A 133,311-nucleotide genomic window follows, 5' to 3' on the forward strand; every position below is an offset into this window, starting at 1 on the left:
TCGTTAAGAAAGACAGGCCCAACAATTCTTCTTGCACTTGTAGCAGACAAGACAATAACTTTCACTGGATGGAGCGGGATTTCACATGTGAGATGTGGATTTTGTGAACTCCAGTAGCTGTTATTTTGCGTATTTATATATCCCTGTAAGTGAAATCAGTAAAAAAGAATGTCAAACGTGGATCATCGACGACAGACTGAAGAAATCATCTTCAAAATGACCATGCTAGTTGGATCATAATTATGCAAGACGTGGATTGCTAAGCTTCAGCAGTTGCGTTGGCCTTCGTGCAATCTGCCTTAACACTCCAGTTTCATAATCTAGAAATTGTATTGATTCTGTGGGTGTACGTTCATGCATGACTATTAACAGTCCTGTTGACCCAAGTTCATTCACAAAATTGTGAATTGTTTGTCTGCTAGGAACTCTTTCCTCACTTAATTTATGTGGATTCTTTCGCCGACACTTTCGTGCAAACCTGTTTCACATACACGTCATAGAAAAAGAGATGTTGACTGAAGTATGTCACAGCGTGGCTTGGCGCACTGCTCACTAATACAGAACAAAAGAAAACGACTACTGGAGCTGATAACTGCCGCCCACTACCGAAGATCATGAACATATTTACCCGCGTGAACCTCAGTGCTTGCCGTGAAGCGGCCCAAGTTAATAATTTTCCTGCATAATAAAGTTAATTAAAAATAGTTGGAAAGGTACTGTCAACATATTAACGTAGATTTTAAAGCAAATAAGAAGAGTTTATTGAGGGTGTTTGAGAACAGGGTGCTGAGGAGAATATTTGGACCGAAGAGAGATGATGTTACGGGAGACTGGAGAAAACTGCATAATGAGGAGCTTCATAACTTGTACTCTTCTCCAAGTGTAGAGTGATCAAGTCAAGGAGGATGAGATGGGCAGGGCATGTAGCCGAATGGGGAGAAGAGGAATGCATATAGGATATTGGTGGGAAAGCCAGAAGAAAAGAACCACTAGGAAGACCAAGACGTAGGTTGGTTGACAATATTAAAATGGATCTTAGAGAGATCGGGTGGGATGGTATGGGCTGGATCGGTCTGGCTCAGGATAGGGACGGGTAGAAGGCGTTTATGAATACCGTAATGAACCGTCGGGTTCCATAAAATGCTGGGAATTTCTTGAGTACCTGCACAATTGGCGGCTTCTCAAGAAGCGCTCGGCTCCGTGCGTGATGATGACGGTAGTGATGATGATGATGATGAACGAGAAGAGTTTAAACAAAGCCCGTTAATGTACGGTATTTAAATCAAGTCGACTCAGGCTAGCTGGCGACCATGTTCTTGAATTCCAGCAGTGTAACCAAATGACACAAATGTCAGCATTAGAGACTGTCTAATTCTCTTTCTAACAAACGACGTCACTCTGACTCGTAACATTGTTTCATGTTGTAATAGAGATGTTATATCTAACGCTTATCACCACCACAAATCAAGACAGGAACGCTTCTAACTCGTCTTTTCGAAATCATTTATCATTTTATTATTCATTTTGACATAACCTGAACCACCGAAAGCGTGTCTGTTAAACATGGCGGGGTTTCTCCTGCGTCTGCGTCTCGTCATTTAACAAGACATCGTGGTCCCTGTGGCTTGAGGTAGGCCCTTACATCAGCTAGTCTGAGGGCTCGCCTTTGGCCTGACATCGTTACGAGCTCTTAGCGGACAGCTATAAGATTTGCTTATGATCAAAATATTAGTATTATGCTATCATCCTAATGGTTGGTTAATTTACCGTTTGACACACGGAATTCGTCTAAATTTAAGAATTTAATTACTACCTCATAGAAAAGAGAGGCCTCCTATGTCTTCATTGCAAAAACAATCAGTTAATACTGTTGGGAGAAATCATCGCTACTTATTGTGAGAAACGCAAGAAACACACGCATACAGTAAACTGGAAAATGCAGAGTTTTTTAATGTTAAGCAGGTGGCAAGTCCACAGGAACAGCTCAGAAATTCACCAAACACTAACCATGATAGACAAAACTGCTTTAATAATAATGGATTAAACATTGCATTAATATGAAAAATATTTTCAAAGAAAGTTTAAGATGTTACGAAGATCAGTATTTTATGTCATTTATCAATTCTGTAGTATGATTGGATCCAAACTGTATTTGAACATCACATCACTTATACGATTCTCATGACAGCTCCTAATGTGCCCCCCCCCGTGCCAATTTTGATCTAACTCGGTGTAGTAGAATCGGAAACAGGGCGGATGAACAGACAGACTTCCATTTCGTACACTTCGTGAAATGGAGTCCTGAATGTTTCCAATTTTAAACGATATAAACATAAGTTAAATATAAATTACAGGATTTGAGATTCTCAGAGCAGTGGTTGTGAAGAGTTCTGTCTTTTGGGATATTGCGCCATACAGTTCGTTAAAAGCCAACCGACGTTTCAAGGGAACATGTTATTTCCACTTTTAAGGGTGAAGAGTAAACCAAGCAAGAAGAGTTCAGCTTTGCTTCCTGCTGGCTTCTTGCCTACATTGCCTACCTGACGATAGTGAAGATATGTTTCGCTGAAACACGGGTGGACTTTCAACGTAGCATACATGTACAGTATTGTATCTCAGAAGATAGAAGTCTTCGTAAATACAAACTATTTCAAAGGTTAACAATTAAATATATGGTAGGGCACATGATTAAATATTAAATGTATAGCTATTTAAATGTTATAGAAAAGTAAACAAAGATGAGGGTGCAGTAGCAAAAGACGAATGAGGAGGGAAGGCGCCCATTTCATGTGTTCCGCAGTGCACAGATATGTCCACAAGTGACAGCCCAGTTACTACTTTCCCTCATAGCGCACGACATTCCTTCTGCTTTCACTTTTCTTTCTCCACCCTTTGTGCTTCTGTTTGTGTCTGCTCTTGCCATCAGATAACAGATAGTATCTGTGTGTGTTACATAAGAACCGACAATTTATCACCGTTACCTGGTGTCTGACTGCCTGACTGACTCCGCGGCAGATGTTTTTTTATGTACTGTGCTATTACCAAGTGGTGAACAATTCACTCTCTCAACGGTCAACAGTTTACGTGATATTTTTGTTTCCTTTTAATGTAACTCGTCTAAGAGGATTAAGACGGACCGTAGAACATGGCCTGCCGCAAGGCCTTCAAAATCTAAATGAGAATTGCAAGACCGTACGCCACTGTACTTCGTTGTGCAGTCATTTTCAACTTATTCTGCATATGTTCCACACCCTGAAAGAGAACTGTGCGGTCAGCTTCACGTTATGACAGCTTTAACCCAAATATACAACCGGTAGGGCGGGCCGCCGATCGGCATATAAGCAAAGCTGGCGCGATTCAAACCCACCCACTCTACTGGCTCCTTTGGACAAAGTTGAGAATTTTTATAAGGAAAGTGTTTTATGCTCTGTTTACCGGTTTAACTACTTTTTGTGACTCCAACTGGTGCACACGTTTTCTCACGAGAGAAGTTGACTTGGGAAGAATTCCTGGCTACTGTCTCTCAGCTCGAGTGAAGCAACAGACAACTGTTTGGTACTTAGACATTTCAAGAGAGGTACACAAGGCTCTTGTGGCTAGGAGACTGGTTTCAAATCTCCTGCTTTTAAAAATGTAAAAACGAGTCAGCAGATGATGATGAAGTTGTGTAATTAGTGTTATAGAAACAGAGAGTAGCAATACTTCACACTCTACTGAGCAACTGTGCCAGACCAAAACGCTCCGAGCGTGATCCCCGCTCGCTTTAGCCGGGAGAATGTGAGCATTTCACGCACACGCCTATGTTTTGTTTAAATCATTAATTGCTGTTTGGATTTTGTGTTTGGGTCATTGTCATTAAATTTAATATGAATGTTACGCAATTTTGAGATTTCATCCACTTCCTTACTTTGCAGTGTAAAGAGTAAAGGAGTTGGCTGTCCGGACCTCTCGGATGGGAGCAATGTAGGATGCAGGATTCGGAAGTTTTGTAGAAAATGTAAAATAAAAACAAGGCGGTTTCACGAAGAGTGTATTTTTATCGGTTATGAGGTTTGTGGGCATTATAAATAAATATGGTGTTGCAGGGTTTTTGAACATGATTTTGAACATTGGATCTGCGAAGCCATTCCAAGAAAACTCGAAGAATGTTCGAGACATTCATTATTATGTCGCTTGGAAGTTTCTTTTCACTGTAACCGATAAGTTAATAATATAGCTTCTTGTAAGTCTGTTAATGTCTTCAAAATAACAGCCCTGCAGATCTGTCGAGCGTGCAAACAGCTACAAATTTTGCGATTTCTTTTTTATGTTTGTCTGTTTCTAAAATAGGAGCCGGAATAGCATAGTCAGTATAGCGACTGGCTACGGGATGGACGACCGAGGGATCGGAGTTCGAGTCCCAGTAGAGTCAAGAATTTTCTCTTCTCCGCGTCCTGCAGACCGGCCCTGGGGTCTACCCAACCTCCTATCAAATGGGTACAGAGGGCTCTTTCACCTGGGGTAAAGCGGCCGGGGTGTGAAGCTGACTACTCAACTCCAGCTAGTGCCGAGGTCAAGGAAATGTGGATGTATACATCCACTCCCCCATACGCCTTCATAGCGTAGTGCTTAATTGGTTAAAGCATATGGATAACTTTAACTTTTATCTGTGTTTAAAATGACGTTGGGTAGTTTTAGAGGTGAAAATTCCAACTTACGGAACTGTATTCAACAATGTACTTGGCGCGTACATGTTAAAGACATGAATTACAGCAGGTCATTCATGAGAATTCTAACTAACGCACTTTATGGAGGTGAGCCCATCTTGAGAAGCCGACAGTTGTGCAGCTACTCAAGAACTCCTCCTCACTTCTCCCTATGCTGAGCCAGGTCAACCCAGTCCATGTCATCCCATCACATCCTGTCTGAAATCAATTTTTAAATTTTATCCACCCACCTTCATCTTGGCCTTCCTAGTGGTCTCACTTCTTCTGGCTTTCTCGCCAATATCCCTTATAGATTCCTCTTTACCCTCATTCGTGCTGCATGCCCTTCCCATCTCATCCTAGTCATTCTAATTATATTTGGCCATGAGTACAAGTTATGAAACTTCTCATTATACAGTTTTCTCCAACCTTCCAGCTCCTCATCTCTCTTCGGTCCAAATATTCTCTTCAGCAATATATTCTCAAACACTCCCAGTCAATGTTCTTCCCTTAATGTCAGAGACCAAGTTTCACACCAACAAAGAACTACAGGCAAAATTATAATTTTCTATATTCTAAATTTTACGTTTTTAGACAGCAGATGAGAAGACAAATGGTTCTGAATTGAATGGTAGCAAGCATTACTTGGATTCACTCTCCTTTTAATTTCCTCCTGAATAAAATTTTGATTTATTACTGTAGTTCGCAGATATTTGAACTACAGCACATTTTCAAAGGATCCGTTAGCTGTCTGTACATCATGATTTTGACCTGCATTCTGGTGAAGAAACAGCAAACTATACTTAGCTTTCTCTGCGCTTACTTCTAGATCAACCTCCTTATTAGCGTTAATTAAAGTTCCTATGTCATTCTTTACAGTAGCTATGTTATCTTCCAGTAGATTCACATTATCAGCATAGACAAGAAGCTGATTTTTGCCACTTAATTTCAGCCACCCCTGGTTTTTCTGAACGTTTCTAATGGCATATTCCAATGCAAAGTTGAAAAGCACTGGCAATAAAGCATCTCCCTGTGTTAGACCATTCTGGATGGAAAATTTATCAGACCAATGTTTACCTGTACGGACTTTGCATTACGTTCGTTTAAAAACATTTTAAGCAGCCTAACTACAGTATTTGCATGATTACCCTAGACTGTATGAGAATGTTGTGCACTCTGTACCTCGTAACTGACTTATAGGCTGATGTACTGTCTAATTGTACTCTCTTTTTCCCTCCAGTACCTCAAGAAGGCAAAAAGTCTGATCAGGAGTTGATCTTTTACGTGGAAACCGACACTGATGGTCCAAAGTAATTTCATCTATACGTGTATATGGGCTTAACCTTGAGAGAAGGATATTGGACAAAACTTAGAGGGAAATTTATAGCAGTGACATCCCCGCTACTTCTAGGTGTTTGATTTCAATTTTCAGATTCATACATACGGTCATGAGAATGCTTTGCACTCTTAGTTGGTTAAATAGTACCATCTTCAGTAATAGTAGGTTTGAAAGAAAGAGTTCCTGTCGACAATTTGAAAATAAATTTTCGTTGCCACTGCAACGCCAAGTCTACTTACCTGGCTAGCCCAGTATACAAGGTTATTCATAAGTCCGTGAAACATTTTGAAAATTTACAATAAATAAAGTACGCAGTGGATACCAATTTTTATGATACTGAAATAGAGATAAACTCACCAGTTTTTTTTTTTACATAGTTCACAAATGCTCAATATGTCCACCTTTGCTGATACGGCAGACATCTATGCGATAATCCATTTCGTCCCACACCCGTGTCAGCATGTTATGATTGAACAGAGCCACAGCAGCGGTGATACGGTTGCGAAGATCCCTGAGATTAGCAGGCAATGGCTTAAAAAAAACTTGGAGACATTCATTCTCTATCGGCTTAAGAAATACATGCACCATGATCCGATGCATAGTTTATTTGTTGTGAATTTTTAAAATGTTTCACGGACTTAAGAATAACCCTGTACTTGCACGCTACTCAGTGCGTTAGGTAAGCATGGCATATTCCGACATTATTGTATATAATGAGGGAAAGGGAATATATATATAGCGGTGACCAAAGTTGTGGGTATACGAGAAATATTTCAAGTTTCGAACGGAGCAAAATATTCAGTTAAAGTTGGTGCATTCGGGTGGAGCTGCCTTATAGCTACCGACACCCGAGGTGAAATTCAGGGCAATCCGTAAACTCAGGTATTTCTCTTTTGCTCCTATACAGCCCGACTTCACATTGGACATGCACCGAGCGGAGTGCCTAATGCTGAAGATCAAGGTGGCCAAACGGAGGCGCTGCTGGTGCCGGCTGGTGACGTCACTGCTTGGTCTCGTCTTCTTCCTGATGTCGGTTATGGTGGTCAGCATGCTGGTCACGAAGGGCAAGAGGCTATTCGGCCCCATCTGAAACTACAGTCGGGGAAATTTCTTCTGACCTGTGAAGGTCATCAAGCATTTACATGCCCCTCCACCTTTTCTCTCCTCCCTGAGACTCTACTGTGCGTGATAGCAATGGTTGCCTCCACAGATCAATCATGGGAGGTGACGCAATAACCTTGACCGACCAAAAAGAAATCCTCGACTACATCAGATTTGTGAGCAGAAGGTGAAAGTATCTGGAAGTTGGAGGGTGGGAGATAATAATTAAAATGCCTCGACATATGAGGCAGAATTGACAGTATTTCATTGATTATCTTAATTCTAGTTTTGGCAGACTCGAAAACATGATACTTTCCACACGTTCGTTATTATAATTAGATGGTGGAACTTGGTGTAGCTTTGTTGACAACAAGGAGTGCATCTGAATAGAATGATTATAAGTTTGTGAATATGGCAAAGTAAACAGGTTGTGGCACTTTCCACAGTTAACGTGACACCGAATAAAGGCAACCAACCACCGGTGCCAATATGCAGGGAAAATTTGTATATTCTGGCCGCTATATCAGGTCGAACAGACAGTCACGCTGCTGGGCCTAGCCACGTGAAGGGGCCGCTAATAAGCCGGCGGCGAGCTCGAATCAGTTCACTGTTATATAATTTCTGCAACATTGTTTACGTAACATTACATTATGGTACTGAAATGTGACACTTCCCAGAGATCGTTTTGGCCTCAGGAGGTGCCGACGTAACCATAAACCTAAACAGAAATTAGAGCTGACATAAAGATGAGGGACACACAGTTGCTCCAACTTCTGGACGCAGTGCCTGAGACGTGGCAATTAATATTTTCCTGTGAAAACATTCCAGTTGGTTGTAACTTCCAAACGCCACCTTCTGTTCGTTTTCTGAGTCGTGACTGATTTCATGTTGGTATTCTTCACTCTTGCGATCTCAGTGCAGCACAAGATCTGGAACGAAGCAAAAACTGTACGTTGGAATCAGACCTGTGTACGTTAATAATTCTATCTTACGCATGGTTCGTGAAATTTGGAGAGGGGAGAGACTAACAGGCTAGCCTCTTTCATGCAAATAAGACGATTCTCAGGGTTGAGCGAATGCTCACCGGACACCGAAGGAAGCACCCCCTGTGTGGCACTGTGGGTGTGTTCCAGCTGGCTCTCACGTTTCCATTTTCCCTTAAATGTTCTATCACCACAGCCCAAAATCAGTTATCTGCTCGCTGTTGCTTCTGATTAGGTTCGCAGAGCTTTCAGCTCACCGTGATCTTCGTTATCAATGTCAAGAATCAGTTTAGGCCAAACCCCAGTCACCTCTCATACTTGAGCCAGCCAGAGAATCAATTCCGATATGGCACAGAAAGCATTTCTTTTGCACTCATTTGCAATTACATAAACGTATAAAATTGCGGGCAGCTGATTAGACCTAACGGTGTGCAGTGCCACACTTCATGATAATTAGATACGTCAACACGGCGGGAGTTTGCCTGTGGGTACGGAATTACCAGATTTCCAAAATGTAGAATAATGCCCACCGTGCTTTTCAAAAGTTAATTTACGTAAATCCGCATGAACTGTACCAAAGTGACTCCATAGTTTAAAACATACAGTAAAAGTATACTTAGTGCTGACTTATAAATATTCCTCAAAATCTCTCTTTATATTTGTATGCGTCAGAGATGAAAATTACTGTAAATAAATAATTACATTTCTTGTGTTAGCTTCCTATAATAAATCTTATGAATTTAATGTACGCTAATGCGAATGAAATATTCAGATCTTTTGAGAAAAAAGTGACCATAACCTTCGCGAAGAAATGATACCGAATGCATCACCCAGCCGAAGGGGCTGGATCTGGTTGGCTTTGTTGTGATTGCATGGAGGTTTACTAGTGCAGTGCCAAAAAAGATAATGAAAAATAAGCACGTTTCAAGTTACAATGGGCTGCTCATTAATATAACCTGCAATAATATACACGGTGTGTCCAGGATACGTTAGGACTCATTCCCCCCCCTGCAATGCCATCTGTTAGCGAGATGTGGCGTTAAGATTCTTGAAGTTTCAGCTGTGGCTGTCAATTCCAAAGCGCAAGCATTGCTGTACCATATATATGTTCTGACCTTAAATGTAACATTACCGTTCTGACGCTCGTCGGAAAATGGCGGTTGAACAGAGAGCCAGCATACAATTTTGTTTGAAGTTAGACAAAACAGACGCCGAAGCGTACGAAATGAAGAAAAGTGTGTACGGTAGTGATTTCTTTTAGTCACTCGAACATTTTTCGATGGTATGCTGTATTTCGTGACGCTCCACGTGCATGAAAGCCGAGAACAAGTCGCACTGAAGAAAATGTGGAAAAAATTACCGAAATCCTTGCATCAGACAGATGTGTTTCTGCAAGACTCATCGAGGAGATTTTGGGAATACCAAAAAGTACTGTGCATCAAATTTTGACCGAAGATTTGGGCAAACGGAAGGTCTGTGCGCGGTTTGTACCGCACGCGCTGTCAGGCGATGAAAAACATGCCAGAGTGGAACACTGCAAAAATTTACAAAATCGATTGTTACTGGTGACAAGACATGGTGTTTTCTATATGAGCCTCTCACAAAGCGGCAGAGTGCAGCGTGGTTGAGCCCAAAGAAGCCGAAACCAAAGAAAGTGCGCATCAAAAGAGTCGAGTACAGACAGTGCTAACCGTTTTCTTCGGTTCCAAAGGAATTATTCACAAGGCATTTCTCCCAGAAGGTCAAACAGTGGATTCTGATTATTATCTCAGAGCCCTCAATCGTTTGTGTGCGAGAATTCTTCGAATTCGACCTGAATATCGAGAGCAAGGTTCTTGGTCTCTCCTTCACAACAATGCCCCACCCCACAAATCGAAGATCGTGCGCGATTTTTTGGCCAGAAAAGGGATCACAGTCCTTGATCATCCTCCGTATTCGCCAGATTTGGCTCCAGCAGATTTCTGGTTGTTCCCAAAAGTTAACTTGGCGATGAAAGGAGACCGTCACGACACCATCCAGGACATCCAAAGGGGATGTGCCGCAGTTTTAAATGCGATTCCACAAAAATAGTACAGTGACTGTTTTCGAAAACTTTTCAATCGATTCCAGCTACGTAGTGATTCAGAGGGATACTATTTTGAATAAAAAGTGAAATTTTGAAAATAATTCACCTTTTGTATTTTTAATGAACACAGTCCTAACATAACTTGGACACACTGTGTAAGTGTTTATACAATACAGCAGGAGTATATACAGCACATACGGAGAACCTGGTTGCTTATAAGGACAGTCGGAAATGAAATGAAAGTTACATCATGTGTTGCAGCGTGCGTGGAACTCGATTGGGATAAATTTCTCATTTAGAAGAATTTTCTTTCACCTTGTAGCAGCAGAATTCTGTTTTCGATCGATTCCAAATGAATAACTGATATATGTAGTGTGTGAGTAACTTATAATATCCAACTCATTATGCATATTGTAAGCTTATAATATTCAACTCATTATGCATATTGTAAGGTGTCAATAATGAAAGAGTACATAACGTTCTAAATCGCGGGAACACTCACATGACAACAAACATCGAAAAGTGAACGTGTTCTTTGATAAATTTAATTTGAACTTGCCATTTGCTTCCTGCGCTGTAGACATCCCGTACCTGCATGACACGACATGACGTGATAAATTACTCACTGCGAAAATTAAGTCAAATACCGTTCTGATGTTCAGATGTATTAAACCGATATTTCATTGGGGTTGCATAGGTACATCTCCATGCTACGTAGACTGAATATCGAATACAAGATAAGTATCCCCCGGCTTACGTAATATAGATACCCCGATTTCGCATTTGCTTTTGGTTTTTCGTCACGATTAGGCACAATACGGCACTTGCCTAAAATAAAAATGAATGGATTCGTATTCGATTGAAATGGACGTTATAAATACTAACATAATTATACATTTTAAATGAAAATCATAAGCAGTGGAACGAGGACTAATAAATATTTTGAGTTCGTAATCACTCCTGGAAACGCAGGTCTCAGGTAAGTTAATGGACAGGCCTACCTGCAAACTCGAAGGCAAAGCTGGCCTGCTGTCACGAAAGTAGTCTGACCAACAGAGGTTTGGGTAATACTGTAGCCTGCTTTGAGACAAATGTGTTGATTGCATGCTTCGTCTCTTCACAGTAAACGGCGCGATTATTAATAATGGTCCTTTTTCGTTAAATGTTCACAGTGAAAGAAAAACGTTTGAAATTGACATTTAATGAAGTCTATATTCTATGTCATACCGGTAACCGTAGCCGAGCCGTCTAAGGCATGCACTGTCTTCGCTCGCTCGGGAGCCAGGATCTTGGGTTCGAATCCCACACGAGGCATGGATATTTGGTGTGTGTATGCGTTTATTCTCTGTTTGTGTTATTCTGTTTTTAAGTAGAGGCCTTGCGACGAGCTGATCACCCGTCCAAGGAGTCCTACCGTCTGTAAAACTGATCATGAAACTGAAATCAGCCGTATACTCCAAAGTGGGAGCGAGAGGAGAGAAAAAAGTACTCTATGTACTTTCTCATGCAGAAAATTATAATTTTTATTTCAGCGTCACGTAAAATAGGGGCTGCATTCATATTGTGTGGTCTTCTAGGTTGACACTACTTTCAAGGTATGTTCCCCAGAAAAGTTCGGCCCAATCTACCAGACTACACGGTTCAGAAGAAAATATTAATCGTCACTGCAGTGAGAGCCGAAAAGAAAAGAAAACGAAAACGTAGACCCCAATGCCAAATTCAGATATGATTAACATGCCGATAGGCAGTCATGTCTCCATTTTGGGTTCAGTTTAGGTACTTTGTGCAAAGAACATATAATTTTGCTCAGCGAATTTAGATGTGGATAGATTTAGTGTTCGCATTTAAAACTATACAAGATTGCTGGCATTAATTTTCAAACTAGCCGTTACAGCCCCACGGTTCTGCAGAATAGGGTTTGAGAATACTGGGCTACGCGATGAACAGTAATTATTGCTTGCCTTCCAATACGAACTAAAGAGAAAATCGCATAGCTAAATTATATCAGGTCAAAAGCGTTCTGCTCCTCGTGTATAATTATGGTACAGCCAGGGTAAAGATTATGAAGCATTTCCTTTCTTTGAACTACCATACCAACACGTGCATTTGTTAGTACCTTCGCAGGAGTTTGAAGGCCGTGATTCTTACCTTTACTCGTGCAATCTGCCAGCTGTCGTAATGATGTTTCGATGTGGTCGCTGGGTCAGCGGAAAAGACAAATACCTCTCGGGTGCGTTCGGATTGTTTTCGGGGCAGAAAGAACGATTCGGACTGGAAGTTTAGCTAGGTGGCCTGCATCATTGTAATATAAGTTGATATGTTACAGTCGCGCTTTAATTAACATGATATTCACTGATATGACATTAACTCTGTGTTCTCATTCATTATCTCATTTTTAAATTCACCGAGGCGTCAATCTCTCTGCGAACAAAATAACAGATTCTCCGCAAAGTCCCTCACTCCTCCAGTAATTGTAAACCCCTCATTCCCAGTTCTTTGTACCACAACATTACTTGGGCCCGTAGCGCACCATCCCCGAAGCGAAATAACACGTGTTTCCATTAGGCGGAAAGTTCGCAGTTCCCCGTAACATTCAGCTTAACAGTACAATTTGAACCCAATCTAAATGAACGATTGTCAGTTAGCTCAAGAAATTCTTCCCACTTACGTATATATACATTGTCACATACGCCCATACTATTAAACTTTAGCTCCCAGTTATGTGACTTAAATAGCAAATCGACGTACAAGCAGAGCAAATAGGTAACAAACCACAGAGGAAGATTTAATACAATAAAACAGAAAATTTGTTTTTTCGTCAGTCTTCAAATATGTTCAACATATTTTCCTGAAACACTTACATGAAGCACAATATATTGTTAACCTATTGGTATACAGATGTTCTCATTACTTCACACTAGATATCAAAAGAAATTGAAGATCATAACTGTATAATTTGAGTATACCCCACTGGAGAGGCACAATGGCACAGATCTTGGAGTTAAATGAAACACACTTAACATTTTTATCAAATTGATTTTCTGAATTGGATTTTATAAGACATAAGCAAAGAACTTAACGACTTCGGACTTCAGAACCTCATCAATATGGAAAATATAAGTTTAAGAATACTGATAGGTTATTCAAGAACCATAAAATCCCCCTGGTTCGAATCTGAATGTTCCTTTCACCCAAACAATCCTTTTTATTTACATGACAGTAGAACTCCAGATAATTAAATATTCATCTAAAAACGTCTGATTTAACTGTCGCCGTTTTCTTTATGGTTTCATTGTGCCCCAGTATGGAAAGTTTCATTGAACCCCAGCTGCACTATCTGAAAAACAATCCTTTTAAACTAAAAAGCCAATAATTTTACAGAAATGTAACTCACTCAGACTAAAAGCTGTGCCATAAGATTTAAAATTAACACTGCCCACGAGATGTAGGTTTAAAACTGTACAAAATCGCAAAACGTACAGGAACACAACGTTTTAAATGGCCTGAAATGAGAAAGTAGAGAACGCAAATTTTACAAATAAAGAACAGCAGCCACATTTAAAGAGGATGCTAGCTTAAGTAATTAGGTAAACTCTTTTCCACCAGGGTGTCACCTTTCCACTGACGTGTAAGTAGTAACAGCTCGTTTGTCTGTGCCCCATATTATTTCCGTTAATCTGACAAAACTACGGTTAACAGAACTAACAACAATGAAACTGATAAGCCTTTATATTCTGTCATACATCTGAATCTGGGGACTGACACGCTTCGTCATGTGATAACTCGCCTAGTTTTATCCAAGTTTATTCGACGTCTGACACCTCAACAAATTTAGACGTGTGAACTGCCGCACTCTCAAAGTGTATATTTGTAACGACAGCGTTGGCAGTCAAACTCCGACAACAGAGATTGTTTCCTATGTTGAAGATATTCAGTGAGAAAGTGGCAGAATGTAACGCGAGCGGACGGTGCCCATTAACTGGCGGTAAGCCAGAGGGTGTGTATTTTATGGTGCTTTATTTAACGTGCAAGAATGTATGAAGCAATTACGAACAAATAAATTATAACATTTCCTCAGTTATCTTGCTTGTTTCGTAAGAATGAGAAATAACTTCCCCTCCGTTTGCAATAATTCCTGAAAATTCCTCGACTTTTCGTGATACTGAAAGGCATTCAGTTTGGAGACATGTTATGCGAGGTTCTCGTGATTTCCTTCTCTACACATCTGTACACAAAGATAACCAAAATCAATTTCGGTTGCCTAAAACACTGGGATTGCGATTTCAAATCCCGGATGTTTGTGCCTTCCTCTGCTGTCTCGTGACAATCCAATCTATTAATATTATGAAATGGTCTTCACAACAGAAGAGGCGAAAGCACGAACTGGGCTGCATCACCAAGAAGTGAAGGAAAATTATGAAAGGTAAGCACCAGGAGAACACGTAAATCTGTATCTCAGAGGCAAACAGTTTCAAGTGAGTACATCTTTTTGAACTTCCTGCGGCTAACGCTCAATTCAAGAATCTAATTACTTTCTTTTTAATTGGTGAGTAAAATAAAAAACTTTCCTTACATTATCCAACACAGTTTCGAATACAGACAGACGGGATCCTAATCTGCGTCATGTTCTGACAACAGTCATATTAACTCCGTATTCTGCCGCTATTTCGGTACTCCCGAAGGTCAGTACTTGCAAGACCTACTGGAAGTGAGCTTCGCTGCCGTGTGTTATGCTCTCAAGCTGTGGTAAACCGTAACTACAGATAATGGTTGCAATGGAAAACGAACTGCGATAGTTTTTGAAAGACAGTTATGGGACACTAGAAATAAAAAGTCCCACAACATGCAAGTATCTATGAATCTGTGGAACTGAGTTGCAGTGGCATCAGAATCTCACTCAGCCAATGAATGAGAATGAAATGAATACTGAAATTTTGTGAATAATTGAACTTATCTTAACGTTACCGCTGGTCTTTACTAGGAGATAAACACTTCAGAAATTTTGACTGCTTCTTTAAATACAGTCTGTTTCAAAATAAAATCAGGCGTTACCTTACATACAAGTATTCACAAAACATATCCAGCTGTTCCAGCAAGAGTGAGAAAACAGTAAGGAATTCGCTGTATTTTCCCTGCTCTTCATAAATTTCGTTGACTCAGAACTTTCCTTTTTTGCTTTGCAAATAACATTTCGAGAACAAGGTATGTCTCCAATAAATACGTTTCGACACAGAGTCAAATTCAGGCAATAGTCTGATGACAAACTGCCGAAAATGAGATCATACCCCTCAGTCGAACAACGTTTGGTGTTATACGGGAATTTGCTACTTTTGCCGAATATGGAGCTAATTTGACCGCAGCCTAAAAAAGACTGTTGTCCTGTGAGATGTGACGCTGTAACATGGTTACTGACTTCTTGGAGGAATATTCTGACTCCATCTTCATGTTAAAGAGCGAAGGAACATGCTGCCTATATGTTCACAGTATAAAAGGTCTCTTCCATTTTGAAGTTACAGGCTGCATGTTCCTCCGAAATGTCGATAATGATGTATCAGACTACATAGCTTCACATCCTGTAAGACAGTCTTCATAGTCATCGCTGTGAGAACCTCAGACTTTGCACTGTTATGTCTGATTTGATACACATATAGTGCTTGTTGCAACGCATTAAAGCTAACATAAAGAAGTGTGCAGAATGCGACTATATTGGAGAAGAAAACATGCTTCTGGACTACAAAGCCATGTCATGATGAATGTCAGCTGTGCGTGTTTACGGCAAATGTGAGATATAGTGCCCTATGCTTATTCTGTGGCGGTATCTACTACTGTGACTCTCGCAGAAGCCACACGGTTAGCTATACAGCTTGTCCAAAGAATGCCCTGTTTTAAAACACACACAACTCATTACCAACCGCATAGAATCCCATTATTGAAATCTTTCTGAGTTTTTCAGAACCTTTAAGATTCATGTTGTGGTCTTCTATGCAGTTTCACTGCACAGTCTAGTGGCAGGCAGGAACAAACATCTCGGTGGAACATACTGACTAAAAATAGAGGCACTTTATTCCTCCACAATCGTGGGACCCACCTACTGGACTACATGATAACATAACCCAGAAGACCACAATACCAGCTGAATATAGATGAACCCTGAGAAAAATATCTGAACTATTCACTGTTTCACTGTGAATTCCGAATAGGATTAGGCCAGAGGTAATAATCCATGAAAGCTGAAAAAGAACAAGATAAAATCTACCAGTTGTGAAGCCCGTCACTATTTTTCTCCATTCACTTGTCACTTTGGTACCAAATTTCACACCCATACAGTTACATCCTGTAGAGCACTAGGTCAATACACGCATCATTCTTGTCTGTGGGAATGTCAGCCACTATCTGCTGGCTGAAGGCAAGTCCCACGGTGAATGGCGGCGTGGCCTGGGTTGCCCGGCATCTGTTCAGAAACGTATCGTAATAGCCCTTGCCTCGGCCCAACCTGCGGCCATTCACTGTGAAGGCCAGACCCGGCACAAGGACCAAATCAAGCCCTCCTGCAACACGTGTTAAATCTTTGAAAAATTCATCTTTTAATCCTAAACAGTTCCTTTCTAGGTGGAACGCTCCTTCCAGACAAATGCTGAGATCGCTCCTTAAAATTTGCAACAACCACCTACTTTCACAACCATCCCAAATTATCGTTCACAATATAAAATATACACTTGATACAGCATCCTATGATATCTACAAAATATTTAAGTATACTAAACTGAACTGTAGTTTACTGACCACATAATATATTTAGTTCAATCATGCTGCCAGTGCACTTGATAAGACCTCATAAAATAAACCACAAATCGAGCATTGTCCCATGACTATGAAAAGTACCGTATTTACGCATGTATAGGCCGCGTGCGTGTATAGGCCGCAGCACAATTTTCAGACAGAAATTATATAAAAAATAATTTGCTTGGAATATTATTTCAGGAGTAGAAATTATTATTATTAATTATGAATATATTTTTTGTTTAAATGAAGTGTGATTTCGAATATTTCGAATATAAGCTGCACCCCAGTTTTCCTCTTGAATTTTTGGCAAAAAATGTGCGGCCTATAGTCGTACATGCGTAAATACGGTATTTATTACTGACTATACTCGTAAGCTATGGCAGAACAGAAGCTTCATCACCACTGAAACCAAAGCCTCACTCAACCAGTTCCATTCACCTCCTGTTCCTTAAGTTCCAGCTTAACATTAACCTTCAATTTCTAGATCCAGCAAGTGCACATGTCCCTCGGTTTCCAAACCATGAACATAACTTTGAACCCCATTTTTAGTAGGCCTTATGCAATATGTGAATATGGATTTGCAAGAGCCTGTTTTAATTTTTGGTCCAACCAAGAAAATTTGATGATACAAAACCTGTTTCCAAAGCATTTTCTCTTTCCTCCGATTCTGGTGGTTGTTTGATGTTCCATTTGGTTCTAGGCAAGTTCTCCAGGTCCTGAAGAGAATACAGCCGCACCATCTCCATGTCACGGCTACCGTCTGCGTATCTGAAGAGAAGCCTAAACTGAAGTTGCGTAGTAGCGTCTCAATGAAGCGGATGCATGTACCGCATAACTGTTAGCACGTAGTCTAGTGAATTCTTTCACACTACAGAAACTTGATGACTTTCCATTCTTATAATCCATATTTTAAATAGTGAATACATAATGAAGGAGACCTGCATCCATGTTTATAGCGAGCTAAGAACCGAGTGTTGATAATATGTCATTCCGAGCAGTACGTACAGGCATTAAAATGATTTTAATGACAAAAGATAGATCTCGCGTCTTTTATACCGAATAAAGAACCGCCAATACCACTGGATGCAGCTAAGCCAATTACCAAGGTAAATTATCTTTGGTAAAATTCAAAGTGCCCACAATTTCACTGTTATTTGAATATCAAAGTTGTAATTTGATCTCCAAGTTACTCTAGAATAGAGCATTATTTGCTATGAATTTCAAAATTTTCGGAGCTTCTCCACTGGTGATATGAGATGTTAAAAATGGTTCATTTTGGGCCCAGAGAAAAGTTTGAAATCACCTGGAAAATTTTGGAAACTAGGTACGGGGCTCAAAACTACGTGATCATATTCCCCATGTAGGTAACAACAAAGGGTAGAAACCACAGATCTGATACTTTCCCCCTCTCATTGGTTTTTCAAGGTCAAAAATAGAGTTTTTCCCAAAATCGATAGGTACCTTTCGAGCTTAATTAGTCCTAGATGAAGCGAGTTGAGTAAAACCTTATGATAGTACGATTTATAGTCCATATCATGGGGAACAAATTGATTTCTTATTGGAGTCTCTAGTTTCAATAGTTATCGAGGTATGGAAGATAACACAAACCTCCATTTCAGCCGAAAACGCGTTTCTTAGCATTATAAAAACTTGGCTATTAATTCAATATGAAACTTGTAATTTTAATTCCATGTTACTCTAGAATAGGGCATTATTTTCTGTGAATTTAAAAATTTTCGGAGCTTCCCCAAAGGAGATATATGTTAAAAATGGCCGATTCTGGGCCCAAAACAAAGTTTGGAAGCTCCTGGAAAATTTTGGGAACTAGTTACGGGATTCAAAACTACGTAATTATATTCCCCATGTAGGTAACAACAAAGGGTAGAAACCACAGATCTGATACTTTCCCCCTCCTATTGGTTTTTCAAGGTCAAAAATAGCGTTTTTCCCAAAATCGATATGTAAGTTTCAAGTTTAATTACACCTAGAGAAAGTGAGCTAAGTAAAAACTTATAATAACATGATTTGTAGTCCATATCATGAGGAACAACTTGCGTTTTTATTGGAGTCTGTAGCTTCAATAGTTATCGAGATATGGAAGATAACGCAAACCTCCATTTCAGCCGAAAACGCGTTTTTTCGCATTATAAAAACGTCTGTACCGGCAGAACCGAGCGGATTACAATTTTTTAAAAATATTTTTGTACAAAATATATATATCTATTTTAAAAAAAGGGTGAGTGACCTCTCTGGATGATTTCACGTGGAATGACCCTTGAATAATTCATATGGAGAGGTTCAATCTCAAGAAATTAAACGAGGTAGAGGGTAAAAAGCAGTATCGTGTTGAAGTCTCAAATAGTTTGCAGCTTTGGAAAACTTACATGCTAAGGTGGATATTAAAAAGCTTGGGAAACTATTAGAGAGAATCTCAAAATCTAAGCCAAAGAGAGTCTAGGTTATAATGAAATGAAAAAGTATAAGCCATGGTTCAACAAAGGGTGCTCAAAATGTTTAGATCAAAGAAAACGAGCCAAACTGAAGTGGCTATGTGATCCAAACAAAATAACTTTGGATAATCTGAACAATATATGATGTGAAGCCAGCAGGCATTTCAGGAATAAAAAGAGGGAATATCTGAGAGACAAAATTAATGAGCTTGTAACAAACAGTAAGAACAAGAACATTAGAGACCTGTACATAGGAATAAATGGCTTTAAGATGGGTTACCAACCTAGCAGTAATGTAGTGAAGGACGACGATGGTGCTCTGCTTGCAGATTCCCATAACAGTTTGAAACAGGTGGAAGAACTACTTCTCTCAGTTACTGAATGTACATAGAATCAGTGATGTTAGGCAAATAGAAATCCATAGACTTGAGCCGTTAGTACCTGATCCTAGTCCTTTTTGAGTTTGAAATTGCTATTTCAAATTCAGGAAGTTTAAATCGCAAGGTATTGACCAAATTATGGAAGAACTGATTCAAGCAGGAGGTAAAACATCATGGTCTGAGATTCATAAACTTATTAATTATGTTTGGAACAAGGAAGAACTGCTGATCAGTGGAAGGGGTATAGTGCTGTACAAATTCACAAGAAGGGCGATAAAACTAACTATAGTAATTATCTTGAGATAACACTTCTATCAACTTCATACAAGACATTGAGAAAACTGAGCCGTGCTGAAGCAATGGCTCCTTCCGTGACGTCATGGATTCCAACCATATCTCCCACGCTACCCTTCTTCCGAGGTCCTAGAGCATTCCCCCTCCTCCTCACCCCAATACCACGTGATTTCCTTACCCTTTCTACCCCAGTGTCACGGAAATATGATAAGTATGCTGGGAGCAGAGGGGTTAGTCTGATAAGTGGATCCACTTGGACGAGGGCGTCTGCCGGACCAGCGGGAGTAATTTCTAAATTTCAGTTCAGCGGGTTTTTTCTAAATTTGGTTTCGGCGTAGTCGGGGGCTGACCGCAGACGTCGGGGTTACTTGCAGTCGCCAGCTCTCAGGTGATAAGTATGGCGGCGATACGCGAGTGGTTTAGTTAGCGTTTTTACGTATATATTTTCTTTGGGGCTGACTTGTTTTGTTGGATATATTTATTTTCTTTGGGGCCGCCTGTGGCCGATCAGGAAGTGACTTCCGTACATAATGTCGGTGGGCCAGTGGAACTGGGCATGTCCCTGAGTTGATGCCGCGAAATGCGGATCAGTATAGGGCAAATCAGCCATGTCTATTGGGTTATATATTCTTGTAGTGAGTTATAATGTGTTTGTGTTTGTTAAATCTTGTTATTGTTATCTGGTCAGTCATTAACTTCAGTAAGGCCCTCCGCTGCGAGTTTGGATTCCCTGCTACGACCTTAGGGAGTACTGTAAACACGACGCGAGAGCCTGTGACGATGAACCGCTCCCGACTTCACGATGGTTATAGGTGGTAGGGTGAAGACGGGAGTAGCATCGGTCCAAAACTAAATATACTTTGCTGTCTTTTCACCAGAATGCAGGACAAAATGATGACATAAAGATAATAGAAACTCTGAAAATGTGGCACAGCTTAAATATCTGTGAACAACAGCATAAAATCAAAATCTGATTCAGGAGGAAATAAAGAGGAGACTGAATTCAGGTAATGTTTGCTACCGTTCAGTCCATAACCTGCCTTCTGTCGAAAAATAAAAAAATTGGAATATACAAAACTATAATTTTTCCTATGGTTCTGTATGGGTGTGCAACTTGGTCTCTGACATTAAGAGAGAAACATAGACTAGAAGTGTTTCGGAACAGGGTGCTGAAGAGAATATTTGGACCAAAAAGAGATTAAATGATGGGTGGTTGGAGAAAACTGCATTATGAGGAGCTTCATAACTTGTAATCTTCGCCAAGCATAATTAGAATGATCAAATCAAAAATGATGAGATGGGTAGGGCATGTAGCACGAATGGGTGAGAAGAGGAATGTGCATGGGATATTGGTGGGAAAGCTAGAAGGAAAGAGACCACTAGGAAGACCAAGATGTAGGTGGCTGGTTAATATTAAAATGGATCTTAGATAGGATTTGGTGATATGGACTGGACTGATCTGGCTCAAGATAGGGATAAGTGGACGCTCTTGTGAACACAGTACAGAGCCTTCAGGTTCCATAAATTACTGGGAAATTCATAAGCAGGTCCAGAATTTCTGGCTCCTGAAGAATGGCTTACCTCCTGAAGTTAGTTCTCTCCAGAATATGTCCCACAAAGAAACTGAATTGTAGCATCTTCATACTTTGGATTTAAGTTGGATGCAACATTTTTTCCACGTGTTACAAATTGAAATAGATCAACATTTATTACAGACCATGACATAGTATTGAGGAAGACAAAAAATCACAAAATTTTAGAGAAAAATACAACCAAAGGCATACGTCACATGAAATGCGACAGGAATTCAATAGGTTGTGTAACAAGCAGGCTGTCACTACTCCTTTTTTTCCCCCTGAAGATCTCTGCATGTTATTGTGCCCATTTTATTACATATTAAGTATTATTTTTGTAAGATTGGATGCTTAGGTTAAAACGCCAGATGGCTGGCCAGAAGGCGAGGAGATAGAGCCACGGCTGACTCTTCGCATTCCTTGTCAGTTGACTGAATTGTATTTAGAAAAGATTGTTTATGCATCAGTGGAAAGAACTGGTCAGGTTTCGCTTCGTACGACAGGAAATGTCCAGCAAGTTGCTGACCTAAGGGATTTTGTGTGAGCAGCCTTCGCAACTTGAAAAAAAGTTGAATTTTGGAGTTGGGAAAAATGCTGTTTTCAGGCACTCTGTTTCTAGCAGTTGCGAGAAACGGACAGACTAGAACAAAGTGTGCCTGTGGGAAAACCTTGAGAGGGCGCCAGTGTTCTTCAGGGTCATCATGTTCAGCACGAGTGAGTACTTGCCCGTGGTTGGGTCACTGATTGCTTGTTAGAAATTCTGGTTCAGTGGTGGTTGAGAAAGGAATAAAAGGTGTTGGTTCGTGCCATTTAGGTTTAGCGTATTATAGACAGTTAAATGTAGGAATCTAAAACCAGGGGTTTAATTGAAGGTTCTGTGTGTATTGACAGGTTCTTTGTTGTAATGGTGTTTTATTTCATTATATATTACTTTAGTTTTGTTGGTGAGTGCTGGAGTTATTTGTGGATCCCCCTAGTGCAAGCAATAGGGGGTGAGTAGTCACTGACCCCTGTCAGGGCACAAAAGTGTCAGTGCACAGATGCTCTCCCTTGCTAGCTGTCCCCACATAAACTGATCAATGAATTTGATAAATAATTGAAATAAGAAAAATCTTCACCAGTCATACTGGACGGAGCTGTTTAACTCTCCATGAAACTGATCAATGATATGTATGCAGTGTCCATCTTTTAGTGCACTCAATTTCACTTGTTATTTTACAACATGTTTCGGCACTATAGGCCATCATCAGGTGCTCCATTTACGTTAATCTATTTCATTGCTTGCCATTATGTCATTGTAAAATTTAAAAAGAATTTAAAAATGTTCGTCAATTATAATAAATATTTATATACTAAAAACTTGTTAAGATTATTTATCTTATCTGTCCCAATTCTAACACCGCGCATAGTTCCACCACTATGGGAGTCGTTCCTCTTACTCTCAGTGTATATCGTGTCTCGTGTTGTGTGTTCCCTGTTTGGTTGCGGGTGTTGTAATGTAGTATATAAATATTTATTATAATTGACGAACATTTTTAAATACTTTTTAAATTTTACAATGACATAATGGCAAGCAATGAAATAGATTAACGTAAATGGAGCACCTGATGATGGCACTACGTTGCAGAAACATGTTGTGAAGTAACCAGTGAAATTGAGTGCATTGAAAGACGGACACTGCGTGCATATCATGTTCGAAAATCAGTGCAACAGGACGCTAAAATACAACATTAGAAACTGATCAATGTTTTCAAAAAGTTACCCTGAAATTAATGAATGCTCATCTGAACAACTGACAGTATTTCTACCCATGTATCAATTTGAAGAGGCCCCTAATTAATATTGTAATGGATCTGATCAACACATTGCCAGGCAACAGCTCTGTAAACACAGTCCAACATGCAACAAAAGAGGAAGCTGTGTTTTCTGTAGATCCAATGAATGTGCTAATAGACTGGCTGGATAGCAATCATGTGATATGCGTTTACTGTAGGTCCATGTCTGGTCCACAGCTATATTAGTAAGTGACAGAATTCGTTCAGAGCAGTTATGAGTTACAAATTTTGAGTAGCAGTAGTAGTGGCAGAAGCATGCGAAAAAATTAGCAAGTCAGTTCTCTGTAGGAGATAGCCTTGGGAAGTTCGTAGTTGAATAAGAATTATAAGTCAGCCTGTGAAGACTTAACATGTGATTAGAAGATTTTATTTATGTGTAATATTTGGAGTGTGTAATTCAGTGAGACTGTTGTAGTTCTTATGTTATAAATCTGTGAAGACTAGTGCAGATAGACTGAAAGATTAGTGTGGAGTGATTGTAAATTGTGCAAAGCAGCAATAGTGTAATAATTATTTGTAGTTATGGTATGTAGGCTGTTAATAAATCCAATTACCAATCCAAACCCCGTCTTTAGTCAATGTGACACATAACAATATCAACAGCTTAAAAGAATTTCAGTCCAGTAGAAGTTCACAGATGTTTCGTAGGAATGTACTGATTACTAAGCAAGTAATCAGCAAGAAGGCAACAAACAGGGCTCTGCTTGTAACTTGCATGGCTCACTCTTTGACCTTGAAGACAGAGTCAGTACATTCCTCTGACATGACTGGGAACTTCCACTGGACTAGGCAGTTTAAGCATCACAGCTTACAAGAGAGTAATCTTCATTGTCACTGCTGTGAGAACCTCCAATGGAACAATATCAAATGTTTGTTTACGCACTACATTAATACATATTATAACGCACAATTTAAATACATAGGGCGGCTATAAAATAACCGGACTGATGCTCTAAAATCTGTTATTCAACTGATCACACAACAGAAATGTTATCACCTTCAAAGTGGTCCCCTCTCTGAGCCCTACATCGCTCCATGCAAATTTTCCACTGTTGGAAGCAATGCTGCAGGTCCTTTTCTGATAGCTCCTTCATTACCTCTGTCGCTTTCGCCTTCACTGTATCTATGGGTTTGAAACAGGTTCCTTTTAATGCATACTAGATCTCTGGAAATAAAAAAAAGCCACACAGGGCTGGAGTGGATGTTCCAACATGGGATCTTATGCTTCACCAGAAATGTCTTGACAGACAGTGCATTGTGCCAGCGCATTATCATGGTGAAGAATCTATGAGCTGTTCTTCCACATTTCAGGTCTTTTTCTTCTCACCCATTCATGAAGGGTTGTCAATACTTTCTTATAGCAGATCTGGTTAATGATCTGACCTTCAGGTACCCTATCTATGTGAACAAGCCCTCGGATATCGAAAAAAAGATTATTGCTTTGAAATTTGACTTGCTCTCCCATGACCTGGGACTTTTCCAATGCATGGATTGGTGCTTAGTTTCTGAGTCATACTGAAAAAACCACGATTCATCACAAGTTATTACATTTCCTAAAAGGTTTGGATCATTTTCAGTGTTTTGAAGGACATCAGCACAAATGTTTATTCAATTTTCCTTGTGCTTGGGAGTGACGATTCTTGGAACCATCTTCGCTCACACTTTTTCATCTTAAATGCACATGTAAAATCTGTCAAACACTTTCTTTACTAATGTTAGCTAATCCAGCAACTGCTAGAATGCTCAGGCAACATTTTTTTCGAAACATTTCACCGACGTTTTCAATGTTCGTTTTCAATGTTAGCATCTATTTTTGATGTGGAAGGCCAACCAAGATGCGGATCGTCTTCGATCTCTCCTCTTCCCTCTTTAAATGTTTTGAACCACTCATAAAATTGAGTATCAGATAGATAACAATTGCCATAAATTTCCATCAACAAACTGTATGTTTCTGTAGTGGATTTTCCAAGTTTTACAAGGAATTTCACATTGACATGTTGCTCTACTTTAACACTTAACATAATTCCAACAGAGCTAAGACACACGGCTTCCTTTAAAAACAAAAGGCTACTACCATAGCGTTGGCTGTATGGCCTTTGAAGTGGTAGGGTTGATGGAGGGGAGAGGACAGGCTAATATGACACCAAATATGCCAAAGCCACAGGGAGTCAGCAAAAGAATCAGTCCAGGTATTTTAGAGCCACTCCTCATACGTACAAATTGATCATATTTGATTAAACTACATAACATAAATCAACCTGCAGAATATAATGCAACAAAACTAGCTGGTGAGCTGAAAGAGCCAAATGCCTGCTCATGTAAAATTACCTGGTGTGCTTGCTCAAAAGTTAATCAGCTGATATATTCTGCAAGTGATATAGTCTTCTCTCACAACAGCAAGATAGCAAGATTCTGAGCTTTTAGCTCCCATTTCTGAGATTACCTTCCCATCAAAGACAGTGATCAGACTGAAGAAACTAAAGATGGCAACATTCAAAACACAGTGTCAAATATAGTCTTGCTGGTGGTAGAATAATCTTACAGTGTGCAAAGCCTTCACTTCAAAGGGAATACAAACAGTTTGTTATGACAAATAGGTACCATGAACTCGGTAATCTTGGGATGAAACACCTATGGATTTTCTCTATGTGATTATAATAGAGATTATGTCTGAGTCCTTCTAGGAATCTTTGGTAAATTCAAATTAATTTATAATGACCTTAATAAGAGTGTAACTTATTTTACTATCTTTATATGTTGCAGCCCATGTGGACCATCTTCAGGAGGCTTACATTAAGATGTCACATATAAAAATCATTTAATTTATTCTGCAAATTCTAGGTGGCAGAAAATGTTCATTTAAATGTATCTGAACAAAAAGATTTTTATACTGGCAACTTCTGATATGAAAGCCTAAAACTGTAGTTTCAGACTCTTCCACAACTAAAGTGGATGATCTGAAGGAATCATTAGACTGCATGAAAATTTAACTTAATGTACATTCTTCATTGTAACCTGAGTGAGCATATCATCATTGTTGTAGTTCTACCTTGGGATGAAGCAAGTTTTCCCAGACTCAAAAATGTTATGTATAATTTTATCTGTTTGTATCTCATCAATCATGCTGATAAAAACAGAAATCCTGTGACTTTTCTGGTATTCAGGCCTTGACAGGAGCTGAAACAACAAAGAGCCATGGCTTGAGTAATTAAAATAACTTGACAGTCATTAACTGTAGTTAAATGAGTACAAGTTAACTGGCATCAATTTTCCCCTCAAGTAACTAGTGAGATGGTTTAAAACAATTTTGGTCCTTTCAACAGTGTTGTTAAGAAACACTGAAATGTACGATGGGGTACCCAAAAGAAACCAAACTAATTTTTTTTGTGGGCAGAGCTTTTGTAGTACCGTGTTTTGCCGCTATGAGCCCATAGAGCTAACATTCCTGAGTCGATAAGCCGACTACCGTTGCTTCAGAAGGTAAGGACTAGTTTCGGCAGAGTTTATAGTGACAACTGTTTTGTGTGATCGTTGTTTTTGCAATGGCTGATTTTCGTGAACAGCGTGCGGCGGGGAAATTCTGCTTTTTGCTCGGGAAAAGTGGAACAGAAACTCTTGAAATGTTAAAAACGGCGTACAAGGATGATGCTATAAGGAAAAATCAAGTGTTTGAGTGGTTTTCCCGTTTCAAAAATGGTGAAATGTCAGTTGATGACAAACCTCGTTCTGGTCGTCCTTCCATGGCCCGAACACATGAAAATGTTGAAAAAATTCGTGAAATCATCAAGGAAGATCGACGACGGACAATTGAAGAAATTGTGGAGCTGTCGGGAGTGACTTGGAGCTCAGCGGCCAGATTTGTGGCAGTCGGGTGACTGGTTTTTCCATCATGACAATGCCCCTGCTCACACAGCCCTGTCTGTATGACAATTCTTGACCAAAAATGGTATGACCCCTGTTCCTCACCCTCCATACTCACCCGACCTTGCCCCGTGCGAATTTTTTTTTGTTTCCTCGAATGAAAAGAGACATGAAAGGAAAATATGACGGAGGCACTGTCAAGCATCTCAAAAGATGAATTTAGACAATGTTTTGAAAAATGGAATAAAAGACTAGACAAATGTATTAGTGTAAGTGGAGAGTACTTTGAAGGGGATTGAAGGTTTGTGCTTAAAATTTGGATAAATAAGTTTAAAAAAAATAAGTTCGGTTTCTTTTGGGTACCCCCTCGTATCTTAAAAATACAAGTGAAATAAAGTCTCCTGTCACTTCTTCACAGTTTAAGCATAAAATTGATGGCTTATCAGTAGTTAAAGTTATGAATTAGCATAGGAATACAGAAACATAAAATTTCATTTGTTTTCAAAATTAAACTTATTATGCACAAAGGTAACAGGGAGACAAGCCAGTTGCCATGAGAATCACACACATTAATTACAAAAAAGTAGACTTTTTTTAAATAATTAACAGTAGTTTTTGTCCTTAGCCAACAAGTTCAAATACCTTTTCAGTGACAAAGTCAGACTGATATTTCTTCTCTTCTGGTTCCATCACAGCAATCATCTTCTTAATATCCTTGCGCAACATGTGTTTAGCTGTCTTCACGAGTGACATTTGAAAAGGATATATCTATAACACATGTTGAATTCAGAATGAACTAGGGTTGGACTTCGCAGTTCTACTCCTGTTTACATAACTTCATCTGTTAATATTGTAACGTGTTTTGCTACTGAAGATGCAGTTCAGATTGTTAGTTGGTTTATTTAACAACCTACAAATCATAACTACAATTAATTATGACAATGCTAGGGGTTTAAACACTTTACAAAACCTACTCGCAAATCTCTTCACACTATCTTCAGTAGTCTTCACTACGTATTAATAACGCGGGAGCTATACAAGTTTCACTGAATTACACAATCCTGATAACTTCTCACACTATCGGTATGCTTCACGTTCACAATTCACTCGCTAAAACTGAACTCAGTGACTACTACAATTCAACTGTCTTCGGTGGCTGCTACATTTTAACTGACTCCTTAGGCAGTGTGGTTCTCTTATAAACCCTCAGCCAGATAACGGGAAAACACCTCACTTCTTTGTTGCCTAGTCGCCGTGTTTACAGGTGTTGCTGGGCAACGCTGTCGAGAATTGTTTACTGCTATGTTGTAACCGCGGCATCCCCCGCTACGTCACCGCGGGGGAGGGGGGCGGAGTGTTGACTGGCCTGTTACCGTAGTAGCGACAGCGCTCTGATATTATGTCACTGCTGGCAGGGGAGGAGATGTCCTCCATAGTGCAGTACATTACAATATTACGCTCATAAAATGACTGGAACACTTTAGTTCTGTCTATGCAATTTTTTCTTTAAAAAACTCTTCTCTCTGTGTATTCTCATTCTGTTCATGTTAAATGGAACCCTGTCATGATGGCATGGCATATCGTCAGATTGCAGATGAAGAAAATGGTCTCCAGACATGGAGGATAATGTGCCATTAAAGGCATGCCTTCAGCTCACTGCTTGCATACAGGGCTTATGATTCTTCACCATACAGTCTCAGTATGTTATAAAATAATCCACAGGACCTTGGGCTTGGATGGATTCTTAGTAACAAAGCTACGATTATTTCTGCATAGAAGTAAAAAACTGCTTCTTCTGTTTAGAGATGGTGAGAAAAGTGGTTGTTTTCTGTCCATGTAGAAAAAAAGAAGCGTCTTTAACTAGCCACATGATCACTAGCAGCTTATTCAGTATTCTTTTCCTGTTCACATGGTGGCTAAAAATCTGTTAATTTTTATACAGTATTATTATATGACAGTCAACAAATTTATAATAAAGAAATCAAATATCACCTTCTTCCATCATCACTTACTCACTCATGGAGCTGAGCCCTTCTTCAGAAGCCGCTAATTATGCAGCTACTCAAGAACTTCCCAGCATTTTATGGAACTCGAAGGTTCATTACCATGTTCACAAAAAATCTCCACTGCTCCCTATGCTGAGACAGCTCAACCCAGTCCATGCCATCCCATCCTATCCTGTCTGAGATCCATTTTAATTTTATCCACCCACCTACATCTTGACCTTCCTAGTGGTCTCACTTCTTCTGGTTTTCCCAACAATATCCCCTATGCATTCCTCTTCACCCTCATTCATGCTACATGCCCTTCCCATCTCATCCTACTTGACTTAGTCATTCTAATTATATTTGTCCAAGAGTACAAGTTACGAAGCTTCTCATTATGAAGTTTTGTCCAACCTCCAATCTCTTAGATTCTAAATGGTTCTGACAATGGTGGATGACACACAGAATTACTGTTCCCTTCGTAGATTCTTTAAGAAGGGAAGCTCTCTAATTTTTAGTTCATTTAAAGCAAATATACAAGAGCCCCCATGCTTGCCTATACACTGAAGTGCCAAAAGTCATGGGACAGGTACCTAGTATTGTGTTGGACCCCTGTAGCCCGGCGAAGTGCAGCACGTGGTATCGATTCCACATGTGGACGGAAGACCTCTGGAGAGATGTTGAGCCATGCCATCTGGATAGTCGCCCACAGCTCCCTGGTATTTGTAGGTGCAGGATTTTGGGTGCAAATGGACCTCTCCACCATGTCCCATAAATGCTCGATTTGGTTCATGTCGGGTGAACGTGGTGGCCACACCATTCATCGGAACTCTCCAGAATGCTCCTTGAATCAATTCTTGACAACTCCGGCCTGATGACACGGTGCATTGTCCTGCTGGAATATCCCATCGTTGTGGGGGTACATGAAGTCATGAAGGGCGGCAAATGGTCACCAAGCAGTGTAACATAGCGGTCACTGGTCAATGACGTATTTAGGTGGACGAGCGGACCCACCTCATGTCACGTGAACAAACCCCACACCAGTATGGCTTGCATGGTGCCTTGTTTACAACTGGGGTCCATGGCCTGGTAGGGTCTGTGCCACACCCGAACCCTACAATCCGCCCGAAACAACTGGTACCGTGACTCATCGGACCACATCACATGTTGCCAATCCTCCAGGGTCCAATTGGCGATGTCACAAGCCCAGGTGAGGCGCTGTGCCCGGTGCCGTGGTGTTAACAGAGACACTTCAGCTCCCATATCCCATGGAAGCTAAAGAATACTGCGCTGACCTACTGGATATGCATCTGGTACCTCCTGCATTGAATGTGGATGTGATTTCAGCAAGTGTCGCTTGTCTGTTACCATGGACAATTCTAGCTAGACGCCGCTGGTCATGATCATTAAGCACCTGTGGTCGGCCACTGCACTGTCCACGGTGGATGGAAATGCCTACCACAAGGTACTCCTGGTATACACGTGATACCATGGACCGAGGAATGTTGAATGACCGCACAACTTCGGAAATGGAATGTCCCATCCGCCTGGCACCCGCTGTCATGCCCCATTCAAATTCCGATAATTCACATCGGCTTGCCATGAGCAGACTGGCCGGTGTTCAACCTGACTCACGAGAGAACACCTCACAACTGATACTGCTCTGGGCATTCCCAAGCGGTCAAGGGATGGTGGCGTCACTTAAAAATGAATTTACATACTGCTATCCCATGACTTTTGGCACTACATTTATACTGATCAATATCTTTTATGTGTACAAGATGATCCCTCTGAAGCCAGTGTTCTGAAAAGCATAAGATGGCAGGCTTTGATAACCATGAACTCAGCAATTCATTCAAATCCAATAATTTGTTACCCAGACTCTGAACATTATGGTGTAAAGTACCCAAATCGTGAAATGTTTGGGATCCATCACTACTGGCATTGAAGACAGTCTGATGTGGTGGCCAGGGCGTGAAGCTGATAACGATAACTAACCTCGATTTAGTGATGAGGACAAGAATGGTGGAGCTCTTCCTCTTCATGGAGTGGTGCTTAATAATAACGCAGAGAGATGGCTTTTCCTTCCCCCCCCCCCGTTCTTTCAACCTATGTAAATCTCACGGTGAACGGTGGGTCGGAGATAAAGCCATCATTAGATGAAACCGAGAAGCGGGTTGTTAACCATTTGGGACCGACCATGAGTTCAGTGCAGGAGGTGGTAAGTGGACATGAGAACAAACGAAAAATCTGTGGCCTGTAGTCCGCAAGCGAACTATACCGACCGAGTGACCGCCGCTTGTCGGCGAAGTTAGTGCTAACTTTTGCGGATAGAGGGTGTCGCGTGGTCAGCGCAAAGGATCCCCACGGCCGTTAATCTCGGTTTTCTAGTGAAAAAGTGTCAGCAACTACGCTGTCAATGGATGTGAAATTATTTACCATCATCCTACCATTCGACGCTGTCTATCCAATTACATCGCCATATAGCAACTACAAATATAGTATTTAATCTCTTTGTCACCTGTGTGAGGATAGCAAAGCTCAACATTCGCGCTTCTATGCGTCAGTGCGTACAGTCATGCACGGTCATGCATAACCGGTCATAACGACTCAGGCATCTTTAGTTAATATTTCTGCCAACAGATGGCGGTCATATTCTGGTCGAAAATGTCTGTATAATTCATTGTACCTTCATTATCAATTATTTTCGATTGTTTATTGTTGGATTTAGGGTAATTGCTTTAAATAACAAAGCACAATTAAGTGTTTGTATATAATAATTATGCTATCACCAATATCATTCACTGTAGACAAGTTTCTGAATGTTGGTTCCGCAGTAAAATGTACAAATAATATATTTAGAACATTTAAGTTAAATATTAATTCGGTAAAGGTAATAATGACTTATCGAACGACCAGCTCGTTCCTATAAGCAACACTGATGTAATGTCAAATGCGGTGTTTATGACAGAAATGAATCTGATTGAAAAACTTGATGTTTATCCAGGCTACTTACATAGTTACTTAGGACATTCACTTGAGTATTTAGGTTAGACACTGACATACCAAATGAATGGGAAATTTTATAAAGCTGCGTGGGAAATAAAGTGGAAGCGCAAATGTTAACTATCGATTAATCGAAGTTGAAGCATCTGTTTCTCGTCAGTTGCCGCATGGCAGATGTATTGTGTTGTCCGGTAATAAGGGTTATAAGATGTAGTATAAAGTTGCAGTTGTGTGTAGATACGAATGTTGCCTCATAGGCATAGTAAGCAGTGTAATAATGTGTTTAACACAAGGAAGATAGTTACAGTTTGTGCTGGATTTGTAAAACGCTAGGTAAGAGTTTAATTTTACGTTGCTTGCCAATTTGTTAAATATTTTTACAGACATGTAATATTTGTATTACTTGTTACATTGCATTGGTGAAATAATTGGGAGAGTGTTTGTAAAAGAAATTGTTCAGGGAGCAAAGTATGCCATTTTATATAAGATGTATTTATTGTTACCGTTTTTGTTAAGAAAGACGAGCGTTCTGTGCAATACGCGACGCTTCATGTGATTAGCATCTTCCTGCTTTTACAGGTTAGAATGGCAAGTGATGCGAGTAGCCTTGGAAGAAAGTGTTAAAGACTGAAGATGTGAAAGCGTTTTCCAGAAAACGTGGTGTTGGTTGGATGTAGAAAAATACATTATGATTAGCTTCGTACATTATATAATTCATCGAAGATTGTTAGACCGATTAAATCAAGGAGGCTGAGCTGGGCAGGAAGGTAGCACATAGTGAGAAAGTAGGTTTGAAAATTCGTTTATAAAACCTGAATGGGAGAGACGACTTCGGAGGCCCATTGAAAACAGGAACCAGATGATGGATTTCCAGAAGTGATCGTGTGAGAAGTACTTTACCGATGCAGATAAGCAGAAACAGCAGCTGAGTAGCGTGTATAACAATGCCAATTAAATTTAAGTGGTTTGAAACGACGTGAATTTGGTCATGGTCATGGCATATATCAGTGTATGACAGCGACTGCACTGCTTGAGGACATTGAGGAAAAACGTGTAAACTCGCAGTCAGTAGCTGGTCTCGTAGCAAGGCGTTTCCTGTGATCCTTCGCAACCAAAAATTCGTCAAAATAATATTTAAAAATACAGATACTACCCCAAAGAAGGCAACTACTTCTCCATTGTTAAGTCAGTGCTGTTAAGGGAAATAAGTAGTGTTTCTTCTGAGTACCATACGAAACCTATACATTGTGGGCAAAATGCAGAGTGTCTGAATGGTGAACAATAATTTAAAACCATCTGTAGTGACCTCGAAGTGCAGTGGATAGCATGCATTTGTGGCAGTTTCGTAAAGATGGACCCATCAATTTTTTCGGCACATTGCTTCAGAAAGGCACCAAGGAGGTTAATCCGAAGGCACGGCATGCGATCACACGTTGGAGGTACCCGGTTTGGATCCCGGCGATCTTTACTAAATTTGAATGTTTTCCTCAGGCCTTCCAACTAGTGCAACGGTGATATATTCTAATATATCACAACGGCTTCCTCCTACATCAGTCAAGATTATACTCGTACTACTGTGTCGATAACGCAGACACACTGATCACATGTACGCCACACAAATTGAGGGGAGATCTTCTGTCTAAATAATATTGTCGCGTGTTAGTGACTAGACACGGGGTTTGGATTGGTAACGGGATTTATTGAACTCTTATAACACGTAACTACAAGTAACTACAACGCGCTCACTAATTCACTCTCTCTACTTCTCACCCCAGTTTGCTGCGACCTCACTAGTTGTTGCTTGGCAGGGAATCCCATCAGTGGGATCAATGGGACTATCTGACGGACATGGACTTTTTCTGACCACTTCTGAGCTCTCGACTGACTGACGGACTGCTGAATTGCTGCCAGCGCAGTGATTCTTGGTTCCAAGTTCCACGGGAATCATGGCCATGTTCAACTGTCTGACGGCTCTGGGAGCGATCAGCCGTCCCAGGCAGCCCCGGCTGTCTGCTGTCGGTTGGTTGGTTTGTCGGTCGGTCCGTCAAATTTCTGCAGGTCTTCGCCAGCACAGTCATTCCTGGCGTCGCTGTCGATATTTATATCCAAGACTTTTGTTCTCTCGTAGACATTTGCGTGTTTAGAAATGGGGTCTTTCTGTGTAGACACTACGTTTGACGCATCGTAGTTTCAGCACGAGTATACGTATACGCGCCGTCACGGCTTCCGGATCACTATGGACTCCGCACCCTTTGTCACTGCACTATAGGAAGTAACATTTATGCAAGATATGCAGAGGTTTTCGGTCAATGCAGGGTTGTGTAACTGGTTATGCCTTAACTTATTTAACTACTTCGAAACCGCAATTAATCCACTGAACGGTCGTAGGCTGAGCGCCGCCAACTATGCTTCATATGCCTACAATACTACGTACATCTTGATTTTCGTGATTTTTTATTACTTTCCCCTGTACCCTGCAACATTTATTTATGTAGTCGCACACGTAAGAAGTTTTTAAGGCCACATGCAATTTTCGGACTAGCGTGCGCATGTAAATATTCACAGAAGCGCGGAGTGCTGTATTCTGCAGGCGAAGCAGTTTTAAGAGGTGAGCGTCCGCCCCATACTCCCAGGTGGGACAGGCATAAGTCATGACTAGGGACCGGATTTTTATGCCCTAATAATCCCTTAAATATGTATGCATTTATGCATCAAAAACTTCCGAAATATGTACCAAAATATGCACATAAAATTTATACCAAATAGTATTAAAATTGCTTTTATATTATTTTAAGACCAACAAATCAATATCTAAGTTCATTTTATGTAATCACAGAACGATTCACGTAAATACGTAAATATACGTAAATACAAATCGTGCAACAAAGCCAACATATTTCATTACAAATTTAAAAAACCAGTGTTACTCACATTTAGCTCTCCGAACTTTCAACTTCTCTTCTGTTGCAGTTCACAATTACTAAGTTTTCCATAGTTCGTCGCCTCATATTGTCTCGTAAGATGTCCTTATAGTAGGAAAAACTTCTTTCCACATCACAGGAACTTAGGGGCGCATGTACAAAAGCCGCTATTTGCTCCACTGTTAGTGATTTTTTACTTGGTAGTTCAGTACGCTTTTTCCTTGGCACTACAGCCCCAGTGGGCCTAGGCCTACCTCCATGAACTTCCGTTCACTTCGGTTTTTCTAGATCTTACACAGACGGTAGGACTCCTTGGGCGAGTGATCAGCTCGTCGCAAGGCCTCTACCTGTAGACAAACACAGAAAAACGCACACAAACATCCATGCCCTGAGTGGGATTCGAACCCACGATCCCGGCTTCCGAGCGAGCGAAGACAGTGCATGCCTTAGACCGCTCGGCTACCGTGACCGGCAGTTCAGTACGCTTACCGGCTAAAATTTCTTCAGTTTCACAAATTTGTTCATATCCTGGATTTTTTTAAAGAATGCTGTGTACTTTTTCCTTTACTACTTCACCAACTCTTCCAGGAACCGAATTCAATTTGGAAACAGTGGTTTTGAACACACTTAACGACTGATACATAGTAGTATTGCTATTGCTTGCCTCCAGTGAGGAAATGGCGGATGGAAGATGAGAGAAGTGAGCAGATATATAGGAAAGATTAGTTTCTAGTTCTGCGTTTTTAGTACATCTTGGGCAATTTGAATTGATGCTGCACTTTTGGGATCAAATGTATTCGCGACATTCCTGTTTCTAAATGTTTGGTATAATAACTCGCTGCACACAGCCACGTGCCCCAGCGCGTTAAAATTGGTTCTGGCGGAAGTGGAACGCTCGGTGCTACTGCTTTAAAAGCTTATCTTCTGTATGGACCTTTAACAGATACCTTCTTCACAGAAGACACCGACTTGTCAACAAGTGGAAAATTTGCACGAATTATTTCTGCAACACGGTGCAACCCATGGGCAAAGCAAGTCAAATGTGTCATATTTGGAAATATAACTTTAAGAGCAGTACCTGCTTTTTTATCATATAACTTGGGGCATCAGTCACAAAGAGCAATACGCTACCAGATTTTTTGAGAAGTAGTGTGTCTGGAACGGGGCCCACTTAGCCTCGTGAGGATAATTGAGGAGCTGTTTCAAGGAAATAACGCCTCCGGTCTAGAAAACCGAAATTAACGGCCGTGGGGATTCTTTGCGCTGACCACGCGACACCGTCTATCCGCTAAAGTTGGCACTAACTTCGCCGACAAGCGGCGGTCGCTCGGTCTGTATTGTTCGTGTAAAACCACGGAATTTGTTTGTTTGCTTTTTGTTTAACTAGAAAGGGCACAAGACAGCAGCTGATGTGCATGATGAAGCCTAGCTGAAGGGTACTGGTGAAAATATTCAGGAATTTCTGCAGTCGCTGCCAAAACCACTGTTAAAGTGTTTCGGGCTGCTTACTACATTACCAGAAAGTACAGACTGTTTTCTGATCACAAGGATCATGTAGAATTTCAGGATAGATCGATGATTATATGTATTCTAATACATACTCTTTTTTCTAACAGATTGCAAATACAGCATTATGCAAATTGTTTTTATTTTGTATAGATAACTTTAGTATAATTGAAATAAAATTTTCAGGGAAATTTGTAGTGAGCAAGCATTTTCTCATGCCATCCTAACATTGCAGCCGCTCGATTTGCTCTCAAGGAAATTGTAAAGCCACCACCACCACCTTCTCAAAGTTTTAACTTCGTATAAGGTATTCTTTACGACTGTCGTGTACGACACAGTGTCGAAATCCTGTCCATAACCCTAGGATTCGTCTTGTCAGTGGCGCCTACCGCACGGTCATCGTAAGAGAATATGTGTGCCAGAACGCCTCCCTCTCCTTGGAAACGCAGCCCCTTCACCTATCCTGTGATATGGCATACGACCCTACCTACCGGGTTAGGTTCGAGCTGAATGCGCACACAGCTTCCCAAGCTGTGGTGCATTGTTCAACCTTCTGAGCATCTTTGTATCCACTTGTTGCATATCGTGTCAGATGCCGACTCTACGAGGCAGGTAGTTTTCCCAGACACGTAACGTCTCTCACATCCTGTTACAGATATTTTGTGGAACTACATTCCCGGTCGTCTGACTATAGAACTGTATATACTGACGGGTCGTTGTACCAGGCTTCGATTGGGTGTGCTTTTGTATGTGGAGAGCAGGTTTTGTCCTACCGCTTGCACAGTTTAAGCACCGTTAATTCGGCCTAACTTTACGCCATATACGCCTGTGCTGTTAATTTGACGGCAATTTTGGCATTCCTCAGGATACTAACGAAATTGCCAAGGTCAGCACCAACTGAAACCTTACATAACCAGAGAGGAATGCCGTTAATAAAATGTCACATGAAAAAGTTAGCTAGGGCGCTGTATCGTCAGAAGTAACTGACCGCTGAAAACGGCCAAATCGAAGAATTAGGGTGTTACTATCGATATCTGCGTCCCCTGTCCATGCTTGCACAATAATCCTCTCGTACGGCAATCTGAAGCAATACAAAAGCAAACACTTGGCTGGAATGGGTCTCAGTCCGTAAATCGGTCGAGACTCCCCCCCCCAATCTTTAAAAGAGCTGAACAGGCAGCTAGAATTCTGAAGGAATTCTAGAGGGTCCAGTTCAACAGCCGTCGCATCGTCCTGCTGGACGACCAAAGAAACGGAGATGACCAGCAAGAAGACTGCAGTGATCTGTAATACACGATCCTTTGTTAATTAAATGACCGACAAACCTCATGTAACATGTGACCCCCCCGCTCTAAAACTATTGGCGTACGAATAATTACAATATATGGGTGTACAGGCATGTAGACTTTTTGCGCATGTCACGAAATTGTCTGTTGCTCATCCAAAATACGCACATGAAGCAGTGTGAGACATGTATTTTTTTTTGTCCTCGAATAAAGCAACAGCCAGATAAGGACTGACATTGGGGTTTGTGTATATAATGCCGGTTAACATCCAACCCTTTACCTTTTTCACTTCTTAAGGCGCGTCCACATTACTTGTGCTTGTGTGACTCGCTATGCTCGCGAGTAATGTGGACGATATGACAAGTCACGAGACAAGCAAATTTTAAAATTTTAATTTTAAAACTATAGCCAATAAATTACAATACAACTACAGCCTATACACACTACGAGTAAATATACGGATCCTCACGCGCCGAAACCTGGGGAGCAACTGAAGTAGTGTGGACGAAGATTTACGAGCACAAGTAAAAACCAGACGAGTCTCCCGACGAGCACGAGCAAGAGTAATCTGGACGCGCTTTTAAAATAATACCCTCTCAAACCTACCTCTACCAGAAGGAAGAGTAAACACTGCCTTGGAACCTTTAACGCTGGAAAATGTTTCTGTCCCCCTCCCCCAAGTATGGTCTCTAACTACCGCCTCATATTTTCTGTTTCTCTTCCCTCTCCAGTTTTGAAAGGGCTAATGATTCTTGGCATTCACTGAGTAGGAACGAAATTATCATCGGTTTCCACCTGCCTCCCAGTGCTCAAAAGGACCGGGTTTCGTTTTCAAATAAGGCTTTGTAATGATTGTGGGGCATACCGAGCGTCCATTGCACTAAATCAGATCTAGTGGCGAGGTTAATAAGGCGTGGAGCGTTGTCCACTTCCATACACTGCTCATCAACGTTCCATAGGTGTTTCTCGTACTGCGTTGCATAGACATCTGTGTTCGTATAGGGCAGGGTGAGGCGAGCATCCTAGTTCCCCATTTTGTTTCGGCTGTGTTGCACTCATGCCGTGAGGGCATATAGCGGGAGTGGATATTCACCGATCCCATTTGGTCGGCCACAGAGCCATAAGAGAAAGATTCCTGCCCCTGCCTGGAATTGAACTGAGGTTTTATAGACGGTGATTGTTGGTATGAACAATATATTCCACTGATGGTGCATAAACGTTTTTTGCTTGGTTGAAATAACCCGCCTGACTAAGAACGTCTATTTTGGTGGGAGGCACTGTCTGGGCGATGAATCATGGACGGGTGTTTGCGAGGGCGCGAAGTAATGTAGCTATCGGAACATTTGAATTCAGTATCAAATACTTCGGCCGTTTTAGAAGCAAAGTTGGCAGTCTTGAGAGTTTTCAAAAGTTCTGCAATTTGGAAGATTAGTCTGCTAATTTCTTACTGTGTGAGAGATTTTAATTTTTGTCTTTTTCTTTTAGATTGCGAACGAGATTGTGTTATCAGCAGAGGGAACGATGCTATTCATTTCCCTGGGAATCATTTCGGCAGTAACCTTTGGGTCCAGAGAGACAGGGAGATATGAAGTCCAGTAGATCCCCTGCCGCCAAGAAAGTGGTAAGTTGAATTTTAATATTATTTTTGGTTTATTTAACAAAATTGTCAGCAGCTCAGGCAATATAACATCAAGGAATCGGTGGTTAGTGAATAATGAATTTGACATATGTCGAATGAATCCGGCATTGGCGTAATTTGAGGTAATGTTCCTGCATGTGCATGGAGGCGCTAAGGAAAACCACGAAATACCTCAGTCTAGATAGCCTATCTTCGGCCGTGATTTATGTTTCCGTTAAATTAAATTAAACGGATGCTGGAAGCAGCGTCATCAGCAGCGACATGATGCTCGAGATGGTTCAAGTTCGTATGGCAACAGGCGTGACCAGAGTGGTTTGAACGGCTGTTGTACTGCGATGTGGAAAGCAAATGGAAAAACTACCACATTATCAGTTTTCCTGGATAGTCTCTTTCCAAAAACAGAGATACCATGTATGCGAGATGTTTTCTCTGGAGACAAAACAAACCGGAGGGGCGGATAGAAGTGACCAGAAGACGTAAGAAGATGCTGGATGACCTTGGGGACAGAAGAGGATATTTTTGTTTGAAGGAGAAAGCTTGAGATTGCGTTAAGCGGAGGAACTGTTTTGGAAGAGACTGTGGACCTGTCGTGTGACAGATTACTTATGAATGGATGAATGAATGAAATTAAAAAAATTGTGCAGTTTTGTGAGGAGTTTGAAACTTTGTCAGTGGTTAAAATTATGGTTAAGACTAAAGGGACGTGTGTCGTTCGTTTATAATTTCAGGTTCATTGTGTCGCTGGTTGTTGTTATAAGTTGTGCTGGGTAGGTCGTACTTATATTTTTCATTCGTGCATCCTGTTGTGTTACAATATACTACTCTTTATTGACCGTCACAACACAACAAACAGAAAAAAATCGATTTTATCTTGTTTTATGCAATAACTTTTAGTTTTTATATAATCTGACTTATTGTATTTTTACGCAAAGTATTTTCAATGATTAATAACACTGTATCCAATTAATATACTGCAGTTCAATGATGTATGTTTGTTAATATGTGTTTGCCTGATGATGGCCGTTAGTGGCTCTAACATGTAGCGAAACCATAGCTGGGCCCTGTCCTTGATTTTTTCTGTTTGTTGTGTTGTGACAGTCAATAAAGAGTTGCTTCTTATATTGTTTCTTCGGTACGTGCTGTTGGTGAAGCTGTTGTTTATGGTGCTGTGGCGAACTGCTTATATTTGAAATATAGAAGCTGTAAACCGTAGATGGATGTTGTGTTGTGTGTATTGACTTCCTTACCTATTGCCTGTGTTGATTTTTGCTATGTGTTTGTGGTTTGTTGTTGAATTCGTTAAATGGACACGCGGTAGCGTAGTTGGTCGAGACACTGGACTACAAGCCGGAAGGTCGCGAGTTCAATTCCCAGTGAGATAATTGGATTTTTCAGTTGAAGTCATCCTTCCGGTCGCACTATGGCCCTGGGGTCGACTCAGCCTGTTACAGAAATGAGTACCAGGAATCTTCCTTGGGGAAAAAGTGCGGCCGGCGCATAAGGCTGACAGTCCCACGGCCATCTGTGAGTCGATTGTCTAGAAAATGGGGGAGCCTCGACACCTCATAACCCTGTGGGCCTCCACAACCTGTTACAGGGATAGCATTACCTTTACCTTACCTGTTGAATTCATTGTGATTCAGTGAATAGTGCATTTCAGCGTACTTTCCTTGTTTTCAAAAGATAAAACCAGGCGTGTGGGATTACTTTGTTGTCTTTGTGTGTGTATGTGTGTTTAACAACTTTTGAACGCCTTGACCGATCTTAACATGGTATTGCCACGTGTCAGGGGTTCCGTGACTAGTAATAACGGGTTCTGGATTAGACGATTGAATGTATTGACCCCTTCTTTTACGTTCACTTTTAATTACACTCGGTTATAACAACTACCGGTCAATAACTGCCTAAGACTCAATCCATTTCTTACTAGACTACGAGTGTCTTCTCTTCTACTGCGACTGACTTGGTTCTGATTTACGAGTCGGTCACTTCTTCAGCTTCCGTTGTCCGCTGGTTAACACTTCGCAGCTGAACACTCAACTCATCTACTGAATTTTGAGGTCTCTTACGAATGACGAATGAATGATTCCGAACCAGAGTCAAGAGTCGAAGTCAGAGTTACTCTACGACTGAGCGGCCTCCGTAGTCTAGAGGTAACGTTCCCACCTCATGACTCGTAGTACGCGGGTTCAAATACCCGGCGGAGGTCGTCGAATTTTTAAGGGCGGAAAAAGTCAGGGAACAAGTCCTCCGGGAGGAACTTTAAGCTGTGTGTCCCGTATCGTAACTTTACGGCACGTAAAAGAACCTCATATCCCCAAAGGGGATCACTGAGCCAAATTCCAGGACGTTTCCCGCCCAACAATAGTCTCTAAGGCCTCTGATAGATGGGGGAAGCATTATAGACACCGGTAAACAAGTGGCCGAACTCGCTTGCTCGGCGGGACTGATGGTACGCACCATTTATCGGTAGGGTATAGAGACTGGTAGAATATCATAGAGGGAAGCACAATAGATCAAACTGGTCGCGGTGCATGGGGAAACCCACCCTCTCTAAATAACTAACTAACTACTCTACGACTGGCGGGGAACCGCCAGTCAATTCGTCTTGGTGACAATTCCCTTGAGACCCACGACCAGAATTTTTATTGTCCAGCTGAACACTTGCGGATGTAACATCCTCTACAGTTGCTGCTGGTTCTCTCCAGCGAATTCATTCCCAGGTCCGAGTACCACGAGACACATGACCACATTTTACCATCTCAGATTCGAGAATCCTCCAGTCTGGAGGGCCAGGTCCCCGTATTTATATTCCCCAGGAACAGGTTGGCCCGGTTGTATCCCCAGGAACTGGGTTCCATTTTCGTCACCTCCTGCTACTCGCAGGGCTACGGTGGAGGTATTCGACCTCGCCTCCGCACGGGTTGCTCTTATGACTCATAATCAGAGTCAGAGTCATTTTACGACTGACTATTTACCGCCAATCGGTTCATCTTGGTGCCCATTGAGACTTTTTTTCGAACTGAACTTATAGCCCTTATGTATGTAATATCCTCTCTTATGAATATGCCTGGCCCTACAGCGTGTTATTGAAATTCTTCATTTTGCGCTATAAACAACTTTACATAGGATGTCCGGATGAAAGGTATCCAAAATAAAAAATATATTTCTCGGAAACTAATTGTCATACACGTATCCGGTTTGTCATCGGAAAGTAAAACTTGAAAATTTCTTTTTTCATGCCCGACTTACGCGCATGCGCCGCCACATTTTTGCCACCATGTTACGTATCACCTGGACAGAGAGATGGCTGGGGTATGAATTGGCAGAGGTGGACCAATCGCTTGGCCTCCTAGGTCGTCAGATTTAACCCCAGTGGATTTTTTCTTGTGGGGTTATGTGAAGAACATTGTCTGCCAGATTAAGATCAACGACCTTCAACACCTGAAAGCCCGCATAAGGGACGCTATGGCTACGGTAACACCAAACTTGCTTCAAGCATGGATATTTGTGCCGCCAAGGGAGCCCACATTTAAATTTATTGAGAAAGTTGTATACGCAGAAAAAAAACTTTGATAGTTTGTAATGGTGTAACCCATTAATGTGTATAATAAATTCTTTCCGAGATATAATGATTTTGTTTTGGATACATTTCATCCGGACGTCCTGTACAACCTCTCGTGTAGTTTAAGATGTGTCTCTGAGAGATGTAAGTCTTGGAGCTGCGTACCGAGCTCTTAAGCAATTTGCATCAAATGATGTGACTTTGAGCGGCATATGAACTGTAGCAGCCATTTCGTTGCATTAAGTCAAGTATCAGACTCGTAATCAATTATGTGTCGCCTTCTTTATAACTTCGGGGATGACTGAATATAAGTCTCCACCCCCAACAGTTCCTCTATTATTCCGTGCTTATCTGTTGCTGCGGAAACGTGTTAATTTCACAGCAGCGGTCTGGTTTTCCCACAAGCCTATGCACTGAACTATTCCTGCTTTTAGGCGTCTTGTCACAGTATGCATATCATGCCACATGAGTCCAACTCAGTGATCTACTTTATGAATCCCTCGCATCTGTAATACGAACATTGCAGTCTCTCAGATCATTGTAAAAACCTTTTTTTTAATGCTAGTGGGGTGGGACTAAGTGCTTTGTACTGCGGCCACTTCTGGCCTATTGTACCAGCCCCAGATGATAGGTGAGGGTGATTGTGGAGCAATTGGTGAAATGAAGATTGGCAGGGGAAACCGAAGTACTCGGAGAAAACCCGCCCCAGCGCCACTTTGTCCACCACAGATCCCACTTGACCAGACCCGGGATTGAACTCGGGCCGCCGCGGTGGGAAACCAGCGACTAACCGCTTGAGCTATGACACGGCCCTTGTAATAACCTTAGTATTACCTGAATGTCTGAACCGGTCCTCAGAATACGTACGTATATCATGCCACCCGAAGCCATCTGAACGGCATATTCCTGAATTACTTTCATCATTAATATTGTACCAGCGCTTCTTGTTACGGGGCTGCTGTTGTGTCCAGCTGGGGAGATATGTTATCACGCGTTCCACCTTTCTGGCTGTCGGCCCCAATCAACCTATGCACAGTTTATCGTGGTGATTTCCCTCCACGCGGTAACTGCCTTCAGACCATTCGTATGGTGGGTTGGTGATCATTTTTCGAATAATTTTAATTTACAGTATTTACATTTTCAGGTTTCCTTAATAAACTTTGCTGTATATCTTTCAATAACTATGTTCCCGTTAATAATCATAATTTTGTAACCCCTTCTGTTAATGATTACGACCTCCCTTCTCTGACCGCACTCATTTGGGGCACCATTTACTTGTAATAATGCTCAGCGCCGTCATAATCTCGCTCAGGTGTCTAGCGTCCATGGCATCGGCTAGATCAGGCATGTCAAACTCAACTTGTACAGAGGGCCACCTCAGCCCTATAAATAATAGTCCAGGGCCGCACTTCAAAATAGAAATATACATTAGATTTTGATACAAGGAAATTTAATTCTATTTATTATTTAGGAATAATTTCAATATAATTACCTAAAGTAACATATCTTACAGTTTTAAAAAGCAAGAGAATGCCATTTTTGACAAGTATCAAACAGATTTTCAATCTCTAAAAAGTGAGATTACACAATAAATTATGTTAGAAATAGCAAAACATTGAATTTCCTGCAGCCTGCTAATTTATGTCTGCGTGAGACTTCTTGTCTTCTGGTCTGTTGGAAAATTGTCTTTACAAAAAATATTTTTACTACAATTTTAATATTGATTTTAATATCAATTAGCTCTAAAAGTTTAGGGGCCGCATGCGGCCCGCGGGCTGCATGTTTGACACGGCTGGGCTAGATGGATGGATCTCCGTCGTTTCGCTCTGGTCGGACCCTGTCGACAGATTGGTGTTACTCTGACTAGCCCGAAAGCCCGAATCAAACTGTTCCAAAATGCCTCCCCAAAACGTCCCAACCACTGCTCTCAGTCGCCGAACCAGCGCTTCTCTTTCACACGCAAACCAGTGCAGGCGCTACTCTACATCTCTTCCGCGTTCTTAAAATCTGCCTGCAAAGGAGTAGCTAATTCTTCCCCGTTCGCATGCCAACTACTCTTTCTAGTTGTACACTCAGAGTAACTAACATTTCAAGAGAGAACACTGCTGCCTCTCACATTGCTGAGGTAATACCCTTAACATCACTAAATGCCCAATCAAGTCTTCATGAAGTTTGGTATGTTATGCCACCTGAGGCCATCTCTAGGGCGCACTTAGTAAATCTCTCAAGTCAGTAATACCACCACAGCATCCTCTCAGATTGTTGAAATAATAATCTTAATATTTCTTGAATGCTTGCACCATCGTAATGTAACTTGATATGTATATCATTCTACCTGAAACCGCCTGAATGGCGCACTACGTATATCGCTCCCATCAGTAATACTGTAAACATTGTGCACAGCAGTTTTCCTTGACGTAGCTCAAGCGTTTGACAAGGTCTGGCACACTGGACTACTATAGAAAATCAAAAATACATTCCCCAGTCCATAATACCTACTTTTAAAGTCATACATCACTGAAAGACACTTTCAAATAAAATATAACAGTTCATATTCAGATCGGGTGAAATCAGATGTACCGCAGGACAAAATCAGCACAAGTTACATTCACCACGAAACGCGTAACCTGCCCGCAGGTTACCATCAATAATATGCAAATGCCCTTCCAAACCGAAGTAAAATACTTGGGATTATACCTCGACCAAGAACTGACATGGCAGAAATACGTCAAAACAAAGCGTCAGGAATTAAATTTAAAAGCACGAGAAATGTCCTGGCTTTTGGGCCACAAATCCAAGCTATCCGTAGAAAACAAACTTCTACTAAGTGTACGCAGTGTGTCCAGGTTTTGTTAGGACTGTGTTCATTAAAGATACTAGACGTGAATTATTTTCAAAATTTCACCCTTTTATTCCAAATAGTATCCTTCTGAATCATATATAGCTGGAATCGATTGAAAAGTTTTCGAGAACAGTCACTGTACCCCTTTTGTGGAATCGCATTTAAAACTGCGGTGGATTACCTTTGGATATCCTGGATGGTGTCGTGACGGTCTCCCTTCATCGCCAACTTACCTTTTGAGAACAACCAGAAATCTGCTGAAGCCAAATCTGGCGAATACGGAGAATGATCAAGGACTGTGATCCCTTTTCTGGCCAAAAAAAAAATTGCGCACGATCTTCGATTTGTGGGATGGGGCATTGTTGTGGATGAGAGACCAGGAACCTTGCTCTCGATATTCAGGTCGAATTCGAAGAATTCTCGCCCACAAACGATTGAGGACTCCGAGGTAATAATCAGAATTCACTGTTTGACCTTCTGGCAGAAATTCCTTGTGAATGATTCCTTTGGAATCGAAGAAAACAGTTAGCAGTGTCTGTACTCGACTCTTTTGCATGCGCATTTCTTTGGTTTTGGCTTCTTTAGGCTCAATCACGCTGCACTCTGCCGCTTTGTGAGAGGCTCATATTGAAAACACCATGTCTCGTCACCAGTAACAATCGATTTTGTAAATTTTGTATCACTTTGGGCCGGCCGTAACATGTCTTTGCAGTGTTTCACTCTGGCATGTTTTTCATCGCCTGACAGCGCGTGCGGTAGAAACCGCGCACAGACCTTCCGTTTGCCCAAATCCTCGGTCAAAATTTGATGCACAGTACTTTTTGATAATCCCAAAAGCTCCTCGATGAGTCTTGCAGAAACACATCTCTCTGATGCAAGGATTTCGGTTACTTTTTTCGCATTTTCTTCAGTGCGACTTGTTCTCGGCTTTGATGCACGTGGAGCGTCTTCAATGTCCTCCCTGCCGTCACGAAGTACAGCGTACGATCGAAAGGTGTTCGAGCGACTCTAACAATCACTACCATACACACTTTTCATCATTTCGTACGCTTCTCCGGCTGTTTTGCCTAACTTCAAACAAAATTTGATGTTGGTTCTCAACCGCCATTTTCCGACGAGCGTCAGAACAGTACTGTTACATTCAAGGTGAGAACACATGATGCAGCGATGCTTGCGCTTTGAAATTATAGACAGCCACAGCTGAAACTTCAAGAATCTTAACGCCACAACTCGCCAACAGATGTCATTGCAGGGCAAGAGAAAAAAAAAAGAGAGTCCTAACGGATCCTGGACACACCGTGTATAATAAAACCCATATGGACATATGGTATACAGCTATGGGGCTGTACAAAACCATCAAACACAAATAATTCAAAGACTTCAATCCAAATTCTTGCGCTCAGTAGCTAAAGCACCTTGGTATGTCTCCAACTTTACTATTCACATCATCTGAAAATCCCATTTGCCAAAGAAGAAATACATATATTGTCAACACTCTGCCATCAGAGCATGCTCGGACACAATAACAGACTAGCTGTAGAAATTAGCAACCCACCAAGTGTGAGAAGAAGATTGAGGAGACAGTGACCGTCTGACCTACAACAATCCGCAGATGACGAAGATTAAAACCATCACAATTCCTCTACAGAGCCTGTCAGAGTATCATCAGTGGATGATTTCTCTACTCAAGACACCTACTTAGAACAAATTTACTTATTACTCCGTATTATCGAGAGTAGATTGTAAATATGCTATTAATTAAATAAAAAATAAGTAATAACTGCTACCTCTCAAATTGCTGAGACAGTAACCTTAATGTTACTTCAATACCCAAACTGATCATCATTAAACGTCAAATGTGTGTTGTGCAACTTGAGGTTATCTCAACGGTGTATTGTTTTCTTTATTGCTAGTGGGGTGGGACTAAGTCCCTTGTACTGCTGCCACTTCTGGCCTATTGTACCAGCCCCAAATGATATGTGAGGGTGATTGTGGAGCAATTGGTGGAATGAAGATTGGCAGGGGAAACCGAAGTACTCAGAGAAAACCTGCCCCAGCGCCACTTTGCCCTCCACAAATCCCACTTGACCAGACCCGGGATCGAGCCCGGGCCACCGCGGTGGGAAGCCAGCGACTAACCGCTTGAGCTGTGGCGCGGCCCTCTCTCAACGGTGTACTTCATAATTTTTCCCTCATCAGTAATACCAACACTGCAGTCTCAAGTTTTTGAAGCAATGTTCTTAGTATCACTTGAATGCCTGGGCCGATTGTTATGAAACTTGATATTTGTGACATGTCAACGCATTGTCAGGCAACGGCTCTTTAAACACCTCGCGATTCGCGCATGCAACAATAGGACGAATGTTCATAGCTCGTTGCTAAAGCCAGAAATATATACAAAAGACAGACCTTTTCATGTATAAGGTGCGAATGGCGCTGTTGCCGTGTTGATGAGGTAATAGTGATGTAGGTGAGGATGAATATGTGATCAGGTGGTGCTATTTATGTGATGTCTCTACATTGTGTGGAACATGAGATTTCATTGTCTGTTGATGTTTATGGATGTTTCGTTAATGTCTGTAAGGGTATGAGTCTGTCTGGCTTTCCATACAACGATGGTGACGAGGATGAATGAGGTCGAAACGTGAAACAGGTTGCTAACCTGTTTTTATAATCGAGTTTGGCCTGCAGTTGTGACGTGTGTACTGTGTCTAAAATATCTGCCGTTATATGCTTGTCAGATAATGACTTATCAAATTACGTTAACATACTTTTTTTTACTAGTGGGATGGGACTAAGTCCCTTGTACTGCGGCCACTTCTGGCCTATTGTACCAGCCTCAGATGATAGGTGAGGGTGATTGTGGAGAAATTGGTGGAATGAGGATTGGAAGGGGAAACCGAAGTACTCGGAGAAAACCTGCCCCAGCACAAACCCCACTTGACCAGACCCGGGATGGAACCCGGGCCGCCGCGGTGGGAAGCCAGCGACTAACCGCTTGAGCTGTGGCGCGGCCCTACATTAGAAATACGATGGGAGCCAAAGTCGACATATTGGCGGTCTCATTGAACGTACGAGACCTTCCGTAAGGCTGCCTGCTCATGGCATGATGCACCCGCAGAGATGGTCTATAGACTAGTTCTGTAACAGATGACTGGGCCATGCTCACGAGTTTCATGTTTGCATTTCTTCTCGGTGCTTGGTGATTTATGGCACATGTACCTACTGTGGTTCGCACAGAAATGTTTACAACGTGTCTGTAAATTCCATGAAATACAGCGCACCTTGTGATCAGAGAGCGCAGGCGGAAGTTGGGTTTTGATGTCATTGATTGAGAGTGCAGCTGTACTGTGTGACCCAGTGACCTGTTGCTGCTGATAGTAGTTTGAAAGGACGCGAACAGACTGTGAGCCTCATGTTGTTGTTACTGACGGAAACTTGGAACACGATTAGGTTGGCAGCATGCTGCTGCTGTTACTGGCAGTGACTTTTATGGACCGAAACAGATTGAAATGGCAGCACTGGACTCTGTGACCTGCTATAGCTCGAGCCAGAAATATTTTGTCTTCATATTCGGTAAAGTTCAGCTTTGATGCAGGGGGCGGAAAGTGACAGAAGCTGCTAACGATCTTGAAAATATATCTCATAACAAGCAGACAGACAAACGTTACGGACACTGAAAAGTGGGCTCACAATGCTAGAATAAAAGTATGTATTCGGGCAGACAACTTTGATATTTGGAAATCGAGAGGTTTCCCAACACATAGTCAGTCAGTCTGTAATCTCCATAGTAGTAACTGAATGTGATACGTGGAAACCATCTTCCCTTGAGTTTCTCTGGAAGTGGCGGTACGGGCGCATTCTTGGTACTAAATGAAATAGTGGATCCCTGTATAGCCGCGCCGTCAGTCGGCATGACAAAGAGAGTTTCCGAGTTTGCACCGCTAAATGATGTTAACAGCTACTTGTCTAAGAATAGACTTGACTATACTGCCGCTTTGGTGACTGAAGAGTGAGAAAGGTGAAGCAGTGGAGGCGGTTCAATTTTCATGTTCTGCTTCACGGCAGATTAATTTGGTGCAAGTTACACCGACAGTAAGCGGCCTCCGTAGTCTAGAGGTAACGTTCCCACCTCATGACTCGTGGTACGCGGGTTCAAATACCCGGCGGAGGTCGTCGAATTTTTAAGGGCGGAAAAATTCAGGGAACAAGTCCTCCGGGAGGGACTTCACGGCACGTAAAAGAACCTCATATCCCCAAAGGGGATCACTGAGCCAAATTCCAGGACGTTTCCCGCCCAACAATAGTCTCTAAGGCCTCTGATAGATGGGGGAAGCATTATAGACACCGCTAAGCAAGTGGCCGAACTCGCTTGCTCGGCGGGACTGATGGTACGCACCATTTATCGGTAGGGTAAAGAGACTGGTAGAATATCATAGAGGGAAGCACAATAGATCAAACTGGTCGCGGTGCATGGGGAAACCCACCCTCTCTAAATAACTAATACACTGGCAGTAACTAGAACGGACGGCCGCGCCATAGCTCAAGCGGTTAGTCTCTGGCTTCCCACCGCGGCGACCCGGGTTCGATCCCGGTTCTGGTCAAGTGGGATTTGTGGTGGACAAAGTGGCGCTGGGGCAGGGTTTCTCCGAGTACTTCGGTTTCCCCTGCCAATCTTCATTCCACCAATTGCTCCACAATCACCCTCACCTATCATCTGGGGCTGGTACAATAGGCCAGAAGTGGTCGCAGTACAAGGGACTTAGTCCCACCCCACTAGCAATAAAAAAAACTAGAACGGACGGGAACAAATCGATAGCCTGTTGCTGCTCCCCCCAAGATTTTCAACGAACATGAACAAATTGGCAACCCCAAACGGCAATAACCGCTGCTCTACTGTTGACAGTAATTTGAAAGTACAGGAACAAATCGGCAGCCTGCTGCTGACGAGAACGAATTCTCTACTTGTTGCTGCTTCTAGTAGTAACTTCAACGAACGGGAAGATTTTGACAGCCGTGAACTGCATCACCCACTGCACCGCTGCTACTGACATCAGCATGAATGAAAGGGCAGCAGACTGCCAGTTGTGGAAGCCTGTTGGAACGACATGAAGTAGGATTTATTCTACTCAAGAGATTTTCATGCCGTCAACTCTGAGACGTAATAAAGATTAAGTAAGAAATAGATCTATGTAAAGCAACGAAAGTACTGTGACATAGAAGCTAGAAGAGACAGTTGTTGCAAGGCGATGGCACATTGAACACGCTGCGACGTCATCAAACAAGAAGTCGTTGCTAGGGATTGAATAAACGCGCAACATCAGAAGCACTATTGGAGACGTTGTTTCCTGTGCGGTCCGTGCCGAGGTTATATAGGGAGCACGAACGAGACATAATGCTCCACTCGGACCTTAATAATGATGTACTTGGTCTGGAGAGGCTGCTAACGCATAAGTGGAGGTTAAGAGAGCTGTTGCAAGTAACCCAGAATTCAGCATGTAAAACGGCAATTAGATGGGTGGCCAAAACAAGCAGACGAATGACCCATAGAGAGGCTCTCGGACGTTGGGAAACAATCCCTCAAGTTCTGTGGCCTATCGCGATATCGCTTATGGAAATGGATGGACCAAAGGCACCAACCGATGTTCATGGCCCTGTAAGAATAACATATGTATATCAACTGAAAGAGAAAGCCAATACGATTGCAGATTATTTAGAAAACCAGTACACATCTCATGACCTGTGTGACAAAAGCCATGAGCGACAGGTAGAGACTTGAGTCCAAGCTCTGCTCGCATCTGTAGACGACACTCCGTTGGGAAAAGTATGACTTGTGAAATACATAAATTAGTAGATTCGTTGAAATTGAGAAAGGCTTGTGGATTTGATGGTATTCCAAACGAATGCCTTAGGTATTTTCGAAGAAGACCACTGGTACAGTTGACACATTTATTTAACCACTGCCTTCGGTTGTCCCATTTTCCTAAGCCTTGGAAGTGAGCAAAAGTTATAACGTTACTGAAATCTGGTGAGAACCCCAAATTTCCTTAAAATTTACGTCTGATTAGCTTCTTGTCTACAACAGACATGCTGTTCGAGAAAGTTATTCTGAAAAATAGTCCAAAAGCACATTGAATAAAGAAAACTGATCAATGCAAGCCTGTTTGGTTTCAGTGCCCGTCACAGCACGACGCTTCAGTATGAGGCTTACGGACCACGTATCCTTAATTTTCAGCAATAACATGTCTACTGCTGCTGTATTCTTGATATTGAAAAGAACATTTGGTAAGGCATGGCACCTTGGATTGCTACATAAATTATCGGAGTTAAAATTTTCGTTCAGTCTAATTAAGCTTATTAGCTCTTTTCGCTCTGAAAGAAACCCCCTATTCAGCCGATCACAGTGATTGCGCAATATGTCTTCGCCCGTTCGAACATTTGGATTGTCAGTTTGAATTCCACTAAGGGCATGGATATCTGTCTGCGTTTAATCTTTGTTTGTGTGGCCCTGTGTAGACAGCGACTTTTCGTCGGGTTGATCCCCCGTCCGAAGAGTCCTACCTGCCGTTTAAGATTAATAAACTGAAATGAAACGAAGCGTTTCACTGATGCCCTATGCTCCAAATGGGAGAAACTGGAATAAGTGGATGGATGGACGGACAGACAAATTGCCTATTCAAAAGAGGACGATTGAGCGCTAACATTAAACTAGCTGTCCATAAAGTAGCAATTAGATCGGTAATGACTTATGCTTGCCCCGCCTGGGAATTTGCGCCAGATGCCCTTTATTGAAAATGGGGGCGCTTTATTATAAGACAAGGTTCTCCGTACTGCTGGTAAAATTTCAAGGTGCATACTAGTCTGTGAGTTGCACATGGTTTTCCGAGTACCGTATATACAGGTGTTTCACGACTTTAGGGCATAACTGCAGGAGGTGCTTTCCTAGGTCTTTGTGATCAAAAAAAGTTCTAATAAACATGTGTCCGATTTTGGACGCTTACGGCGTTATGAACGTTTTTTCATTCCCGTACACGCCCTCGTGTGAACCGCGTCTGTCAGCTGGAAGGTCGCTATTTTTAGCCAGCTACAGACAGAGCGTTCTCGTTATCTCGACACTTGAGAGCTACCTAAGGCGGGGTGGGTTGGTCTGTCCGGCGCGGTTCACAACCGAGCGTTTGCCTGTGTTGCGGCCGGCGGTGGCATTTTCGAAAATCAGCCTTAAGCACCAATAAATTCAAATTAAAGGTAATTTCACGAAGTTAACTTTACAGTCATACTTTAAATGTATCATGAATTACGCTGGTTTATTATTTTGTTCCGTTTATTGTCAGTAATCGTTACCTTCTATTCTGAGTTTAAAACGGTCATAACTCCGTAACCGTCCAAAATCTGACACATGTTTATATGAACTTTTTTGATCACAAATACCTAGGAAATCACCTCCTGCAGTTATGCCCTAAAGTCGTGAAAAACCCTGTATGTGATTACATAACGAAATTGTACAGGAAGTAAGCAGTCTCCGTACAAAATCATGAAAATACAAATGTTGGCGACATCGGAAAACATGAAGCCTGACATAGAAAATATAAAAGGCCTAAACTTGGCGGTGGTCAAGCGTACGGCCGTTCAAGTGACTAGGTAGCCGTTTTAACATGAGCTACATGTATTAGGGTGCTGTGCCAAGCGTAAACTGACAAGAGGCCTTGTATATATGTGCATGCATATATGCTAGAGTTACATGTAAAACTAAATAGTAGGTATGGGCCGCCCCATAGCTCAAGCGGTTAGTCGCTGGCCTCCCACCGCGGCGGCCCGGGTTCGATCCCGGGTCTGGTCAAGTGGGATTTGTGGTGGACAAAGTGGCGCTGGGGCAGGTTTTCTCCGAGTATTTCGGTTTCCCCTGTCAATCTTCGTTCCACCAATTGCTCCACAATCACCTTCACCTATCATCTGGGGCTGGTACAATAGGCCAGAAGTGGCCGCAGTACAAGGGACTTAGTCCCACCCCACTAATAATATAAAGAAATAGTAGGTATCCACAAGGAACCGAACTGTTGACAACTAACTGTGTAGAATGCCGACATGTAAAACTGTAAATAATTTCACGCGTATTGGTGACTAATAACGCGGACGTGGGTTGGATGAACGGGTTCATTTACTCCTTATACACTCCACCCTGTAAGTACACGTAATTATAGCACTATCGCTGTTTCTGCACTTTATGATTCACTGTTACACTCACGTTAGTCGCCTTCTGGTAACGCAGTTAGAACACTGGAACTATAACAACCTCACCGAACTACACACTCCAAATATTACACATAAAGTCTTCTCTTCACAGCCGCATTCTTGCAACTAACTCTTAATTACACTGCACTAATCTAAGTCAAGAGCCAGAGTCATCAGATTTACCTTACGATTGGCGGTTTATCGCCAAGCCCCTTGAGACTTACGGCCAGATATTTTTTTCAACTGAACACTTGCGGTAATAATCCTTACATAACATCCTCTCTGACGAGAAGATGGGTTTATCTCTTATGAATATGCTTGGCCTTATAGCATGTTATAGAAATTCTTCATTTTGCGCTGTATACAACAATATACAACCTCTCATGTGGCTTGAGATAATTCTCTGAAAACAGTCACATCTATACGTATGTCTTGCGGCTGTTTACTAGCTCATAGAGCTATTTGCATATGAACTATAGGAACCATTCCGTTGCATTAAGTCAAGTACCATCATTGTAACGATCATTACCTTGTCCTCTTCTGGTACAGCTTCACTGAGCTCTTTCATGATCTGTCGCACTACAGTGGCTACCTTTAGCTTGTTGTCAGACGAACTGGGAGCCTATACTGACAAGCCTGTTCTGAATTTCCTGTTGTAGATGCTGCTGACAGGGGTGTTGCACGATTTTCCCATCCATCTGCGGTGCCTGTGATTGCTATTGTTGAGTGTATTGACGCAGTGCAGCTGCATAGGACTGCTCTGGTGAGGTGAACGTAGAGGAGAACGTCCTCCCAGGGAATCCTTGGGAGCTCGTTGTGCTCCTCTCCTTTTTCATGGCTGCAGCCTCGGTATGACGCTGAATGAGGTTTCTCTCCTCCTGCTAGGGTGCAATTACAACAGGGCATTCCGTATGCAGGTGACCACCACCGCGCGACAAATATCTGTGGGGTTGCTTGCAGTTGGCCCAGACATGGCCGAAGCTTTGACAGTTGTAGACTGCGTAAGGCCAGTCTGAGCTCTGTATAACTCTACCTTGATGATAATATGGTTCAGGCTATTCAGTTTGAAAATCTCTTGAGATTTTACGTTTCTCGTTAAGCTAACAGGAAATATAGGATGCGTTTCCACGTAGGCATGCCCGTAGGGTGCTCTTCGACTGGCCGTCATTTATCTCACGTTAATGACGTTGAAGCCTAAATCCTCAAGGCTGTTGGAAATATATTCCGCCGGCGTGTCTGGGGGATGGAGACGGATTACTTTGCGGAGTTTGAGGGGAAGGTAATATAGTGGAGATTATTTTTCTCCAGGTAGGTTTTCATGGCTGAATTCTCCGCAATTAATTCTGTTATAATACGAGTTCCGTTTCGTGTGTTTCTGAAGTCGTGCTCTCCTTTGGCATGTTCTTTAAGTCGCTTTGTAATCGAATGAGGTTTGGGGATAGAAATCATCACTATTATTGGCGACCTACCTGATTTTCTTGGAGCCTTCTGCTCCAGTAGTCTTCATGTCCTTGTCAGTAGTTCTGAGAGGTGCGAAGAAGTTGCGAGTTGAAGCTGCTTTTGGAGGCAGCTTGACAGCTGCGGATGTTGGGACTGTTTTAGTCGACTTCTTGGCTGACTGTGAGGTATCATTGAATTTATGCCTCTTGCCTCTCGTAACTTCCCGGAAGTCGTCATCCTGGGCCGGATTCCAATGAGGTTTTGTTTGCTGTTTTACCTGTGTACTCATGGCCTTTAATTCCATCAGTGTTATCGCGTACATGCCATGAAAGCAGTTTCGCGTCCGGACTTTTTCAGCGACGTCAGCGTCTGTGTTCAATATTTCCGTAATCCAGGTACTGTGATATCCGCCATTTTGATGTACACTCAAGTTTACCGCTTGTTTGTTTTCTATCACACAGCGCTGCACACTCTGACTGCCGGGCTGAAAACTTCGCCGTTTTCACCTTCACCAAACGGGAGTTGACCATGAACACACTACGCAAAGTGAAGTCCTTAAAATCCACTCTCTCCAACCCACGTTTGGTTCACATTGCTCAACCCAATCAAGACCTGTTGTAGCTCCTCACCCACTCTGAACTCGCGTGCCTATATGTGCCTTAACTGCTGTCTTACTCTTTGGCTAAAGTCAAAATCAAAGTCATATTACGACTGACGGTCAGTCAGTCAGTAAGTCTTGGTGTCGAACCCCATCTGGGGCTCATTACCAGATATTAATTAGTACCGTTTGACAATTACGGTCTTATTTTTGAAGCTACAACAGGTCTTCATTATATAGGCTTCGCACGAACCACACAGAAAACAAGTCGATTGATCCCCATAGAGTTTATTAGCGCGCTGACTGCTGCCTAGCAACGAGTTATACGTCCACTGAGACACAACTTCCATTGTTGCACGTTGGAACGTGGTTACCGAGCCGTTGCCTAGAAACTTTTTGAGCCAATCCGCTACGATATAGATGACATGTACTACTGATTTTGACCATGGTAACTGACAGACTCGTCATCTCCTCAGAGAGGATGCCCCGCATCAACAAAACCGCATCTCTCTGACTAACAAAAATCTGGTGTTGGGCCCCAGATCATGCTTGACACTAAGACCGTCTAGCCGACCGACCGCCAATCGTAATGTGACTTCGACTTTGAAGTTAGTTAATTGTGAGACAGTCGCCAGCCAGTAAGGATGTGATTACGGAAGCAGATACATTGTTGGGATCCGTTACTAGGCAACGACTCTGAAGACATAACAAACTGAGAAGACTTAGCATGCACTATAGTGAAAAGTCGAGTGCGTGAATTAGCGAGAGCGTCATAATCAGTTGTAGTTACGATTTAAAAGTTCTCAATAAATCCAATTACCAATGCAAACCCCGTGTTTAGTCACTAACACGTGACAGTACTAATTGACGAAAAGCGGTCATTTTTACTTTCAGGGAAGATCATAAATTTCAGTATTTGAAAACAAACAGCTCAGAACAGCTCTACATAACGGGGATGGAATAATGGAGTCCGATCGCTGTGCTAAGCAGTGCAGGGGGATACAGTGGATGTATACAGAATTTTGTTGGGGAATCATTTTCGCGCATCGGCCATTTTTTTGTCTATTTCTTCCCAGTTGCCCGGATCGGACCCCTTTCTTTATCCAGTTACTCTTGTGTCTCATGACCCATTCCATTCTCTATAACCGTGCGTATTCCATTGGCCTGTACGCTTTATTTATGCACGTTGTCGTGATATCCGTCCACAAGACTACACGTTAGCACAGCCCCGGAGACCAGAATCCTAACAAATCACCGTCGTTAAAAATGTAATACTTGTTTTTAGCTTACTTTCCTTTTTCTTAAAATAATGAAATAGGTTTCTATCACCTTATTGTCTACTTATTCCCCCGCCCCTAATTTTTTAGGCTTGCGTGATCACCTTGTTAGCTGTCTCTCTATGTATCTCTCCCATTTTCTTTTTTCATTTTCTGGTCGATCCTTATCATACCAAAGGCAAGTACACGATTAGTGCTTCCCTAAACTTCTTGTTGATTCTTCATACACCATAGCCTTCAGTTGGACAGCCTGGGCTGGAATTTTCTTTTCGCTACCGCATCCAAACCTCCTCCGGAGTCCATCCAGCCTCCTATCAGTTGGGTTCGGGGCTAAAGCTCCCGGAGCATGAAACTAATAATGAATTTCTGTCTTGTGCAGGGATTGCGAATGCGTGGAGCTTTACTTCCACACGTCCTTACGGCATGTTTCTTAACTTCGGGGATGTATTTACTTTATTTTACGAAGACGTCTTTTGAACAGGTGTATACAGCTCTGTGATATCCTATTGTTGTACTTGTGTTGCAGCATGTTGTAAATATTAGCCAGGACTCGTACTTCACTATCAGCCTGTTGCGTTATAGGTATTCGTTGCTTAGAAAGCGGAAAAATAAATATTTGCCACAGAAGCTAATGTCGCTATGTAAAACTGTTGGGTGAAATACGAGCAAGTGATTCATTGTGTAGACTGCTTCAGCAACGGCAACGACGCCACGAATATGGCGTGTTGAAAATACGAACTAATGTTATCAGGGGCCAAATTGTGACATTTGGTCATGGCGAACAATGAAGAGAAGTAGAACATTGTTCAGCGGCGACGGTAAGGAATACAGGCAGCACAGCGAGGTCCCAAAAATGTTGCGGGAACACCAATCGATAGTAGGGACGGCCACGGCCCAGCTCCCAGAGATGCTTATATCACATAGGAGAACAAAAATCCGCCTTATTCCTAAGGTTTGTAGAGCATTCCATTCGCTTTTATGGCGTTACAGCAGGGCTCATAGTGAAAACAGGGCAGAATGAATTGAAAAGTGCGTGTTTTGAATTTTGTCATCAAGTTGTACAAGAAACCAAGGTAAAGGTAACGTTCTCACTGTGCGTGATTAATTGAGCATCACTTGGTGAAGACGTATTGGGAATTGGAGGTATAGCTCCAGCATTCTTGACCACTGCACTAGCTTCTCACCCCGGCCTCTTTATCGCCGGGGAGAAAGACCCCGGTGCCCATTTTGTAGTAGGCTGGGTAGGCCCCGGAGTCGATCTGAATGCTGTGGAGGAGAAAAACTCTTGCCCCTGCTGAGACTCGAACCGCAGCCATCTAGCCCGTAGCCCTACACCGACTACGCTTATAGTTACGAATACCACTAAAGGGTTAATAATATGGGGATAATTCTTTGCTGGTTGTGGATAGGTTAAGAAACACATAGGCGTGTTCTTTCTGGGCAATATGAAGCGATTTACTCGTAGGTGAAAGTATTCGTGGTACATTTTTTTTCCCCTTGGCACTACAGCCCCAGTGGGCCTAGGCCTACCTCCATGAACTTCGTGGTACATATAGTTGCCATTGCCATTACCAGGTCAGATTTCTGTAGGAAAATATCTATTGTGGGAAGCGAAATAAATCTACGAACACTCCGTCAGGTAACAAAATCAAGTGTTGATGTGATGTTGCTGATGTCGTGGAGATGTGATTTGGAAGAAGCTCGAAAATCCAGTGAATGCAGTTCGTCTTTACTTTCCTTTTTTCCCAAGGGAAAGTAAAGGTACCCGATATCCATGTCCGTATCTCCTTACGCGTACCAGTGGCGAATTTTGAAGAAACTTAGTGTTCATGTTATGTAGTTAAGCGCTATTCCACAGTTTTTATTTCCTGCCGACATGAGAACTTCTAACGTTGGATCGAGATTAACGCCCTGCCATGGCATCCTGATCTTTCATATGATAAAAAATCTAATGTACGCAAAACTTTAAGGACACTTTTTGTACAGCATAGAATAACAACGTGACGGTCACTTGAAATATATTGTTTCATGGCAGTAACGAATGTAATGTGAAATTGAGCACGGGGACGTCTTAGTCACGTTTGTGTCTGACAGTTGCTGCTGTTTCGTTGCAGGCCGCACGGTCCTGGATAGAAGCTAACTTCCAGAAACGAGAGTGCATCAAGTTCGTACCCAGCCCCAAAGATGATAACAGGTAAGCAGTCTGAAGGTGAATAGCAAACAGTAAAGAAGGGCGGCAAGAGCGTCTGGAAGGGATGTTATTGTAGGTTGGTTATCCTTGAGTCAAAACCTTTCTCAGCCGCGGAGGTCGCAACTGGTGGGGCATCTGTACAACAAACGAGAATGGCGAGGGCACACCAAGGAAACTGGCAACCGCAACGCATTTCCGAGACTTGTTATCAGCCTGATTTGAATACATGTTACTGGATGGAGCAGCGCAAACTGAGGACACGGCAATGCAGTTCCCTCGGTTTGCGCTCCTCCATTCAGTAGCATGTGTTCAAATCAGGCTGATAATAGTTGTCGGAAATTGCGGTTGTGTTGCGGTTGCCGGTTTCCTTGATGTGCCCTCGCCCTAAGTGTCAGATAAGGTTGGGTACATTTTATCTGTAACATGAAATGCTTATTAAGATTGAGGTCTCCTGCGATACGATAGTGATTAGTTGGTTACCAGCGTATCGGAAGAACGTGCTTCCTCAGTCATTTTACCTCAGGATGGAAGCAAGGGGTTCCACTCGGAAAATTGATAACCATCTACCAGACTGCACGTCATCAGATCCCGGAAGACAGCAGTCGCTGGGAAAACCAGAATTCACAAGTGTAAAATCAGTTCGTCTCTTAGGCTTTCTTCCTCCGTCTCTGGTCAGGTTGCTAAGCGAACATGTGCCGCTTGTTTATAGTACATGAAACGATAAACGGGCCCAGGGAAGGGCGTGCAAAACGAGAAGAATTAAGATACTGAGATGACTGGGGAACTTCTGACTGCTTTCTATATAGTCCTCATGAGAAACACAGGCTGCAGACTACATTTTTAACCAGCCGTCAGAAAGACGCATGATCTAAGACGGTGAGGTAAGCGCGCAGCTTAAGATGTTACATATGGAGGAGATGGAAGGATAATTGAGATGGATTCAGTTCTGAGGATGGTAGCAATGTTGCAACATGCTAGCTACTTGTGGTGAGCCAGGCAACAAGTTCCGAACTCTGGTGCAGCGCTGAGTGGATGTCGGACACATACATCGATGGTAACAACGTGCTAGGCTTCTTTTGGTTCGTAGTTGCATATGTGTTATTTGGCGGATTGCACTTGCGAGCTTCTCTCCGTTATAACTCCTGATGTAGATGATCTAGAAATGTATACAAAGCTAATTGCAAAAGTTCAGTGATTCATTAAGATCTAGAACTTTTATGTGAAACTTTTTCGATATGCGAAAATACAATACGATTCTGTGGAGTGTAATTATCTTTGTAATAGTGAATTTTTTTCTGCGGTAGGCGAACATGAAAGCCAGTGAGGTATTCGAATTTGCAAAGAACGCGTTTGTGTAATGCAGGTACTCCACTGGAGTACGCCGTTTCTCTCTGCCTTCGGATTGACATCCCTCCGGTCAATGGAGCTGAACCGTGTTTATTTCCAACTAATGACCTCACGCGAACCCATGAACTGGGTCAGTCCTGGTTGCCGTACTGTATTGGTGATAATCGTGGATTCGAATCCTTCCCAAAATCCAGTTGTTTCCCTTTAGTAGTCCAGACATCATATCTCTATGCAAAAATAAACCTGCTTGTTTATATGCTATGAACGAATATGTCACGTCATTTTTAAGTCTCTCCTATGATTTTGACCGTTAAAATGTAGTTGTGTTTTCTCTGTTGCGTTTCATGAAGGTAAAACGGACTAAGGCATTTCAGCGTGGGCAGTGCTCACGTCTAGCTCTGAACACCGTGCTAATTTGCTCTTAACGAATCCTGCGGTCAATTTCATGTTTAACTCGGGCGTTTCGTGATTTACTGAAAACAAACTGGCTGACATTCTTCGCTATATGTTTCCTTCCAGTACAATACCCTGAAACTTTGTCGTTTGAAACGTGGCTACTGGGAACGACAGAAAATCTAATTTTTTTCCCACACAGTGTCTGAGAGTTTGTTATAGTTCTGTCAGTGAACGATAGGTTTGTAAAAAGCATTAACCTCTTAGTATTTGTATTAGAGACGTTGCATGTTTTCTGTGAGGTAAGGACTGAATTTGTATAAATCTTGAAAGGGTGAAATTTCTAAAATGTTTACTGGAATTCGGCTCAGAAATTTTGTCTTTAGATGTAGTAATTAGACATTTAAAGATGGAAGTAAACTAAACCGTATTTTTATTTCTCGTTTAACATGGGTATGAAACTCGGTCTCTGATTTAGAGGAGGATCTGAGAGAACAGGGTACTGAAATGAATATTCGGAGCTACGAGAGAAGAGGTAATAGGTGACGTAAGAGAGTTATATAATGCGGAACTTCGTGATTCGTTACCAGATACTATTACGATGGCCAGTGTAAGGAAGACGATATAAATGTGCCTTTGAAATGATGCTTTCAGAGATCTCTCCCAAATACCACAGGACTGACCACGAATTATGACATGTACACATAGAGTGTTTAATTACTTCGAAAACCACTAGACTTGCGGAAAAACTGTATTTGGAGGAAAGTATGTGCATCGTTCTGTATAGCCACTGTCCCAAACGTGTTTCTTTGATAAATATTTAACGAGTTACTGTCGAGATGAGCATAGAAACGCATGTGGGATTTATCGTAGAGTGTATGTTACTTTTGCTTGATTTGAACCGAAACTGGAGTGTGTGACAGAGGTTAGTAATACGTTCAGCAGTTCTAGAGACGCACATGCAGACACATGACGAAGCCAGTGGGCTCATTTTTGCCACTTTTCGTTGAGAACGCGCCAAAAACATACTGACGAGGAAGTTTTCATGACTAACAAAAGAGCGTCTTAATCCTGTATATTAAACGTACGGACCATAAGTATTTCATTGACTGAACTTTGTTATATTGACTCTGCTCAATACGACACAGCTTTCCTTTTGATAATTATGCCGTATTCTGATGTGGCCTCCTATAGAAGCGTGGACTCAGCCCTCCAGGGCCTCTGCATTGTCGATTTAATGTTTCTTGTTCAGCTGTCATGACCTATTTCATACAGTTCAGATTATTTTGATCACAGACTGTATTTTTTATTGCTAGTGGGGTGGGACTAAGTCCCTTGTACTGCGGCCATTTCTGGCCTATTGTACCAGCCCCAGATGATAGGTGAGGGTGATTGTGGAGCAATTGGTGGAATAAAGATTGGCAGGGGAAACCGAAGTACTCGGAGAAAACCTGCCCCAGCGCCACTTTGTCCACCACAAATCCCACTTGACCAGACCCGGGATCGAACTCGGGTCGCCGCAGTGGGAAGCCAGCGACTAACCGCTTGAGCTATGGCGCAGCCGATCACAGACTGTTAACTGACCTTTCGGTTTCGTAATGTACTCGTACCTTCCAACTATATTTAACGCTGCTCGCTTTTTCTGTTGATAGAAGTCATTTTATTGATCCTAGTCATAAGCACTGTTGTGACTGAGCAATTTTGAGAAAGACGTTATGTATGAGCTTTAATCTGAAATAGTTTGCAGTGTGCTGAATTTTAACATCATGAAGGAAAATCTCTAGGTCTCTCTGATTCTGTATAGAGGAATAAACGAATTTATGAGGGGTTACCAACCTACAAGTAACTTGGACAAAGTGTACAGTGCAGTGGTCTCCCCAGACAATGAATGTTGCCCGATGATGGTGCATATGCGCCCGAAACACGTAGCAGTGACATAAAATATACATAGTCAGTGACATTTTAAAATATTTAACAAAAGCTTTTTAGTGAATTCACTATGACTTTATCGCATTACAGACGGAATACTTTTACAATTTAAAATTTACCATCTCTAATTCAGTGTGTGTGTCTGCAGATTTCCATTGAAGCTCGTGGAAATAAGCCTTACGGTTTTGTAGATAATTAAACAAACGTAAGAAGTCCAGTCAGAATAATTACACTATGCGTAATTATTGTAACCGGTTTGATTTGAGGCCAGTTTTTTTAGTGTTTTCAGCAGTGTTTAAGACACGAAAGTATGCAGTAAATGTGCAAATGGTATTTGAAACATCTTTTCAATTGATGATGCTGAATTATTAGTACTTCTTAAATTCGGTCAGAGCCTGGCTTGACGCATATCGTGTCATTTTATCACGCAAGGTACTTCCAAGTATTGATTGGTCCGAACGGCACCTTTCGACCAAAGTCCCTGTAGGTGGGTATCTATCGGTTGCACACCGGTGGTATGTGTTCATATTTTAATGACTCCAGTACAGTTAGGTCCAAACATAGGGGGCATCACTTTAATGGGACTTGCAGCATGACTTTTCCGGCCAGATTCGATACAGTAGCCGGGGAGCGTTCTACGGAGCTTCGGTCTCTAGAACAGATGATATTCTGTGTAAGATTTGAGGCTTTCACGGCGGTGACTATGAAGAATGCAGTCTTCTGGGATTTGGCACCGTGTATATGTGGTGTTAACCGACGTTTCGGAGGAACGTATCGCCCCCATCTTCAGGGTTGAAGAAAAAGTATAAGTAAATCTGCAAGCGAATCGTGTCTCACGGTGTTGTCGCTTGCAGATTTACTTATACTTTTTCTTCAACCCTGAAGATGGGGGCGATACGTTCCTCCGAAACGTCGGTTAACACCACATATACACGGTGCCAAATCCCAGAAGACTGCATTCTTCAGATGATATTCTGACCGAGAGTCTTGTTGTCGTAACAAAGGCCCGCGTTGTGCCCACATTACTGCTTGACCCGGTTCTACTCAGTGAGAGCTGCTTATCATAGTGAAGGGGCATGATCTGAGGATGGTTAGATACACAACGAACGGAATGTCTCGTCGAGATTTCCTCTGAAAAAGAAGTCCTACAAGTCGTGTGTGCGTAGATTTCCAGGACGCTAAGGGAAAGTCACCTAATATGGAGAGGGTTTTAACTTTGAAAACGTTATTATGCGAGGGAGGAAATGGATGAAGCCCTAAGTGACACTGAGCGTAACACTTGTGCATCCTCTCACGTAACCGCTCAACTCAAGACCTATGGCGTGTCTTATACTAAAAGTTATATGTAAATGAAAGAATAAAGACTGATCTATAAAAAATGTTTATTTTATTCCCAAAATAAAATTTTACATTCTTTAGACAGTTAACCAAAACATTTAATAGTTTGTTTGTAACAAATATGGCTAATTCAGTTCCTCTGTTTAGTGGATCGCGCAATATTATAGGCAAGCTGCCAGCGTATGATGTCAGGTACTGATAAGATGTCCGCTGATAATAGTCGTGCTCCATGTATGAGAGAGTACAGGAAAAGAAAGCAGTTGGAAGAAAATGATTGTAATAATGTATCCAAACGCACAAAGTTGCATGCCAAACAACACAGGAATATAGAGAAACACATAAAAGCCTATTCGATGAATACATGCGTAATTACAGATAACGCAAAGCTCAAGGAAATGAAACCACAAGCATTGACGTCAACTGACCCGACGCCAACTCCAGTTATATTCAATTATAATCGAACCAGTGAATACTTTGTAAATAATTGTAATGGTAATCCATTTGCTCTGCCTGCCACATGTGTGAAAGATTATGACATATGAATGATTTAAAAGAAGTAAAAGGAAAACACATCAGTGCAATAGATCCAGAGTTTTCAGACATGGATGTTGCTCAGTTTAAGGCATGTGTAACGTGTACAGCAACTCTGTATAGAGATCAGGTACCTAGTCTTATCAGGCAGGAGCGGCTTTACGTATCCTCGATATAAAACGCATTCCTCTCCACGGGACTGTATAAGTGAAAGGCTTGTGACCCCAAGACTTCTATTTATGCAAATCAGAAGACTGAGAGATCAGATGGGAGGATATATCATTGTATGGCAAGTCATCGGTGTACCGGTATATGTGAATAATATGGCAATGACACTTCCAAGGCAAATGGACGGCGATTATAGCTTTAACGTCTATTTGAAGTGACATTTAATTCACAAGAGTACGTACTTGCAGGGATGCATTAAAAAGGCAACAGTTAAACGATGGTTGGAGCATTTGATACAGACCCCCCTGTACAAACGCTACAACACTGAAATAGATCCAACATTTTTAAATGTTGATAACGTGGTCAAAGATACTTATGAATTAGATGAACTCAACCAACATTAAATGCTTCTTGTCCAACAACACACGCTCTTGTGGAACGAAGACGAATACTTGAAATATATCCAGGTCAGGACAGCAAACCTCTTAGCATTGCATACGATGAGCATGCCGAAGAGCTATCGTTTCCGAGCTTATATCTGGGGCAAGCCAGAACCTTTAAGACCAACGTGAAGGTTGCTCCATTTGTGATGGCAACTATTTCTTGCATCGACATGGTCTGTGGACGAAATGTGAACACTTTATCCTGCATAAACTACGTTCCGTACTTCAGCTGACATATACCTATCCCGAGCACAACCAGTCACAAAGCTCCTCAACTCACTCACTCACAAAATAAACGCTTTGGGTAATTTCAATAAATAAAATTCTATACGTTTCAATAAAGCTTCACTTTTGGTGTACAACGTGCATCTATTCCAATGCAAATCACGATTTAATATAACTTTTTCGACGTTAATGCTGAGAACCAAGTTTCTCCAATCATTTTAAATGATCATTACTAATACAAAAATGGTTTTAATTACAAATATAAATCTTAATCTCAATGAATTTTCGACATGGGGCAAAATTAGACGTGTCCCTCAAGGTTCGATTCTGGGTCCAGTGTTATTTCTCATTTATATAAACGATTTACTCGAAATTATAAATGATAAAACTGTACCCATATTATTTGCAGACGATACTGGTTTGTTAGTTAAAAGTTCAAACTTTGATGATCTCTGTGTAAATATAAACAGTGCTTTTCATAGTATAAATGAATGGTTCAAAGTAAACCAACTTTCTATAAATTTTAACAAAACCCACTGCAGTGGAACCTCGCTTAACGAGCATAATTCGTTCCAGAATCTTACTCGTAATGCGAAACACTCGTTAAACGAAACAATTTTTCCCATATAAATTAATGTAAAATACGATAATGCGTTCCATGCCGAAAAAATACCCCAAAAATTTTAAGTATAACGTTTATTCAAAGAAAATTATATATACATTGGTAAGGAGCGCGAATCATCTTCATCAGTTCTTCTATGCGGAATGAACCAACCTGGAATGCGAATTCGATTTGCAGAAAACAAAAAAAACAAAAATCGAAATAATTAGTTTATTATTTATGATACATATCTAATTCTTTTTTTTACTAGAAAGCTGTCTAGAGACATTTGTTTTTACCGACGCTTCAGAATTCGGTGAAAATGCGACACAGCATTATCATTAAATAAATCTGTAGCGCTCATAGCCACTGCCTTATTAGGGCGATGCTTCTCAGTGTATGATGCAACAGTTTCCCATGCTTTCAGCATTTCTCTTATTGTGCCAGAAGATTGTTGCTTTGCTGTTACCTCCTCGTCCTCCTCCTCTGACAAACTCTCCTACACAACTTCTTGCTGTGAAACACAATGCAACTCCATAAGCTCTTCGGTGGTCAGCCCTTGGCTGTGCTCTTCCACAAGCTCATCGATATCATTGTTATCCACCTCCAGCCCCATGATCTTGGCCAAAGACACAATCTCGTTGACTACAGGCTCCACAGGTACTATCTCAAACCCCTCAAAGTCACATTCGACAACGCTCTCCGGCCAAAGCTTCTTCCAAGCAGAAGTGAGGGTTCTCTTGGTAACCCCTTCCCACGCCTTTTCGATCATCTTGAAGCAGGCAACGATGTGGAAGTGATATTTCCAAAACTCTCTGAGAGTGAGATTGGTCCCTTCAGTCACCTCAAAACAACGCTCGAAGAGTGCTTTAGTGTACAGTTTCTTAAAGTTAGAAATAAGCTGCTGGTCCATAGGCTGGAGTAACGGAGTGGTGTTAGGAGGCAGAAACTGGATATTGATGAATTTAAATTCTTCAAGGAGGTCATCATGTAGGTCTGGAGGATGGGCAGGAGCGTTGTTCATAAGAAGCAAGACATTTAGTGGCAGATTCATCTCGAGCAAATATTTTTTCACAGAAGGACCGAAAATTTCATTGATCCGATCACTAAAAAGGTCACGTGTAACCCAAGCCTTGTTGTTGGACCTCCACATCACATTTAGCCTGCTCTTCTGGACTTTACACTTCTTGAAGGCTCGTAGAGTTTCTGAATGGTAAACAAGCAGCAGTTTAATTTTCAAATCGCCGCTTGCATTGGCACAAAATAGCGTGAGACGGTCTTTCATTGGCTTATGGCCGGGCAATGCATTATCCTCTGCTGTTATATAGGTTCGCTTCGGCATCTTTTTCCAGAAGAGACCTCGTCACAATTAAAAACCTGTTGCGGCAGGTAACTCTCAGAATCTAAGAGCTTCTTGAAGTCGCCGATGAAGTTCTGTGCTGCCTTTGTGGCGGAGCTTGCTGCTTCACCGCGCCTTACAACCCTGTGGATGCCGGTTCTTCTCTTAAACTTCTCGAAGAACCACCCACAGCTTCCCTTAAATGCTTCTTCGGCCGTTGATGATCCTGGCGTCTTCTTAACGAGGTCGGCGAAAATCACTTTCGCCTTCTCACAAATGATGTTCTCGTTAATAGTGTCGCCTTGCAATTGCTTTTCGTTTATCCATATGAGGAGCAACCTCTCAACATTGAGAATACGTAACCGTTGCGTAGATATTCTTGTCACTCCCTTTGAAGCATCTATCTCCTTAATCTTGTCCTTGTTCTTGAGGATAGTGCAAATTGTTGATGTAGACCGACTGTATGTGCGTGCTAGATCAGCCACGCTCACACCTCGTTCTCGCTTTTCAATGATTTTACGTTTCTTTTCTACGGTTATTTTTATTCTCTTATGGCTGTCTTTTTGCGGCTTTTTCTTCGGGAACATTTTGCAAGGGTTATTAAACTTTGCACACAAAAAAATCACAAATAATATGTCTGAACACAAGTTTGGAAAAATGTGTGATCACAAGCGACACTAAGATGCTAGCGGAACGAGTGCTAAACACAGACTGATGTAGCAAGCGCACAATCCGGGACTTCCCCTCTCGTCACTCGTTATGCGAGTCATTTTTTTTACAATTTGTTTTGCTCGTTATGCGAATTACTCGTTATGAGAGGTGATCGTTAAGCGAGGTTCCACTGTATATTCAGTTTACAGCTAGCAATAATAATTTTAAATCTGAAATAAAAATTGTATATGATAAAAAACAAATTACGTCTATATCCAATATTAAATTTCTTGGAATATTCATTGATGACACAATGAGCTAGAAGTACCACACTGAGTATATTAGTTCAAAACTAAGTGCAGTCTGCTACATAATAAGATTGCTTAAACCGTACACATCCATAAATACCTTAAAAATGGTTTATCACTCTTATTTTAATTCTTTTATAAATGATGGTTTACCCTTTTTGGGGAACTCACCCCAAAGTATAAAAATTTTTAGAATGCAGAAGAATATGATTAGAGTTATGTTGGGACGCAGAAGGAGGGATTAGTGCAGGAACTTATTTAGAGAATTAGAAATCTTACCTCTGGCATCTCAGTACATACTATCTCTTATGCTCTTTGTGATAAAAAACAGAAACAAATTCATAGTAAATTAAGAGATTCATAGAATAAATACCAGACAGCGAAATAATCTTCATCAGCCACATGTAAATTTGAGTAAATACCAAAAGGGAGTTTACTGTTTAGGAACAAAAGTCTATAATAATCTACCACAATATATTAAGGATATATCGAATAACACTAAGAGTTTTGAGGTACAATTAAAACATTTTTTATATTTGCATTATCTTTTTTTCTTTACAGGAATATTTTGATTATAAATCTTTTTAAGATGTGAGTAGCTGTCTTGCTTTACAATTAAAAGAAGACAAGGTTCTCAGTCTGTGTTCTGGTTTTTAATTGCTTATTTTAGATATACACAATCTTTATATCACTGTATACTAGTCTTTATTTCAATTTATTGTACTATTAATGTATGTTATACAAAACTCTTTAATGACATTGTGTTTTAACTATTGAATTTTTAATTAATCGACTTGTATAAGACGGTACAAATTTTATAAGATTTGCCATTACTTTTACTACTAAAATGAACTTATTTATTATATTGTATATGGTTATCAGTATTTTATTATAAATGTGCATGCTGTTGGATGACAACTTCAATTCTTAGTTGTGACTGTAACTAGGACGATCTCCACATCTGCATGAGAATGTATTCTTGACAGGATTTATGGAAGGTGAATAAATGAAATGAAATGAAACAAAATCACAAACATGTGTACTTCATTGGGGTGCATGTTTTTACAGATGTTACTGTGGGCTGTCATTCACTTTCCATCGTGGTACTGGCCTTGATGTTGACAGTTATAAGGCAGCAGAACAGCAACAGTGGACACCATCCAGACACACACAGCCATCACCTACTGATGCTTATGGTACCATTGAGTTTCAGGGTGGACCACACCCAAGCAAGGCACAGGTGAGAGCAGCACAGATATGAGTGTAGCCCATCTTGTTACCAGTCATGACATGTTTCATATATCATTTTCAGGTCAGAACCACTCACAAAATTTGTTTCAAGAACAGAGTATTTCACATATCAATTTTAAAAATTTGTTTGCAGTTTTTGTTTGTCATATACATCTGAAAAATTGTTTTTACATCAAAATATTATAAGCATTATACTATACTATATTATATTATACTATATAACAATTTATGTGAATTGTCATATATACTTGGTCATCCCCTACACACACGCACACGCGCACAGAGAGAGAGGGAGAGAGCTATATATACATGTACGTACCTCTGTACATACATACATACATACATACATACAGTGTATTAGAATATATTATATAGAATATTTTTCATATGTGTTCATTTAGGTCTATTTAATCAGTTCTCCCATTTAGCCCCTAAAATATGTGTAGGATTGACTGAACATAAGTGGTGAGTAGGATGCAGTCACTGACTATCCCAGAATTTTCCAGGGTTACTGAGGAAAATCACAGGAATCCTCAATCAAGATGTCTAACCTCCAGTTCGAACCCCAGACCCCTGAAGTATGAAACAGGAATGCTAACCACTGCACCGTGATGATTTCCTTCTTAATTCTTAATATATCTGCCAGTAATGAAGACAGTGTAGCTTTGAATGGTAGGATGATTAGTGAATGATGAACAGGAAAGGATAATGTGACATGATGCCTGAAAGCAGGAATAGTGGAGTCAGATTGGAAGTTGATTTCCTAGGCAACGAGTATTAACGGAGCACTTTTCCATGACAATGGGTTACTATGGTATTATTATACATGCACTTCTGTAAAAACACTCTACAAGGCATATAGGTTACTGCAGAGCTGGAGGGGTTTCCATGGTAATGAGTGCTTAGGCAGACAGAAATACAGAACTCTTTGAGCTGAGGTCTGCTGTTATGACCACCTAACAGATATAAAACAGGGTGCATTCTTGAATAGAAGTCAAGAGTTCAGGAGTTAAGGCAGAGCTCAGAAGTGAAGTCAGAGTTCAGAAATTAAGTCAAGAGTTCAGAAGTGAAGTGAGAACACAGCAAATGTGTAAACTCTTATATTTGAGTGTAATTGTGATACTGATGCCAAATAAACCTAATCGTCCAATCTAGAATCCACAATTATTAGTCGTATGTACTCCCCTGCATGTTACAGTATGAACAGAAATAGCTGTGGCCTAATTTTTGGTACTGTTCCAGCATTTCCTAGGAGGGGCTCAAGAAAACTATGGAAATTCTCTGTCATAATGGCCAATTACCAGACTGAGATTTGAAGCTCAGGACCTGAATACAAAGCTGAAGTGCTACCCACTTGACAGTGGAATTCAATACTGCTTCTGCTATTGTAGTAGTAAAGTTGTCCCTGTGTCTTAGTACCATGCCATGAATACAGATCCCCTCTGTAGGTAGAGGTGAGTGGGCATCTTTCCACTTCTGGCATTCTCCCCAATGAAAGAACCTGTGGGCTGGTTTAGGTGAGGGGTCACAGCTGGTTTGAACACAGAGGTAAAGAGCGAAGTAAGTCAGTCATTGATTGCCTTTGTTACAGTATGTGCGGCTGGCCTATGATACCAGACCAGAACTCATTTTGCAGCTGTTCACCAGGGAGTGGAACTTGGAGTTGCCAAAACTACTTATCACAGTACAGGGTGGGAAAGCCAACTTTGATCTGCAGCCCAAGCTTAAGAAAGTTCTGCGCAAGGGCCTGCTGAAGGCTGCAAAAACCACTGGAGCGTGGATATTCACTGGTGGCACAAATACAGGTGTGTGCTATAACATTGAAACTAACTCCACGGTCAGTGTCCTTTGAGAAATTTGTAGTTTCCCAGATAGTCGAGACATTCACAGCTTTATCGAACCTGTAAGTTCATTACTCTGTGACCCTCTCCTCAACAAGTTGAATCCACCTTGCTTCCTCGTGCCTTATTTCTTCAAGACTCGTTTCTGTAGTATGTTGCAACCTTCACATTGGTCTCCTATCTAAACTCATTCTCTGAGGTTTTTCCAGCCAACATTATGCATGTATTTATCATCTTCCCATTTCATTCTTATTACTGTAATCACCCTATTAGTAATTCTCTGGAGATTTGTGACAATTGTTGATTTTTATACCGTGTTATCTTGAACTCTGTCCATTGCTTTAATGATATTTCATGAAGAACACAAAGTGTGAAACCCATTGTGCAGTTCTTACTAGTCTCTTTTTATTTCCACTGTCTCGCAGATCCAGGTATTCTCCACAGCACCAGCATCAGACATCATATATCTACCTACCTTGTTCTCTTTGTATGAGACACTAGAAAACAATGGGTAAACATTTTAATGGTATGCTTTTTGTAATTGCAATCATCAGCAAGCATAAGGATTGATAGGCTGCCTGGCTTACAGCACTGCAGTCATGTCTGCCATTGGACCTATCCTCAGTTCCTCAGTCCTGAAAATAAATTCTTAATAACATCCTTCTGTCTCTCCTCCTTGAAGTGACCACTTTTATATCAACATACTGTATGCATGTATTCTTTTCTCCATTTGAGTTAAAGCTCAGCCCAGTGACTTGACTGCCCTGACCAAGTGGACTGTATGAATCTTAAAATGCTTGTCCCAGACATTCTCCACTGCGTCCTCCTCCTCCTCATCATCATCATCTCATCATTAGTCATTAATTATAATGTCCAGTGTTTAGGCCTTTCTGTTCTTATCTTCAGGTTAAGTGAATTGATCCTTACACCTGTTTGATGGCTGACCTATCTTTCGTCTTCCTTTAGGTTGGTAGTCAGAAAGCTTCTGAGGAATTTGATTAGTTGGCTGTCTTGAAATATGTTCAAAATAACTCTGTTGGTATTCTTTTAATTTTCCTCCTAAGTTAAATACAAGGGTTGGATAAAAAGTAGTGGCAACACTGCTGTAACATGAAAGATGTGCGTCAGGTGGCAGTAGCAACATCTGTAGCTGATAGCAGAAGTTCAGTTGAAGTAGTGCAGTGAGTGGCTCTGGTTGTGTTTCATTGAGTTGCATTGTGCATCGTCTTGAAGTGCAGGAGCCCAGTTCAAGCACCCTAACAACATGTTTACAAAACAAGAACAACGTTCCTGGATAAAAATTGAAGTTGCACAACATCGTAGTGCACAAAACTGTTATCAGGGACTGCGAGAAGCATGTGGTGATGCTGCTTTGCCATATCGCACAGTGGCACGATGAGTGAAATTGTTCTGTGAAGGGAGGGATGCCATTCAGGACAGCCATCGTTCAGGATGACCCCATGTTGACAACCACCCAATTCAGCTTCTTGTTTCTTTGCTGGATGTCGATCATCAATGGGCTGTGTGGGAGTTAGCTGCTGATGTAGGCATATGTCACAAAACCATGCTCCACCTTCTGCACAATATTCTTGGATACCGCAAAATTGCAGCGCATTGGGTACCCCATACAATGTCCAATGTGCAACAATGGCAACGTTATGCAACTGCACAGGACTTCTTGGACCGGTACCAGAGGGAATGGCGATGGGAGATACTGCAACATCCGCCATACTCACCCAATATGAGTCTGTGCGACTATGATATCTTTGCAAAAATGAAAGAACCACTGCGAGGGTTATATTACAACACAAGAGAGGAGATTATTCATGCTGTAGCGCGGTCACTGCTGGACATCAACAGAAGTGGATGTGCTTATGGTGTACAACGCCTTCCATAAATTTGGCAGAAGGTGGTACACAGGGGGGGCAAATATATTGAAAGGATGTAAGTGTGTTTACCTCAGGTAATAATGTCATTTTAGAACTATAGAGGTGTTGCCACTACTTTTTATTCACCCTATCTACATTTATTTTTGCCTGATATCTCTGCATCTTTTTTTTTTTTTTTTTTTTTTTTTTTTTTTTTTTTTTTTCCCCGNTTTATTTCAGGAATCTCATTTCAGAGGATTCAGTCTGCTGGAACTGTTGTTTAGTTAAAGCCCGGCACTCACTGCTGTATAAGAGAGATGGTACTGCTAGAATGATATAGAATTTTAGAATTGTCTTGCATTGTGTTTTGTTGAGCAGCGTTTGTTTAGTTGTTTGACACAGATAATTCTGTCATTGTAGTTTGTTTTGTAGATCATAATTTCTGTTGCTGCCCAACTGAGATCAAAGATAATTAAAGTTTGTTACTTGTTCCATCATGGTATTGTTTAGCATTTTTTATTTCATCGCTATTAATTCTTTCCCTTTAAGAGCAGAATTTTTTTTTAAGAATCTTTAAAGTGCTTATAATCACTTGATTGTCAGCAGAAAGATATGTTGTCAAGATATTAGTTAGTGGAGGTTTGCTGTCTTGCCATTCTTTTATGATGTGGTCTAAATATGGATTAAATAACACTGGTGACAGTGAGTAGCTTTGTCACACCCCTTGGTTTATTAAAATTCTTTTCTGACTTATTTTGCCTTCATTCTCAATCATAATATTTTTTTCATTGTAGAAGCTCTGGATTGCTTGAACGGAATGTAGAAGAAGTCTTTTCAGAGCAAGAATCTGCCATAATTAATTTGTGTTTACTCTACTGGAAGCTGTTGTGTGATTCCTGACAGCATTATACCTAGGAAGTGTAATTTTTTCCCTTCTTGCCACTACATTGGATTATTGTAAAAAAAAACAGTCTAGGCAAGAGCATCTTCTCCTAAAGACATTTTTGCACTTATTTTAAAGCACTTTTTGCTATTTTAATGCTATTTTTTGATAATATCTTATGATATATTTTATAAGAATAATTCAGTAGACCTGTGCCTTTATAGTTAGAGCATCATGTTCTGTTGCTTCTCTGTTTTCCTGAGCACTATATATAACTTGTAAATGTTGGCAGGTGTGACAAGACAGGTTGGTGATGCACTGCTGCTGGAACGCTCCCAACGTAGTGGACGAGTGGTTAGCATTGGCATAGCTCCTTGGGGCATTGTTGAGAACAACCACGAGCTTTGTGGACATAACCGTGATGTTCCATATCATTCCATATCTTCACCCAGGTACTAACCAGAAGCATACTGCTTATGGTCCTTGTAGTCTTCTGTATATTCTTCCAAATGCTCTTTTTAGGGAAAAACCTGACAGAAATCTTGTTGCTACTATGAACATTAAGGTCCTTGGTAACACTGCAGTAGCTCAATTCATTTCCAGCTCTTCACCAGGGAGCCCCATATTCAACCCCCAGAGCAGCCTCTGCATGACTCCTGGTAGACAGAGTGGCACGAAATTATTAGTACAGATAATGTTGCAATTTGTTTCCCTTGACAGGCTGTCCCATTTAAATTTTTGCTGTTTTTAAACCATTTCTGCTATATTAGCTTGACCAATAATGCAGACTTATCTGTACTGTCAGTACACAGTGAAACCTTGTTGATACACTTTTGAAGGGACCAACTAAAATCGTTGCAAAATGAAAAAAGTGTAAAGTTGGTGGAATAAAAATGTTGTAACAAAAAAAAAGTCTGCTTTATACCATAAATTTGCCAATCCCTTTAAACTATGCATGTTTGAACACAGTAACAATTTACACATACCATATACATGGTGCTATCCAAAAGTTCCCGAAATGTATTAACCCTTTGACGTGGTCATTTAAATTCCACGGCCGCGGCTCCTGCGGTAATATATTCAGCCGGCCATTTAAATTTTGCTCGAAAATTATTTATTCATCATTTTTCTTAAATTCTATGAGATAGGAACATGAAACTTTCACTAAAATGATCTTAAATTGTGGTTTTATAACCTTACCTTATAATATGGGNAAACTATTACGTCTTACCTGTATCTTATTCTGCACCACCACCTTCAAAGTAGTCCCCTTGAGAGTGCATACACTGATCCCAGCATTTCTGCCACTTTTAAAATGCACCCTGGAAGTCTTTCTTTATTAGAGTGTTTAGTACCGTCTGTGTTTCCACTTGAATTTCCTCAATTGTATCAAATCTTCACCCCTCAACTTGATTTTCATCCTGGGGAAGAGAAAGAGGATGCATGGAGCTAAGTCTGGCGACTACGGTGGGTGGGGAACAACTGCCATTTGTTTTTAGCCAAAAATTCCTCCACAATATAAGCTGTATGCGGTCTGCATTGTCATGGTGGAGTACCGTCGTTTGTGTGCCACTTCTCTGGACGTTTTCTCCTCATGTCCTCCATCAAATGCCTTAGAACATCGCGATAGAACTCTTTATTGACTGTCTGACCAGGAGTGATGAACTTCTTATGAACAATCCCGTCAGTAACAAAAAAACGATCAACATGGACTTAATGTTGCTCTTGATTTGTCGAGCTTTTTATGGCCGAGGTGAAGAAGGGCCCTTCCTTTGCGATGATTGCTGCATACTTTCAGGGTCGTAGCCATAAACCCAAGTTTTGTCACCAGTGACAACCTTCGAAAGAAAGTTTGGATCCTCTTGAAGCTGTTGTTGAAGTTCCCTCCAGACTTCCAAGTGATGCTGCTTCTGTTCAATTTGCAGAAGCCGTGGCATAAACTTCACTGCAATCCTCCTCATGTTCAGTTCCTCTGAAAAAAATTCGTTGACATGTACAAGTATCATAACTTAGTCCCATGGATGGTCAATCTACGATCTTGCAGAATCAGATCCCTAACTTTCGCAACAATTTCTGGTGTGGTGCCAGTTGAGGGCCATCCCGAACGATCGTCGTCATCAGTCGATGTTTGGCCATTTTTTAAACGCTTATACCAGTCGGAAGTTTGTGTCTGGCCTAAACTGTTGTCACCAGAAGCTTGCTTCAACATTTGGTGTGTTTCTGCAGCAGTTTTCCCAAGTTTAAAACAAATATACAGACACGCTGCTCTCTCAGGTCAGCCATTGCAAAACCACAAACTCACAGAAACACAACAATGGAAATACGTTCACCAACAGTAAACCCAACCACTCAACTCGACGCCGCTTGCCACACTGATTCAAGAAGTATGTGTGGGGAGACACCTAGCGGTATTTCAATGTACTCAACCATTCGCTCGAAAAATTCAAATTTTGGAAACTTTGTTAGCACCATGTACGTATTGTGGCATATAGACCTGTTACTGGGCAATGATCATTGAATAAGCAAATATATGGTAGCTGTTACTAAGTAACAGCTTCGCAAACAAAGATGTTCCCACAGCAACAATGGAAATACAACAGTGAGGAGTGGTGTTTTCCACATGATCCATGCTGAGGTGTTTTGAGCAGGACAAGTCTGCAGTTTAGTTAGTTGGGAGACACTCACTGACCAGTAAGGGTATGAGCACAAAAGCTGAGTAAGCTGTAATGTTGGAAGCCATTACAGACAACAACTGCTGAAGACTGGAAATATTTAATGCGTGCTGTAGTGAATTGTAGTGTGTATGAATTATTGATAGTGTTGTAGTTGCAGTTACATTTTTTAAGAGTTCAGTAAATCCAATTACCAATAGAAACCCCATCTGTGGTCACTCATACACTGACAGTATGTTCCGGTATTTGCATCAGCATGTGCCATAATGCCATTTTATTGCTTGTCATACATACTTTCCAGATGGCCTTGTTGTCTTATTTCAAGCCATAAATACCAATTAAGTGTTTTGCTGTGTTTATATAAGATGCTCAGTTTTGTGTAGATATTGTCAGCAGCCAACCTTGTAGTCAAATAAATAGCTGCACCTACCCCAACATAATGGCAAGCATGAGGGTGTGTTTGTATCTGTGACTGGATGAGCTCGTTCACATGAGGTTCAGAACGTATCATATGCAAATATATACCTATTTTACAGAGATAAACTTTGTGAATGAGTGGAACAGTGCAGATGTTTCTTTGAATTTTACAAATTAGAACACTGTAAATGTAAAATCTGGTTAATTTCCATTGTCAGGAAAATAAAATACAATTAAAAAAAAGTTAATTTGAGTAAATGTAAAATTGTGTGACCGCCTCTGTGGTCTATTGGTCAGAGGTCTGGGTTCGAGTCCCGGTGCTACCATATTTTCTGAGAATTAGTGAGTCTGGAACGAGGTCTGCTCAGCCTCTTGAGGATAATTGAGAAGCTATTTGAAGGAAATCGCGGCTCTGGTCTACAAAACCAAAATTAACAGCCACGGGGATTTGTTGCACCGACCACATGACACCCTCTATCTGCTAAAGTTGGCACTAACTTTGCCGACAAGTGGCAGTTGCTCAGTTGGTATAGTTCACTTGCCGACCAAAATCCACAGAGTTTGTTTTTCTTTTTGTTTGTAAAATTGGGTAAAGTTTAGCACTGGTCTTATGATCTTTAACATGTTCCTCTAAAAGTCTGCAGACTTTCATTGGACTACATGACATATCCCAGAAGACAGAACTCTTCTTTACCACCACTGTGAGAACCTCAGGTCCTACACAGTAAAAGCAGGTGGCTGTCGCTGACTGAAGTAATATTGTCTCTAGATTAACCTAAAATGTTAAATGCAATTGGTGAATATTTTTCTCGTTAGACACTGTCTTATCACTACAGCCTCTGAGAAAATAACACCACTATGAATGAATCATGTTAATACCTTATAGACTTGCCAGGCAAGTATTTTCTTTAAAGTAGCAGTAGTACAATTTAGGCAGCAGTAGCCTCCCTATCATGTGGCATGTTTTAGGAATGGGTTTACATGAATCTGCATGTTTCATGAGAAAAGCTGTTACAGAAATGCAGTAGAAAGCCAAAACAATGCATTTATGTGGGAGCCTTCTTAGATGACAGCATATTGTTGGTAAAATGATTTCAGTTACATATACTGTAACACAGCCACAAATTCACCTCGCCTCTACTGTAATCACACCTGCTTGAAGGAGGAGGATGCCATGGATACCAGATAACCCGGAGTTAAGTGTATATTCTACTTTCCCATAGTGTGAGAGACATATAAGAAGACTGCCCCCACCCCTCACCCTGTTAATGTACTTTTCTGCCTCAATTGTACTGTAAGGAACAGTATTTCTCCACACACATTCATTTACCTACATATTTGTTTTAGGTCTAAATATGCAGTTCTGAATAATCGCCATGCTTATTTCTTACTGGTTGACAATGGAACTTCAGGAAGATATGGAGCTGAGCTCATCTTGAGAAGAAAGCTGGAGAAGTACATATCCATTCAGAAACTGCATCCAGGTGAAGATTTTCCTTTCTAATGACAGTTCTGTAACTGGCATGGCAGCTGGAAAGTTCAGCAGATTATAGGGTTGTAGGGTAACAGTTTTGCACTGACATAATACCATAAGCTAAACCAAACAAACTAACACCCGCAGTGACAATTGTTGTGTCAGGAATCTTACATTTGGAAGCCAGGGTTATATTCTCTTGCATTAGATAATCCCCATTATTGTGCCTAAGTGATTTAATATGTTAGAAATCAGGACCAATGCCACCTTTCTTGCCATCCTATGCAAATGCCAGTTGTGTCTACCATCATATACGCACTTCAACCACTACTGTACAATTCTTCATGGTGGCACATTATTTTATAGTCATATTTTCCCATGATCAAAACAATTGTTTGGTTACCTCTTGAAATGTATGGGATGAGGTATTAGTTTCACTGCCTTCATTTATTAATATTCAAAATGGAAGCAGAAATGGATACCAGCATGGTCACACATGCTTTCTGCCACTGTTCTGTGTAGTTAGTTAGTTAGTTAGTTAGTTAGTTATTGGAGAGGGTGGGTTTCCCCATGCACTTAGACCTGTATTGGTCCATTGTGCTTCCCTCTATGATTTCTACCAGTCCCTATATCCTGCTGGTACTGGTGCTTACCATCAGTCCCGCCCAGCCAGCGAGACTGGCTCTACTAGCTGAGAGGTATCTATAATGCTTCCCCCATCTACCAGAGGTATTAGAGACTGCTGTTGGACGGGAAATGTCCGTAATTTGGCTCAGTGACCTCCTTTGGAGATATGAGGTTCTTTTACGTGCCATAAAGCTACGACACGGGACCCACGGCTTAAAGTCCCTCCCAGAGGACTTGTTCCCTGAATTTTTCCGCCCTTAAAAATTCGACGACCTCCACCGGGTATTTGAATCCGTGTACTACGAGTCATGAGGTGGGAACGTTACCTCTAGACTACGGAGGCCGCTTTCTTTGTAGTTAAAAATGGCCTGCTAAGGAATATGGTGCCCTTAATAATGAAAACAGTTTGTAATTTACCAATTACTGAGCTGGAATTTAGTTTTATGGTGGGTGACAAACCAGGAGTATTTTTCAATTAATTTTGTGCCACTTGTGAAAATGCCCATGCTGTGCCCATGTTAAGGCTGACCCTGCACATTACAAAGTATATGTGGTGTTGGATTCTATGAGCCCTGACTTTTTGAACAGGTTCTTTCTGTTCTTATATGAGAGATGTAAATCTAACCGACATTTGTTGCAGGTACTCACTGTAGTACTCCAGTGGTGTGTCTCGTGATAGAAGGTGGCACTAACACAATTAGAGCTGTGCTAGAATATGTGACAGACACACCTCCTGTTCCAGTAGTGGTGTGTGATGGATCAGGGCGTGCAGCAGACCTTTTGGCTTTCACACACAAGTAAGCATGGCCAGGTTGAATCTTCCTGTGTTTGGTATCAGGACAGGTGACAGAGCGAGTGATGAAAGGAATCAGAGTATCAGGCCATTTAATTTTTCACATTATATGCACAAAATGCACAAAGAATTTGAAAGAGGAAGTTGTGTCTCTCCATCTTCTTGTTTCATCTCTGGTACTGCTGGATGAATTTCAGTACTATTTTGTACTAGCTATACCTGGCCATGCATTGCTGTGGCTCAGTCTGGTTAAATGGAAAAGATAGAAAAGAGAAAGCGCACGTTTCTAATATGTTTAATTTCACAATGCTTGTGGGTATACAATATTTTTTGTTGTTCCATTGTCTGTGCAGATATAGAGATTGTCTGGTTTGCCTACTCTAGAACACGCAACATATAAATGTCCATGTGAGAAGCAACCCGTGTTTAGATCTAAACTGCACAGTTCTAAAGATTGGCCCTGAGCTTTGTTGTTGGCAAATGCAAACGCCAATCAAATTGGGAATTGCAATCTCTAAAATTGAAATGGCACATCCGTTGGAATCATAGGAATGTGAGGAATGAGGACATCTTCACCTTTGAAAGGTCCTGTCAAGATTGTTGTTTTACGACGTTGCTCAGTAATTTTTTTACTGCAAGCCGCGTGCCGTTGCAAAGCTTTGGCTGGTTGATATTTCGCAACATGATAATTGGCACGCCTATTTTCAATTGCAGTACGTGCGGTGGCATCCCTGGCAGATCGAGTGAATTCAAAAATTCTTTTGGATAATTAACCGTTTCATCTGCTTCCACAACAGTGTCGACGGACTTGTATGTGACTGCCTCGCATTGAATGTTAGGCTGAATGATATTGTTAAGTTCGTAGACGTCTTTGTTCTTGGCCGCAAGAATAGCTCGTTCGCTCAGCCAATCATGATTCTTATAATTGGTTTGAATATTGGGAAATACTTTTTCAACCAATTCTTCTTTTGACGTCACTAAATTGCAGAAGTTATGAGGCAATGAAATTCGTCCTGAAGTCAGATCAACCTGCACCTTTCTGTTCCCAATTTCCAGCAATTGATGTGAGAATATCTCAGCTGATCGATCGTTTTGCAGCTGGACATGCATATTTATAGTTTATTTTAACGTCTTTACGTGTCGCCACAAAGTAGAGTATTTCAGGCAAGTATTTATTTCATCCGCTGGTGTCGATCGAGGAATTACAGGTAATGTTTGCCTGAAATCTCCTGCAAGCAATATTAATGCATTCCCAAATGGTCTGATGTTTCCACGCAAATCTTGCAATGATCGATGAAGAGCCTCGAGCGATTTTTTGTGCGCCATTGTGCATTCATCCCAAACAATAAGTTTGCATTTCTGCAATACCCTTCCCATGTCTGATGCTTTGGAAATGTTGCACGTGGGAGTTTCAATGAATTGCATGTTCAATGGCAATTTCAAAGCGGAATGAGCAGATCTTCCACCTGGTAGCAATGTCGCAGCTATTCTGGAGGACACAAGAGCTAAGGCTATGTCGTTTTGGGATTGAATTGCTGCCAGAATTAGTCTAATTAGGAACGTTTTACCAGTTCCTCCTGGCGCATCTAAGAAGAAGATTTCTGCAACCCCGTTATTGACAGTTTGCATTATTGTTACTATTCTCCAACTTACTGGCCAGTTCTACATTCCCATCCTTCATCGATGCAATCATGCTGGCGAATAAGTCTTGGAAATAACTCAGGACAGCGGGAGGATCAACTGAATATTTTCACTTTTGGCTTGTATCGTCATTTCCATCATGTTCGGGTGGTCCTCAGATCTCTGGTCATGTTGGTGATTTCCCCCATGTCCCTAACCTGGCCTCCTATTTCATCCAGACCTACTGCTACAGCTGACCCCTCTATTTCAACACGATCGCCCTGGTCACATGATGGGTCTGCAGAAAATACCCCTGACATGTTCTCACCATCAGCCCGCTCCAATTCTATAATCTGGTTCCGAAGTGTTCCGACTAACTTGACTAACCTTGGTGATGCGTGTTCAATGTTGTTGCGTTGGTCGGCCCTCCACACTCTGGAAGCTAGATCGCGGCTCCCTCCGTACTTCCTCTTTGCCCATTCAGTGTGTTGTTCCTGAGAGCTGCAGTGGTGGTTGTAGGTAGTTCTGCTGTCCTTCTGTCATGCTTTCGCGCTAGCAGTTAACCACTGATTTGTTTCTGCTGGCTCCTCACTGCCTCTAGTCACCCTTGTCGCAATATCGGCCATCACATCGAGGTGCCACTTTTATCCTGTAGCTGTGACTTGGGTGATTAGGAGGGATCTCAGGTGTCGGAAGGTCAACACTCAACACCAATTAGGAGATTGAAGTCTTTATTCAAATGATAACTGCACCGTAATGATCCACTTAACTGATTGGTGGATTTAGGCTCCTTTGCTGGTTAGTAAGGCACACTAGTTCAAGAGGAACCACAGAGAGTATATACAGGGATCAGAGGTATGGAACATGTGTATCCCCGATGAGTGTAAATTTCGGAGTCCCGCAGCCGGCCACTCTGAAGGGTAGCCATCTGCTCTGGTTACCCAAAATTCAGGCAAAGGATGTCCCACTTCATATTTTGATTGGCTGGACCAGGCAAGCTGGGAGGCTGCTTAATCTGTTTCCTCCAATTAGAAAAAGAAATATCCAAGTGGCCAGAGTTTAAGGGTGAACTCAGCCACCTGCTGCATGACTGTCAAACTGGAATTTGGGGTAGCATAGAATGACACTGCTAAATTATGACTTCCCCTGTCAAAGTTTAGAATTTCTAAAGAACCTGATCTTGTGTTATGCATTAACTGACTGATTTACTGATGGGCAGCTGGCTTCAAGCTTGACCCAAGCCACCCGTTATGTGTCTCAGGAGGAAAGATCCAACTGTCAGATGAAATGATGAATTTCACCAAACCCTTACCATACACAAAAGAAAAAGTAACTGTACAATGCAATCATAAATCCAATAATCTGATCCAATTCGTACCACTTCTAACACCAGTTATCACGTGTCACAGTGACTAGACTCTGGTTTGGATTGGTGAATTGCTTTATTAGATCTTTACTAGTAATAACTACAAATGTTTGTAACGCTTTCAAGATTACTGAAATTATAGCACACAAAGTCTTCAACTCACTTCTCTTATTTGCAAACTGCACTGCACTACTCTTGTCACTCTCCTTGAACCCTCCTTAACTCTCCACAGTGTGATGGGAAGAGTTTTGGAATCTCAGTGTTAGAAGAATATAAGAATTAGCAGGGCCTAATTTTTTGTTTATCTGGATTTTGGTGATGGGTCTCGGAGACAGAAATTGTGTTTTGATGTATTGCAGATATGCCTCTGAATCTGGTGAACAGACTGTCCTGGAAAGCATGAAGGATTACTTGATCACTACCATCCAGCGGACATTTGAAGTGGGTGGGGAACAAGCTGAATGCCTTTATTCTGAACTTCTGCAGTGCACTCTGAAAAAGAACCTGGTAAGTACTCTTAAAGACAGGAATTGCTCTTCGCTAGTCTACAAAACTTATAATAGATGAGTGGAATGTTTGTTGAAATGTCTATTCAAAATTAGATTATTTATAATACAAGCATCACACTGTTCCTGCATTAGGACAGAACAGCAAGACAGAGTGGTAGATTGGAAGATCTGTTCGTTTCTTGAAACCCCAGCCACCTAATTTTATCATAAAAGGTTAAACAGTTCGGTCCAGTATGACTAGTAAAGATTTTTCTAATTTCAATCCTTCATCCCTTTCATATTTCAGTCTTTATAGACCATCCTCAGAGGGACACCAATGCAATCGGAAGCCACTATTACAATGTGTGTTTGAACGCCAAGATATATATATATATACACGTATACAGTGCTGACAAAGTACAATGGGTATAAAATCTTATGTTTTAACAACTACAGTGACTGTCTTAATATGTTAAAATATTTGTTGGAAATCATAAACCAAGTTGGTTTGTGCCTTTTCTTTCTTTCCCCCCCCCCACCTCTCTCCTCTTGGAGGAGGCCAAACGTGTACTGCCTTCTAGTTCTGTTGCTTTTGAAAAGAGGGTTCTGCAACTATATTATGGGCATATTGTAATATTTCAGCAAACTCTATTTTGTTTTTATGTGAGCTTTTGTCATTTTTGTCCAACCTTTAATGTTGTCCTGTAGGTGTTTGTGACGCGCTGTGTTGTTATACTGTTCTAAAGTGGTGCACTGTGTTGTTATACTGTTCTAACATGGCACGCTGTGTTGTTATACTGTTCTAATGTGGCACACTGTGTTGTTATACTGCTCTAATGTGGCACACTGTGTTGTTATACTGTTCTAAAGTGGTGCACTGTGTTGTTATACTGTTCTAACATGGCACGCTGTGTTGTTATACTGTTCTAATGTGGCGCACTGTGTTGTAATACTGTTCTAAGGTGGTGCACTCTGTTGTTATACTGTTCTAATGTGGCACACTGTGTTGTTATACTGCTCTAATGTGGCACACTGTGTTGTTATACTGTTCTAAAGTGGTGCACTGTGTTGTTATACTGTTCTAACATGGCACGCTGTGTTGTTATACTGTTCTAATGTGGCGCACTGCGTTGTAATACTGTTCTAATGTGGTGCACTCTGTTGTTATACTGTTCTAACATGGCACGCTGTGTTGTTAATACTGTTCTAATGTGGCGCACTGTGTTGTAATACTGTTCTAAGGTGGCACACTCTGTTGTTATACTGTTGTAAGGTGGCGCACTCTGTTGTTATACTGTTCTAAGGTGGCGCACTGTGTTGTTATACTGTTCTAATGTGGTGCACTGTGTTGTTATACTGTTCTAACATGGCGCACTCTGTTGTTATACTGTTCTAACATGGAGCACTGTGTTGTTATACTGTTCTAACGTGGCATGCTGTTTTGTTATACTGTTCTAAGGTGTGTTGAATTGCGTATTTGTACTCCTTGTGTCTATGACGTTTATGTGGGCGTGTATTGATGTTGTATTTTGATGTCGAACATGTTATGCTGGTTCTCATTTTCCCTTGTATGTTTTTATTCGTCTATCAATTTATTGAGTTCATTAAAGCGATACATATGGAAGATTTCTTTTATATTCATGATACTCATTTTTTTGGCATTTTCAACCATTTCCATGATTACTCTCATGGGTCCGTACTGGTGGCGTTTATTTAGTGTATGTTGGGCAAATGCCGATTGGTCTTTGTTTTGTCGTATATTTCTTATGTTTTCCTTATGTATCTGTTGTTAGATTTCTACCAGTTTGACTGATGTATACCTTATGACAGCTTTGGCAGGTTATTTTATATATCCCACTTCGTTCATAGGGGTTTGTTTCTCGTTTCTCATTTATTAGTTTACCTGTTGTATGAGTTGTTTTGAAGGCTATCTTTATGTTGGTGTTTTTGAAGAGTTTTGTGATTTTCCATATATAATTTGCTCTATAGGTAAATGTGACCCATTTTTGGTCTACACTGGCTTTATTTTCTGGATTATTTTTCTTTTGTGTGAGTGTGATATGTAATTGTAGGATGTCTTCCTTCCTATAATCATTATTTAGTGCTATATTAATAGCAGTATTTAACTCTTTGTTGTTAGTGTTTTCTTTGAGGTGTAGTGTGAGAAATCTGTGTATCCAATTTTTATATGCTGCTAATTTTTGTTTTTTGGGGTGGCATGCAGACCAAAAACTAGCAACATATAAAATATATGGATCTATGCATCATGTGTGTATGCCTGTATACACACACACACACACACACACTTCTATAATGCTGTACTCATGGGTCAATATAACATAAACTTTAACAACAGTCCACTAAAACCTTAAAATGTATGAATGTATAAGGGGTGGGCCTTCTTGGCCCTTGCACCGTGACCACAGTGATCTGTTGTGCCTTAAAATATATAGAAGTATTGATATAAAGCATTTATCACTGATATTCATGATGTTTCTTAGTTTTGTAGTTCTTAAAATAGGAAAAGAACTTTGTCATACGTTCAAGCAAATGTGGTATTTTTTGACATGATTTGATGTGTTGATGGTCCAAAATATGACATCCACTGTGCTGCGTGCTTAAGAAACAGAATGCTACACAAATTATAGTATCAGCAGCGATGGGAGCTCTTATATGGCACAAGGTCACTGGCACTATCCTCTGCTGTACAATTACTAATACATTGACACTACCAACATTTTATAGATCTAGATGCTTAGCTTAAGAAACATTAAATGTTCACCTGTGAGATGCATAACACAACCAGTCTTCTTAAATTTATGGTTTCCAATTTCAGATCACAGTGTTCCGTATCACAGACCGACCAGAGGAGACATCTCAGGAACTTGATCAGACAATCCTTACAGCTCTGTTTAAGAGCCAGCACTTATCTCCATCTGAACAGTTGAGCCTGGCTCTCACATGGAATCGAGTGGATATTGCACGCTCTGAAATATTTGTGTATGGACAAGAATGGCCTCCAGGTACATGTTTCTTGCATGACATCCCACTTATCACTCCTGATATGTTCCAGAGTCATTGATTTTTTGTTTCTGTGGCAGGAGCTCTAGATGAGGCCATGATGCAGGCCCTTGAACATGATCGTATTGACTTTGTTAAATTATTACTGGAGAATGGAGTCCATATGAAGAAGTTCCTGTCCATACCTCGTCTTGAAGAGCTGTACAACACAGTAAGTCATAAAGTCAAGATATACAACCTTGTACTCCAGTCCCTTAGCAGCAGCTGAATTTTTACTTCATGCTTCAGATTGTTTGACTGAGTGCCAGTTATGCAGCAGCAAATATTGTTAGTTCCATTGTCTCTCTCCACAAGAAACGCTGGTAGGGGCTACATGACTGATATGATGAATCTTGGAATGGTATGCCTACAGTAAACCATTTTGATTTTTATTTATTTCAAAGTAATTTTTAGGACTACTGTATTTAACAGTCTAAATAAATTTTGCTATGTATTTTGAGACCCTTGACAGATATTTATGAATGCCAGAGTTTAACATAATTCACTGTTATACTGGTATTACCACATGTTTCATTCAAATTATTTAACGTTATGGTTGATATTATTTAATGGCATGAATACATTTTCAGATATTCTGGATATTTTGAAGCTATTAACCTTAGAGAGAAATTTTTTGGTGCATCTCTAGCACACACACTTTATGCCTAACATCTTTTTAGAAACTGTCCACCTCTTACCCATTAACATGTTGCATATAAGTTCTCTCTCTCTCTCTTTCTTTTTTTTTTTAAGTTATATAGTCCCATTTTATTTGCAATCTGTACTAATACATTCAGAAAATTTTTATGGTGTATTTCGACTTCAAGAGGAATGCTCATTTGCACTCTTCTTTATTGAGTAGGCTTGAGGCCTCGTGTGACTTGGGGGAGTGCTTACTATCTAGATCTTTAATCTAATATTATTAGCATACTATTACAATAGAAATCTGGTGGGCAGATCATTTGGCAGATGTCTTCGCAGTCGCCTGAAGTCCGGTGGCTCCGTAAGGCAGACGGCTAGGTTGTTTGGATGTGCTCTGAGCCGAGTATTGTATAGGGAGCTGTATCAGCAAATTTCTTCTCTAACTGTTGGTATTTGGAAATCTCTTCAGACGACTATGTTCAGTACGTACCAAGGTGCATCCACTATCATGCGCAAGGCTTTAGCTTGAAATCATTCTAGAATTGCTATGTTAAGTTGGAAGCTGTACCCCAAAGTTGTATTCCATAGGTCCAGATTGGTTTGGGGATTGTTTTATATATAAGGAGTTTGTTGCCTGTAGAGAGTTTTGATTTACGTCCGAGCAGCCAGCGCATTTTGGTGAGAGTAATTCCTAGCTGTTTCCGTTTTGCTAGGATGTGTTTGTGTCAAGTAAGACGTCTGTCAAGGTGCAGTCCGAGATACTTGATGTTTTCTTCTTGGGGGAGTTGTTCGTTGGTTATATGTACAGGTGGTGAGCCGTGTCCCTCGACCCTGTGGGTCGAGAACCCAGTTCTCCTACCCAGTTAGACCCGTGAACTCCTGTTCAATATGGGTAAGGGACAGGCTCATAAGAACGACTTGCTTGTACGTGATGCACTAAGCCTCCCCAAGGTCGAGTAGGGGATCTCGGGAGAGGAAAACCACTGTCGGCACTATGGGCCAAGCTGGACGGATCTGCTAGTCCGAACTGGTAGGGAATACACAACCCAAGTATACACAAATACAACTGGCGTTTCCAACATATAAATAAATGTATATATTGATAACATGAGTATACAGGTGTACTCTGCCTGATGGGCAGGGACTGGTCAAAACAAAATAGACAGTTGATACAGAATTACTCTGTGCCTAGCCGCACAGACTCAACTATTGGCACGCCTCATGGCATCTTTCAACTTCTCTAGGAAACAACCTGTACTTCGGCAAACCTTAAGGACACACAAGCCTGTACTTCGGCAAGCCTTAAGGGCACAGGAAAATATACACAGGTTACTTGCACTCCTGAGGGGCGATCGGCTGTTTAAGCCAACTCAACTCCAAGCAAATCAATTTACTTACGCCACACGGCATCGCGATGAAAAGGAAACCAAGTACAACAGTAAGTCACTTACTGGCGTTTCTAAAAGTACAAACACAAGATTAACCTCACGACTTGATGCAACCTCGATCACGTCATGAGGGCACTCTTCCCCCTTCAGACACTGCACTGGCCGAAACAGAATTTCACAAGCTCAATTCAACATAAACGAAACTGAATTTGGAAGCAGCGATGTTACCTTGCTGAAGTTACGGGAGAGAGAGGACGATGCATTCATTCTGCGTAAGCAGGAAACCTCGCATCGCGTCCAGGAGGGGGGGAAACAAGGTCAGCTGACCTGACGTCAGCTAAGACTTTAAGTGGAAAAAGAGGAACGGCTCGCATCCTGGCGTTTCGGGGGGGGACTCCAAGGAACTTCACGGAGAAGAACCGTTGCACGGTTCAGTGGGCATATTTCTTTTCTTGTGGTGAACGTAACGTGGATTGATTTGGATTCATTTACTTTCATACTCCATTTTTTAATCCAGTTTTGAATTGCTAATAGGTTGGTTTGCAGTTTCTGCAAAGCAGCCACTGGATCGTTATCAGTAGCTACCATGGCAGTGTCATCAGCAAAGGTTGCTGTGATTGTTTCTTAAGTGGTTGGGAGGTCTGCAGTATATAATAGGTATAGTAGGAACGCTGCCTTGGGTTATGCCCACATTGATTGGGAATAGTTCTGTGTGCTCTGTTTCGACTTGTACGAGAAAGTGTCTATTGTGCAAGTAGGATAGTGAAGTAGTTCCTAGGGAGAGACAGTTTTAACTTGTATAGGAGTCTTGTGTGCCATACTTGGTCAAATGCTTGTGAGATATCTAAAAATGCTGCTGAACCATATTGTCTGTTATCTATGGCTTCATTTATCTTCCGTATAATTCGGTGTGTCTGTTGTATTGTGGAGTGTCTCTTCCTGAAGCCAAACTGATGATTGGTATTAATCTTCCAACCATAGGCAAGATCCTTTTTAGGAGAAGCTTTTCAAATACTTTAGATACAATGGGTAATAGGCTTATTGGCCAGTAAGATGTTAACTCGTTATGAGGTTTACCTGGCTTTGGTATGAGAATGATCTGTGCGACTTTCCATTGGGCCGGGAAGTATCCTTTGGATAAGGCTGCATTGAATAGTTGGGTGAAATATTTTATTCCAATAGGAGGTAGCTCCTTAAGGATTATACCAGTGATGAGGTCGTATCCTGATGATTTTTTAGGATTTAAGCTCTTGATGTGGAAGAGGAGTTCAAGAAGGATGCAGGTTATCACCAGTTTTGTTCAACTTTTACAGCGAATGCCTTACCAAGGAAGCTCTGGATGGGCTTGGAGACTTCAAATTAGGAGGGCAAATTATTCAAACTGTGAAATATGCAGATGACCTTGTGTTAATGGCTAAGGAAGAAACTTTGCTACAGGGTATGATTGATAGACTAATCGAAATTGGAAGGTGCTATGGCATGGAAATGAATGTGGAAAAAACAAAAGTAATGAAAATTTCGAGACAACGAACCCCAGTCACAATAAAGATAGACCAGAAACAACTGGAGAATGTGAAATGTTTTAAATATTTGGGTAACTTGTTCACAGATGATGGAAGGTGTACTTGTGAAATTAAATCTAGGATTGCCATGGCAAAAGCTGCATTTAGCAAGAAGAAATATCTTTTTACCAGCAAATTGGACTTAAATTTGAGAAAGAAACTAATGAAATGCTACATTTGGAGCATGGCTTTTTATGGGGCTGAAACTTGGACACTTAGGGCAGTAGATCAGAAACACCTGGAAAGCTTTGAAAGGTGGTGTTGGAGAAGGATGTAGATCAGTTGGACCGATTGTGTGAGAAATGAAGAAGTGTTATTTAGAGTCAGTGAGCAGAGGACTATCCTACACAAAATAAGAAAACGGAAGGCTAATTGGATTGATCATATGTTACGCAGTAACTGCCTCCTAAAAGAAGTTATTGAAGGAAAGAGAGGGGCGGATAAAAGTGACCAGAAGACGAAGAAGATGTAAGAAGATGCTGGATGACCTTGGGGACAGAAGAGGATATTCTCATTTGAAGGAGAAAGCTCTAGATTGCATTAAGTGGAGGAACTGTTTTGGAAGAGACTGTGGACCTGTCGTCTGACAGATTACTGATGAATGAATGAAGCTGATGATGATTTCTTGGACTTCAGCTCTCTTGAAGTGATTGGGTGGAGGTTCAAGTTGAATGGGGTTGTTCAGAAGTTGTGTGAATACTTCTTCCTCTTCGGGTTTGTTTTCTGTGGGATGCGCCTGGAAAATTTTCGTTAGGTGTTCTGTGAAGGCGTGTGCTTTTTTTACATTGGTTTTTGCCCAGGTTCCTTGTGGTGTTCTGAGGGGTGGGGAGAATTTCTTGACCTGTTTTATTGTATTGGTCACCTTCCACAAGGAGTAGGTGGTGGCTTCTGTTGGTGTGAGACCATGCAGGAACATTTGGATGCAGTCGTTTTGTTATGTTGAGGAGTTGTTTGAGTTCCTGTGTTGCTGCGTTAAGTAGTCATTTGCTCTCTGGAGTTCATAAATGGAGCCAGCTCCATTGGAGTCTTCTGTTTTCTGTGATTTTCTGTTTAATTAGTACTGGACAGTTATATGTCTTAAGTGTGTCTGTGAGTTCTGGTGTTGCGTTCCAGCCTGCCCACTATATTGTATCGTTAAGAGACTTGATTGCTGTTTTGATTTCTTCTTCAGTTTTGAGGGGAATGTGTAAGTTTATTCTCTCCTTGAAGTGATGTCTGAAGTCGTCCCAGTTTGTATGTTTATTGGTCAAGTTTGGTTGTTTCTCTTGATTCAGTGTCTGTGCTCTGAGTGTGATCAAGACCAGTGTATGATCGGAGGATAGGTCAAAACTTGTTTTTGTTACAGCGAAGGATTGGGGGGGATACCCTTTGTAACACAGAAATCCACTAGATCAGGAAGTTTGTTTCTGTCAGTTGGCCAGTAGGTGGATTCTTCTGTAGATAGATGTTTTAGGTTATTTCCTTCCAACGCTTTGAGTACTTCACGTCCTCAGGGTGTTGTGAGTCTGGACCCCCAGTCAGTATGTTTAACATTGTAATCCCCTCCTGCGATGAATCTTTGCCCTGGGGTATTAAAATAGTCTTCTAGGTGCTCTTGCTTTACTGTGTGTTTGGGTGGGAGATACACAGCTGAAATTGTAATGGGTCTGGTTGGGTCTTCCACTGACACGCTAGTTGCTTGGAGGAAATCTTGACTGTAGTTGTTTAATTGGTGGTGCTTGATGGATGTTTTTATGATTATGGCAGTTCCATCCAGATGGTTTGAGTGGTAGACTGTGAAGTTCGGAAGTTTTAGGTAGCTTTTGTCGGTGAAGTGCATTTCTGAAATTAGCATGACATCATTGTTGCGTATAGTGATACAAGTTTTCAGTTCTTCTATATGTTGTGTCAAGCCATTGGCATTCCATATGGCTAGTTGTAGGAAATTATCCATTATTTTAGTTTGGTAAGCACAGTGGGTAGGAGGTTTAATATAGTTCCCATTTGCTCAATGAGACTTTTCATCATGTTTTTTAGTTCCTGAATATCGCTGGTTTGTTGGTGGGATAGGTTTGCGTGAGATTCCTGCTCAGTTAAGGGGGCATAAGTATTTTGTTTGGTTATTTGGGCATATGTTACTGCTGGTTGTGTGTGTAGGGTTTGATTGTTTTATGTGGGGGGAGTGTATGATTCCGGAGGTGGGAGGTAAGTCTTGGGTCGGAGAGGAGGGTATATTTTCTTTTGAAGGTCTTTGTAAATGGTGCATCCTTTGTAATTTGCTGGGTCATTTCCGCCACAGAGGACACATCGAACTTCATTCGATCTTTCTTTTTGGTGACACTGATTTGTAGTGTGGTTGCCAGCACATTCGACGCATCGTGATTTGAGGTAGCAATAGTTTTTTGTGTGACCATATCTCTGGCAGTTGGCACATTGCGCTATGTCCCTTTTGTGCTTAGCGGATTCGAATTTGACTTTGCATTGGTATAAGTATTCCACGTTGTATGTGTCCTTATTGTTTTGAGCGGGTTTGAGTTCAACAAAGAACATGGAGAGAGGAATGTTTGTTCTAGCTTGCTTTATGTTCCATATATTTGTAACTGAGTGACCTAGTTTTCCAAGTTTGGCTTGGATATCTTCTGTGTTGGTTGAGTAGTGCAGGTTTGTAAGCACTACTTTATAGTTTCTTTTTTCTTTTGGTCTATAGGTATGGAATTCCGTCTTTTTGTATGCTAGGACTTTGATAATTGTACAGTAGGCTTCTGAGGTTTTAGGTTGTATTTTGATCTGGTTGTTGGAGAGTGCTTTAAGTTCATATTGGTTTGTTACTTTTTGTTCTAGTAATTGTATGAGTGGGGAGACGGTGGTGATGTCATTTACATAAATTGCTGATGGCTTCAGTGTTTTTCCAGGTTCGTTGTGCCTTGTTGGTTGCTCGGGTTCTTTGTCCTGTAGGACTGAGTAACGGTTAGTGGTAGTTGTTGGATGAATCCAGTGGTGCTTTTCTTTGATATTTTTGTTTCTCTGTGGTGGTCCTCTGATGGGGGTTGAGTTCATTTGTTGGATATTCTGATCCAGTGATCCGGTGGAGTGGGTTCCGAGGTATCCATATCTTGGGGCTGGGCAGGTAACCTGCCTGACCCCTGCTGGGAAAATTCCAAGTTGAGATCGTGGGGGAATGGAGTCCACTTAATTGATCACATGCACCACTTGAGTTATAGGATGGGTAGCGGTTTTATTATTTTCCTACGTGACTAGCATGTTGAGTTGCCTTTCACTATAGAAAACACAAGAATTAGCCGGTTGTATGGTTATTATGTAGTAATCTATGGGTTGACGCTTTCACTGTCACTGCACTGCATATAAGTGAAACACAACTTTTAACCAAGGTGAATTTGCCCATTCTAATTTCATTAGACGTATTGTCTTTTTCTTCTAATATCTTTTCAGTTTTGTACAGTCAGTGATTGAAAAGTTTCCAAGCTCTTGTATGAATATCTTCCTACAGTCTTTCCTTTTCACTTTTTTCCCTGCAATTTCCTTTCTTCTTGATTTACTTTAGTACCTGGTTCAGCTGCCTTTTTCTGAATTGTTCTTTGAAGTTTAAAATTAATGTGCTTCTCAGAATCCTTATTCTGTTCATTCCTTTTATGTAGCCAAACCATTGTAGTTTTATCTCTTCAAAGTATATTAAAAAGTTGGAATCTAAAATATGGTTTTCCAACATTCTCTCCAAAACTTTCATTTCTAATTAGACACATTGAAGAATGATTATAATGTGCAAGCTCAGTCAGTGTAGTGACTGGGTATGACTGGGCTTTAATTCCCAACAGGGGCACAGATATTTTCCTCTTTGCCACACTGTTCAGACCAGCTGTGAGTCCCGTCCATTTTTCTGGAGGCTCTTTCCCTGAGAGTGTGGGTAGCTGGGGAATGAAACTGACCATTCTCTTCCATTTAGTGCCAAAGTTAGGTATGAGTGCAACTGTATGTCCAGTCCCCCATACATCTTCATGATATCATGCTTAATTAAGCACAAGGGCAATTCACTTTTACCTTGCAATACAAAATCTTTATTTCAGTATATGAAAATTACTTTCTAACAAGTTAATCAATCATGATAACATACCTTTATTCAGAAGTTCATTGTGAATTTGAAATCTTCATTAACTTGATATTTCATTACAACTTGTGGAAGATCCATTTGCGGATACTAAATATTGAACATACCATAAATATCATCCTCCTAAAGTAATGAGCAATGAGCAGTTGACAGATCTGTGGCATTTTGGGTTCTTGCAATTGTGACCGCAAAGAGTACCGTCTTATGCGATGTAATGTGATGTAGTGCAGTAGACATTCACAGATGTTTCACTCTGTTTGCTGCCTGCTTGTCCCTAGCTCCTTGCTTGGCTTACTTCTCAGCCCTGAAGATGGAGGCAACATGTTCGTCTGAAATTTTGGAGAACTTCTGCTGTACTGTATGGCTTTGCTTCACAGAGGGTTGTACTCTTCACTTGAAGTCTCGGTTTTCCTGAAAGTAATTATTTTCAGAGGGAGTGCATAGTGAGGAAGGGAGCAACTTATTGGGGTGCAAATGGAAGTGCTCATACATAACAGTGACCACAAACTCATGATCTTTCAAAATTAGGATTGAATTTGTGTTTTACAGAAACAAGGACCTTCAAACACATTGGGCTACATTCTGAGGGATGTTCGGCCTCATATCCCGCGTGGTTACGTGTACACTCTGCATGACATTGGATTGGTCATCAACAAGCTGATGGGCGGAGCTTACAGGTCAGTGTGATATCTGTGTACTTAGCATGCTTTGTTAAGAAAAAATTAAACTGATATTCACAATCAAATCACAGTAAATCTTATGTCTAAAGTGCATATTATCATTCAGATCAGAATTCTTCTGAATTAATTCGAGTTTGAAATTTTCTGCAGATTTACATAATTTTGTAATGGTCTTATTCTTGGGTAGCAAGTATACACATTTCATCCCCAAGGATTTTCTTTTCATTATATAATAATGTGCACCAGAACTAGAGGATAAAGAGCTATAAGTAAACAGTATAATTTTAGCTTGTGTTTGTGTGTCACATCTATTCCTAGGTTCCCAAGTAGTCTGTGTATGCTTCTCTTGTTTCCATGTGCAATCAGTACTCTCTATGTCTGTCTCATATTTCCTCATTTAACCATTTTAACAGTATATTAAAAAAAAAGATCTTACTGTGCGAGTTTTTCCGCTTGTTCATTACTTCATCTGCTTGCTGTGATTCTTCTTTTTGAGGTGTGTGTGTCTATGATTCTGTGTTGAAGGTCATATTACACCCGACGCAAATTCCGGCTCATCTACAGCAAAGTGATGAAGAAATCTCCACACGTTCATCGAAACAGCTCATCCTTCATCCGTTACTGTGGAAACACCAATGTGACATTGAGTCTCCTGGCAGAAACCCTCCCAACATCAAAGGAGACTGCTGTGTTTGATTATCCATTCAACGAGCTGCTTGTGAGTGTCTGTTTCAATTTTGCAATAAGAAAACACTACATGGCACTTGCATCGAATATAACACTTTAGTATGCTGGGAGGTTTTTTGGTAGGACTTGGGTTGATAACAGATTCTAGATTGAATGGTAGCAATCATTCTGCAGATTTGATATGCTATCAAATACTTTATCAATGTAAAGGCGTGTTCTTACCATACCCTAATATTTCAAATATTTTCCACATTTTTAAAGGATTTAGTAATCACCTTTATATCATGATTTGTCCCACATTCTAATAGTGATAGTCCATTGAAGAATCTATATGATGTTTCAGACATGGGCAGTGTTGACCAGGAGGCAGCAGATGGCTTTGCTCATGTGGCAACGTGGTGAAGAAGCCCTAGCTAAAGCTCTGGTGGCTTGCAAGCTTTATAAAGCTATGGCTCATGAAGCAGCTGAAGATGACTTGGAGACACAGATATATGAAGAACTAAGGAACTATGGGAAAGAGTTTGAAAACATTGGTAAGTGTAGCTGGTATGTTAGAGAAACCAAGGAATTCATATGAAAATGAAATAATAAGACTATAAGGAATCAGTGATCAGCCATATTAAGTGTGGGAGGGTCTTTCACATGAATGCAAGCAGAACATTCTCCAGTTTGTAAGATTTTGTGAAAATGTGCCTTCTTGGCAGTCCCTCCTGAAATACTCCCTGCTTGTTCAGGTTCTATCAAATTACCTGCAGATCCCAATCTTGCCAGTTGATTGGCAGCTTTTTTACCTTCAGTACCCCTGTGACCTGGCATCCATATCAGTTGAGCTTTTCACATTCTGCAAATAAGTACAGTACATTTAAAGTCATTCCAGTCTCCAGTTTGGGACTCAAAAGAGCCTATTCTGGAAGACTACCTGAAAATAGGGTGTACGATCAGCAGTGCAAGATACAGTGATTTGCTGGCCAACAATCTGAAGCCAGCAATTCGCACCAAACGCTGAGACCTATTGTTCAAGAAAGTGTTGTTGTTGCATGATGGTGCATGCCCACACATGGCTTGCCAGACCATTGAAACCATTAACCATTTGGGTTTCGAGGTGCTGGAACACCCTGCCTACAGCCCAGATCTCGCCCCTTCCAACTATCATCTCTTTGGACAGCTTAAAGATGCTTTACAGTGTCGTCGATTTTCTATGGACAAAGAAGCGGTGCATAAATGGTTGCGTGACCATCCGAAAACCTTCTTCTTGGAGGGAATACACAAGCTTGTGGACAGCTGGACCAAGTGCATTGAAAAGGAAGGATACTATGTAGAAAAATGACATACTTATTCAACCCCTACTTTTGTGTATATAAATTTGGAAAACAAGAGTGCGGATAATTTTTGACTTTAGGTTACAAGGAAGTTTTTCACTCAGACTCAAGGCTGGGGTGCCCTTTTAAGGCACCGACTGTTTTTTGTCACAGGCAGAGAATGTAATTTTGAGTAAAGAAAGCCCTTTCCAGGCTCATAATATTGTTTTTACGATGAAAAGGGGAATAGTGAAAAGAGACTGCCCTTTTCAGGCCCTGCGTGTTTTCCTTACTGGATGGAAATTGAATACACAAATTATGAAAAACTGTTCTTTTCAGGACCCCAAAGGATGGGGAGTAGGGACTGAGAAATCAGCTACTTCTTCAAGGGCCTGGATAGAGGAGTAGCTTTTCTGGGGGATTGACTAACTTGTCTTTGGCCAGAACCTTCTTCCTTTCCTTCAAGAACTGGATAAGAGACTTTCAGTCTGCTCAAGGAGAACCCATCCTTCCTGTTTAAGGTGTTGAAGTGTAGCACAATCTCTGTTGCTTTGCTACTGCTTGTCCAGGATGTTATTGCTGAGCAGGATCTGATAACCCAGATTGATGCTGTGTTCCACCATAGCCAGATGTGGTTGTTTTCGTTAGTCAAGTGTCAGTGGAATGTCCAGTTTGTCCAATGTGCACCTTCCCACCCTCACTGGAAATGCTGTATTAGGTGGGGCTATTAAGTAAGGAAGCTGCATGTACAGCTCTCACATTGTAACCTGTCCACAAAAAGAGTGCATGGTTATTAATCTTGAACCCTCCCCTAGTTGTGTGCTGTCGTCTGCATCAGCATGTTCACTTTGTGGAGAGTTAAGCAGTTCATGTGAAGGAGTGTTTTTGCTGTGTATCTAAAATATTTTCGCATGATAGGGTGACTATAGACAGGATTTTGATCAGAGATTTAATATATTTACAGCTTTAACACATGACTTGAAACTGCACTTATTTATAACACCATCACTGATCTCCACACTTTACAAATTGCTGCAGCACACACTAAGTCTTTTCAGCCTGCTGTGTCTTCACCAGTCATTCCCTGGTAATGGCTTCTAACAGTGGAGATTCTTCAGTTTCTGTGCTCACTTTGTTACCTGCTGGCTCTCGACTGCTCTGGCTAAGTCTTCTTTTCACAGACTCCCTAAAGACTGGCTGACTTCTAAACTTGTCTTGGTTATAATATCTCAGCACAGACAGCATAGAAAACACTGTTTCCCAACAGTTTCTCTGTTGTTGTGCATGAAATCATTGCCATCGGAACCTGTTTGTGTCATGGTCACTACCTAGTCACGGTTCTACACACTACATAGCCTACTGGCATACTTCCATTTCTTCTTTTCCAAGGGCTTTGCCAGTGACTTTGTGATCATTCCCGCCTTCCCCGTGGCTCGGTTCTCACAGAGATTACTTTCCAACTGCTCCCTCTGCTCCCTCCTTAAGGCCTCATCCTGAGTGGTTCCATCATAAGATGCCAGTCAGTCCAGCTTTACTGCAATCATCCTTCTTTCGGTCAGTGCCGGCAAAACTACCTAGAGTGGCCATTACTCATACATATCCAGCTCTTACTCTGTATGCAGTCTCTTTTTTCACTTAGGAGGGGGCTGACCCCTCCACAATGTAAAATCACTCATTTTCTGCAGTCTAATCGAAGTTCCCTACCATTTGCTTTGCCACCTCCAGCTCTACAGTCTTCCTGAAAATCCTGCCAGATGTCTTCTTCTTCCTCAGATGCAGTTGCTCGTTTACATCTCTGCCCCTTATTCCATTGCAACCTTCTTGGTGCGTCCGTTGTCTCCCCTTGAGCCTCTGTCCTCTAGGGCTGCTCTTGCAACATTGTCCCTGCCTGGTCCCTGAAGACCGTGTCCCTTATGCCGGGCCGTTCCTGCACGGTGAGTCATATGTCTGTGGATGATGGCCTACTTTTTCCAGGACCCACCTTTTTTTTTCTTAATTTGCATAGTGGGTGGTGGAGTCCAGCTGGGTCCATTCAGTATGGCGGCCAATGATTGGCCTATTGTACCTGCCGCGGGTGATTATGATGATGAAGATTTTGATTGAATGGAGATTGGCAGGGGAAACCAAAGTACTCAGAGAAATCGTGCCCCAGCGCCACTTTGTCCACCACAAATCCCACTTGACCAGACCCCGGGATCGAACCTGGGCCTCCGCGGTGGGAAGCCAGCAACTAACCACTTGAGCTGTGGCACGGCCAAGACCCACCTTCACCCTGGATCCATTTATTTGGCTGTCAGCAGTGTCCTGTGGCTAAACGCCAGTCCTCATTCCACTCCTTCAGTGCTCTGACAGATACTATTGTTGCCTTTCCTTTAGGGACCTCCTCATGCTTAGCCTCAGACTGTTTTTCTGGATTTCCCTCCAAATCCAGGGCCTTCATCTTCTTCAGCCTTTCTTTGAAGACGTTCACCGTGACACCCATTTTCTCTGGCTGGGAGTCTATCCTGGCCATCATCTTTTCTTGGTAGGCATCTAACTTGGCATCCATCCTTTCTTGGATGACGTCTATCATGACTTCCAGCCTTGTGATCATTTCTTCTGTCATTTCCTTTAGATTCGCGTCCACCTTGACTTGATTGGTTCTTATGCCTTCTTTCATTTCCTCTCGGTTAGTCTTCATTTTTTCTTTCAACTCCTTTTTATTGGTTCATATTTCAATCAGCAGGCATGCCATCATTTATTCCATGTGCATACTGGCAGTATAATGATCAAGATCCAATGCAGTGCCCAATCCAGTCACTTCTGACACCAGTTGTCACATGATGGAATGACTATAGATGGGGATTGGATTGGAGATTGAATTCATTGACTGCTTTATCACACAGCTTGTGATGACACTTAACTATAACGCCATCACTGATCACCACACTTTACAAATCACTGCAGCACATGCTAAGTAACATTCTGTTGCACTTTTCACTTATTGTTGAATAGATTTTACAGTCTCATGTGCAGTCTCTCACTGCATATTTTGACCAATGTGGTCATCATCAGGTGTTAAAATTATTGGGTGAGGAAACTGCTCTCTTCTGTTGTTGATTATGTTGTTAATATATAAGTTCCCTTGATGTGCATGTGTGTTTCAGTTAGTGGGTTGTAATCTCTCCTGTTGTGTGTTGTGCTGCTTGTCTTGTTTTTGAATGCATCAGAAACAAGACACTTTTAATAAATTTTATAGAACATAGTGTTGCATATGAGACTGTAAGAAATTAATTGACACTAAGTCTTTTCAGTCAGCTGTAACTTCACCAATAATTCACTGGTAATGGCTTGTAACAATGGAGATTCTTCAGCTTCTGCACTGACTTTGATACTCGCTTGCTCTCAACTGCACTGACTAAGTCTTCTCTTCACAGACTCCCTTACAACTGACTAACTTCTAAACTTGTCTCAGTTGTAACATGTCAGCTTGGGCCGCAGAGAAAAAACCGTTTCCAGCAGTTCCTCTATTGTTCATATGAAGTCACTGCCATGGGAACCTGCATGTTTCATGGTCACTGCCTAGTAATGAGCCTACACACTACAGTATGCTAGATATAAAAATTGAATATATTAACATCAAACTTGAACAAGATTGAAGAATACCACCACCAAAACTTATCAGTTGTTATGTGAGATGTCTGGCAAAATATGAGGGTACTACTGAAAGTCATGAGCAACAATTTTTTGTAAAGTAACATGCTTTATTATTGACAAACCAAATATACCACCTTAATCTACAGACCTTTCTTTATTTTTCCACATAATTGCCACTTCTTTGTACACATTTCTTCCAGCGTTCTGGGAGTTTGAGAATTCCCCTTCTATAAAATTCCATTCCAGCCATCCGAAGACACTGACGCACTGCTTTCTGAATTGCTGCCCTTGTCTCAAATGTTGTCCACACAGCTGATCATTCACAAATCCAAAAAGATGGTAGTCGGAGGGTGCCAGATCAGGGCTATAGGAGGGGTGTGGAAGAACTTCCCACTCCAGCCTTGCAGTTGCTTCCAATCTGAGGCAAGCGGCGTAGGGGCGAGCGTTGTCATGCAGGATGATGATATCAGAATCCTGGGAAAAATCGCATCAGGCCAGATACAAGACTCCAAATAAAAGGATTTAAGAAATCAGCACGTCCACCCTGCTGTATTAAATTTTGTACACTGACTGCCAAGATATGCTATTATTACTATCTACTGTTACATTGCGCTACTACAACTTATGTACAGATGGTAGTACCAGTCCCAGAAATTACAGATACCACCTTGTATACTGTTACATGTGTACCGATTGCTAGACAACGTGTTGGTAAACAAGTTCTCACAAAACAGATTCTTGGTAAACAGTCGATTGCTAGAGCACGCAACAATAGAGGAAGCTGTGTTTTCCATGTCCACAGTGATGTCACAACAGTGGATAGTGATCACATTATATGTGTTTTCTGTAGAATTGATTGGATTACACCCATATTGAGGCGGGGCGGAATACCTCCACCATGACTCTGCAATTTGTAGGAGGTGACGAAAAGGGAAATCTGAAATCTGAGACAGTAAAATATGGTCGCAAGTACAAAGGTCTTGGACCTGAGAAAGACTGCGCTGCCAAGGACCAGCAGCATATACAAAATACAGACCCATCCTCTTGTCAGAGAGGGCATCCTATGAAAACAAGACTGTAACTGTCAAACAGCAATAAATATCTGGTCGTGAGACCCGGATGGGGCTCGACACCAAGAATTACTGACTGACTGACCGTCGGTTGCAATGTGACTTTGACTTTGACTTCTGTAGAATTGACCAACATGCCAATAGGCTGGCTGGATAGCGATCATGTGATGTGTGTTTACTGTAGGCCCATGTCCATTCATCCGCTATATAAGTAAAGCAGTTACGAGTTAAAAATAATAGCGGCAGAAACACACAAACAAAGAAGCAGACAAGGTGAAGATTAGTGTGGAGTGATTGTAAATTGTGTAAATCATCAATAGTGTCATCATTATTTGTAGTTATAACCTGTAAGTGGTCAATAAATCCAATTACCAATCCAAACCTGTGTCTTGGTCACTGACACACTTGACAGTATCCTTTGCTGCACTTCATGTAATGAAGGAAGCTGGCAGATTTTCTTTGTCAGAGGCCAGTTGTTTTGTATTATGCTTGAATGGCATCCTGCTGGTGTGGTTGTGGGTGTTTTGAATGAAGGGCAGAAAAGCCATATTTGAGTCCTCTTCAGGCGGTCAGGCTTGTTGCGGGGGTTTGTTGAGACCCTGATATCTGTTTTCTACTGTAACTGTTCTCAGAAAAGGTCCTTTGAAGGGTGTCAAGGGCGATAGCAGAGGCTACTTTTTTGCCAAGTGGGTGTGCAACATTTCATTTAAATAGAGGTTAGCATGGGTTCGCATTCTGTGTGCTGTATGACCAGAGTAGCCATCGTGTCCTCTGCACATGGTGTTGTCCAGGAAGGTGAGGTGATCATGTCTGTCTCCATGGCAAACTGGATGTTGTGTGTGCTATTTAGGTAATCCAGAAAAGCCTTTTCCATCTATGGGCTAGGTCACAAATATGTGACGTTGTAATAGAACCAACAATGGGGAGCCCCTCCTAGAGGAAATTAGCCATCACAGGAGATAGCAATGAACCTGTGGCAGCTCCATCCTTTTGTTAATAGAACTGGCCATTGAAACATAATTGTGAGGATATCTGTGAATGTTTTGAGGGATCTGACATTGTCTTCATTCAAGTACTGACATAGCAGTGTCAGTGCACATGGTAAAACAAAATAAATGGCCCAAAATGTATTTATTTTCATGAAACAGTCAGAAGAAAAATGTATGCTACAGTTAGAGGATGTGTGATGCTGATTTGTATAGCTCTCACTATACATCAGTCCTGCAGTGCAACCAGGAGTTACATAAGTTTTTTTCACAGCTCTGGAGCTTCTGGACTTTTGCTACCGACAGCATGATGACCAAACACAGCAGCTGCTGACTTGTGAACTGCAGAACTGGAGTGGACAAACATGCTTAAGTCTGGCAGTAGCAGCCAATCACAGGGCTCTACTTGCTCACCCCTGCAGTCAGATTATACTTGCTGACCTCTGGATGGGTGGTTTACGCACTCGCAAAAATACCAATCTGAAGGTATGGTTTCAGGGAACTAATTTAGAAAATTAGAAGCTCAAATACAACAATTACATTCAAGTCCCTGCTGTCGCAGTGTTATCTCATGTTTAGATTTTCTTTGGTGTATATTGATAAATAAAATGCGTTCTTGGTCAGAGAGGGCTGTGGAAGGGCATAAGTCTGCCATTTGTACATAACAGGACCAATTGATAACATAAATTAAACACAAATTTGAAATGTCTCACACATGTGGTACAACTCTTTGGACAGAGTTTGCACACCACCTTTCAGAAATGATGTTAGCAGTGGATTAATATTCATTGATGGTTTTGCTGTCCTGCTTTTACATGCAAAGGAACTTTCAGTTTGAAACAGTAACAATTGACGAAGTGTGTTCTTGCCATGTCGTAAGTCTTTTTGTTGTCTTTACATCATTCATGATTGGAAAGCAATATTCTATGACTGTGATGTTGATGTCATCCATTGGGAATTCAGGAAACTGATAAAACTAAATTTAAAGTTCTTGATGATTGTGTGACACAGTTTTTGTACTTTGTTTAATTTTGAAATAACATTGATATTCACTTCGCAGGTTGGTGTGGCGATGATGCCCTACATATATTCAGGAGGTGCATGGTTTAAATCTCAACTGGGGCACTGATTATCTTGACTGTGGTTTTCCTCAATCTTTCCAGGCAAATGCCAGTATAGTACTTTCGTTGAGTAATGATTGCTTCATTCCACATCCCTTCCACTTAATTCTTCACCAGTTGCCATACCATTTGATGCTACATTGTCTGAGATGTTGACAGTATTGTAAAATAAACCACAGATATGTTGAAATTCTTGTAATTTTTATTAAACATCTTTATTTCTGGTATATTTTTATCTTACTGTCAAGCTGCCATAACTCCTGGAACAGTCAAAGTTTCAACTACGTTAATAAAATACTGTTGTTCAAAATCTCTTGATTAAAGTACCCACATTGTATGGCACACTCTTGAATCACTGTATTCATGGTGAATGGTGATCATGTTATGCTTTTTCACCATTCCCTGCTATTTCTGAACTTTTCACTCCATTAATGTTCTTTGTAGTGTCTTCACTTCAGGGGAGCTTTCACATGCAAAACAAAGTTTATTTTGCCACTTGACAGCCAGATTGGTGTGGCATTAATGCATTAGAGTAGTATGCAGAATACTGGTCAGGTTTCTGTTTATCCTGAGTCAGATTTTTCCTGGTGAATACTGAGATAATATCTTGAAGTACATCATGATTGCCTGCTTCTAAATCCTTACCTATTCACCATTCACAATCATCATACAATCACATATGATGCTTCATAGCCTTTGAAGGTGAAACTGCATTGTTATATAATCCAAGAATCAACTGATCAATCTGCCATTCCAAATATTTTCATGAAAATTACAGTCTTATGGGATGTGACACTGTGTAGTTTTTTTTTTTGTAGATTCCATCAAAATGTATCTACCAAACACCATGGTGTTACATTCCAGGTATTCTCACATACAGTTTAAAAAACATAACAACATCATTACTGATTGTTGGTTTTCATGCTGCTTAACTGTTATTTTCAGTTCAGCTCTTGGGTGTGTACACCATGTGGATGTGGGCAGTGTTGCCAGTGTTTCACTCAGGGTCAGATTGGGTAAGGTAGTAATTTCTGTGTTTGTATAAGTTTGTGTTTCGAAAGGACACTGGGCAGCAGATTTGGGGGAACACCAGTTGTCATTCAGTGTTACAGTTCACTCCATGATCCTGAGAAGGGTTATTTAACAATATCTTTCCCTGTCCACTGTCCTGGCAGAGAACAAACCAACCCAACCAAAACAAACCAAACCAAATCAGACCAGACCCATCAGTACCCAACCATATCAATCCAAATCACCCATACCAACCCAACAAAACCAGCCCACCCAAAGAAACAAACCTTATCAAACCAACTGAACCAAATCATACCACTTAAACCACTTAAACCCACCAGCCAGCCAGCCAGCCAGCCAGCCAACCAACCATCTGTTCAACCAACCGACCGACCGACCGACTGACTAATATTTATTTTCTACTACTACTACTGAAGGAATGTAACTACTCATACTAACAAACACAGTGAATCTAATGCACATTATCATTAGGGTGTAAAGATGGTGCTAGCAGCACATGAAGTTCGTAGCAAATCACAGATTGAATGCAATTCTATTTAGTATTCAATAATCCCATCCTTTTTATACTAGTAATAATCAAACATTTTTAATGTAAACCATACTGATTTAAAGATTATCCAGAATAATTTTACATTCCAAACCATCCAGAGGTCCTAATTCACAAGGGAGTCCACAATCTGATCATGATAATCCACACATTTCTTCTGCTGAGATATTGTCCCATAAGAAGTGCAGTACATGCAGTGAAGTAGAACTCAGAGACAGTGAATTTGTTACTTATGGTTCACAAAGCACTGCATAAGGGAATAGTGACTTGGTCACTGACCCCATCATTGGATTGAGAGATGATCACACATGCCCAGAGAACTGTAATAACAAGCATGTACAAATGAGTGCAATTTAAAGAAGAAATTATGCAAATAAATACTAACAGTTCACCACTGATGTTTTTAAACAAAAAATTGTCATTCTTGTGAACAGGAATGAAAGAACATTTTACTGTTGTTACTTTGAAAAAACTGTATAAACTTTATGTTTTTTGTTACTCAAAGACAAAATGAACAGTAGAAGATTCTGTATTTCAGCATCCCGTTGCAATTGTTCAACTTAACGTCTGTTATTTATTGTCCATCAATATTGCAACAATCTTCCATTCACCACTCAATTTTTTAGTTTAACATTATACACCTTGACACTATATGTTTCGGCCCCAAACTGCCATCTTCAGGTGTCTTGATATGTTACAATCACTTTATTAAATTGTGTTAGTGACTAGTAAAGACAAGACCACACACTGTGGAGGAAACACGCAAACCAGGGACATATGGCAGTCATAACTGAAAAGTAGTCTACGAACGTGAGGGGCAAGCTGCCGAGACAAAACACCCGGGACAGACATGCATTTATGAAAATGGACGATACCCCATGTGAGGTGAAATAATATGCACCAAAATAACGTGGGTATAATAGAAAATTTAAAGGATTTTATCTGGTTTTACCTTAAAAAGAGGACTACAGCGTGTGATTTTAACACAAACTAAGACAGTGTAGCAGTTTTAACACAATTTAATAAAATGATTGTAACATATCAAGACACCTGAAGATGGCTGTTTGGGGCCAAAACATATAGTGTCAAGGTGTATAATGTTAAACTAAAAATTGAATGGTGAATGGAAGAGTGTTGCAGTATTGATGGACGATAAATAAGGGATGTTAAGTGGAACAGTACAAGATTCTCATTACAGATCTAAAGACGCAGTGAGCAGGCGCAATGCAGTGAAGTAGCACAGGGTGATGGTGCAGTGACATAGCAAGTTGTCAAAAGCTGATAGCACTACTCATAGCAGTTCACAGAAGTATAGATATGTTTGCTCAATTTTAGAATGCCAAGTCCAGCTGTCATGTGGTTCAGGATAATTTCTCCTTTTTATGTATTTGTTTGTACATTTTATTTGTTTGATCAACCAAATTAATCACCATGTTACTATGTAACTTTTTTAGGCAATACCCATGGTTTTAGATTATTTTATGCATTTGAGGAAGCGAGGAAACTTCTAGTTTCAAATTTTGGAATAGCTGTAATGAAATAACATAGTTGTATTGGAAAAATCATTTCCAAGATAAAGTGAGCTATCACTTGGTGACATTTGTCTACAGAGCACTTTATGCTGATGCAGTGATGCCAACAGACAGGCATGGTATCTTGGCCTGCATCTTTACCACCAGCAGCTAGTTCATATAGTCAGGATTTTTCAGCCACATGTGTCCATAATTAAATCAATTTATATGCTGAAGTTACCTGAAGTCATCTCCAGAAAGATGATCACAATGTACTCCTGACTTCTGGTTAGTGCAGTTGAGTTGAACGCAAAACATGAATAAGGATGGAAGGCATCCTGGCAGTGATCTCACCAACAACTGATTGGTTTTACTAATTATGTACATTACATTCATTATATTTGCAATTAGTTACGTTCCTTTAGAAGTAGTAGGAAATAAGCAATAGTTTTACCATACCTCAGCCTTTCCTTACAGTTGCACTGTCATTACATTCAGGATTAGGTGTCACTAACCTAAATTTCCATAGGAGTGCTGTAATTCAAGCTGCTGTTAGCTACCACATGCAGAAGACCCCAGAGATCAAAGAAAATATTATGCAACGTGGTGGTGACTACAGTGTAAGTCCCAGCACACAAGTCTTTAAAGTATTGAATGGTACAGTGATCGTTGAATAATGAATTGGAAACTATCTGAGCATAAAATGGCATGAACTAATTTCTGCTCTCTCCTGGCATCTCTCTGGAGGAACTGATGAGAACCACAAAAATATCTGATTTGGAACATTGAGTATCTGGGCCGAGATTCAAACCAGTCACCTCCTGAATAAAAGTTTGAGGCATTACTGCTTTGGCCAGTTTGCTTGGTCAGAAATTATTTGTCCAAATAAACAATGGCAGCAGCACCTGGTTGTTGCTGTAAAACCATGATCATTGAATTGAATTGAATTGAATTGAATTTATTTACATTCTATAAATCCTAAGTAGGTTAGTACCTTTGGATACAGAACAAGTAAAAAGGTTACATACATAAGTACAGGCAATTTTAGCTTAAAAATTAATATAACTTAATTTTACATCATTCTCTATTTACATTGAAGTATTCATCTAAAGAGTAGAAGGAATGAGCATGTAGCATTTATGAATACACAATAAATTGAAGAAAGCTGCCAGTGCAAGATCTTTTAATGCCCACCCCATCAGTCTAATGTAACATGCATTCATACTAGCTTGAAGAAAATGTGGATGCTTTAGGTGATCCTGGGACTGCTGTGTCCATTCTACATTGCAAAGCTGGAATTTAAGTCAAAGGAAGAATTGCAGCTCATGCCCCAGACTGAAGAAGAACATCTGATTGGTCTTGAAGAAGAAAATGAGAGCATAGAGGGACAACCCACGGACACTAATTGTAACTTGGAGCCAGATGCTGAGGTAAGCTTACAGTCAGAATGTAGAGAGAATAGGAACTACTGCCAGTGTCAAACACTTTCATGGTCCTGCCTGACCATGTGAACAAAGCAGTTTATTGCTACTAGTGAAATCATAAATAGTCTTGAAACATGCTAGAAGAACTGTTAACAAATATGTCAGGCATGTTTATGGGTTTCATCTGGTTCTTCTGTGTTTCCAGAAAATATGAACTTATTTAACATGATATAGCCTAACTCTTTAGTAATGTAATCAGTATTAGCTTGTACTCACATTATTTTTGTCTTTATTTATATAACAAATTTTAAATTAATTTCATTAGTGGGGCTACCAACTGCATTATTGTACCAATAAACTGATGTCGTCACAAGAGACTTCTTGAAAGATATAAAAATTGTTGAGTCACCATAAAAATTAATTCAGTAAATATATCCAACAAGAAGCAAAAGTAAAGAAAATGGAAGAAAAATGTCATTCTGTGTGGAATGCCAGTGAAATGTTGGGATGATGTAACTCAACAAGGTAGTGTTTTATTGCTGCTGTTATTTAACCCTTTTGCCCTATGTTACTTTCTCACCATTTTCCAAAAATAGTGCAATTTTAAGATAAAAAAAGCAACAAAAATGCATTGTCGTATCCCATTGAATGAAGATTAAAAACCCAGGGCCAGGAGATGAATATTTCTTAATGTGAACTAAAGTTGAATTTCAAAATATACAGTAATGGATGCTCACAGTGGCTAGGTTAGTGTCTCTGTGGCTGAGTCAGATTTAGAAGCATTAATTTGGCGCAAAATTTGGTTTTAACTAAGTCTTGAGAGGAATGGATTTATATCTCCTCTCACTCTTGACCTTGGCACCATCTTTAGATGAGCGGCAGATTCGTGCTCTGGCCAATTTACGCAAAGGAATATGCCCTTGGTACACATTGGGCAAGAGGCTGCATGGATTCTTATACTGGTTTGGACATGTGGAGAAGAAGAAATGCCTTTTCTCTGGCAGGAATTGAACCTTAGTTCCTTGGTTGTTCATCCCATAACCTACTTGCTGTGCTGACCTTGCTGTCATGGCTCCCTTATTGCTTGCGTATTCTCACACTTATACTTACGTATTTCACTGTTTAACCTTATGACAGATGTCCAGTTGGATAATGCTTATGAACAAAGGACCCATGTTCTATTAGAATGTTTGGCTTCACAGTTATGGTGAATGACGTCGAAGCATGTATGTAACATGAAGATGACCTAGGAATAGAGCTAAAACATGTAATGGGAAAGAACAAACACTTAATACTGGATAGTTGTGTTGATGGTACTGTAAGAGTTATATATATATAAAACACCACAGGATGCTAGAATGAATCACAATCAATATATACTAGATATAGTATACATTAAAAATTTACAACACATGAAAAGTTTGCAGTACCTGACAATGGCCAAAAAGCTGAAACATGTTGAAACTTTTAATGACTGTATATCTGTATGTGGATTGTGTGTATGGAAGGCAAAATAATAAACTCTTACCCTTGCTACATTAGAGGGTATGGTGCATCTCATTTCTCCACCTTAGTCATCAACATTGCATTCCTTTGACATACCCAATTTTCGCGCTGAGTTACAGTGGAATAAACTGTTACATCACTACTGGTGTAAATGATAGCATACGCAACCTGTCAAGAGGCTTAAGGGTAGTAACCCCAACATTGGACTATGGCACTTTGGTTGATGAGCAAAGATTGTAATTGCCTTCAAGATATCACATAAAGAGGACCAGATTAAAAATTATGAAAATGACCCAAAATATAATAAATATATGGGAAAAAAATATATATGACACTTTGTCACTTGGAGCGTACCATATAAATATCATAAAGAAATCAACTGGATGATATTTTAGCAAAAAAATAAAACATAAGAATCCTGGGTACATCAGAAATTGAGAAGTCAGAAGGATCAAAAGAAACAAATAACTACATTAAAATTTACAACATTGTAAGAGAAAATAAAACAGACCTTTCTGGTATGAAGCTAAGTATACATAGATCTCATAAGTCCATAAAATTAACAGTTATGCATGGTCTGACAATAAAGTTCGCAGACTCATTGCGGAACTGGTTTTGTGGAACGGCCTTCAGAGCTGCTGTTGCATTACTCCTGATGTCATCAGTGTCATCAAAATGCCATACTTCCAATATTTCCTTTATCTTTGGGAACAGAGAAAAAGTGTCAGAACATTATGACTGTTCCACCTGTTGGCATCCCTGGTAATTTGAAATTTTCTGATTTAATTCAATAACTTGCATGCACTTGTCAGTATTGCTGCCATGATATTTCAGTCTTTCCATGGTCGTTTTACTCACCATCGTCATACCCTTCCATGCTGAATGTTCATAGCATTTCAAAAATAACCAGCATATCTTCCACATTTTCATAATTTGTGAACAAAATTAAAATTTTATGTGCCATTAGCACACACTGTGCAGTACAACTAAGTAAATAGAGAATACAGTTCTGCCAGCACATTGCGGTGTTTCTGGAGAAAATTATTGCCCTTGATTGAAAAAGACAATGATCTATACTGAGGCTACAGAAAGGAGCCCCACTGGTAGTTACGATGACACTGCTGGAGGCTTCCTCCTTTCTTCATATTAATTTCTTAATTTATTTAATATTTCTGTCGATCCATACTGGTACAACCATTGCTATATTCCTTCCAGTTCCATGCTGCTGGATAAGGCTGTCAGTGCCAATATTAGTATGAACAGAATGACAGAAACCTGGAGGGGAATATGAGGAAGTACAATTGAGAGGGAAACATAAGAGCTTAGAGTGATGTGAGTAGGGTTCATCCATGAAGCCTCTTTCCACAACCTTGATATAGCAGTTTACTGTGAAGCTAGAATGTCTGCCAATGTAATTATAGCTCTTATATGTTCCATAGGAGAAGCACAGGACATGTTTTGGTTCATCCAGCAAACAGTTATGTCCATAACCTGAAAGACATGCCATACCAGATGCAGAGACTGCATTGTGGTGATGCATATTAGTAGTACACATGTAAAGTAGGCGATGAAGATAGAAGAGAAAGGATTTTATCCAACTTTCATTTATGTAACATACCTTGACATTTCACTCACATCCATCAAGTGCCAAGGTCAGGAATGGTTGAACTGTACCCCCACTTCTCATGTTCTCATGGCGTGATGCATAATTAATCAAACACAGGGACAACTTTGCTTAACTTTACCTTATCTGAAATTCAATCCAAATTTAAGAACAGCTGTTTGTAAATAGGTTAACTTTTCAAATAACCAAAGCATTGAATATATGAAACATTTTTTTTAGAAGAAGCCACGAAAGTTTAGCATCAGGAGCAACCCTACAAGCCAGCAGGGTATCAAGGTAGTTAACCTGTGTGTTGTGTTCTTGTATGTTCTAAGTTTTCATACAGGGAAATGGTGTAAAGGAAAGCAGACACTGAACTAACACAGAAGCCAACCCCTCATGTTGTTAAGTTCTTACATTTTGGTATCATTCTTGTTGCACCAGTTGATTATTGTGAAGCCCCTTGGATGCTTGGGTTTTTCCATGCTTTTCTGTTTTGTTAATGTTATGGATGTCCAGTATTGCAGAAAGATTTATTTCTGACAGAAGCAGGTAACACAGCTTTATTTTTCAGTGTATTGCACTTACTACTCTGTCCAAAAAGTATCCAACCTTGCAGCAGGAAAAAAGTTCTGTATCTCGGTGGCTACAATACCTAATCACCTTCAAAGTCGGCCCCTTGTGACTCCACACACTTAGCTCAGCGGTCCTTCCATCGCTGGAAGCAATTCTGAAAGGCTTCTTTTAGAATGGTGTGCAGCTGTGCCATCGCGTTCTATACGATGTCCTCGTGGCTGTCAAAACGGCAGCCTTTTAGCGGTGTCTTCAATCTCGGGAACAGCCAGAAATCACAAGCAGCCAAGTCAGGAGAGTAGAGAGCCTGGCGAACCTGCGGAATGCTGTGCTTGGCCAGGAAACCCTGGATCAGGTGCGATGAATGAGCTGGGGCGTTGTCATGATGCAGCTGCCAGTTGCGTGCGTCCCACAGCTCCGGTCTCTTGCGCCGAACTGCATCACAAAGATGGTGGAGGACTGCTTGGTAATAATCCTTATTGACAATCTGGCCTAGTGGTGCATACTCATGATGCACAACACCCCGGTAATAAATAAAACAGTCAGTATCACTTTCACATTGCTCTGAACCTGTCGTGCTCTTTTGGACCTCGGGGATGTTGGATGCTTCCATTGTGACGCCTGGACCTTGATTTCCATGTCATATCCATACCCCCACAACTCGTCACCAGTGATCACAGTCTTCAGGAACTCAGGATCCCTGTTGGCGCACTCCAGCATGTCCTGCGCAACCTCAAGGCGGAGATGTTGCTGCTCTGGCGAAAGCAGCTTGGGCACAAAGTTTGCTGCCACTCTTCACATGCCCAAATCCTCAGTTAAAATTGTGTTTGTGGAACCTCTGCTGATCCCAACCTCATCAGCAACTTCACGGATGGCCAAACGACGGTCCTCCATGATCAGTGTCTGCACTTTTTCCATGACATCAGCATTGACGGTCTCCCAGAACGCTGCTCACTGTCCGCCAACATACGGCCATGTTTAGAGCAGTTGAACCACTCTTTAATTTTAGTGACCCCCATTGCATCATCGCCGAAAGCCTGCTGAATTTTGTGAATTGTTTCCGCTTGGGTATCCCTAAGTTTCTGACAAAACTTAATGCAGTATCACTGCCCCAAGCGTTCTGTCGTCTTGAGCGATGAACACGTGTTACACCACTTCGCTATCTGGCAGCCACAGACGCATTCGGCAGTGTTGCGAGTCAGCAAAAATCATGCACCCGCATGAAAGTCCCTTCTACCACTATGCTCCGTTTCCCCACCCCATTGGCCATTACTTACAGCAGAAAAAATAAAGTCGGATACTTTTTGGACATATTGTATACATTTCAGACTGCGCACTGCACTTTCATGTCTCTTGTTTTATATATATATATAGTAAACCACCTGTTATCTGGCATATATATGGAGTGGGTTATGCTGATTACATGAATCTTCTGGTTGCTTCAGAAAAGATCTTACAGACACCCAGTACCAAGCCAGAAAAACACATTTTCGCTCTATTTCTTGCATGGAAATCTTCCTAGGAGATGCCTACTGTACCAGATCGCAAAGTCATCTAGCCTCTGCTGTATCCCCATTGTTTTCAACTTTGCTGTACAATATGCCATTGGGAAAGTCCAGGAAAACCAGGTGGGACTGAAATTAGATGGAACATGTCAGCTTTCGGTCTATGCTGATGCTATAAATCTATTGGGAGATAACATGGATACAATAAAGAAAAACACAAACTCTAATTGACACTAAGGAGTTTGGTCTATAAGTAAATACAGAGAAAACTAATTATATATTGATGTCTCATCCCCAGAATGCAGGGTAAAATTATAGCATAAAAACAGATAATAGATTATTTAATAGTGTAGCACAGTTAATATATTTGGAAACAGCCATAACAATTCAAAATTTGATTGAGGAGGAAATTAAGAGGAGATTTAATTCTGGTAATGCTTGCAACCATCCAGTCCATAAACTTTTATCTTCTCATCTGTAGTCTAAAAAGTTAAAAATTAGAATATACAAAACCATAATTTTGCCCCCCCCCTTTTTTGGATGTGAAACTTGGTCTGTCACATTAATGGAGGAACTTACACTGGGGGTGTTTGAGAACAGAGTGCTCAGCAGAATATTTGGGCCGTGGAGCATTGAAGTGATGGGAGGTTGGAGAAAACTGCATAGTGAGGAGCTTCATAACTTGTACTCTTCTCCAAGTATAAATAGAATGATGAAATCAAGGAGGGTGAGGTAGGCAGAGCAATGTAGCACTCATGGGGGAGAAGAGGAATGCATATAAGATTTTGGTGGGAAAGCCAGAAGGAAAGAGATCGTTAGGAAGACCTAGATGTAGGTGGGAGGATAATATTAAAATGGATCTTAGACTGGACTGGATTGATCTGGCTCAGGATGGGGACCAGTGAAGGGTTCTTGTGAATATGGTAATGATCCTTAGGGTTCCATAAAATGTTGGGAAATTCTGGAGTGGCTGACCTACTGGCAGTTTCTCAAGAAGGACTCATCTCCATGGAGTTATTTCATTAGTTAGTTAATTATTTTCTGAATACAAACTTGACTGATCAGGTGGCTTTTATAAATTGTCAGTGGTATTAGTTTCATCCCTCCATGATTTAGGATTTCACAATTTATATTTTCAGTAAGTTCTAGATCTTCTAATTAGGCCATAGCATAAATCTCTCAAGAGTGTTCACATGTGGTAGTTCGTTGTTAATTCTCCATTACAGAACAAATTATATAACTCACCAAAATATATTATATTTAAGCATCCTGTTGCACTCTACACGATAAATGACATATAATATATATTGTTTGCACTTGGGATGGAATTTGTGTCATTTATCACCAAAATATCCTTGAGGGTGCACCCGACCTTGAGTCGACAGTCTTACAGAAAAATAGTCCATGGTATTCAATGATATCTTTAGTATGGCGACCTTGGATCCAATCATATGTTTCAAATAAAATCTAGTAACATTTTAAAGATTATAGCATCTGATGTAGTAAGTATTCATTAAGGGCAGTTAGTTCCAGTACACTTATATTATGAAATTATTACACTTTATATTGAAATTACTTTGAAGATTGTTTACTGCTTGAAAAATATATATGTATACTGCTGGCTAGAGAGATGTACAAATTTGCTGTCCATCACTGAAGAGTCTCATTTGTGGTATGAAAGTGGGTGTGTGTTGTTCACTGAGCACTTCTGTTGTCTTTTCAGATGTATATGGTTGCCTTTAAATATCTGATGTGGCATCATAGTAGTGGGATTTGTGAAATATTTGTTATGTTGCATAAGCATTCAGTGTAATATCATATTGTAGCATCCTGCTGCACATCACTTAGTATCAAATGTTACTAGTTCCACCACATCATGTGCAACATGTCACATAGCATAACGCAACATGAGGAACAATACTTCACGTGGAATACACATGCGCATAGAGGGAATCATGTATTAAAAAATTAATAAGCAAAGCCAGAAGCACAGCAGTTTCCTCAACTATAATTTTAAACACCTGATGATGACCACAGTGGTCAAAACATATAGTGAAAAACTTTCAAAATGTTAAAAGTTATGTGATGTGCAGAACTTTTAAAGTGAGACATGTTGCACGGGAGATGGTGGAACCAGTAACATATGATACACTCTGTGTATTTTGTTGTGTCTGCCCAATACAAGTTGTTTTGCACGTTTTCCTATACAGAGCTGATTTGTTGTACTTATTTGGTTTACTGTTCCATAAATGCAGTTATTTAGTTAGTGAACATCAAAAGAGGCTTTAAACATTCAAGGAAGAAGGACAAAGTTAACTTGATGATCAAATGATATTTTAAATATTTCCAGGCAGAGAACTTCTTTCTTATGTACTCAAAACTGAACTGAGAATTTTTCATTCATTTTTGGGGTTAAAGTCAAATCAATGAAGATAAATTGAATTGTAACCTTCAACAGAAAGGAGAGAGTATTTGCTTTCTTATATCCCTCAGTGTTGAAGAAAAGAGAGTTGTCAGATTAATGTGCACATTATGACTGTGCTTACTAAACACTGCCAGCGAGTTGCATAGTTGTGTGGAACATACTGTACAGTCATGTGCCAGTAATGTAGATATCTCATATCTTGCATTTAAAATAAAATGTCAGAAATTTGTTCACTGTTGTATCATGTGCAATGACAGGTTATCTTCTAGCATTGGAAAAAATTTGCTCTAAGAGTGTGACTGTGTCCTTTTGTTGTTACAGGCTTTGATTTCTCATGAGAACTATGCTATGAGAAACACAGTTGTTCAGGAAAATGGAAAAGTTGTAACTGAATGTGATGACATGAACCAGCATTTTCATTTTCCATTGGATTATTTTGAAGTGAAGAACAATCGACCCCTGAGACTGAGAAAGAAACTATATGAGTTCTATACTGCACCAATAACAAAGTTTTGGGGGCACTCAGTAAGTGATTGATCCTCTACTGAACACTTCCTGCTTAATCTGTGTTATGTGCTTAAACCACAAATTCAGTATGCATTCAAAACAGCTTGAACACTCACCAAGTTCAGACAGTATTTATTATTAGTGGATTGATTTTGACAAAGATTGTATGATTTAGAGCTGAACTTACCAAGATTAGTTATGTATTGGTTCCGGAGGTCCAGGGTTCGATTCCCAGGGTTACTAGATTTTCTGAGAAGTAGTGGGTCCGAAATGGGGTCCACTCAGCCTCGTGAGGATAATTGAGGAGCTGTTTCAAGGAAAAAGTGGCTCTGGTCTAGAAAACCGAGGTTAATGGCCATGGGGATCCATTGCACTGATCATGTGACACCCTCTATCAGGTAAATTTGGCACTAACTTCTCAAACAAGCGGCAGTTGCTCAGTTGGTATAGTTCGCTTGCAGACTACAGGCCACAGAGTATTTTTTATGAAATATCAGATGACATGTAGTCAAAATTCATAATGAAAATACTGGATGTGAAAATAAATCATTGCATTTCAGATTGCATATATTGTCTTCTTGGTGACTTTTACATATGTGGTGCTGGTGAAGATGGACATGAAACCTTCATGGCAGGAGCTATACACTATTGCTTATATATGCACATTGGCCTTTGAGAAAGTGAGAGAGATTGTATCATCAGAGCCAGTTGCTGTCAGGTATGACACTCGTGTGTTCTTACTTTTGTGCTCTCCGTTTTAATATCCTATGCATGTTCTCATCATCCTTTCTGTTGTTTCAGCCACAAGCTTTCAGTATGGGCTTGGAATATGTGGAATCCTTGTGATGCAGCTGCCATAATATTCTTCCTCATAGGCTTATGCCTGCGTTTGCGCTTGTCCTCAATGCAAGTTGGTCGCCTTATTTTCTGTGTTGATATTGTCTACTGGTATCTTCGTATTCTGAAAATTCTGGGGGTGAATAAGTACCTTGGCCCACTCGTCACAATGATGGGCAAAATGGTCAAGGACATGATCTATTTCGTTGTTCTTCTCCTTGTGGTATTGATGAGTTTTGGGGTGTGTCGCCAGGCAATCCTCAACCCAGACAAAGAGCCAAGTTGGTCTCTTGTTCGTGACATCTTCTTCAAGCCATACTTCATGCTTTATGGTGAAGTATTTGCAGACAGCATTGACCCACCATGTGGTGATGACCCTGGTTTGGAAAAGTGTCAGATGGGTCGCTGGATTACTGCTGTTGAAATGGCAGTGTACCTTCTTGTGGCCAACATTCTTCTCATCAATTTGCTTATTGCAGTCTTTAACAACATCTTCAATGAGGTGAATGCCATTTCACATGAAGTTTGGATGTTCCAGCGTTTCACAGTTGTCATGGAGTATGAAGAGAAACCTGTACTTCCTCCACCACTAATTGTGCTGTGCCATGTGTTTCTGTTGCTCAAATATTGCCACCGTAAAGTGCGTGGCGTCCGAGAATTGTATGACAATGCCTTGAAACTATTTTTGGACCATGAAGACTTGGAACGGCTATATGATTTTGAAGAAGAGTGTGTGGAAGGTTACTTCCGTGAGCAAGAAACAAAGTTACATGTGTCAAATGATGAGTGTATCAGGAACACAGCTGACAGGGTAGACAACATGTATCAGAAAATAGAAGATATTAATCAGAAAGAAAACAAACTTAATTCAGCTCTTCAAGGAGTTGAGTTCCGCATGAGAAAACTAGAGGACCTCACCGATCAAACTTTGTCTCACTTGGCAGTTATCCATCGGTTTATGGCAACTCATGTGCAGGATCCCTTGCCCATGTCAGACTTACCAGATGTCAGATTGGGTACCGAGAGAATAAGACTGTCTAGTGACAGGTCTGATGATCAAAAGGCTTTGTCAGAAACATCTGATCATGCAGAAAAGGTTCACCTTCTGCCCATGCTCAGCCGGGACCGAAGAAGGCCTACACGCTCCCTGACAGAAGTGAGACCTGATTCATTTTTGCTTGGTGAAAGTTTCCATGTGCGGCTAGATGATGATGTGCAGACCACAGATAAATTCATCCCCATGTTTGAGAAAGCAGAACAGGAGGGAGAAGAAGAAAAAGAAGAAGACGGTGAAATTTCAGACCTGTCACATACCATAAGGAAGAGGATACCACATCAGCTTACTAAGCAGATGAGTATGTCGCGAAATTCTCTCTCAGATCCAGTTGAAAGTCATTCAGGAAGCAATTTAGAAGGCACTGCAGATATTGGAAACAATGAAGATAATACACAATCACGCATTCTTTTCAGAGGGAACTCTTCAGATTACCGATCGGAGAGGAGAGAATCCAGTGCGAGCAGTAACAGAAAACACAGCCTTGAAATTGGTGAGGATTCTGAGAAAGGCAGTGTAATGCAGCGCCCTCCTGCTCTAACACGGCGACAGATCAGTAAGACACATTCTGAACCAGAGAATGCAACTGGACCCAATTTGCAGGATGAGAATGAGATTCCGCGTGTGGCTGTGGTGGAACGCAGTGTGACATGGGCAGAGCCTCGAATAACTGTGATACCCCCCAGTATCAGAACAAATCCACGTGCAATGCTGTTAGCCATGCATTCGGAATATACAAGCATCACAGATGAGCTAGAAACAGTTTGTGGTCTTCTCAGTCCCCCACATACCCCCAGATTACTGTCACCACCGCGACCTGGTGAGAACCTGCCTCGCCGAACTCGACACACATCAGAGATGTCTAACCCTGAGATGGCACTTTTCCTGGAAAAGGAGCATTTGCGAGATGCTGAGGAAAACGATTATCAGCTGATGGAGACATTGATGCATCAACACATGGGTCAGCATGAAGAGGATGCTGCAGAATGTAGTGCCTTTTTCCTCAATGTAACAAATGAAACACCTGAGTTCCGCAGTCGGTCCCTGCACCGGAGCAGTGCCATTGAAGTGAAGGATTTTCCCACCCCATGTACACATGGTCCACCAGCCATCTTTTGCACAGATGCTGATTCACAGCAGTTGCAGATCATTTGCACAGAGTCTGGGCTTGAAGAGGTGTCAGGTTCAGGGGCTGATGCACTAAGCCTCATGCCTACATCAGAAACCACTTGCTGATTTATGAAATATTTCCTGTGTCAGTGATAGTGCATATCAATGGCCCCACTGTTCTGATAACCAAAGTGAATATCTTCTGGCATAATATGTGGTACCCTGATTAAATATTTAATTGTAAGGACATGTAGTTAATCAGGGTTCCATATGAAAATCTCACATTTTGTTAGCTTAGAGAGTTTGGCTTTAAAAAATGCTTTAATTACTTAATAGAATAGAAGTGCCACACAAGTTGGGACAATAGGGTATGAGTTTATATAAACTGAATGGCTTCACAGAGACAAACAGATCAAAATTTAGTAAATGGTCTTCTTATATATTTATGATGATATGTGGAATACTTTTTAAATATTGAATATATCAAAATTACTGTATTAGAATGTCATTTTCTTGATTATTTTTCACTGAAATCATTTGTGAGACTTTTTCCAAATATTATGCCACAAGAATTAACAGAGAACAGTGAGATGTGAGGTTCTCGTGATGGTACCTATGAAGATTACTGACTTTGCACTGTGACCCCATATAGTCTGGTTGGTAAATCCCTACCACACTACACAGTGTCACATCTCAGAGGATGGTAATCTTAACAGAAAACAGTATTTCCACTAAATGATTTTAATATCAAGTATGAATATTAGTTCATCATGATCCACAAATGTATTTTTATTTCCTCAACTTAAGAGACTGAACTGTCTTGTTATTTCCAGCCATGTATCTCATACAGATTTTCTGACTTTGTATGGATTAGATCACTATATCCTATCATTAGCGGATACTTTGGCAAACTCAGTAACAAATAGCCTTGGTAGTTTACCTGAAAGGAACTACTTGTCATTTATGGAACAGGCAATAAAATTTAAATTTCCAAAAATTTGTAATAAACCAGTCACTACTGAAGAAATTGAAAAAATCATGTACTCTTTTAAAACTAAAGATTCCTGTGGCTATGACCCGATATCTTTGAGGGTCTTAAAAATGAGTACAGCCTTTATAAGTTTGCCCCATAATCATATATGTAATAAAATTATAAGATTTGGTGTTTTCCCAGAGAGACTAAAGTACTTTTGTAAAAATTGAGGCTTTCACGGCGGTGACTATGAAGAAAGCAGTCTTCTGGGATTTGGCACCGTGTATATGTGGTGTTAACTGACATTTCGGAGGAACATCGGTTAACACCACATATACACGGTGCCAAATCCCAGAAGACTGCTTTCTTAAAGTACTTTTATTTGCAGATGATACTAGTCTAATAATTACAGACAGAGACACAGATAATATAAACGCTAAATTAAATATAAATTTTCAAATAGTGCACAAGTGGTTTAAATCAAATTTGTTATCTATTAATTTTTAAAAAACCTATTATATGCAATTTAAAAGAAAAAACACTGTATCAACTGATGCTATATTGATCTGTAATAATAATGTTATAACTGAAGTTTCCCATATTAAATTTCTAGGTTTAATAATAGGTGATACATTGACTTGAAATTTGCACACAGATAAGCTTATGAAGGGATTGACCAGAGTGTATTATATGATTAGAGCACTTAAACCCTATATGTCTTCTACTTCATTAACAATGATCTATTATTCTTTATTTCATTATGTTTTAGCTTATGGTATTTTATTTTGGGGTTTATCGTCAAGCAGTGATAAACTCTTTAAGCTGCAAAAAAGAGTTGTACGTATAATGACAGGTGATGGAAATAGGACTTCATGTAGGGCTCTTTTTAAAAAATTGAAAATATTTCCACTGAAATCGCAGTATATTTTTCTATTTTATTATTTGTTGTAAAGAATAAAAAACTTTTTATTACAAATTATGATAGCCATAATGTGAAAACTAGACAAGGTGAAAAATCTTCATTTTCCTCTTTCGAGATTAACTATATATCAAAAGGGAATATATTTTACCACTATTAAAATTTTCAATAAATTACCTTCTTATCTTAAAGAGTTGATTGGGTCACCTAAAAATTATAAGAGAACCTTAAAAAAATATCTGGTTTCTCATTGTTTTTATAATTTGGAGGAGTTTTATGATATTAATTTTTAACTATTTTGTAATCTTTTTGGTTTGTATGAAATATTATGTATATATGATCTTTTGCCTTTTATGTTTGACTTTTCCCTGCATTAATTGTAGCATGTTACTTTGCATAGTTGCGAAATTTTTGTTAGACAGTGTGCCCTATTGCACAGCTGACCTCATATATTTTTCTGTCATGTATTTGTTGGACAAGTACAATTTTGCAAGGCTGACTGTATATATTTATTGACGGTAACTACATCCGCTGAAATTGTAATTTCTTATGGATCTGTGGTGGACTAATAAATACAATACAGTACAATACAATTATATCAGTTATCTTGCGATGTGTGTCCTATCTACAGTGTTACATATCAAAATTTCCATGGAAGAATATGGAAACAACATTATTGTTCTGTTGCTCACATTGGTTTCTGGTAACTGAAAACATATATGACATGTAAAAAAAGAAAGATTCTTTCAGTCTTGAAAAACCATTGAAAGTCATTATTTGGAAGATGGCCCAAAAAGAGGTATGATCATGGAGGCAGAAGTCTGAAGAAGGCCATGTGGTTTTACTATGATATATTCAAACAGATATGATAGGGGAACATGAGATTTGGAAGAAAACTTCATAGGGATTACAGAGTTCGTAGTATCATGGCCTTTGGTTCATTGACTGGTGCAGTGATATGTACAAGGGAACGAAAGCAATATACAGTACTGTGTATTTTAGGATCCCATGGAAATATAATATATTGCACAGAAGGAATATTCTTTTGTTGTAAACACCAAACATTTATTTATTGAAGTTACAGAATCTTCAGTGAGTTGTCCTGTAACTGGCAGTAGATAATATCAGATTTACGTATAAATGAACATGTCGTTTCTGTTCTTGATGTTTGTAGAAACGAATGCATAAATATTGTATATAATACTGATGGCCTGTCAAAATGCCAAAGAAGAATAAAGAACATGTTTATGTCTTATTTATTTATAGGTCTTGGTGCCTCCCCTCACTTTCATTGCAGTTTATAAATATACTGATGTGTATATTTTCTATTATTAATTATTAATGTGATATAATTGTGATACAACGAATATGGCTTATAGCAATAACTTCATTGTAACAAGAAAAAGAATTGGCACCATCAGTTTGTTAATGTTATGTGTATGTAAAAATCTAGTATGTACCAAGGAGGTTATTCTGGCATTTATGTCAGAACAAGTACTTCCTAACTAACCACAGCTTTTCTCTCAGACTTTTTATACAAACTGTAATTGCAGGTTTACTTCTAAAACTGTTCATAGGTAGCAGTCTATAAAAATATGATTAAATTACACCATGCGCCTTTCCCTTATTTGGGAAAGAAAGGACTTGTTCCAGAATCTGAGAACAGTTAAGTCTGAGTAGAAATTTTTATCACCCCAAGGAAATAGTTTTAAGCATTGTAATTTTAATTTGCAATTGAAAAATGTCAGCCAACGGTTGAAAGTACAACTGATTATGTAAGCATAAGAAAATCATCTAATTGTCTGTTCAGATAATATGGCTACTGCCTGTAGACAGTATAAAATCCATTTTGTTTTTTTGTTTTTTTGTCTTGAGAACATCACAACTAACAGGAAAATTGTATTGGATATTAAATGCAAGTTTCATTTCTATATGCAACTTTTTTTAAAACAATTTTTATTCTTATATATATATATATATATACACACATAGTGAGTTTGTGTGATTTTTGCATGAGATGCACACAGAAACTTGCTTTGGTAGTGTCCTTTATCATTCTCAGTTTGAAACAGAAATTAATATGTGTTCTCATATTTTAGTAAAACTACCCAATATCAAGGGGCACGGGAGCACAGTTGGTTGAGGTGAAGCTATAATGACATTTTCATAAGTTCTTATTCCAGATACACCAAAAATAATAAATACTGTGGTGCCTGCATTATTTTTTTAAATTTTAGTGTCATATAATGATGTAAGTAATAAGTTGGGATTTAAGGTTGTGTATTTCAACTATTTTCGGTTATTACAAGTGCTTAGTATATAGAGTATTTAATGAATGTTATAAATTATTGTTATACGAAGGTTGCAATGTACTTTACAAGCAGTTGCCCCCATGTTCCTCTATCTTTCATGTTTATTAGGTTAGAAATACTTCTGTAACTCAAAATATTAAGGTGATAATTTTTTCCAAATGATATAGCAAGGAACACTTGCATTTGTGTTTCTCTGCAAGATATATATATTTACACACACACTGTATATGGTGCTTTCTTGTAGAAATTGTGTGAAGTTTTACACTTGTATTATAAAAAAGACAGACTTAAAGAGCATTATAAATTACAGTGTTCTCCTTTACTGATGATAAGAAATAACTGCAGCTTTTATTTTATGTAGCTTAGCAACAAAAGTGCTACCAGTAATTTGACTGCTTAATTTGATATTTGCATGGCTTAATGTAGATGTTTAACCTCATAGCACATATAAATCTGATGTCTACTATCTCTAATTGTAGGACAAAGTGAAAAGGAAATATTGGTCCAGTGTCGGACAAATGGAATAACTTTAAATGTGCATCATTTTACCCCTACATATATTTTCCTGAAATAACTTATGATAGAAGATATCTACACATATATCATATTTCAAGGTTAAAAAGAAAAGATGTCTAGCTGTTAACTGCAAAGAAAGTACATAAATTATAGCACAAAGCTAATTTGGTGGCTTAGTTAGCTGAAGAGTTTCTTTATTCTTGTTATTTACGAAATAATACTTTTTCATTCTCATGGATGCTTTGTTCAATGTACCAATTTCTTATTTATAATGGAAATGACTCTCATTATATTATACAGTAAGAAGCTGAAACTGCTGACTTGAGTATTTTAAATTTGCAATATATAGCTGCATGTACAGCAGACATTAAACCTTGGTTGGTCAGATTTACTGGAATGATAATTATTTCACATAACAGAGAATTGGGCAATCCATTGAGATATCCAAAATCTGATAAATACCACTTACCAATAAATAATGGAACTGGGAACAGTTAAATCTGATGGCAAAATGTTGCTTTATTTTACAGTACCTTATGTTGAAACTTTAGAAAGAAAAGGGTGGGAAAAAAATATGCCACTAACTAAAGACAGCCGTAGTTTAACATTTGCATACTTCAAACATAAATGATAATAAATTGTATTGATGTCTCCTTCATTATCCAGTACTACAAGGTCTGACCAAAACTGTGTTTCTTATGGCAGGTTAATTAAATTTATCCCATTAAACATACTCTACTTCTGACTTATGATACTTGGTTGATTACTCTCCATTTTAATTTGGGAAGCCAGTAGTGTTGTGACCTGAAACTGTTAGGTTATGAACCATCATTCCTCCTTGTATAATTCTGATTGATAACCAAAGGTTGTAGCAAGTCACTCAGATAATTTTATCCTTTTCAAATTTGGTTTCTGTGGGTTTGTAAGAGTTTTCTTTTTCTAGCTTCCTAAATTTAAAGTGTTTGTCAACCACATGCTTTCACAATATGATGCATTCAAACTTGTCTGCACAAAACAGTGTTTCTCATGTAAGACAAAAATTCAGCTTTCCACCAGAAGGGTCAAGTTATTGAGAGTTTCAGTAATTACCCACTTTTATCAGATGTATTTAACTTTGAGCATAAAAACATGGTGGAGTATCTATAACACCAGTAGCAATAATGACTGTGATAGACTTGAAAGGATTCTGACGATGGTGTATACTGTACTTCTTTTGGCCTATTTTGGACTTAACCCATCGTCTGGTATGTAAAAGACAAAAGACCAGGATGTTTCGGAGACTGGATCTGTCTCCGTCTTCAGGTGGATAGGGAAGGATAAACCTACTCAGTTGGGCCAGACCACTGGCTGTTCGAATCCGTGAACACAGGCACAATCTCGAGCAGGGTCTTCTAGAGAAATCCAGGTTGGCTCAGCATGCATATGAAGAAGGTCACAGGGTAAGCTGGGATGAAGCTAGGATCTTGGAGGTTGAAAGTAACAGCAGATACAAAAAGTACAGAGAATCAGCTCATATGGCATGTTCATGCAATCCGATTAGCCAACCCAGTTTGGATATTTCTCCGATATGGATCCCCCTCATCAATGAAGAGGTTAACAAATCAAAAATGTAATTTTATGAATATTAGTGGTTCCACTACTCCTGCAAGTTTTGTTCCAGGGATTAGTCTGATTCCCGGAAGTCGCCATGGTGGCACGATTCTTTATCCACGCAAATTAGGCGTGCATTATCCAGTTTTTACTTTCGTTTTTAACTGAATTCATTGAAAATAACCTATACTTATGTTTCTTCACATTGTTGACAAGTGCATGCTTGGCACAAATTTTCTTTCATGTTTTTCTGTGATTTTATTCTTTTCTCCCACTGATGGAACCGGTTGTCGGTTGTTCACATGTTGTTTTTCTACAGACCGGGGTTTGTCCAGTGATTGAGACTAGCTCTTTCTAACTGGCCCAACTGAGTAGGTTTATCCTTCCCTATCCATCTGAAGACAGAGACAGATCCAGTCTCTGAAACGTCATGGTCTTTTGTCTTTTACATACCAGACGATGGGTGAAGTCCAAAATAAGCCAAAAGAAGTACAATAATGACTGTGTTGTAACTAAATCATGAATTTGTGTCAATCGTATACATCAGTGCTAGTATAACTTCATGTTGTATGAAATAAATTGAGGAATGTGTTATGTAATTCTGCGCAACAAATAGGGCATATACCATAATTTTGAATCTTTGTATAGCATAATCAGAATGGTGAGAGATTGTAATTTTGCTGAGTCGTGACTTCAGTAAACTGGTATAGACCTAATAAGAATGTTTGAAAAACTGTTAGCTACAATGTACTAAAAATATATTAATGTACTTACAAAGTTCTTTGCATTTTGAAACAACCACAATCACTTCTGTCTCTTTACATCTTACATATCAACGGTCAATTCTGTTGTATGCTAATGAGGCAATAAATTTATTGGATTTGAGGTTCTCTTGGCAGTGACTTATAAGAGTATGGTCTTCTGGCTTATAACACTATGTAGTTCAGGGACAGCCTGACCTTTCAGAGGAACATGTAACTTCCATCGTCAGGGCCGAAGAGTAAGCCAGGCAAGAAGCCAGCAGAAGCACATGGCAAGCTTACATTCTGCTTCTGGTGGTTTCTTGCTTGCCTTACTCTTCAACCCCGAAGAGGAAGGCATCTTCTTTCTCCAAAACGTTGGTCTGTCTGTGAAGTACACAACATTACAACCTAAAAGATGGAATTCTTCAAGCATTAGATTGATCAGAACTGACCAGAAATTTATGAAATTTATTGTAAACATTTTCTGATATGTAATGCTTATAAGATACCGCCTCTGTGGTCTGGTGGTCAGAGTTCCTGGCCACAGATCCAGAGGTCTGGGTTCGATTCCCAGCGCTACCAAATATTCTGAGAAGTAGTGGGTCTGGAATGGGGTTCACTCAGGCTCTTGAGGATAATTGAGGAGCTACTTGAATGGAAAAGTAGCAGCTCCATCTAGAAAACCGAAATTAACGGCCATTGGGAATCGTGCTGACCGTGCGGCACCCTCTGTCCTCTAAAGTTGGCACTGACTTCGCTAACAGGCTGCAGTCTGTGTGATGGTATAGTTCGCTTGTGGAGTAAAGCCACGGATTTTAGTTAGTTTAATGCTTATAAGAGTGATGAAATTCACATTACCAGATTTGTAATGCAGCATCTGAAGCTTGTTTTTGAAACATAGAACTATTATTACAGTGTACCTTAAATTATCCATTCTAATGATGGGGGAATACATGCAAAGAATAATTAAAACATTGGGTAATTGAAATATTTTATGGTTTGCACTCACAATACATTATGAATTGTGTAAACCTACAATGGCTCTTCATTTTCTAAAAGCTGTTGATGTAAGGCTTAACAGAGAAAGTGTATTTTACATGAAAGTGTTTTATTTTCTTTTACTACATCTCTGTTTAAAACATTTTTCTTTCCAACAAATATTTATTGATACAGAAACATATGTAGGCCTTCCTATAAAGTCATTAAACCTGTGTGATCTAAGTGAAAATTGAATGGCACAGCAATTTTTCATAACATTTTTCCAGTATTAAATTTAATGAAAATCTGTCCAACAGTGTGCGAGCTGTTTCATTCATGCAGATAGATTGAGGTAACATAGTAGGTGCTCTGCAAGGTTGTGAACGTGCCTGAAGGATGTGTGGATAAGCCACAAACCATGAATATACCATTTTATTTTAGTCACATAGTAATGTGGATAATGGAAGGTCATTAGGCATTAAAATTATTTATTCCTTGTTGAAGTTGGTCACAATGTTACTAGTGAACAAACTTCATTTTATGTTCCAAGTGATTTGTATGCAGTTCATTCACTGAATTTGTTATTTTGCTACGACACATTTCTTTATTTTCAACAGGCGTTCATAGATATAGCTGGATCCATTGTGTGGATTCATGCAGGCAATATAAATTATATTAAGAATTTATTGTAAATACAGAATGTTTTTTAATGAGAACACAACATTGTGAATGTTAATAACGTCATGTATTAGAGGACTAGGACCATTTTGGCAAAACTTGTATGCATCAGATGGTAATGTTTTAAATGTGAGGTGTTTACAGTATATCTTGTTATAAGAAGTTCTGAATATGTGCACCAGCATGTTGCATATATAACTGAGCATGGCAAAGGATTTGACTTTGCATTTTGTTTTTATGCTGTCTGTGTACAACGTCAGTTGCTATTCACTCATCGTTTTACTTTATTGACAATACATACTTCAGCCTAATTAGCCATCTTCAGGAATCTGCTACTTGCTGTAGGCTGTTTTATTTCTCTTGTATGGTTGCCTTGGATTATTTCTGGTTAAGTCTGTTAAAACTGTCTGTTTTATTTAGGTGTCCTTGAGCTGCACATTTTTGCCTTATATGTGAAATGTTACATTAGAGCTTTATTTTAGGCACATATGTATATTTGTTTACTGTATATGTGTTGTTACTTATGGTGGTGTTTGGTTTGTTGGCTGTGGTTGTCTTGAATGTTCTTGCTGGGGCAGGAGTTTGTTGTGTCATTATGACAAAGAATATATGTAGACACTGCCTGCAGCTTCATAGGTGGTATGTCGGCAGTAATGTTGGATATGCTGGCTGTCACTTCATCTGGATTGCCTGGTTTATTGTGATATGCATTGTCTCTAATGTAGCCCCATAGGAAAAAGAATATGGTGGTGACAAATCTGACAAGCGGGGTGAAGGGGGGCATAGTCCTTTCAAAATGATTCAATCTCCAGACAACAAGGGTAGCTCATGCATAGATACTTGTCCTGTATTACATGCTGCACTCTCTTGTTGGAACCATGCTTCAGCAGTTTTTATCTTCAATAAATTCTTGGAGGAACCCATGGACTATGCCTATATAATGCTCTGATTTAACTGTGTTTTCAAAGATAGGCTGAATATTCTATGTCAGTACACTGCCAACCATGCTCCAATCTTCAAAGCATTAGGAGGAGTTTCATAGGTTGCATGGGGATTTTTGTCAACCATATGCAAATATTCTGAGAGTTCACTTGACCTAGAAGATGGAACCATGCCTCATCTTAGAAAAGAGTTATGTGTGATATATGAATGTTTTTCATCTTTGCAAATAACCAGTGTCACTAATGATGATGTATTTCATGATGTAGTAACAAGTGCTGACTGACATGCACTTTGTATGGGAACATTTGCAGTATCTTCACTGCTTTGTGATAGCTAGTGTACAACTTTCTAGTCTGTTGTGCAAGATTCTGAAGTGACTTATTCATACTTGCACTTGGTCCCTCACCGGCATCTGTAACAACAGTCAACCAATGAACATGTTTCAGTAACTTCACATTTCCTGTGTTCTGGAATTGTTTCACAGATTTTGCCGGAGATGGACATGCAGATTGGAGGCTGTAGTCACTCTGGATTGTTCCACACAGTTCTGTTTTGAGGTAACACTCCACCTAGAAGCTTCCCTACAGTGAACACAGTGTTGTTTACTGCTTGTACTGCACGTACAAGTTTCATCAGAATGACTCTAGCCCTTTATTACATGATATTAACATTCCTAACACTGGGTTCACATTTAAAATCTTCAGCCTCTATAGTGATTTGATTTTGAGTTGAAAGCAAATGCTCCTTTGTTAGTATGGTAATTGTGTATATTCTGTGTAGCATTATACTTCTGTGTTCTGAAGTTGGAAGAATTGTGTAGTATTCAAGTATGTAGCACACAGACAGTAGACTGGAGAAGGCTGAACAAAATTTTATACCAAATTTAAGCTAGAAATTGTTGGATTAACCCTGTGACCCCTTCTCCTTTCCCTCCCACAATACACAGTTAATTTGCTTGCTTTGTGCTTAGTGTAACTTTAAGAGTTTTCTTTAGACAATTTGCTGTTATTTTTTAAGTTTTATTTTTATACTCTTTTACAGTTACTGTTGAATAATATTTGCCATAAAACTAAAATAAAAGACTGTCTCCCTGACTGATCTGGGTAATACACTGTTTTCAGAAGTATTATCATATCTACATCTCATGCATGCAAATGAATAAATGCAAGGAACCTTAAGAGTCAGAGTGTAAAAAAGAAAATATCTCTGAGTGCACAGAAACTGAACTTTATAAGCAGTCAAGTCCACATACTGATATGCCTTTTTTACTGGATGACATCTTGACTTTCTACACATCTTAAATTATCAGTGATTCCTGTCTGTATGTGCGTAATTTAAATGGTCAATGTTACTTGGTAAGTGGAGGAAGGAGTCAGGTTACCCTCTGTTATAATATACATATCCATAACTGATTTTATATTACATTTTAATGTCTCATAATTCATAACAGTAATTTGGGTTCTAGGGGAAAAAGAAGTGCTATAATAATCTCATTCATAGATGGTGTTTGAATGAGTATGTGAACCTTACCGATGATGGGCTACTAGCTTTCATTCTGCTTCTTAGAAGTGCTGTACTTATATTTAAATGCACAATTCTTCCAGGCAGCACCAGTCTTCTTGTTCATTTACCTCTGTAATATTATATACATACATATACATTTGCGTTTCAGATTATTCACAAATGTGCACAGGCACAGAATATAAAACATGTCAACAAGCCAACAAGACATTGGAAGCATGTACATTCACAAACAAAATCACTAGCATATATAATCCATACTTGTCAAAAAAAACACATAAAATTGTTAAAAGGAAATACAGATTGCAGCAAATACACATACAATAGTTAAAAAGCAATACAAATTGCAACAAGTACACATACAATAGTTAAAAAGCAATACAAATTGCAACAAGAATATATGAGCACAGCCAAGGACATAGAGTTAAATGAAGTGTACACTGTCAGACACCTCTTGACAGGTCTTGACAGAAAAGCAGGAATTCCTCAACAGTATAAGAAGGGTTTTGAAGCAATACATCCTTTAGTTTCTCAATAAACTGTTTTTTATCATGTACTAGTTGCACCATATATTAGCAGTTTCATATGAGAATATTCAGTATTATTGAACACAAATATTGTCTATGTTGAGTTCTTACTAAGTTATTAACATTGTAAGGACAATAATATATGTGAGTGATGCTGAGTTTTGTGTTCAGAAGGGTCAGAATTTTTAATGATGAAATAATGTCATGACAATTGGCATTGATGTTGAGCAGTTGTTGCATTCAGAATAAATAGAAGAAACAGCACACTCTGAGGACTGAGTAGCTTAGTCAGTATACTGACAAGACTGTGGGTCGAATGACCACAAAACTGTAGCTCAATTTCAAGTGTGGACAAAGGTTTTCCTCTTCATCTGTACATACAAACCATCTTTGGGTCCCATCCAGCCTCCTGTCCAAGGGGATAAAGAGGTAAAGTGGCTGGGGCATGACGCTGACCACTTACCTTCACTTGGTGCCAAAGATTGATGACTAATCTTCAAGGAATACATCCTGTTGTGTTAACCTATACTTCATTATTGTTTTCTGCCTCAACACAAATATCAAAATCTCTTTCGCAGCTACTGTGTATAATGAGTTTATTGGTCTTAATAGTATGACAGTGTGCTACATGTTCAGCTTATAAAACACTCATCAGGAAGTATACATCAACAAACATTTTCAAACTGTTGAATTGCATTTTATATGAGTTCATACGTTGCAATATAATAACTGTTATCAATGTATCTGACTTTCCACACAGTTAATGTATTCACCAATTCGTCTGAATTAATACAAGTCTCATAAATGTATTAAAATTGGAATAAAAGTTCTACATTAAATGGATGCCTAGAGATGTACATATAAATAAATGGATTTATAATAAAATAAAAATGTAAATTATNCAGTTATTATATTGCGGTATATGAATTCAGTAGTTTTAAAATATTTCTTAATGTGTACTGCCTGATGATGGCTTTATAAGCCGAAACATGTAGCACACTGTCATACAGTTAAGACTGAGAAACTTACTATACACAGTAAATGTGAACAAGATTTTGATAAGATCTGAGGCTTTCACGGCGGTGACTATGAAGAAAGCAGTCTTCTGGGATTTGGCACCATGTATATGTGGTGTTAACCGACGTTTCGGAGGAACGTATCGCCTCCATCTTCAGGGTAGAAGGAAAAATACAAGAAATCCGCAAATGAAGAGACCGTGAGAACCGGTAAAAGCCTGCCGATTTCTTATATTTTTCCTTCTACCCTGAAGATGGAGGCGATATGTTCCTCCGAAACGTCGGTTAACACCACATATACACGGTGCCAAATCACAGAAGA

The 133,311-nt window shown here is 40.3% G+C and overlaps 3 protein-coding genes across 8 annotated transcripts in view; 2 read left to right on the forward strand and 1 right to left on the reverse strand.

The window, feature by feature from the left end:
- LOC111866045 overlaps window positions 1–9,313 on the forward strand; it is a 59,699-nt gene extending 50,386 nt beyond the window's left edge. For 3 of the 4 annotated variants that reach the window (XM_033752111.1, XM_033752110.1, XM_033752112.1), the window contains exon 4: window positions 6,932–9,313. In XM_033752111.1, coding sequence (XP_033608002.1) covers window positions 6,932–7,260 — 329 coding nt within the window. In that variant the 3' untranslated portion in view covers window positions 7,261–9,313. The remainder of the gene's footprint in view (window positions 1–6,931) is intronic. The other variant, XM_023854560.2, reaches the window with a different exon arrangement.
- A 3,687-nt stretch (window positions 9,314–13,000) lies between these two features.
- Window positions 13,001–55,933, reverse strand: LOC111866095 (5-formyltetrahydrofolate cyclo-ligase). Of its 2 annotated transcripts, none has more exons than XM_023854679.2 (5): window positions 55,799–55,933; window positions 27,993–28,118; window positions 26,539–26,666; window positions 17,591–17,724; window positions 13,001–16,721 (listed from the first exon to the last, which is right to left on the reverse strand). In XM_023854679.2, exons 2-5 carry the CDS (start codon window positions 28,101–28,103, stop codon window positions 16,501–16,503), a joined length of 594 nt encoding a protein of 197 aa, XP_023710447.1. In that variant the 5' UTR covers window positions 28,104–28,118; window positions 55,799–55,933; the 3' UTR covers window positions 13,001–16,500. The 2 variants fall into 2 exon arrangements, with proteins under 2 accessions (XP_023710447.1, XP_023710446.1); XM_023854678.1 differs by lacking the exon at window positions 55,799–55,933 and adding an exon at window positions 32,352–32,413.
- LOC111866094 (transient receptor potential cation channel trpm) lies at window positions 32,507–121,542 on the forward strand. 2 transcript variants are annotated; one of them, XM_023854677.2, is made up of 20 exons: window positions 32,507–32,674; window positions 39,540–39,675; window positions 59,759–59,838; window positions 70,177–70,348; window positions 71,951–72,164; window positions 75,244–75,403; window positions 79,388–79,524; window positions 80,782–80,938; window positions 84,280–84,427; window positions 87,245–87,431; window positions 87,510–87,640; window positions 95,712–95,839; window positions 96,368–96,560; window positions 96,873–97,062; window positions 103,794–104,005; window positions 108,984–109,160; window positions 112,504–112,560; window positions 117,088–117,291; window positions 117,834–117,991; window positions 118,075–121,542. In XM_023854677.2, the coding sequence occupies exons 2-20, from the start codon at window positions 39,640–39,642 to the stop codon at window positions 120,398–120,400; spliced, it is 5,067 nt and encodes a 1,688-aa protein (XP_023710445.1). In that variant the 5' UTR covers window positions 32,507–32,674; window positions 39,540–39,639; the 3' UTR covers window positions 120,401–121,542. The 2 variants fall into 2 exon arrangements, with proteins under 2 accessions (XP_023710445.1, XP_033608000.1); XM_033752109.1 differs by lacking the exons at window positions 32,507–32,674; window positions 39,540–39,675; window positions 112,504–112,560 and adding an exon at window positions 58,505–58,596.
- The last annotated feature ends 11,769 nt before the right edge of the window (window positions 121,543–133,311 follow it).

Source organism: Cryptotermes secundus, unplaced genomic scaffold (genome assembly GCF_002891405.2).
Source record: "Cryptotermes secundus unplaced genomic scaffold, Csec_1.0 scaffold318, whole genome shotgun sequence".
NCBI lineage: Eukaryota > Metazoa > Arthropoda > Insecta > Blattodea > Kalotermitidae > Cryptotermes > Cryptotermes secundus.

What these genes read in the sequence shown, in the direction of transcription:
- LOC111866095 (XM_023854678.1), bottom strand. Translation starts at nt 32,399, where the DNA reads ATGTCAGTGTCTAACCTAAATACTCAAGTGAATGTCCTAAGTAACTAT. An exon ending in TGAATGTCCTAAGTAACTAT is followed by an intron (nt 28,119 to 32,351) that starts GTAAGTAGCCTG and finishes CATGTGTTATAG; the next exon opens with ATATATCCTTTTCAAATGTC. An exon ending in AGAAAATGCTTTGGAAACAG is followed by an intron (nt 16,722 to 17,590) that starts GTTTTGTATCAT and finishes CACGTGTTGCAG; the next exon opens with GAGGGCTTGATTTGGTCCTT.
- LOC111866094 (XM_023854677.2), top strand. Translation starts at nt 39,640, where the DNA reads ATGAAGTCCAGTAGATCCCCTGCCGCCAAGAAAGTG. An exon ending in CACACCCAAGCAAGGCACAG is followed by an intron (nt 70,349 to 71,950) that starts GTGAGAGCAGCA and finishes CCTTTGTTACAG; the next exon opens with TATGTGCGGCTGGCCTATGA. An exon ending in GAAAGAGTTTGAAAACATTG is followed by an intron (nt 97,063 to 103,793) that starts GTAAGTGTAGCT and finishes TTTTTTTCACAG; the next exon opens with CTCTGGAGCTTCTGGACTTT.